At 50.3% G+C, this 116,916-nt stretch overlaps 9 protein-coding genes and 2 pseudogenes across 28 annotated transcripts; 3 read left to right on the top strand and 8 right to left on the bottom strand.

Moving 5' to 3' along the window:
• The first annotated feature begins 6,092 nt into the window (after nucleotides 1-6,092).
• Nucleotides 6,093-6,505, top strand: LOC308568841 (large ribosomal subunit protein P1 pseudogene; annotated as a pseudogene). The gene has a single exon. The product of its transcript is annotated as a large ribosomal subunit protein P1 pseudogene (transcript).
• Nucleotides 6,506-26,781: 20,276 nt separating this feature from the next.
• Nucleotides 26,782-30,542, bottom strand: ASGR1 (asialoglycoprotein receptor 1). Of its 4 annotated transcripts, none has more exons than XM_081161133.1 (9): nucleotides 30,336-30,541; nucleotides 29,998-30,086; nucleotides 28,466-28,585; nucleotides 28,232-28,327; nucleotides 28,062-28,133; nucleotides 27,765-27,851; nucleotides 27,509-27,660; nucleotides 27,329-27,435; nucleotides 26,782-27,191 (listed from the first exon to the last, which is right to left on the bottom strand). In XM_081161133.1, exons 2-9 carry the CDS (start codon nucleotides 30,062-30,064, stop codon nucleotides 27,017-27,019), a joined length of 876 nt encoding a protein of 291 aa, XP_081017259.1. In that variant the 5' UTR covers nucleotides 30,065-30,086; nucleotides 30,336-30,541; the 3' UTR covers nucleotides 26,782-27,016. The 4 variants fall into 4 exon arrangements, with proteins under 4 accessions (XP_081017259.1, XP_081017262.1, XP_081017261.1 ...); XM_081161136.1 differs by having other exon boundaries at nucleotides 26,789-27,191; nucleotides 30,340-30,542; XM_081161135.1 differs by having other exon boundaries at nucleotides 26,789-27,191; nucleotides 29,998-30,097; nucleotides 30,340-30,542.
• A 5,874-nt stretch (nucleotides 30,543-36,416) lies between these two features.
• DLG4 (discs large MAGUK scaffold protein 4) lies at nucleotides 36,417-61,423 on the bottom strand. Of its 9 annotated transcripts, none has more exons than XM_081161406.1 (20): nucleotides 60,979-61,423; nucleotides 53,431-53,496; nucleotides 49,887-49,940; nucleotides 49,690-49,740; nucleotides 49,370-49,494; nucleotides 49,102-49,271; nucleotides 48,872-49,008; nucleotides 48,580-48,724; nucleotides 44,838-45,133; nucleotides 44,602-44,704; nucleotides 44,346-44,460; nucleotides 42,795-42,971; nucleotides 42,473-42,509; nucleotides 42,355-42,382; nucleotides 42,175-42,222; nucleotides 41,994-42,095; nucleotides 41,533-41,705; nucleotides 40,517-40,626; nucleotides 39,894-39,985; nucleotides 36,417-39,656 (listed from the first exon to the last, which is right to left on the bottom strand). In XM_081161406.1, the coding sequence occupies exons 1-20, from the start codon at nucleotides 61,006-61,008 to the stop codon at nucleotides 39,550-39,552; spliced, it is 2,166 nt and encodes a 721-aa protein (XP_081017532.1). In that variant the 5' UTR covers nucleotides 61,009-61,423; the 3' UTR covers nucleotides 36,417-39,549. The 9 variants fall into 9 exon arrangements, with proteins under 9 accessions (XP_081017532.1, XP_081017531.1, XP_081017528.1 ...); XM_081161405.1 differs by having other exon boundaries at nucleotides 49,690-49,748; nucleotides 49,886-49,940; XM_081161402.1 differs by having other exon boundaries at nucleotides 53,332-53,496.
• A 2,489-nt stretch (nucleotides 61,424-63,912) lies between these two features.
• ACADVL (acyl-CoA dehydrogenase very long chain) lies at nucleotides 63,913-69,306 on the top strand. Of its 2 annotated transcripts, none has more exons than XM_081161413.1 (20): nucleotides 63,913-64,099; nucleotides 64,174-64,255; nucleotides 64,534-64,599; nucleotides 64,684-64,756; nucleotides 64,842-64,906; nucleotides 65,034-65,168; nucleotides 65,584-65,728; nucleotides 65,972-66,101; nucleotides 66,201-66,326; nucleotides 66,678-66,876; nucleotides 67,148-67,252; nucleotides 67,685-67,771; nucleotides 67,856-67,918; nucleotides 68,017-68,118; nucleotides 68,194-68,291; nucleotides 68,369-68,441; nucleotides 68,537-68,609; nucleotides 68,695-68,767; nucleotides 68,853-68,928; nucleotides 69,003-69,306. In XM_081161413.1, exons 1-20 carry the CDS (start codon nucleotides 64,038-64,040, stop codon nucleotides 69,141-69,143), a joined length of 1,974 nt encoding a protein of 657 aa, XP_081017539.1. In that variant the 5' UTR covers nucleotides 63,913-64,037; the 3' UTR covers nucleotides 69,144-69,306. The 2 variants fall into 2 exon arrangements, with proteins under 2 accessions (XP_081017539.1, XP_081017540.1); XM_081161414.1 differs by having other exon boundaries at nucleotides 63,940-64,084.
• Nucleotides 69,307-69,373: 67 nt separating this feature from the next.
• On the bottom strand, nucleotides 69,374-79,103 carry DVL2 (dishevelled segment polarity protein 2). Of its 2 annotated transcripts, none has more exons than XM_081161411.1 (15): nucleotides 78,674-79,103; nucleotides 74,723-74,792; nucleotides 74,257-74,402; nucleotides 74,030-74,127; nucleotides 73,760-73,895; nucleotides 73,545-73,635; nucleotides 73,332-73,401; nucleotides 73,089-73,228; nucleotides 72,934-73,010; nucleotides 72,010-72,077; nucleotides 71,716-71,844; nucleotides 71,474-71,605; nucleotides 71,137-71,316; nucleotides 70,525-70,743; nucleotides 69,374-70,386 (listed from the first exon to the last, which is right to left on the bottom strand). In XM_081161411.1, exons 1-15 carry the CDS (start codon nucleotides 78,865-78,867, stop codon nucleotides 69,938-69,940), a joined length of 2,199 nt encoding a protein of 732 aa, XP_081017537.1. In that variant the 5' UTR covers nucleotides 78,868-79,103; the 3' UTR covers nucleotides 69,374-69,937. The 2 variants fall into 2 exon arrangements, with proteins under 2 accessions (XP_081017537.1, XP_081017536.1); XM_081161410.1 differs by having other exon boundaries at nucleotides 74,018-74,127.
• LOC308568751 (small ribosomal subunit protein eS1 pseudogene) lies at nucleotides 75,157-76,769 on the bottom strand (annotated as a pseudogene). The gene is made up of 2 exons: nucleotides 76,727-76,769; nucleotides 75,157-75,940 (listed from the first exon to the last, which is right to left on the bottom strand). The product of its transcript is annotated as a small ribosomal subunit protein eS1 pseudogene (transcript).
• Nucleotides 79,104-79,587: 484 nt separating the features above from the next.
• Nucleotides 79,588-83,977, bottom strand: PHF23 (PHD finger protein 23). 4 transcript variants are annotated; one of them, XM_081115713.1, is made up of 5 exons: nucleotides 83,712-83,977; nucleotides 82,138-82,169; nucleotides 81,882-81,974; nucleotides 80,484-81,321; nucleotides 79,588-80,379 (listed from the first exon to the last, which is right to left on the bottom strand). In XM_081115713.1, the coding sequence occupies exons 1-5, from the start codon at nucleotides 83,743-83,745 to the stop codon at nucleotides 80,165-80,167; spliced, it is 1,212 nt and encodes a 403-aa protein (XP_080971839.1). In that variant the 5' UTR covers nucleotides 83,746-83,977; the 3' UTR covers nucleotides 79,588-80,164. The 4 variants fall into 4 exon arrangements, with proteins under 4 accessions (XP_080971839.1, XP_080971842.1, XP_080971841.1 ...); XM_081115716.1 differs by lacking the exon at nucleotides 83,712-83,977 and adding an exon at nucleotides 82,802-82,834; XM_081115715.1 differs by lacking the exon at nucleotides 83,712-83,977 and adding an exon at nucleotides 82,718-82,819.
• Nucleotides 83,978-84,802: 825 nt separating this feature from the next.
• On the bottom strand, nucleotides 84,803-87,771 carry GABARAP (GABA type A receptor-associated protein). Its single transcript, XM_081115721.1, has 4 exons — nucleotides 86,574-87,771; nucleotides 85,933-86,011; nucleotides 85,693-85,811; nucleotides 84,803-85,271 (listed from the first exon to the last, which is right to left on the bottom strand). Exons 1-4 carry the CDS (start codon nucleotides 86,661-86,663, stop codon nucleotides 85,206-85,208), a joined length of 354 nt encoding a protein of 117 aa, XP_080971847.1. The 5' UTR covers nucleotides 86,664-87,771; the 3' UTR covers nucleotides 84,803-85,205.
• Nucleotides 87,772-87,880: 109 nt separating this feature from the next.
• On the bottom strand, nucleotides 87,881-94,360 carry CTDNEP1 (CTD nuclear envelope phosphatase 1). Its single transcript, XM_081115720.1, has 8 exons — nucleotides 93,553-94,360; nucleotides 90,714-90,780; nucleotides 90,500-90,618; nucleotides 90,220-90,291; nucleotides 89,690-89,806; nucleotides 89,352-89,463; nucleotides 88,836-88,920; nucleotides 87,881-88,535 (listed from the first exon to the last, which is right to left on the bottom strand). Exons 1-8 carry the CDS (start codon nucleotides 93,652-93,654, stop codon nucleotides 88,475-88,477), a joined length of 735 nt encoding a protein of 244 aa, XP_080971846.1. The 5' UTR covers nucleotides 93,655-94,360; the 3' UTR covers nucleotides 87,881-88,474.
• A 465-nt stretch (nucleotides 94,361-94,825) lies between these two features.
• ELP5 (elongator acetyltransferase complex subunit 5) lies at nucleotides 94,826-101,711 on the top strand. 2 transcript variants are annotated; one of them, XM_081115718.1, is made up of 8 exons: nucleotides 94,826-94,936; nucleotides 95,084-95,144; nucleotides 95,228-95,308; nucleotides 96,838-97,058; nucleotides 99,549-99,730; nucleotides 100,373-100,468; nucleotides 100,611-100,711; nucleotides 101,354-101,711. In XM_081115718.1, exons 1-8 carry the CDS (start codon nucleotides 94,891-94,893, stop codon nucleotides 101,466-101,468), a joined length of 903 nt encoding a protein of 300 aa, XP_080971844.1. In that variant the 5' UTR covers nucleotides 94,826-94,890; the 3' UTR covers nucleotides 101,469-101,711. The 2 variants fall into 2 exon arrangements, with proteins under 2 accessions (XP_080971844.1, XP_080971845.1); XM_081115719.1 differs by lacking the exon at nucleotides 100,611-100,711 and having other exon boundaries at nucleotides 94,827-94,936; nucleotides 101,354-101,710.
• Nucleotides 101,712-101,960: 249 nt separating this feature from the next.
• On the bottom strand, nucleotides 101,961-104,434 carry CLDN7 (claudin 7). The gene is made up of 4 exons (XM_081162361.1): nucleotides 103,444-104,434; nucleotides 102,599-102,763; nucleotides 102,411-102,495; nucleotides 101,961-102,319 (listed from the first exon to the last, which is right to left on the bottom strand). Exons 1-4 carry the CDS (start codon nucleotides 103,664-103,666, stop codon nucleotides 102,157-102,159), a joined length of 636 nt encoding a protein of 211 aa, XP_081018487.1. The 5' UTR covers nucleotides 103,667-104,434; the 3' UTR covers nucleotides 101,961-102,156.
• Nucleotides 104,435-116,916: the final 12,482 nt, after the last annotated feature.

Raw genomic sequence — 116,916 nt, forward strand, 5'->3', positions numbered from 1 at the left:
TTCTAACCTGGGATCTCCTGACCCCAGGACTTTGGACAGTAAACAGAAGTGGAAATGGAGTTGGGACTCAGGCAAAGCATAGTGGGGGCTGGGGACAGGACTGTCTCTGTTCTGCCTAGAGAAAGGGTCTCCTGGTCTGTCCCCTTAACCCCCATAAGCCAGTCACCTCACACTTCATTGCACAGTTTGGAAGGGAGGCCAGGCCAGGAGGGTGGAGGTGCAGGCCAGGTTTTCCCCTCCCCCCTCCCCCTTTCACTCCCTGCCTCTGAATTTCCCAGAATTGTTGGTGTCTCTAAACACCCCTGACCAGGATCAGAGAGGCGGGTTCTCTGCTCTTGCCCAATCTGGCATCTGAGCCTAGGCCCGGCTTCCCGCAGGCTCAGCCCCAGGCTCCCCAGCTTCCCCTCCTGGGGAGTGCAGCCCCTGGGAGTGCAGGGGCAGGGGGGGGCTGGGGCAGCAGGCAGCCCTCCTGGAGCAGGAGGCGTTCAAGCCCCATCAGCCCTCGTGTGGCCCTGGCACCATGAACCTTTGTCCTCACTCCGGGCCAGGGTGTCCTGTAGCTCTCACGGCACAACACCCCAGGGGTGGCTACGCGTTGCTCCCCTTTTACAGGGGAGCCTGAGTGACTTGCTTTGGGTGGGGGGGGGGCGCACATGGGTGGGGGGACACGACAGAGGAGAGGGAAAGGGGAAGCAGAGCAGGATAGGGGGGGAAAGCCAGACCCTAAGAGAGGGGCTTCACTGTCCCGTGAGGAAGGTGGGCCTCCGCGACCTGAGGAGCGTGAGCAACCACTGCGCCACACTGACGATAGTCTGGGGAAGAGAACAGTTTTCGTGCCTGGTTTTCCGACCCTCGCCATACTTGGGCTGCTTATAAAGTAGCCCGAGTTGCCCTTGTGCCAAAAAGGGGTTGAGACAGAGGCCAGTGCTTTCCTTCAGTTTGTTTCTTTTTAATGGAGTGTAATTGGCATATAACATTATGTTAGTTTCAGGTGTACGGCCTGTGCTTTTTGGGTGGTAACTTTCTGACACACGCGGGACGTAGCCACGCAATTTGATATCCTGACATTTCTATGAAGCCACTAAGGCTGCTCTGCTGTTTGTCGCCCGCAGTAAGAGATACTTTCTACGATGGGATCCAGAATGCACGTGCAAGCGCCTGCACACACCCGCACCTTTGTAGGTTTCACTCTCTTCTGAATCCCCAGTGCCTGGCACATAGTAGGTGCTCAACAGGTAACTATTGAATGAACAAGTGACTGAGTGAGTGAATGAATGAATTTGTAGATATACTATTGACATGAAAGTTTCATAAAACAATACTTATCTTACTATTTGCATTCTATTTTTTTAATAGTTCTCAGGATCTTTTTTTTTTTTTTTTTTGGACAAGTTTTTCTTTATTTTTTTAATCCTTACCTGAGGATATTTTTTCCATTGCTTTTCAGAGAGTGGGAGGGAGAGAGGGGAAAAAAAAATCAATGTGAGAGAAACACATTGATTGGTGGCTTCCCACACCCACCCTGGCCTGGGCCGGGGATGGAACCTGCAACCGAGGGGCATACTCTTGGTAAGAATCGAACCCAGGACCCATCAGTTCCCAGGCTGACACTCTAACCACTAAGCCTAACCAGCTAGGCCAGGATCTGTTTTTTCAAATATGTTTTTATTGATTTTAGGGAGAGAGGAAGGGAGAGGGAGAGAGCAAGAGAGAGAGAAAAACATCAATGTGAGAGAGGAACATCAATTGGTTGCCTCCTGAACCCACCCCAACCAAGGATTTAACCTGCAACCTGGGCATGTGCCCTGACTGGGAATCGAATTGGCCACCTTTCACGTCATGAGATGATTCTCAACCAACTGAGCCACACCTCCCAGGGCTACTCTCATTCTATTTCATGACCAACTAAATTGAATTTCCTGATCCATTAATCGGTCACAAATCAAAGCTTGAAAACACTGTCATGAAGCCCCAGTCTTGGCAGGGACATAGTTTTAGTTCGGAGATATAGGCAAGAGCTTGGCAAATAGATTATCAACTGCCTGTCAAGGTTCCCCAACCGCCACCCAGGGACAGAGGGAGTCTCACTGGCCACCCACCTCGACTGAACTGACTCCAAGTTTCAAGTTACAACCCCCAACCCCTCGCACTCGCAAGACAGGACAGAAAACAAGAGGCATCCTCTGCTTCCTGTTCTTTCTAACTATTTGAAAGCCAACATTTCAATTTACCAACATTCAACATATACTTGGACTATTTCTTAAGTTTCCATATTGTCTCATTACTTTTTTGTTGGGGTTTTTCCAACAGGATTTTGGGTATAAAATCCTGTTTTATTTGGTTGATTTTTATTTTGGGGGTGGGGTGTGTATACGTCAGGCACAGACAGTTAGGTTAGTCAATTTCTGAGTTTATAACACCCAGTCTCCCTCTGCAGCCTGAGAAAGACCTCTCTCTTGTTTTATTACTTTCCCTCCCCCACCCTGTTTCCCCACACCAATTCCTCCACTCACCACAGGCAGTCAGAATGGTGTGTTTGCTGTATATGACAGTCTCCAAAGAGAGCAGCCATCAACTTTTCCCCTCCCTGTGTGTGCAGGTCACACCACCCACCCAGAGGCAGAGTCTATTCCCCTCCCCTTGAATCCAGGCTGACCATGTGACTTGCTTTGACCAATAGAAAGTGCTTGAAGTGACACCCTGCCAGTCCTGGGCCTAGACTTTAAGAGACCTGGAAGCTTCAGTTTTCACTCTTGGAATCCAGACACCATGCTATAAGGAAGTCCAGTTGTTATGAGAGAGAGGGAGGGAGAGAGAGAGAGAGAAAGAGAGGGAGGCCCCATGGAGAGGCCTGGAGGGAGGGAGACTGAAGGGGGGCTGTTAAGACACAATATGGAGAGAAAGGGAGAGGGAGAGAGACCACACAGAGGAGCATGAGGCCCTGGACATGTGAGCAAATCCTTCTGAGAGCTTCCAGAGCAGCCCAGCCAGTAGCTGAATGCATCCAAGCATGTAACACAGCCAATACCACACGGTCCACTTGGCCTAGCCCTGCCCAAATTTCTGTGTGACTGTATTTGGAGATAAGGCCTTTAAGGGAGTAATTAAGGTCAAATGAGGTCACAACGGTGGGGCCCTAATCCAATAGGATTGCTGTCCTTATAAGAAGAGAAAAAGATATCAAGAGTGCACACACACAGAGGAAAGGCCATGTGAGGACATAGAGAGAAAACAGCTGTTTACAAGCCACAAGGATAGGCCTCCCCAAAAATCAGCCCTCCCAGTACATTATACTTAGGCTTCTAGCTTCCTAAACTACAAGAAAATAAATGTCTGCTGTTTAAGACACCCAGTCTGTGGTATTCTGTTATGGCAGCTCAAGCAAACTAATGCACTGGGCAAAGAGACAAAATTTTAAAATTGGACATATGAAAAGATTCAGCAAGTCAAAAACTGGAAATAAATCAGAAAAAATATCCTCTTGAAATAGATTTAGCAGCAATATACTGGATAGCTTATTTGCTAAATGAATTAAACTTGCTTCTACAAAACCAGAGCAGGAAATCAAACAAAAGGAAAAATTGATAACAGAAAAGCAATTTGGGGGTGTAACATGACGATGGATAATTTTAAAACACAACAGAGGATTTGAAGAGCCAACTGTTAACAGCAGGAAACGGAATCAATGATGTCGTACAAGACAGAAATGGTAACTTCTCCCCAAACTCAAAGCTAAAGGAAAGAGATCTGTGCACCCATGTTCATAGCAGCATTATCCACAACAGCCAAAGGAAGCAGCTCCAGTGTCCAGTGATGAATGAATGGATAGGCAAAATGCGCTACATAAGTAATGAAATATTATTCAGCCTTAAAAAGCAGAAAATTCTGGCACATGCTACAATACAGATAAACCTTGAGCAAATTATGCTAAGCGAAGAAGCCATCCACAAATAGACAAATACTGTATGTTCTACTTATATGAGGTACCTAGAGCAGTCACATTCATAGAAAATAGGAGTTGGGGGTGGATATGGGTGGGGAGTTATCATTTCATTGGCATAAAGTTTCAGGTTAGCAAGATTAAAAGGTTCTGGAGATGGATGGTGGTGATAATTGCACAATATGTACTTAATGTCATCAAACTGTGCACTTAAAAATGGTTATAAAACAGAATATGGAGAATGAGTTCTCAGGCTTGGGGGGGGGGGAATTGGGAGAAAAATCCAATGAGTTTACTAATGATTTGGAAGAAAAGGTTATCTTGGGACTGTGTCCAACAGAGGAAGAAACAGTAGAGCTTCTAAGCAAAGTCCTTATGATAACAAGCTGGCACCTGAAGCATTAGCCAAGGTTGTTCATTGGGATATTGCCTTTACTGACCCAACTCTGGATTCAATAGAGATCACCATTCCGCAGGACATTTTGGGACTTTGGGTGGATCGCATAGATTCAGTTTATCAGTATATAAAATGTTCTGCTGACATTAAATCCAACCAAGGAATCTTTCCCAGTGGACTTCAGTGTGTCAGCATTTTAATTGGTGTATATGACATACAGATGGGGTGCTCCTGATGGGAGATAAAGAGCTTCACAGGCCAGAAAAAGCTAAAGGAGTTCATCACCACCAAACCAGTATTGCGTGAAATGTCGAAGGGTCTTCTTTAAGAAGAAGGTAATGAACAAAATAAACCAATAAAAAGCTCTGGCCAGTTTGGCTCAGTAGTTAGAACACTGGCCTGCAGACTGAAGGGTCTGGGGTTCGATTCTGGCCAAGGGCACGTTCCTCGGTTGCAGGATCAATCCCCGGCCTAGGCCTGGGTGAGTGCGGGAGGCGACCATTCAATGTTTCTCTCTCTCTCTCTCTCTGAAAAGCAATGGAAATGTGCTAGGGTGGGGATCAAACAAACAAACAAACAAATGGACTGAGGAGCAAAATAGACCCAGAGACACTGAAGCAGGCAACAGACTGACGAATCTCAGAGGGAAGGGGAGGGGGGCAGGAGGGGCAGGAGGGGATTAAGCAAAGAACTTATATGCATATCTGCATAACCCATGGACACAGCCAATAGTGTGGTGAAGGCCAGGGGAGGGGGCAGAAAGGAGGTCAATGGGGGGAAAATGGGGGGAATCTGTAATACTTTCAATAATAAAGATAAATTATAAATAAATAAAGTAGACTATGGGAATAAAAGGGGGGGAGTGAAGTGGAAAGATAATCTAAATCACTTTATCTCATCAAATATGAGATGCCATCAATCGTTAAGGTGTGCTATTGTTTATGTTCCACAAAGAAAATCAATGACAAAATAATTTATCCCTTAGAATTTCTACTGTATGCTTACTAAAAGAGCTTTTTTAGACTTACTTAGACATATATTTTATCCGGTATAACTCTTGTGCACACATAAATGTAAGTAAAGTTAATTGGTTAAAATATTCCTAGAACATTTTACCTGAAGAGTCCCATTCTTCTGAATCATTTTAGACTCAGAATCATCAATGCTGTCCATGTTTTCTTACACAAAGTTGTGGATGCAGCATTTTTTTTTTTTTTTAAATGCTCCATTGTCATCTTAAGGATTTTCTTCCAAGCAACTGACACCCATTCTTCAAGCTTCCTTCATCTTTCCAGAAGCTGTAAATGGCAGGTGCTCAGACAAGATTCCGAACTCTTGTTCTTTTCATGAGTAACCCTTAAATGGCCAGTTGCCTGAAACAGCAAGGCATCGCAGTGGTCAATCAGAGTTCGGGCATGCACAGGCAAGGACATCTCTGTCACAACCATCACCTCAGGGAAGCAATTGTGAGATGCCACTGCTTGTAAGACACCCCGATTTCAGAAACGTTAACAGAGAAAAATGTATGTCATAGAAACAATGACAAATAAGAAAAATGATAAGTAGCATGTAAAATAGACCCACTCCAGCCAAAATATGTATAAAATTTACAGGAAAAGAGTAGAGCCCTTTCTCCAGCTGCTGCTAAGGTGCTTGGTCCGTCCGAGGAAGCTAAGGCCGCCCTGGGGCGAGGCCTCACTTCACCCAGACACTAGCACCCTGCCAGGCAGCGCCCGCCCAGCACTCGCCCACACCATGACCTCCCTCACAGAGCTCGTCTGCATCTACTCTGCCCTCATCCTGCATCATGACGAGGTGACAGTGACAGAGGATAAGATCAATGTCCTCATTAAAGCAGCCCCTGTAGATGCTGAACCTTTCTGACCAGGCTTGTTTGCAAAGGCTCTCGCCACCATCAACATCGGGAGCCTCATCTGCAGTGTAGGGGCTGGTGGACCTGCCCCAGCAGCTGGTGCTGCGCCAGCAGGAGGCCCTGCCCCCTCCACCCCTGCTGCCCCCTCCACCCCTGCTGCCCCCTCCACCCCTGCTGCCCCCACTGAGGGGAGAAAGGGGAGGCAAAGAAAGAAGACTCTGAGGCGTCTTATGATGATGCAGGCTCTGGTCTTTTTGACTTAACCTCTTTTGTGACATGTTCAGTAAAAAGCTGAACTGGGGGGGGGGGGGGGGGTGTAGAAAGCAATGGGGAAGAAATAACCTAAGAAAAACTAGGAAATTTCCCCAAGCTGCATGAAGCCTTAGTCTCCTGTTCCAATGGGTTCATCTAGAAATCGGCCGCTAGGCTCCGAAGCACATACAGCCGTTTGTCTATCAATTTGCTCACGCACTTGATCAGCAAATATTAGGAGCTTCCTATGCTTTCAGCATTACCAACAACTCAGGACACAGCGCCACAGTCTGTTCGTGCCCCAGATAAAGCCAACATGTTTCGTTCTCTTGATAATGAGCATCGCGTAACTGTGTCTCCTTCTCACTTGAGCTCCCCAGAGCCTCAGGGTGAACTGGGAGATGAGCACTAACTCCCTGCAGGCCCTTAGCGCCTGCCTTACTTCTATTTACCTTTTTCTCCCCATCTTCACTTTCTACTCTTATTTCAGTTTCCCCTGGACCATAGCCTTTATTCTCAGGTGTATTTTACTATATTTCTATTATGTATTTTAATGGTAAGTCTTTCAGATACTTCTGGGATGTGCCTACTCCTGCCACCTGCAGCAGCCGGCCTGCTGCTCCGCGCGCTCCAGGGAAGCCCCTGGACGGCCTGACCCGCCTCTCCGGCCACACAGCCTCCTAAATGTCTCAGCCACCCTCACGGAGCCATCGCAGCTCAAGGTGCAAAAATGTCACTTTATTTTCCCATGACTGAAGCTAAAGAGCTTCTCAAGCCTTCTCTCTACTCCATAGCAGAAATTTTATTAAAACAGGATAAGGGCCTGGCCGGGCATGGCTCAGAGTTTGAGCGTCGACCTGGGGTTCAGGCGATTGGGGTTCGATTCCCAGTCAGGGCACATGCCCGGGTTGTGGGCTCGATCAATGACTCTGTCATCATTGATGTTTCTATCTCTCTCTCTCCCTCTCCGTTCCTCTCTCTGAAATCAATAAAGATATATTTATTAAAAAAAAAAAAAAAAAAGAACAGGATAAGGAATGGAGTGCTGACTTTTAGCAATAAGTTGAGACATGAAAAAATAATTTTATTCATTTTCCCTTTGTGCCATCTAACTCTCATCCATCCTACATCACCTCCCCCCCAACACACACACACACACACACACAATGGAGACCGAGTGCAAATGGAAGCAAGTGGGTTTTGTGATGCAGAAGAAGTGGACATTCTTTATAGCAGAGGATGAGCTTTTGAAACAAATACGGAATTGGGCTGGAAGGGAGAGGGGAAGGCATGGAGGACCTCACCCCGCAGGTGAGAGGGGCCTCATCCTTCCCCCTCCCCCACCCCTGGTGGGAAGGAGGAGCTCGCATGGCTCCGGGACTGGGGGGCTTCCAGCAGAGCTCCCTCAGAAGTTGAGGGGTGGTTTCACAAATAGGGTAATAGGATACTGCTTCCGAGGGCCAGGGGCCCCAGGATTACTTTGCTCAAACAAAGTCTGAAAGAGCCATCCCTAGCTAGGATGAGGGGAGTCCCCTCTCAGCAACCCCACAACTTTTGGAAGACAGGACAAGACCTTCAGTAGTTTCTGTAACCCCACAGTGTGAAGGCAAAGTGTGGGTGATCCTAGGGGAGGATCTGGGAGCAGAAGCCATCTGGCTGAGCAAAAAGAAACCACCCAGAAGGGGACACAGTGGAGACCACTGTGGGGCTAAGAAGAGATGCAATATGGTGAAAAGTGAAGGGGTTAAGAAGTACAAATCGGCAGTCACAAAATAGTCACGGGGACATAAAGCACAGCATAAAGTACAAATATCTAACTGCTGTGCTGTACACCTGAAGAAATATAATATTGAATGTCAACTGTAATTGAAATTTTTTTAAATAGCAGTTCCTTCCACACACACCAAAAAAAAATAATGAGGGGAGGGGAGGGACGGGGGAGGAGGGGAAATTCAATAATAAGAAGGAATGCAGCCCGGCCAGTGTGGCTCAGCGGTTGTGCATCAGCCTAGGATCCAGGAGATGAGGTTCGATTCCCTGTCAGGGCATGTGCCCGGGTTGCGGGTTCGATCCCCAGTCAGGGGCATGTAGGAGGCAGTAGATCAATGACTCTCTCATCATTGATGTTTCTATCCCTTCCTCTCCCTTCCTCTCTCTGAAATCAATAAAAACATTTAAAAAGAAAAAAAGAAGAATTCGGTAAGAAGAAATTCAATGTCCCTCCACGGAGTCAGCCTCAAGGAAAGTTAATCAGGCATCACATAGGATGCCTGGTAGAGTTGGATCCTGCTCAGATTGAATAAATGATAAGGAATTCTGTATACATCTGAGCAGTAAAGTAAAGGAAGGTAGTTGCAACCATAATGGTTGTGCATAATTTCGTCAATTCAAATCTGACTCCTCAAAATTATTGAATAGATTAATGGGATCCAGAGAACGTAAGCTGTGAGACTGAGCAACTAGGAAAGGGCTCAGAACTTCTCCCTGTGGCGCTGGGGGAACCATCCTGCTCATAAGCGCCCCGGCCCAGGGCTCTGAACTCCCAGTCTCTGCCCAACAAGAAACCTCAGCCCTGGGTGGTGTGATGGTGGTGCTCTTCCTCCAGGGCAGTGTGTTCCAAATCCAGGAAGGTTTGAAACTAAGTATACAAGTGGCAACGTAAATGAAGCACATGGTATTAATACTTTTGCATTAAATTTGAGAGCAGTCTATATTCGATATTGTAATATGTAAGGGAATTTATTATGCTAAAAAATGTGAAATTAGCCTTAGGATAGCAAGTTAAAATATAAAATCAAGTACTTCATTTTAAACTTGTGGTTTCAGTTGAAAGGTATAAAATGATTTGGTGAGGTTTGTGAACAGTACTGGAATGTCTAAGAGACCTTGAGATTCATTACGAATATTCATTTCACTTATTCGCTTAGTTTTTGCTTGTTAGGTCAGGCATTTTAAAATACTTAAAACAAAATACATGGATTGTGTGAGTTCAGTTTCAAGTGTTTCCAGGCATTTGACTACACTGTGAATGGAACGGATTATTTAAGAGAGTTCTGTTTCTTCAACTGTTGTTATTACTCACTAATTAATGAGAAAGTTGGTGGCTCTTGTTTTGCCCAATTTGAAAAAAGAATCATCACACTTACAGATTGAACTTGTAAGATGCTTAAAAATGAATTTTAAAAGGTGTTTTAACAAATTGACTACTAACTCTTTTTTAAAACAAAGTAATAGTAAATCGTCTTTTCTGTACACAAGTACCACTACAAACATCAAAAATTCACCTTGAAAAAAAGGCTCCCACACCAGGGGCTGGGGGCCAGGGCCAGCTGTCTAGAAGGATGCACCGCCCATGCCAAGACACTGCAGCAGAGCCACCCTGTACCCCGCTCTTGCCAAGCAGACACACTGGGCAGAACATTTGCAGTTCCGCCAGTGCCAGCCTCAGAGGCTGAGAAGGTGGGCATCGCACCCTGGCCACCGTGTTCCCACATCAGGAGACTTGCACATGGTCTGCTTCCATATTGCACGAGCGGATGGATGCCCCTTGATTGTCAATGTCTATCTACATGTCTCTCCCCCAATCTAGACTCCAGCTCTTTGAGCTCAGGAACTACCTTACTCACCAGTTGATCTCCGTGCCAGGCACCATGCCCCCCGAAAAAGAGAGAGCCCAACCTGTGGAAGAGTGACTCCCTGTCTGAGGCAGTATGGAGAAGACCTTGGCCTTTGGAGTCAAACTAACACAAGTCGGAATTCTGGTCCTGCCACTTAACAGCTCTGTGTGAACCATGGGCAAGTTGCGGAAGATCTCCCAACTTCAGTTTCTTCAGCTGGAAATGGGCATTATAACAGTGCCTACCTTGTGTTGTCCTTGTGGGCATTAAATGAGTTGTGGAAGAAAAGGTGTCTAACACTGGGCTTTAACAAAGCCTGTCTCATGGTAGGTGCTCAATAAAATCCATTCCTTTACTCCTTTTTGCCTCCTCCGATTGCTGCAGAGAAAGCTCTCCGCCTCCCCCTGACCTTGAGGTGCTCCGCCTGCATCTACTCCCCTGGGGGAGACGCCACAGTGGGAACTGGGGAGCCTGGAAGCATCTGGGCCCCAGAGGGGAGCCCTCACTTCCTGTGGCTCAGGCAGGGGAAGGGTGCAGAAGAAAGGGTCTCTGGCTGGGGATCCAGAGACAGCCAATAAGCTGGAGAACCTCAAGGACAGGAAGCGAAAGGAGGCATGAGGCAAAGGGGAACAGCAACCTTCACCCCTCCCTGGCCCCTTTTGGAGCCCACACGCTCCTAAGTCACAAAATGAGGAACCAGGAAAGCCAACAGGAAGGGACAAGGGGGGAAGACTCACCAAATCTGAGGAAACAATTTATCAAAAAGCATGCAACACTGAGATTCTTCTGCCAGTTTTATAACCCGTTGTACCTTTTCACTCACTCGGCCCTGCTAGGACTAAGGAGAAGCTGCTGTGGAGAGGGGGATGCACAATTTCAGCCAGAGGCTTCCAAGAGATCTCGTGAGCCTCGTCTCACCTGCTCCCCTCTTGCCTCAGCACCTGCCAAGCATGCTCAGTTCATTGGGTGACCCATAGTTTCCTGGAGGCCCCAGGCTGCAGAGGAGGAGGATCTTTCACGGTCTTGCTCAGTGCTGTGTCACCACCAATTAGGAGAGCATTGGCACATAGTAGGCTCTCGAGAAATGTTAGTTGATGGAACAACATTTTTGTTTGAAGGAATAGTGTTTAAAATTATTGTGGCCCTGCCTTCATGCCTCAGTGGTTGAGCATCGACCTATGAACCAGGAGGTCATGGTTCGATTCCTGGTCAGGGCACATGCCCAGGTTGTGGGCTCAACCCCCAGTAGGGGGCGTGCAGGAGGCAGCCAATCAATGACTCTCTCTTATCATTGATGTTTCTATCTCTATCTCTCCCTTCCTCTCTCTGAAATCAATAAAAACATGTTTGTTTTTTTAAATTATTGTAGTAAAAAAAAATGTTGGAGGATATGAAGCAACTGAAACTCTCCTCCATGCTGGTAGGAACGTAAAGGGTGCAGCCATTTGGATACCTGCTTGGTAGCATCTACTAAATCTGGACACATGACCCAACAGAAACCATCCACATGTTCACCAAAACACATGTACCATGTTCTAGCACCACTCATCATCAGATGCCCATGCGCAGTAGAGCGGATAAACAAGCCGAGTACAGTCACACATGGGACACTGTACAGCCACGAGGGGGAGCCATCTACAACCATGTGCAACAATTCGGATGAACCTAGCAACCAACGATGAGTGGAAGATCCACCTGCATGGCTCCATTGACTTAAATACAAAAACAGGCAAAACTAACCTATGCTGTTAGAAGTCAGAGAGAGGGAGCCATGGCTGCAAGGGGGCACAGCATGGCCTGGGGGTACTGATAATGTTCTTTCGCTATCAGATTTCTGGTTGCATGTGTGTGTTCAATTTTTGAACTCTGACCTATGCAGATAATAGAAAACATATATATGCATTGGTCTCTGCCCCCAGTTTCTGGCACAGAGCCCCTAAAACCCTTGTAAATTCCTAAGTGATAGGAGCACTAGGAGCATCTCTTGTTCTAATGAGGTTACTGTGGGCTCCTGGATGGGGGCTGGATGGGGGCCGATCGCCAGAAAGACCAGGCCATGATTAGAAGCTTAGAATTTTTAGCCCACCCCCCATTCTCCAGAGAGGGGAGAGGCACTGGAAATGGAGTTAATAACTGACCATGCCTATATAATGAAGCCTCCGTAAAATCCCAAAAGTACGGGGTGTGGAGAGCTTCCAGGTTGGTGACACATCCACACACTGGGAGGGTGATGCGCCTCAACTGCACAGGGACAGAAGCCCCAGCACTTGGGACCCTTCCAGACCACCTTGCCCCGTCTGTCTTTTCTTCTGGCTGTTCATGTGTATCCTGTATCATATCCTTTAATGAACTGGAAAACTTAAGTGTTTCTCTTAAAGTCTGTGAGCAGCTCTACCAAATTAATTGAACCCAAGGGAGGGGTCACGGAAACTTCCCATCTATAGCCGGTCAGTCAGGAGCACAGGTGATGCTGGGCTTTCGGCTGGCATGGGTCGGGGCAGTCCTGTGGGACTGAGCCCTCAGCCAGTAGGTTCTGACCCTATCGCCAGGTAAATGGCGTCAGAAATGAGTTACACTGTGGGACACCCAGAGAATTGTTTGTTGTCGGCGGGGGCAACCTCCACACTTTTGGTGACCAGGAGTGTCAGAAGTGAAGTGTTCTATGTTAAAGGAGGAACACAGCAGGGAAGAACTGGGTTTTTCCCTACACAGGAAGGAAAAAACTGAGTTTTTCCATTTTAGCAAGTTTCTGTAAAACTTAAGTTACTGCAAAAGGCATTAAAAGTTACTTTGGTGGGGGGAGGGAGGACACCTGTAATAGTGTCAACAATAAAAATAAGTTACTTCGTGGTCTGGGAGTTTACTTTTTCATCATTTAAGAAGTTCTGATTGCTCTTGCGACCCCAGCATTTAGGATGGCAGCCCCACCTTGTGGTCACACCTGTGTGGCCCTCCAGTCCAGGAGGAAGGAGACTCTCCCTGCCACCCTGACATTTTTTACTTCTCTCCAAAGAGCTAAAGTGAAACATTAAACAGTCAAGAGATCATTCTTATAACTAAAAGTGTAGGCCTGCTCTGACAGGACCCACGTCCTGCAGCGCCGCCTGGGCTCAGAGGGTGATTGGCTGCACTGGGTGATGTACTCATCTGTATTGAATGATGACCAGTGACCACAAAGCAAAAATGGCTTTCCAGCCCGGTGTTACTAGTGGACAAAGGAGCCATATACGATGCCTGACAAGTTCAGGAAAGGCCTGCATAGAAGGCCTTAAAAACTCAGACACCTAAGGTAGCCACATAGGGTGGTCTGAAATTAAAACTTCTTAACTAAAGGTGAGTCATGATGGGTTGTCATGTCCTAGGCTGGTATTGTTAACGGCAAAATGGCACCAGATGTTACTGGTAAAGTTAGACCTCAGTCCTTGAGTTTGGCTAAGAAGGAATTCAGAGCCAAGAACTCAAATACAAGCAAAAGTTTACTTAGAATGTCACAGAGAGCGCTGACCGGATTTCTCAGTGGGTAGAGCGTCGGCCCTCGGACTGAAGTGTTCTGGGTTTGATTCCGGTCAAGGGCAGGAACCTCGGTTGCAGGCTCGATCCCCCGCCCAGGTTGGGGCACGCGTGGGAGGTAACCAATCAGTGTGTCTCTCTCACATCAATGTTTCTCTCTCTCTCTCCCCCTCCCTTCCACTCTCTCTGAAAAGCAATGGAAAAAATATCCTCAGGTGAGGATTAAAAAAAAAAAGTCACAGAGATAGAAGTGAGCCAGCTGGGCCGTGTGGACTCAAAAAACAAGTTACAGAGGCAAAAGAAAGGCCCTTGGAGCTTAGGAGGAAGAAAGAAAAGGTATGTGTCTTGAGAGAAGCGGTAAGGAAAGGCGGGGGGGGGGGTGAGAGGGAGGGGGAGACAGACAGAGGGACACAGAAGGAGAGAACTGGTTCCTTTGTGTCTAGAGGGTTCCATCTGGTTTGCAAAGGTGAGGATTATAGGGAGGATCATAATAGAATATTCATCAGCTTCCCAGGTGTGTCCTTTCAGGGTCATGGTCTCCACTGATTGGTCGGCACTGGGGTAGAAGGTCATTAGTCATTGCACCTGGTCCTGATGTCAGCCGTGGCGTCACTTCTAGTTTTGCTGCTTTTCTGGGCCTGAAGCTGAAACACAACTGAAACCTAGATGTGATCTCTAGTTTGACCAAAACTCTGTCTCTATGATCAGCAGACCCGAGGCTTTGTTTTTAAGATTATCTGATACATGTCAGACCTCATTGTCCTGAGGGCTTAATGCTTGAGGGAGTGATCATTCAAGGGCATGTGTGGGGCTTGTATGAGGCTATTCTCTGGCCCCCTTGTTCCTCCTCTAAGGGAGTCTACCATGACTAGCAACTTGCCAGGGGAGGGTCCAAACAGCATGACTAGCGATATGAAAGGTTAGGGTGTCTAAACCACAGGATCAGCAATGTGCTAGGGGAGGAAAGGTCACACTGGAGGCGAGGTCTCACCCTACCATACTTGTTTCTCCCAGTTTTTCCTATTGCTAAGCACCCAGAGCTTTCCTCCCTGGTGACTTTCTGTACCTGGCCTGTCGTTCCTACTCTGCTCCTGTCTGTCTAGCTGCCTAGCATAGCAGTGTCTTCCTGGACAAAAGTCAACCTTTACCTTAACTAAGCCAGTCTATTGGGGTTTTGTGTCTACAATAATGTACCTTTGCAATAGCAGAGTAATCCCCTTTATTCCAGACCCCGCGGGCCACAGTCTCCCACCAGAGCAGAGACCATGGAGCCCCTCATTGTTATCTTTGTTGCCCAAATACCATCTCTATGTGCTGTAAATGTTCATTGTTAACTATCCCGTACCCACCAATGTGAAAGAAGTATGTGTCTCTCCACTTTACTCTGTATCCACTCAGCGATTCCCTAACCTACCCCAATGGATTTCACGTAACCCTCCTTGTGCCTCCTCCTTTGATTCTAACGTATAAAATAAACTGCAAAGCTGCCATTCTCCAGAGCATTTTCTCAATCCGTTGAGATTTTGCTTCCTGGCAATTGTTGTCAGTTTGGCTCAAATAAACTCATAAAAGTTCTTTACAGGTTTGAACATTTCTTACATGCTTTTATTAAGTTGTTTACAGTTAAGCAATTTCAAAAAGGCTCCAAAAAGAATGTAAAAGGACTTTTTGTCACATCACTTAAGAAAATATGCCTGGCCAGCATGGCTCGGTGGTTGAGCATTGACCTATATGATCTAGGAGATCGCGGTTCAATTCCCGATCAGGGCACATGCCCAGGTTTCTGGCTCTATCCCCACCGGGGGGCATGCAGGAGGCAGCCGATCAACCACTCTCTCATCACTGATGTTCCTATCTCTCTCTCCCTCTCCCTGCCTCTCTCTGAAATAAATAAAATATATATATATATATTTTTTTAATATATCTTTATTGATTTCAGAGAGAAGAAGGGAGAGGGAGAGAGAGATACAAACATCAATGATGAGAGAGTGGTTGATCGGCTGCCTCCTGTACACCCCCTGCTGGGGATCGAGCCCACAACCCGGGCATGTGCCCTGACCAGGAATCGAACCTCAATCTCCTGGATCCTAGGTCCATGCTCAACCATTGAGCCACACCCAGCAGGGCAAATATATTTTTAAAAATTAAAATAAAACAACCACTTCCTGCCCTTCCACCCCCCACCCTGCCGGTGTGGTTCAGTGGTAGAGCATCAGCCCTGGTGCCAAAGGGTCAAGGATTCAACTCCTGCTCAAGGGCACGTACCTGGGTTGCAGGTTCGATCCCTGGCCCCAGTCCGGACACATGCGGGAGGCAACCAATCAATGTGTCTCTCTCACATTAATGTCTCTCTCTCTTTCTCTCTCTGCCCTTCTCTCCTCCCTCCCTCCCTTTCACTCTCTCTGAAAATCAATGGAAAAAAATATCGAGTGAGGATTAACAAAAAAAACAAACAATTTACTTTTTAAATAAAACCAAAGAGATGGAAAGGATAAACCTAACTATTTTTAGCCTATTCTAAAAAATAGCTAACTATTCTTAACTACTACTCTAAAACCCCGCTCTTTCAGGTAAATAGCTTATAGGTTTTTAAAGGACATACCAAATCTAATGTGTTATGAAATGTTAGCATTAGGATTTTCTTGTACAATATATCTTGTGTGTTAGGTCCTCTCCTCAGGGGACAGTGAGCAGCACCATTCTCTAAATGAGCAAAGTGGGAAGTCACTGCCTTAGCCAACGTCACATGGCCAAGGCAAGATTCAGACTAGGTGCCTGGTCTTCCTGCCTGGGTGATCTCATGGCATGTCCTAAACTAAGAGTCCAGGTCCTGTGTCTTGGGAGCTGTGCTCACCTCACCTGACTCCTGTCCTTTCTGTCCACCCTGGGCTTCTGTCCTCTCATTGATATGGTTCTCATTTTTCCATTGATCCGTATCCCACTCTGCCTTGGAAACCTTTACTTCTTGCTGCTCATTGAAGCTTCATCAGGAGGCCTGTTCTGCAGATGAGCCGACCACAGGCCAGTTGCACGCTGACCTCAGAGCAGTCCATTTTCAAAGTCTGGATAACATGAGAAATGAGCCTTCTCGTGACATTGTTGGGGATGAGGGGACCCTAGCTGCTGGTTTAGCTGAGCTTCAGTTGACTGCCCGGGGATGGGAACACTGGGAAAGTGACGCCTGTGGACTTGGAGGGCAAGTCGGTGCCACTTTGTAGTATTCCCAGCGTCTCACTGGTCTGTTTAACTGTCAGCATAAAGTTGTCTGCAGCCACAGCAGAATCAGCAGAGAACGGAGGCCTCTGTGCAAGCACCTGTCTTTTGAACAAATCTTCCTTTCTGAACTTTCAACTCCTTTTGACCTTCAGGGTTTTATGGATCACACAAGTGACATTTATGAAAGCAGTATTTCTTTCTGGAATGTGAGATTGGTTTATTTCTAACTCTAGCATTTGCATCTTCTAAAATAAAAATAGTATAGCTTAAGTCTTTTGATTTAACCTTTGATAGAGACTGTGGAGCAGTGAAGGCAGAAGGTCTGCCCATCGATGATTTTTTTCCTGATCAAAGAAGCCTGGTGGCTTATGTTCCTTTATGAAGGAAGACTCTGTGTTGAAGGAGTTGTCCCCTTAATCCCTGGGCCTCTTCACCATGTGAAGCAGTTCCAGCTCCCCTGGGGATGGCTTCCTGGGTCTTCTTTCATTGGCAGTGTTCCCCACCATTGGGTGGGCATTCTGTTTCCTCTCAATGCTCTGATTTTTCACTGTTTTGAAGTGCCTTTTTCGTATGCCCCTTGTACCCCCGAGGACCCTCCTCACTCTCACCAGCCTTTTCCCGGCACTCTAAATCTTTGCTAGGCTGTTTTTCTATGGCAGGTCAGTTTCCAATTTCTTTTGAAAGATTTGGGGTTTAAATTTGAGGCCTAAAAGTTTGGAATCTATAAGCATGACTTTTTTTTTTTTTCCCCTTTTAACCTCATCAATTTTTCTTGAATTTCTGTGACTAACAAATTTTCCAGAAAATAGTTTCCCCAATTTATTTTTGCAACTTGAATTATAAAATTCAGGTTTAAGAGAAGGGCTCCCTCTGCTGTTTTTCAAATGACTCAGGGGCAAATCTCTATTTTGTACATCTGAAAAAAGAAGTTTATATCTCCTGTATCTTCTAGATTTCCCTCCAAAAAATAAGACAATATGCAGTTTAGTGCACTAATAACATCACTTTCATCATTAAAGTCTAGCTGCTCCCTCAGGAAGGCTGACAAATTGTTGCTGTTTTTGTCTGAGGATGCCCCCTCTGGCTCAGTAGTCAGTCAGTGCTGGTGTTCTTCTGACCTTGTAATACCTTCATGAACAATCCTTCTCCATTCCCTATAAGTAATTCTCTCTTTTTTAAATTTTTTATTTTTTTAATATAGCATACAATTTACTTCTGCATGTGGTTTGTATCATGAAATTAAGAATGGAGCACTCAGACCAGAGGTACATCTTAGTCACTCACCTCTGAGGTAGGCATGGCCTGAATCAACCTCATTTGACCTCCTCCAATGTCCCCATTGGGAAATTTTTATCTCTAAGCTAGGGAATTCTGCTCGTAAAAGACATGTGGGAGAGACACATGGATTGGTTGCCTCCTCGCCGGTTTGCTCAGTGGTTAGAGCATCTACCCGAAGACTGAAGGGTCTCCGTCCGATTCCAGTCAAGGGTATGTACTTCGATCACAGGCTCTCAATATGGATAAAGAAAATAATACGGGTAATTACAATTGCGTCAGATGACTCTGGCTGCTGAGCTATGGGAGCATCCAAGTGGGTGCTGACTCAGCCTGCTCTCGACGTGTAAGTGCCACCTCAGGGCACTTAGGAGACGGAGCTATAGTCAGGCCCCTCTTCAGCTAGGCAGCTCCCCTCCGTGATGGCCCCTCCGATCTGCACCCCTTCACTCCTCGGCGCCCCTATACTCCGGCGAGACGTCTCCGGCGTCTCAGCTCCAACGGCTCCAGCCAGGGAAAGAAGCGCGCCAGTCTTCCAGAGTGAGCTCTCTGAGCCGGGCGCGGCTGCCGCCCGCGGGCAGGAGTCCCCGCCCCTGGCCCCTGATTGGCCTGTCCTCATGCAAATAAGGACGCCGAATCCGTGAGTTCCGTTAGTCCAAAGGCACTGTCCTGATTGGTCAGAATAGAGCCGCTCTGATTGGCGGAGCTCTGCAGCTCCAACAAGGGCAAGCCTCAGTCCTATTGGTTGGAATGGGTTTCCATGGAACCCGTTTAGGAGCCCGCCCCGCCGGGAGAAACGCAGTGTCCGCAGGGCGCTTACCTTCGCCGGTACGCAGTTTAGCACCAAGGCCGGCGGCCAGGGCGGAGGCTTCTCCGCAAACCAAACAGCCCCGGTGAATTCCCTGGGTCGTTTCAGAACCTCTTCCACGTCATCGATTCAACTGCCCTTTCCTGTGTCAGTGCCAAGTATGTTTTAATTGCTTACTTTATATTTTAATTACTTCCTTTAGTAATATCTAATAGGACAAGTCCCCTGATTATTGTTCTTTTTAAACTTTTTTTACTTACTTATTTTTTACTTTACTTATTTAATTAATCATGTATTTAATTACTTACTTTAGTAATATCTAATAGGACAAGTCCCCTGATTATTGTTCTTTTTAAATTTTTCTGCAGGCTATTCTCACACATTTATTCTTCCAGGTAAATTTAGAATCATGTTGTCAAATTCCAAACAAAAAATCACATAGGCATTTTGATTTGGATAACCTTGAATTTAGACAGTAATCTAGGAAAGTTCAAATCATTGCACTGTTAGGACTCCCTAGCCAAGACTAAGTCATCTATATTGAGTTCTTTTTATCACCTTCATTAGAGTTTTACAGCTGCTTTCACGCACATCTTGCACATCTCCTTTTTTCTCTTTTTTTCTTTTTATTGATTTTAGAAAGAGGAAGGGAGGGAGAGAGAGGAACTTCAATGTGAGGTGGAAACATCGATCTGTTGCCTCCGGCAAGCACCCAGCCCGGGGATCAAACCCACCGCCTTTTGGTGTGTGGGACGATGCTCCAACCAACTGAGCCACACTGGCCAGGGCGTGAACGTCTCTTAAGTTCATTCCTAGGAGCTGTGACTTTGTCAGGCCATTGTGACTTTTGGTTATGGGAGGCAACTAGCTCACAGCTACTCTGAAGGGAGGGAGTTGGGGGCGTCAGTATCCTCACTTCACTCTTCTTTCTCCCTCTGATTTCCTGCTTGTTCTGGAAGCCAGGTGGCAAGGAGCAGGTTGATGGAGCCATACAGCTCTGTCTTCAAGGCCCCTGGATGTGGAGGGACAAGTTGAAGACTTCCAGCAGAGACAAAGAAACACATAGGAAACCTATTCTAGAAGTAGCAAAGAATATAACAGGCATTTCACGGAAGAGGAAACTCAGGTCTAATGTGCATATGAAGACACACTTATAATCACTAGTAATGAGAGAAACCAAATTTAAAACATCAATGAGCCATCTCCTTACACCCGTCTGATTGACAAAAATTAGAGAGGAAGTCAAGTGCTGGCAAAGATGTGGGGGAAATGAGAACCTCATGCACTGCTGATGGGAGTACTAAGCGGAATAGACAATCTGCATGTGCAAGGATGACTGCAATCCTACTTCTGAGTGTATATCCCAGAGAAATTCTCCCACTGGTCCTTTACAGGACCTGGGAAGATGTTTACTGCACTGCTGCTTGGGAAGCAGGAACTGGAGGCAACTTAGGTGCCTGCTGATAGTGGAATGTGATGAGTGTGCCTGGTGGGCTACTGTCCAGCATTTAGAAACAGTGACTGTGGCATAGCCACTAAGGAAAACAGCATGGAGGGCCCTCAAAAATTAAAACTAGAACTACCATATGATCCAGCAATCCCACCGCTGGGTGTTTATGCAAAGGAAATGAAATCAGCATCTCAAAGAGATATCTGCACCCCATGTTTATTGCAGCACTGTTCACAATAACCTAGATATAGAAACAACTTGGCTGTCTGTTGATGGATGAATGGACAAAGAAGGTATGGTATATATATATAAAGAAATATTATTCAATCTTAGAAGAGGAAGAAAATCCTGCCATTTGCAACAACATGGGTGAAACTAGAGGACATTATGCTAAGTGAAGTAAACCAGACAGAGAAAGACAAATAGTATATGATCTCATTTATATGTGAAATCTAATTAGGTCAAACTCTTGTGACCAGAGAGTAGAATGGTGGTTGTCAGGGGCTGGGGGGTGGCACAAATGGAGAGATGGCGGTCAAAGGGTACAAAGTTTCAGTTATGCAGGATAGAGTTCTGGGTATCTCACGTACAGCATGGTGATTATAGTTAATAATGCTGTGTTGTGTACTTGAAATTTGCTAAGAGAGTAGATCTTTAGTATTCTTACCACACACCAAGAAATAGTAACTATGTGAGGAATTAACTTGATGGTGGTGATCATTTCACAATGTATACGTATATTAAATCATCATGTTGTACACCTTTAAAAATCACATTGTACAACTTAAATCTGTACATTTTTTTTAAATAATAGCTTATTTTTAGACAGAGAGGGAGGGAGGAAGAGAGAGAAACATCCATCAGCTGCTTCCTGCACACCTCTTACTGGGGATCAGGCCCAAAACCCGGGTATGTACCCTTGACAGGAGTCAAATCGCAACTTCCTGGTTCATGGGATAACACCCAACCAACTGAGCCACACTGGCCAGGGATAAATATGTACAATTTTTATCTGTCAATCATACTTCAGTAAAGCTAGAAAAATATAACCAAGTGTATCGTACAGAGAAAAAAAAGAAACAGTGACTACATGTACAAACAACAATATGGAAAGACTTAAAATCAGTGTTGAATGAAAAAAGTAGAAAACAGAATGCAGTCTAGAACACAATAACATTGATAAAAATCAATAGCCTACACATACAACAGCACCGCACCATTTTCAAGGACCCACACACTTTCAAGGGCATGTCAAATCCGTGCACGTGGTTGCTTAAGGAAAGAAGAACAGGAGGTGCAACCAGCATGAAGGGAAAACAGCAAAATGAGAAGAGGCCTGGCCGGTTTGGCTGAGTGTTTAGAGCATTGGCCTGGGACTGAAGGGTCCTGGGTACGATTCTGATTCTGGCCAAGACCATATACCTCGGCTGCAGGCCGAGCCCCGGCCCTGGCGCCTGCGGGGCTCTTGTAGGAGGCAGCCAATCAGTGTGTCTCTCTCACATCGATGTTTCTCTCTCTCTCTCCCTTCCACTCTCTCTGAAAAGCAATGGAAAAAATATCGTCAGGTGAGGATTTTTTTTTTAAATGAGAGAAGAACCTTGAAGTAGAATGAAGCTGAGAGCGTGCCTTGAAATGAGGAGAGGGAGGCAGGAGAGATGTCTGTGTGTGTGTCAGCCGCCCACCCCTGGATGCCTCAGGGGAGCGCCCAAAGGAGGGGGTCATCCCCTGGGCTACTCCTGGAGGTCGAGCCAGAGTGGAAAATAAGAATAAAAATGTTAGAAAAAAGAGGTCCATTTAAAAAATGACAGAGCCCGGCCGGGCATGGCTCAGTGGTTGAGTGCCGACCTAGGATCCAGGCGATCGGGGTTCGATTCCCGGTCAGGGCACATGCCCGGGTTGCGGGCTTGATCAGTGACTCTCTCATCATTGATGTTTCTATCTCTCTCTCTCCTCCTCTCCTTTCCTCTCCCTGAAATCAATAAAAGATATATTTTAAAAAATAAAAATAAATTAAAAATGGCAGACATTAGGTATCTCCTCTGTGATGCAGTGGGGGTTACACAGCATCACCTGTGAGAGGTTTTCGTCAGGGAACCTTGACCCTGAACCTGATTAAACTTCTAGTGCTAACTACCCGCTTTCAGGGACGCCAGTGGAGAGGAGAACGTGCACACAGGCGTGTATTTCTTCAAATCCAGAGCCGGGGGATGCCCTGTTTCTTGTGGCTTCCCTAATCCTGCTCATACCTTCAGTTACCCATTTCATGTATGTTATCTGTTTCTTGCTATGACCCTAACTGATACATTATCACTGAGCTGGAATTTTTCATTTTCATGCAGCCAATTTTACTGATTTGGGGGGGAGAAGTTGGTATGTGCTTCGGAGACCTTATTTATAAAGTCTTTTTGTGCCCCTTGGTGAAAATATTCTTTCTTCTTTTTTTTCCTCTTACTTTTAGAATTTTACCTTTTATGTTTAGGCCTTGAATATATCCAGCCACCTTTGTATGTGATGGAGTTTTTGCATGGAGTTCTTTTTTTCCTATGGAGAGACAGTTTTCCCAATAATATATTTTCTCCATGCATTGAGGTGTCCCATAATTGTATATTAAGTTCCCATGTATACATAGTTCTGTCTCTGAGCTCCCTATTCCATACCATTGGTCTATTTGTCAGTTATTATATAATCTCTGTACTATTGTTGTTGTTTTTTACTATGTCTTTATCGATTTCAGAGAGAGGAAGGGAGAGGGAGAGGGGGAGAGATAGAAACATCAATAACGAGAGAGTAGTCATTGATCGGCTGCCTCCTGCATGCCCCCGACTGGGGATCTTGCCCACAACCGGGGCATGTGCCCTGACCAGGAACCGAACTGCAATATCCTGGATCCTTGGTCGATGCTCAACCGCTGACCTACACCTGGCCAGGCAATCACTGTACTGTTTTTATAAATATGGCTTTGTAATACATTCTAATGTCTTTTTCCCTTTCTCCCAGTTTTTGCTTTTTCCCCCCAAATTGACTTTTATTTCTTTATCTATATTTTTTAAATAGATTAAATTGCTTTTAAAAAATCTAACTGAAATTAATATTTATTGCATTGACTTTATGTATTAATTTGGAACTATTTTTAATATTTGTCCTATATATTTTTTGTACATTAGTGTTGATAGCTGCCTGATACACCTGAAGCTTTATATTAGGTCTAAGTGTTTGTTGACGGTGTTGATTTTCTGTGTAGATGATCATATTGTTTTATCTCTTCCTTTCCAATCCTTAAAACTGTGATGCCTTTTTCTGTCTTATGCAGTTTCCCAGGATACCCAGGACGATGCTAATCAGCAGCAGTAATATCAGTGTGGCAGAGACTTCTAATTGACCCCAATATCCATTCTCCCTTCTTCTCTACATCAGGAGTTACAAATATTTCCTGTAAAGGGCCACATGGCAAATATTTGCCAGCTTTGTTGCAACTACTCAATTCTGCTTAGAGCATGACAGCCATCGTAAGCAATATGTAAACAAATGAGCATGGCTGTGTTCCAGTAAAACAGTATTTACAAAAACAGGTGAGAGCCATAGTTTGCTGACTTCTGCTCTACATCAATAGGAAGCCTTGAGTGTTAGCTGGAATTGGCCATCCAGAATAAAGAGTGTACTACTCGGCCACATCTGCAGCTAACTGTGGCCCTGGGACTAGTTCTGATCAAACAGATTAAGGTCATACAACTTCTAGAAGTGTCCTCACACAGAGAGAGAGAATGTGCCATTGTCCTCTCCTTTCCTTTCTCTTACCTGGAATGTCTCATGGCTGAAGTAGGGCAAGACAGCTTGAAATGCAGTAGAACCCACGTGTTGAGAACAGTGACTCAACAAAACAGAAGCCGCAGAGACCCTCAGACTTTATCTTAAACAGGCGTTGAACTTTTGCCAAGTGCTTTTTCTGCATTTTTTTATTTTTTTATTTTGTACTCCATTAATCTAGTCTTCTGTACTCCCTAAGCCTATTTTATTAATAAATGTTTTCTGATGTTAAACCATCTTTGAATTTTTGGCATATATGCTACTTGAACATATCTCTTAATACACCATTTGATTGGGTTAGCTAATGTTTTATATAGGGATTTGACATTTTCAGTCATTGTAGTGAAAATATTTTGTTTGAAATTAGTTAGAACTTGTTTTGTGGCCCAGTATTTGCTCAAGTTTTTTAAAATGTTCCATTTTTCTTGAAAAGAATGAGTGTTCTGTAGGTAATGGGTACAGTGTACTAAATATATCCACTGGATCATAATACTACAATCTGGGGTTCAAAACATGTTTCCTTGGTGACTTTTTTTGTCTGCTTGATCGATCTATCAATTACTAGAGAGATGGATTACAACCTCTTACTGAGAATATGGGTTTGTCAGCTTGTTCTGATATGTCCAAAACTTTTGTTTTGTATATTTCCTGGCCATGTTATTCTGTGCACATATATTTAATATTAGTGTATCTTCCTGTTGAATTGAACTTTTATCACTACGAATGACCCTCTGTATTTCTATTAACACTTTTTGTTGCGAACTATACCTGATATCATTATTTTGGTTAGAATTTGCTTAGCATATCTTTTTCACGTTTTTGCTTTCAACCTCTCTTTTTTATTTTTTAAAGTATCTTTATTGTTGAAAGTATTACAAATGTCCCCTTTCCCCCCCATTGATCCCCTCCCCCCGCACCCCTCCCCCCAGGCCTTCACCACACTATTGTCTGTGTTCCTTGGTTAATCTCTCCCCCACCCACCCACCCCCGCCTGCCCTGAGATTTGTCAGTCTGTTCCCTGCTTCTGTGTCTCTGGATCTGGTTTATTCATTGTCAACCTCTCTTTTTCAGATGTCTCTCTTGGGCATATGGTTGGACCTTATTTTTATTCCGTCTGGAAGTTATTTCCCTTTAACAAGATAATTTAGTCTCCTGTATTTAATGTAATTAGCAACATCCTTGGATTCAGCACTAACCTTTTACTTTGTGCCTTTTCTTATCTACCTGTTTCATTCCTTTTCCTCCTTCCCGGCCTTCCTTTAGCTTCACATTGCTTTTCCTTTGTCCCCCTGCTGAGCCTGGAAGTCCCCGGCTCTGCCCCTAAGGGACTGACCTGAAGGCCACGCAGGGCGGAGCACTGTCCCTGCCCTGCCGTTTCAGGCCAGAGCCCCCCCCCCCAGCACAGCCTCCCCCTCTGCTTCCTGACCTCGCTCCCTCCCGACGTCCTGCGGCTGCGCCCCCTTTTTCTCCTTCACGTTGACTTTACTCACCTTTTCCAAGAATCAGCTTTTCCTTTTATTGCTCATATCTACATTTTTATGTTCTAGTTCATTAATTTTTGCTTCTTAAAAAAATAAATCCCTTTCTTCTTTTTGGGGGGCTTATTTTGTTGTTCTTTTTGAAGTTTCTAGAGGTAAATCTTAGCTTCTTTCAGCCCCGCCCTCCTTGGTTGTTCATGGACAGGCTGAGGGCTGGAGCGCCCCCTGGGCGCTGCTTTACGCCATCAAGCAGCCCGGTGCGCGCTGCTCTCCTGCTCCTTTGCAGTCGTTTGTCTGCTCTCAGCCACCACAGCAAGGAACCGTACGAATCTTAACTCTATTCATTCATGTATCAGTTCATAATTTCTCTTGTTTATCCTTCATAATCTTGCATGTTATGTATCACTGCTCTTTCAATGGAAATTAATTCCGACCAGTACGACACCCATGTCCAAATTTAATACGACCGCAAAGGGTTAAGTCACTTGAGTTGACTCTGATTTTCTCTTAAAGTGATCTAGGAAGGTGGTGAGAAAGGTCTATGCTGCAAGTCCTTTTTGGTTCTTTTGTTTTCATATCTGTGTTTTATTGTGATCAGAACATTGCTCCTGTTTATAAGCAATTAGTTGGGGACTTATTTGTGGCTAATTGTAAATTTTTGTTGACAAACCCGTAAGTGTCTGTAAAGTCTTGATCTGTTTGTCCCGTTAACTCCTATGCTGGGTTGTGGGTTCTGTTTATCTGGGGTCTTCCCTCCCATGGCACTGGTTTCCTCACGTGTTTGGTGACTCTTGGCAGGGGCTCAGCTTTCATTCATTGTATTTGTCGCCTGTGGCTGCTGCCTCTCTTCACTGTAATGCACGCAGCAGACACCAGGCGTTCCGTCTGAAGCTTTGCAAGCACTCAACACGCAGGGCTGGTGCTGTTCCAGGGGTTGCTGGAAGGAGGATGGGCCCAGTAACAACGCTGTCTTCCAGCTGAGACTCAGAGAGCAGAGCAACTCTCCCTAAACCACATGACTGTAAATCACAGTCCCGCCATCTGGCCCAAAGCCCACACAGTTCTCACAATGACCCACTACCTGCCCAAGGCTTCCTAGTGCCAATGAGCCCGTCTCCCTTTCTAACACCCATAACCAGACAACTCAAAAGGTTTTGTATATTTCTCTTTTTACTCTAAAAAAAAAGGTTGGCAATAATAACCTGCAAACTGCAGAGAGTGACATAGCTTTCAGTCTCCCCGCCTCTCAGAACATCACTCCGCATTCCTCAGACACCGTCCTCTCCCCTTCCCTTAAAATCCTAGGTGAAAACCCCGGAGAAAATGCAGGAGGCCCCCAGATAGGAGGATCCCCAAACGAGGGCCCGTCCACAGGTGAAGGCATTGAGGAAATAACTTAGGGGAGAGGAGGCTCCTGGCTGGCCTTCTTCAGCCTTGTCTCGCAGACCCAGCGGTAGGGTCTCTGGCAGACGTCATCATTCCAGCGGCCATCATTTGTGAAGTGGGCACAGTCCTCGCCTCCGCCAAGCCCATGCCCGAACCAGTTATCAGGCTGCTCTGGTCTCCAGTTCCTAAGAAGGCCAGACAGATTGGAGCCCAGGAGGCCAGATCCTTAGCCCAGCTGAGGAGCCCCTCCTGCCCTTGGACCTGCCCAGCAGGGACAGCAGGGCCCAGGGAGGGGGTGACAATGCAGAGCACAGATACTCACTTGAAGCCCGTCTCATAGTCTGTCCCATCTACCCATCTCCAGGGACCATTTTGGTCAGTGAGGCCCATCCAGGTGTTCACAGGGCCCATGTGGTGCTGGACAAATTTCTGCGGAGAGAGGAAGAGGGTGACCTCTCCATAGAACAGCCAGGCTCCCAGATGAGCCCTCCAGAGCCCTCACCTGCTTCTCCCAAGAGCTGACCACCACCAGGTGGCTGTTCTCCAGCTGGCAGTACTTCTCAGCCTCGGGCCAGGACTTGGCCGTGCGAGAGAACCAATAGCAGCTGCCTTCGTGCTCCACCCAGTTAACCGGGCAGCAGTCCTTTTCCGAGCCTGGAAGGGGGAGGGGTGCAGAGGGAGAGGGGAGGGGCTGACGTGCTGCCTGGAGGGGAAGGAAGTAGGCGGGAAAGGGGGTCTGGGCATCCCTGCTTCCTCACCATTGCCTTGGAGGATGGCCAGCTGACAGCTCAGGCTTCGTATGTCAGACACAAAGGTCTTCACATGGAGCAGCAAGCTGGAGTGATCTGGGGAGGCAGAGGGCAGAGGGGGGGGTGGGAAGGGAGAGTGAGGAGGCAAAGGAGGTCAGTGTGAACACTAAGGGTTGGGAAGGGTCTGCATCTGTATACAGGACGGAAGATCAATCACAGGTGCCCCTGCCACAAGACCCCAAGCTTGGCCTGAGCAACACCCTGTATCCTACACACATGCACTGGCACCCAGGCTCCATCTCTGACCTTCACTCAGGTCCTGCTGCTGTTTCTCAAGTTGGGACTCCAGGGACTTCATCTTTCTGCCCACACCTCCTCCTGGGGGAGAAACTTGCTCAATGTCCCAACATCCCTAGCGTCCCACAGCCCTGGCATCCCCCGCCCCCAGCCTCAGCCCCGGCCCGGGCGCCCCTCACCCTGGGTGCGCAGGTCCTTGACCTCAGCCTCTGTGCTCACTGTGAAGTTGCTGAAGGTCTCTCTCAGAGCCTGCAGCTCCTCCTGCAGCTTGGAGTCTGGACGGGAGAAGGTGTGGAGTAGACAGAATGAGAGGGCTGTGTCCACTATCACAGCTACCAGCACTCCCCCCACCACTGCTCCCACCAAGTCCCCCCAACATTGCTCCCTTTCCTGCCCACCCCTGGGGCACCCACTCTGGGATCCGATCACACAGACAACCACCAACAGCAGGAGGCTGAGGCCCAGGGAGAGCAGGAGGAGGCGGGGTCCAGAGCAGAGCCGCTGAAACAGTGGTCTGCGGCTAGGAGGCGGTCCTGCAAGAGGAGAGGACATCAGGGTCTCAGGGACATATAAAGGAGTGTGGGGCAGCTCTGGGGTCCTAGGAGGACAGAAGGCTAAGGCTCCTCTTGTAGACTAGGAGGAATCACATAGGTTAAGAAATATGGGCTTGCCCAGACGGTGCGTCTCAGTGGTTGAGCGTCCACCCAGGAACCAAGAGGTCACCAGTCTGATTCCAGGTCAGGGCACATGCCCAGGTTGTGGGCTCGATCCCCAGTAAGGGGCACGCAGGAGGCAGCCAATCGATGTTTGTATTTCTCCCTCTTCCTTTCTCTCTCTCTAAAAATCAATAGAAACATATTTTTAAAAAGAAAGAAAAGAAATATGGGCATGTCCTGGTCGGTGTGCCTCAGTTGGTGGGAGCATCGTCCCGTACACCAGGAGGTCACAGGTTTGATTCTCAGTCAGGGCACATGCCCAGGTTGCTGGTTTGATCCCCAGTCTGGGTGTAAAGGAGAGGCAACCAATTGACATTCTCTCACATCGATGTTTCTCTCTCTCTCCTTCTCCCTCTCTCTCTAAAATCAATAAAAGCATGTCCTCGAGTGATGGTTAAAAAAAGAAAAAAAGAAATATGGGCAGTGGGTGACTGAGAGGCCAGAGGCAACTGGAAGTGGGGAAGGGGAGAGGGTCACAGATGGAAGCAAAGCTTTGGCCTGCGCGGGCATCTACCCTGCCCTGGGCTTTTGCTGACACCTAGTGGCCTGACTGTGTCAGTGCAGCTGATGACCCTCATCAGAGCCTTGAGGATGGAGTTTGTGAGCTGGAGACCCCTGGAGTGGGAGACCAGCTGGGGAGCCACTGCTCCTCTCTGAAGGTGGGGCAAGAGAAAGAGGTTTCTTTCTCTCTCCATGAATCCCACTGCTCTTTAGCTGGGAGCAGGAAGAGAAGGTGGAGTAGCCAGAATTCAAGTCCCTCCCACGCAGGGATCCCTGTCCCAGTGAGCTGGAATGTGGGAGGCCTCCCCTCCATTTTCTCCTTCCCTGTACCCCCTTTCCCCATCAAAGAGCACTGCCCACTCCCATCCCCCAAGAACTGGATCCTCTCTCAGCCCCAACAACGTCCCTGCTCACTTGAGAAAAATGAGGGTCTTTTTTTATTATTATTGATTCTTAGAGAAAATTGGGGCCCATACGAGAGGCAACTGACTGATGGCAAGGCAAGGGTCAAGAGGCATGCAGAAGCCTTGGGTACCACCACCAAGAAAGGGACTCCAGCCCCATGCCCTACACCTCCCCTAAGAAGGGCGGCTCAGAAGTTATGTTCTTGCAACAGGGGCAGACCCAGAGGCAGAGGCAGGGGTCACAGAAAGAAGCAGGATCTGAGGCAAGGAAGCCACAGCCACCTAAAGCCCACCCTTCAGAAAGAGAGGAAGGTGCCCCCTCACCTTGTCTGACACGATAGTCATTCTCCTCGTTGTCCAGATGCTGAAGATCTTGATACTCCTTTGTCATGGTAGGGCGACTGGACCTGGGACTAGGTCAAGGCTGAAGTTAGGGTTGAGATTGGGACCAAACAGAGTTGGGGTGTGGGTCCTTTCCCTTTAAAAGTGACCGGTGGCTACACGGAGACCTTCCTTCTTTCTCTTAATCCCTCCCAGGCCTGTCCCCCAAAATCCATCCTCTGAAGTTTTCCCACCCAGCCCCTCCCTTCCTGACAGCTGGTCCCCCCCAACCCTCCCCAACCCACCCCCAGTCAGTTCCCCGGCCTTTCTTCCCCTTTTACTTGCTGATGATCTCGAGGGTGACTCCTGGATCCCTCAATGCTGTGCAGATCCCAGGCTAAGAAGGAAGCAGAAGCCTGGAGAACTGGGGTGTGCAGACAGCCCCCAGGCAATGGGAGAGGAAGGGGCAGGGTCCATACAAGGGCCTTGAGACCTGTGCTTACGCCTGTCTGCTTGTCTGTGTGTTCCTAACGTGCCGAACCTGGCATCTCCAGTGCCAGGGACTTTGGACTTAAACAGAGGTGGAAATGGATTTGGAACTCAGGGGATGTGTGGGGGTGGAAGCGGGGGATGGGTTGCCTCTGCTTTCCTTCCCAGGGAGCAGGAGTCTCCAGATCTGTCCCCCTCACCTCTACATGCTGGTCACCTCACTCATTGCTAGGTTTGGGAGGGGATCCTAGAGGGCCAGGCTGCAATTCCACGGTTCCCTTCTGCCCCTTGCCCCTGTCACTTCCTGCCTCTGAATTCTCAGAATTGTGGGTGTCTCCAAATATCCTGACCAGGATCAGAGAAACCCATTCATTCTTTGCTCTTGCCCAACCTGGGCCTGTGACCCTAGCATCTGAGCCTAGGCCCCAGCTTCCTTAGGGGTTCAACCTCCGGACTCCCCAGCTGACTGGCTTCAGTCTCCTGGGGAGTAAAGTTCCCCAGCATCTCGGGGGACAAGGCGTGGGGAGAGGAGAGAGCAGGCTTTCCCCACCTCTCCAGATACTGGTGCCAGCAAACCTCCTTTGACTCCCGCTGTGTGCCTGGGGCTCTTTGTTCATTAACTCCTCTCATTACCCCAGAGCACATCCGCCAGTGAGGAATCTCAGGCCCTGCAAGGTAAGAGCTTACCGAGGTTCACACTGCAAGGACGCGGCAAAGGGGGAACCAGAATTGGGGCCTCCTGATTCCAGGATCTTATGCAGTCACTATGGCTGGGCCCTGAGGTCCCAGAGATGCTAAAACGCAGCCCCCCACAGTTCCATGGCGGCGTCAGAGAAGGCAATGTTCAGAGAGGAGCGTGTGCATTTGAAGTATGCTAAATTAGAAGTCGGGCAATAAGGAAGACACTCATAAGTCTCACTTTAGGCCCCAAATGTGAAGTCATGCAAATCCTGTTACAGTTATTTCGTGAAAACACTAGACTTGAGTTAGGAGAGTTTGACATTATGAGACATTCAAGAATATGTCCCTCGCACGAGGTGTGGAAGCCTCGGCTGCACCCTTGTTTGCCTGTGTCCTGAAAAGCTCCCTGTTGTTTGCATGCGCAGGCACTGTGGCCAATCGTTTTAGTCGCTGTTGGGCTGTTACTTGAGTGTTCTCTGATGTTGTCAGTTACAGTCTGGTTTATTCAGGCAAATAAACCCACACCATTTGGATCAGAATAGTGGTTACCCCAGCAGTAGTGACTGGAGGGGAGCACAGGGGGTTCTGGGGTTATGAAAATGGCCAGCTTGATCTAGACTCTGGTTGCACGACTGTGTTCAGTTTGTAAAAGTGCAGAAAGCTGTACATGTGCACAGAAAGCAGTCCTTGAACCATAGCCACCAAACCCAGGAATTAGGGAGCAGTTCTCGGACCAGTGCTGAAAAACACCCCCCAAAGACTAACTTGAGAATGGGAGTCAGACGTGGTAAAACACTGTGAAGAAAGCCAGACAAATGACCTGGAACATCAGATCAGATTTACAAGCAAGCCCTCTTTAAAATACTAGAGATAATCCTCAGAAACTAAAAAGTTGCTAAAAACAAAACTATGCCACGGTGGCGGTAGATCTATGCACTCTGAGAACTCATCTGCCCTTTACATTTATCCCTTTAAGAATATATGCCTTGAATTATGCAAGGTCTCCAGGGACCAAAGCCTCTTGTATGCTTTTCCTTGTATGAATTACAACATACCACAAACTTAGTGCCTTAAAACAACACCCATTCATTAGCTCATAGTTTTGTGGGGCAGAAGTCTGACCGGGTTCTGTTCCTGGTCTCACAGAGCCACGGTCAGGTGCTCACTGGGCTGTATTCCCTTCTGGAGACAAAGAAGGGGATCTGTTCCCAAGCCCACTCAGGTTGTTGGCAGAATCCAGTCGCTGCAGCTGTAGGATTGCGATCCTCACTTTCTTTCCTTTTTTTCCAAGTGTTTCTCAATCTTTATTTTTCCTTTTTGTTGAATTTATGGGAGTGACACTGGTCAACAAAATTATTCAGGTTTCAGGCGTACAGTTCCACAAAACATCATCTGCACACTGTATTGTCCATTCACCGTCCCAGAGGTCCCCGTTTTCTTGCTAGCTGTCAGCCAGGGGCCACCCTGTGCTCCTACGGGCCTCTGCATTCCTGTCACGAGGCTCCTCCACCTTCAAAGTCAGCAACCGTGACCGGAATCTTTCTGGTGCTTCAAATACTTTGAAAGGGGCTCCTGTGGTTAGAATAGACCCACCTAAGTAACCTTCCTGTCTTAAGACCAACTGTGTCTACACAGTAAGTCCTCATGTCATCGATAGGTTCTGTGACTTAATGAAATGATGTGTAATGAAACCAATTTTACCACAGGCTAATGGATATAAACAAGAGTTCAGTTCCTACTTTTGTAGCATCTCATCAATGTTACAACACAATGACATGGAGTGAAACGTTATTCAAGGGCCCACTGTATATATAATCATATATAAAATTAACTACATGTAACAAAACTGGGAGGGTGATCCCTCATCATATTAGCCAGTTCCGGGTGACAGTGTGGAATCTTGGGGGCCACTCTGAGGACTCTTCCTACCACACTTCACACAAAGTGACCCTGTCCCCTCTGAGTACATTCCCTGTAGGTTGTGGAGCATGTGCAGAGAGTAATTCACACAGGCTGAGCTCCAAACCTGGGACCCCCACCTCCAGGGCAACTGAGAAAGGCTCCCTAGAGGGATCTGTAATGTCGACCTGGAAGAACAGGTCGAATTTTACCAGTGGGAATTAGCAAATGACCCTGGGGAGAGGAAACAGTAGCAGAAGAGAAATGGCCAGAGAGGTAGCTTGGGCCACCCTGAGATGGGCCTTGACTCTCAGGGTGACATGTTTTCAATGTCGTTCAAAACCACAGAGGTCTCCAAAGTAGGGGACATGCACCCTAGGGGATCACAAGATCATCTATTAGTGTGGCAAGAAAACATTAGAAACTTATTTATATTTTTTATTCCTTTTCTTTAGATTTCTACTTGGAAATATATTTATAAAGTACATGATGGACGTGTATACAGTGGTCCATGTGTATTAGCAATCTATTACTGCAAAATGATTGCTCCAAAACTTAGCAACTTAAAACAAGGGCTATTTATCATCTCACTCAGTTTCTGAGGGTCAGGAAGCTGGGTGCAGCTTAGCCAGTTGTTTTTGATTCAGAGTCTCTCATGAGGCTGTAGTCAGGATGTCATTCGAAGATTTGACCGAGGCTGGAGGACCAGCTCCAAGGTGATACTCACATGGCTGGCAAGTGAATGCTGGCTATTGGCAGGAGGCCTCAGCTCCTCACCCCAGGGGCCTCTCCACAGGGCTGCTTGAGTGTTGGCACAACATGGCAGGTGACTTCCCCCAGAGACAGTGATTCAAGAGACAAGATGGAAGCTGCAATTTATGATCTAGCCTCAGAAGTAACTCTCCATAATCTCCATAATTTCCTAGTGGTTGTACAGTCAGCCTATATAGTGTGGCAGGAAACTACACAAGTGTGTGAATACCAGGGGGTGAGAACAGTCATGAACCCTTTTGAAGGCTGGACACCACAACTTGTATAGAATTATTAGGAGAGTTGAGTACATATTGGGGAACACACACCCAAAAACATTTTACTGATGGGCCCCTGAACAACAAACTTAAAGAGTGACGACAGACCATGAGGCTCATGGAAAGTTTGCAGGCAGGGTAGTGGCGAAGTCAGATCCGTAAGCTAAACAATGGCCTGGCCTTGGGATGGGTAATGGGTCAGGAGTGGGTTACTGAGAGGCAGGGAGTTCGGTCAGGAGGCTGCTGGGTTGGTCTCAGTGAGAAACTGTGAAGCTGGAGGCCAGACAGGGAAAGTCACTTGGGCAGGACTTAACAGAGGAATGGAGTGGCCCCGGTGGCTGCTGAATATGCAGTGAGAGAGGAGGGGATGGGGCAGGGGGAAGACAGCAGTGCGCCTTACCAGGGTCCAGAAGGATGATGGAAATGGGTCTGGAGTCCACAAAGATTTCTGGGCTGGAGACACTGAAGTCATAATCTCGGGTGTGGCCCAATGCGGCAAAGTGCCTGTGATGACTTCCACCCAGTGAGAGGGCACAGTGGGAAGAAAACAGCCCAGGACAGAGCCCTGCCAGTGGGAGAAGCAGAAGAAAGAGCCCCAGGATTGCGAGTCCTACAGACTGGAAGAGGAAGTGACCTTCAGGGACAGCTCTGGGGACCCCAAGTGCCAGGCTAAAAACTGCCAAGGAGCCCTAGCGCGTTTGCTCAGTGGTTAGAACATCTCCCGCAGACTGAAGGGTCCTGGGTTCTATTCCAGCCAAGGGCACATACCTCAGTTGCAGGCTCAATCCCCAGCCCCGGTCGGGGCTCAAGCGGGAGGCAACAAATCGATGTGTCTGTCTCACATCCATGTTTCTCTCTCTCCCTTCCACTCTCTGAAAATCAACAGAAAAAATATCCTTGGGTGAGGATGAAAAGTAATAAGTAAGTAAGTAAGTAAGTAAATAAATAAATAAATAAATGAGAGTCAGGGAGAGTGCTTTTGAGATCAGGGGAAGCCTGGGCAGCTGGTGAACACTAAGGAGGCTGGTAGGGTGAGTGTGTGTGGATCCTGAAAAGGAAAGATGCTGGAGGTCTCAGGAAGGATGTTACGGGGTTAAAGACCCATAGTACAGCAGAAAAGGCCTGAAGGCCACTATCAGACCTGAGTTCACCCTCCTCACATCTGGAAAGTGGGCTTAATGCTCATCTCAGAGAGTTATTGTCAAGGTTAAGTGAGAAAATGAGTGAAAAACAGTGCCTGACATATCCTAAGTGCTGAGCACAGCCTGTTTTCATTCTTATTATCATCACTAGCAGCACAGCCAAAACCTGAGTTAGATCTCCTGTGGGCGAAGTTTGGGTCAGGAGAGCAAGATCTCTCTCCCTACATCCTAGAGGGTCGTTAGCAACTTCCCTGGAACAGAACTGGGGCCCTAGGGTGTTGTCTGAGTTCTGGAGGATACTTGGGTTCGGAGCTCCCTCTGCCCTTGCCCCTCCCCTCAGAGCATTAAAATCTCGTGTCTGTAACGGGCCAGACTCTCATTCCTCTTGGCACCCAGCAGACCTCACGAAGGGGTGAATGAACAAATGGGCAGAGGGGGAAAGAGGAGGCTCAGTGCTGACTTTCCATAGCGGGTGACCTATGGTTCCCCAAATCTGGATGCTGAGCAGGGTGTGGGTGGCAATGAAGCAGATGCTACAGGCGGTAAACTCGGGCTGGAGGGCTCAGTACCAGGACTCGCAGCAAGGGAAGAGGGGGCTCCCCAGGACTGGCAGGAAGAGATGGCCACTGCACACATTTAAAATGGGAGCCCAGACAACTCACCAAGGGCCTCAATATCTGCTCCCTGCAGCCTGCAGTGCCTGAGGGCCCTGTCTCCGGAAGGGTCCTTCTCCATCCTGGCTCTCTCCTCCCCAACTCCACTGTCTCCCTCCGGCCACACCCCTATGTTTCAGTACTGGGACAGCCAGGGTTCTGTGACCCAGGACCCCTCTGCTCCTCTTTCCTACTTTAATTTTTAGAAACATTTAAATGTTTCCGGGTTTTATTTAACTGTCAAGTTTACCCAGCAACTGAAACTAGACCATAAGGCCAGTGGCAATAAGGATTACCGTCTTCTAAGTGTGCCAAGAAGGGTGCAAAAGGTTTTATGTGGATTACCCCTTTATTTCTCACAGGCATCCTGTGAGGAGGGTCGTCATTCCCATTTCACAGCTGGGCAAAATGAGGCTCGGAGTAGCTACACACACACCACCTCTCTCATCCTAACTCACAAGCGCCTCAGGACTGGCCCTCTGCTGCCCCCTACCGTACACCTCCACCAGCGCGGAGCGGGGAGCCAGCCTCCAACAGAACTTCCTATGGCGCTGCTTTAAAAATGCACATAAAGTCCGCAGGCCTTGCTCACTTCTCTCATCCAGCTATTTATCTTCCTTCCCCTGCCCTGCTGCACCCTCGTCCTCCTGTCCTCCGATAATCCAAACTTCTTCCTACCTTGCTGTTCCTCTCTCTACCTGGCACATGCCCCTACCCCAGGTTTCCTCATCACCCAAGTCTCAACTCAAATTTCCTCCAAGAAGAGGCCTCTGTGCAAGGACACATACCCAGCGGTCACTTTCTTTGCTTAATATCACCATCATCATCTTCAATTGTCAGCATTCCTTTACTTCCCACTGTCTGTTGTCCCCACTGGATGGACCCAAGTTTCCTGAGGGCAGGGACATTGCATCCCCAACATTTTAAACACTACCTGGCACCAAGGAATATCCAAGTAAGTATTTGTTGTAACAAATTGAGGCGAGATGGAGTAGTCAGGATTTGAACCCTGTGCGGTCTGTTTGGGAACCCAGTGCACCTATCCATCCACACCGGGTCTCCATAAACGGCCAGGGATGAGCTTTATAGATTTGGAAAACTCATCCCAAACAGCTAGTGGGCTTCCCTCTGACCTGAGGAATGAGATGGAGAGGGAATTTTTTTTAGTCATATGTATTTCTATATTTATTTGAATTTTTGTAAGGTACATGTACAGTATTACTTTTGTAACCTAAAATATGATGCATGCAAAACTAGGTAATTTCACCCCTCCTCAGTGAACTCTCCTGAACCCTTTAGAGCCAGACACATCACCTGCACACACCTTCCTCAGCTCAGATGTCTCCCTTCAGCTAAGGATAGAGAACATGGGCACAGCCTCAAAGGATCTGTTCCTACACAGAACCAAGCTAAGAGGATTATTTGAAAACCATCCTGGGCAGCAGAGCTTCTCCACCCAGCAAGGCATTAGAATCACCTGAGAGATTTCCCGCAACGCAGGACTCCTGGGCCCCATCCGCAGGAATGGGTTCAGTTGGATACAGTACTGCACAAAAACTGTGCAGAGCAATCCAGAGAGAGGACCACACGTCCGGAGAGCTCTGCCTCCGCCCTTGGATCACGCTAGGCTGGGGCAGCCACACCCTCCCCAGAACCACTGCCCCTGGGGGGTTGGTCTTTTGCATCCAACTCTCAACTTCTGCCAGGCGAGGCTGTGAAAGCTGCCCTTTTGCACCGTTCAGGACTTGACCATTGCAACTCTTAGTCCTTCCCCGAGGCCCCTGACTCAGAGGGAGGAGGGGGCGGTATCACAGCGGGGGCCAGCAACGGCTCATTTATGCCGCAGCTGAGGCCTCCGTGCTGGGAGCCTGCTGAACTATAAACAGTTGCAGAAGGAAAGCTGAGAACCATTACTCTACATAGATAGCCGCATCTGAGGGGCTTCAGTTAGGACTTATGGCCAGGAAAATCTGGCTCCCTAAAAGGACCAGAGGCCTGGCCGGGTAGCTCAGTTGGTTAGAGCACTGTCCCAATACGCCAAGGCTGAGGGTTCAATCCCCAGTCAGGGCACAAACAAGAGGCAACCAATGAATGCATCAATAAGTGGAACAACAAATCGATGTTTCTCTCTCCCTCTCCCTTCCTCTCTCTAAAACCAATAAATAAAATTTTTGAAAAAGGACTAGAATCTTGTCTTTATATCTAATAACGTGTGTGTGTGTGTGTGTGTGTGTGAAATATAATAATAGGTAATGAACCATTTCCTTTTTTGCCTGGTCTACCAGGAAGCTCAGAAATCACCTTTATCCCCACAGCTATAGCAACTGTTTCTCCTATTTTTATTTTTGGTATTAAGTTCTATTTTCCTACCCTTATTATTTGTAAAACTACTTCAAATCCTTCCTGTAGAGATGAGGCATAAAGAAATCCAGTGAATAAATACTTACACAGCATTCCTTATCAGCAAACCTCTGTCAAGATCATCACCAGAGCCCAGCTCTGTCCACAACTCCATGAACACGAACAAAATAAGTTTGCTCTGTATTTTCCTTTATGGAGTGTCAAAACAGCCCAGGAGAGTGATCAGGGCTGAGCCAAGTTTTCGGGAACCTATGCTAAGTCTGTCCTCTTTCTGGGTGTGTCAGTGACCTTGGACAGAGCTCCAGCCCCTCCAGGCCCATCCCTCACTACTAACTCTGCATCCTTGATTTGCAGGTTCCTTCCAAGGCCCCTTCAGACCCCTTTACCCTCTGGGGGGAGGTGGGAGGGTGTAGAGAAGAATCTGACTTTACCAGATTCATCCTTATACTCCCACCCTGTCTCCCTCCTCACCCAGGTCCCAAATAATCAGGCCACACACCAGGTTTCAAGTATCTGTCTCTTCCTTTCACTCTCTCAAAAGAAAAAAATAAATAAATTGCAGAAGGCGGCAGCATTTCCAGTCTTCCCCTGGACACCCAACCCATAACCCCTGCCCCCCACCCTCCCTCCCACATTCCCACTCCCGAGACCCATCCCTCCCCTTTCCCCAAAAAAAAAATCCCAGGGGAAAAAAAAAGCCACAGTAACCTTCCACTCATGCAAACCAGCAAAGAAAAAAGGTGGGGGCATGTGGAAGGCAGGGGACCCACAGTGGAGTCCCCTACTTATCCCCCAAAAAACCACCTTTGAGAAGAAAAAAAAATGGAAAAAATAAATGAGAAATCAAGGGGAGTTATGATGTGGGCAGGGGTGACCCCAGAGCCTGCCTCAGGAGAGAACGGAGGCCTGGGGCCCTGCATCCCTGCAGCGGGCACTCCTTGAGGGGCAAGCCTGACTTCTGGAATGTGTGTGGGAGAAGATGGGGGAGGGGTGGCCCCCGGTGGGTTCGTGTGTGCGTTGGGGGCGGGCAGGGGCAAGGGATCCTAAGGAGTGAGGGCCCAGGACCAGGAGCCCGGCTCCCCCCAGACCCCAGGTTCCTGGGGTTCAGGAGCCCAGTTCTGGGGTGCGGAGATACATGCAGAGGAGTGTCCCCCCTCCAATGGGCTAGATCCGGTTAGAAAGGAAATAAATAAGAAGGGGTGGGAGGGAGGCTGGGGAGTGCGAAGGGCTTGGGCAATTCAGTCCAGACCAAGGGCCCAGGCGATGGAGGCAGGGTGAATCCAGGCCAAGCCAGGGTAGGCATCAGAGTCTCTCTCGGGCTGGGACCCAGATATAGGGGCCTGAGAGGTCCTCAATGACGCGCTTCACCTTGTGGTAGATCTCCTCAAAGCTGTCGCCCTCCACGATGGCTGGGGGTGGGTGAAACAGGGAGTGAGGCCAGATGCCTGGCCAGGGGGATGGCAATGGCCCAGAGAATTCTCTAAGCCATGAGCCATGGGGTTGCACCCACCCAAAGGGGGCACCTCTTTCTAAATCATCCGCCAGTGGGCTCCGCTCCCCTCTCTCACTCCTCTGCTACCTTATTTTCCTTCTGAATCTGAGCAAAGGTGCATCACATGCTGGTAATGGGCTGGCGGCAACCTCACCTGAGAAGCACTCTGTGAACTCCTGCTCCAGCTTGGTGGCTCTGTCGAAGGCTTTGCGGGCTTGCTCCTCTGTGATCCGCTTATTAATCTCTCTGCAGAGAGTGAGAGAGACACAGACCTGAGGGCGGGTCCCCCTCTGCCTTTTACTTCCTCCATCCAGGGATGTTAAATTGCAAACTGTATTTTCTTATTTGGAGCACAAAGCAAAAAAACAGTAATTCCCAATATCCTCTGGGGCCACAGATGACCGCCCCTACCCGCAACCCAGCAGCCAGGTATGGCCACTCCAGGGACCTCTCCAGAGCCTCATCCTCCCAGCCTTCAGCCCCAGTGAAGGGACTCAGACTCGAACTCCCAACAGCCCTGGAGGGCCTGGCTCGCCCCAGCGGGTGTGTGCCCCAGGGGCTGCTGGGAGCTGTAGTCCTGCCTAGCCCAAGGAAGAAGAGGGGAGAGGCCTGAGATTTCCTGCATCCCCTGGGTTCCAGCTCTCTGTGCAGATCCCCCTCAAGGGCTGCTGGAGCCGCTGCCCAGGGTTAAGAGGGGAGAGTTCACACAGAGGCCTTTGAGGCCCAGGGCCACAGGTGTGGGGGAGTGGAGGGGAGGCCCCCTGGGACCATACTCACAGCACATTCTCCAGGGAGCGGGGGCGGATGAAGATGGCGATAGGGTGCAGGTGGGCCGCCTGCAGCCGCCGCACAGCATTGGCTGAGACATCAAGGATGCAGTGCTTCCCCTGGGGGCAGGCAGGGTGGGCGCAGGGGGACCAGCAGGTGGCAGGAAGGGACAGACAGAGGTACCAGAACAGGACACAGTGCATGGAAAGGCAGAGAACAGGAGGTTGGCCAAAAGGGAAGTGACATGGATGTCAAACGACACGTTGGCAGAGAGTCAAGGTGAGAAGAGGGTATGGACAGAGTGAAAGACAGAGAGAAAAAAGGAAGGGGCCGGCACAGGGGGAGGGGATTGGCCAGGGGCGGGGGGCAAAGGACAGGCAGGGAGCAGGCCCGAAACAAGGGGCAGAGCAGGTGAGACGGGCAGGCCAGAGTGGGGGATGGAAGGCATGACAGGGCAGATGGGGCCAGAAAGCACAGGAAAAGGAGAAAGGAAGTAGGATAGAGGGAGGAGGGAGAGGAGGACGGACAGAGGACAGACAGATGGAAGAAACAGGGGAGACAGATGGGAGGGAGGGAGGCAGATGGAGAAGGGATCCGTAGAGGGAGAGGGCGGGGTGGGGGCAGCAGGGAAAGCAGGTAGCAGAGGAGTGGGAGAGGGAAGTGGAGACCCCAGGAACAGGCGGGGTGGGGGGGGCGCAAAGGGGAGCAGGGGGGGATGGGGGGACGGGGGGGGGAATCCAAGCCACCAAGGGCAAGGCCATAGGAAGAGAAGAGAAATGGGGCAAGGAGGAGGGCAGGGGAGAAGGGGCCAGATGGTGGTGCCCAGTTTGGGGTCAGGGAGCGAGGGAGGCAGGCGGGGGAGCGGGCAGGGGAGCAGGCCGTCAGACAGTTGCCCAAGAGGAGAAGGTGGGGGAGTGGAGTCGAGACCCAGCAAGGAAAGAGACAGAGAGAGCGAGTTAGAGAGAGCTGGAGGGAGGCCATGGGGGAGAAGGGAGGAGGAAGGGGACGGGTGCCGCCGGTCCTACCTGCTCTGCCACCTCTCGCACGGACTGGACGCTGGTCCCATACAGGTGGCTGTTGTACTGGCCGGCCTCAATGAACTTGTGCGCTTGAATGTCCTTCTCCATTTTTTCCCGGGACGACACAAAGTGGTAATCCCGGCCATCTATCTCATACTCCCGCTTGGGCCGTGTCGTATCTGCCAGGAAGTCACCCCACCCCCCAAGATCTAACCACCATCCCTCTAGCTCAAAAGCTGTCTACGTCAGCCCCCAAAGTGCTCAGCTGGTCCTTTAGTGGAAGGGGCTGCTGGGGACACCCAGACTGAGAGGGACAGGACCACCCGCCCAGCACCCTCTGGGCCCGTCCTCCAGGGCTCGGGCCTCAAATAGCAATAGGCATGGAAAATGAGAATGGCTCTGCCCCCCACCTCCCATCCATGGGCCCCACCCATACCTCCCACCTCCACCCCAGGCCCGGCACTCACGGGGAACACAGGATCCAAACTTGTCGGGGAACTCGGAGAGAAGATCGTCATTGGCACGGTCCTTGGTGGGCCCGAGGATGATGATGGGCCGAGCATAGTGCACTGAGGGGGGAGAGCTGGCTCAGCGGAGAGAGAGCCAGGAAGCAGGGCAGCTGGGGCCACGGCGCAGGGCAGGGCTTACCTTCCATCTGCGTCACCGTCTCATAGCTCAGAACTGAGTCTTCCCGACCTAGTGAGAGGTAGGTCATCTGTGAGGGGACTCTGAGACAGGGACTTGGGGCCCCATGTTGCCTTCCTGAGGACATCAAGAGAAGCTCAGGGTTTCTCTCACCCCAGGTCTTCCCAAACTGACCCTACCTACCCTGTGATCCAGAGCTGGAGCCCCAATCCTAGGAAGGAATAGCAGGCCATGTGGTTAGTAGAGTTTACCCCGTAAGTCCCTGACTCTTCCACTCAAGCCCACCCTCTCTTCTACCTACCTTGGCCTTTAACCTTGACCACTCCCGTCGCTCAACCCTATGGAAAACAGGGAGGAAGAGGGAATAGGGAAATGTCCAGTGAGGGGCCCTACAGCCCCACCCACTAGACCAGCTGATAATCCCATCTCCCAGCATTCCCTGGACCCCTGTGCTCCTAAATGAGATGTCTGCCCCAAAGACTCATAGGAGTTCTGGTGCCCACGAGGGCCAGCAGATAACCAAGAAGTCAGAGGGCAGACCCATGCCCTACTGGCTGCCCACCCTGGGACCTTGGAAGATCTGGTGCCTGTGGCAGGAAGGCTGAAGGTGCTGGGAGCCTCACCGCCGTTTGCTGGGAATAAAGCCAATGTCATCGGTCTCGCTGTCAGAGTGTACCCGCCGCGCCTGCCACCACTCCTCATCACTGGCGTCGATGACATGAAGCACGTCCCCAAAGTGGAAGCTGAGGGCCTGGCTCAGGAAGCCGCAGTCCTTGGTCTTGTCGTAGTCAAACAGGGCCCTGGAGGGCAGGTGGCCATCAGTTGGAGCCTGGCTGAGGACTCCAGCCACCCTGAGACCCAGCTCAGAGGTTCGGGGTCAGGAGTCTACAGCCAAGCCCAGCTGCTAATGGCACTCCCACAGATGCCGTGGATTCTGGGGAACTCAAGAACTGTGTGGGAACCAAAAGCTCTACTGTTGCTCATATCGCCACAACTATTAACTGTCACTCAGTCAATGCTGTGTCAGTGAGCAGACAAGCTATGGAATCAGTGCAATTTCTGAAGTAAGACCTAGAACGCCACCCTCCCCAGAAAGCAGTCTGCAATCCACATGCACGTCGCAGTCAAAGAGGTAACCTGGACCCTGTTCAAATTCATAAGAAAAAAAACTCTTTGCAGATTCTGGTTACCTTAACAGTATCAAATTCCTGTCAATGAGCCCCAACCCCTGGGGTCAGGACAAGGGGAGAAATGACACTGAGAGAGCAAAGTGAAGAGCAAGACAGTGGGATGGCCAGAAGAGAAGAGATGCCAGGGTCATCTGGCATCATCTGCGAGTCAGAACTGACCAACCCTGGGAGCCAATTAGACCCCAGCAGGGAGTGGAGGGCCGAGCAAGCCCCTGGTTTGAGCCAGGTGTCTGGGCGAATGGTGGTGCCATTCAGCGAGAAAGAAACCACTGATTCGGCAAGACAGAAAACACAAGTACACAGGAGAAAGAGATGAGCTCAGTTTGGGACGTGTTGAATGTGAAATGCCTGTGGGACATCCCAGGGAACATGTCCAGAAAGCAGATGGCCAGAACTGCAGGTCTGAACCTCTGGGAAGAGGTCAGGCCAGAGCTGACAGCTCTGAGACCAAGCTACGGAGTGGAGCAGCAGGCTAGACCATGTGAGTGGACAGGAGCCCAGAGGGACAGAGAAAAGAAGTATATAGACACCAGGGGAGGGTGAGAAAGAGGAGCCGATGGGAGAAGGGGGCCTGAGAAGGAAGTAAATGCCGCTAGAGAGACAAGGGGTGACATGAAAGAGCTGCAGCTCACCCTTCCTGGACTGCCCTCATCCCAGAGGGAGGTGCAGGCTGGGGCAATACTCTGAGTGGACTAGGGGCCCCCTGTTCTGGCAGGCATTAACCTTTGAGTTACCAAATTGTTGGGCAGCTGGGGGGAGGGGTCCTGAGGGAAGTGCCAGGGTGACCATGGGCTATGAGGCAGTAAGGATACTGGAGGCTGAGGCTGTTTTCCAGTTGACAGGGAGTATCCCTAAATGCTAATCTGTGCAGCTGAGCCTGTGAACACCAGCCAAGTGTCAGGACTGGATGGGGTTTAGGGGAAGAGCTGCCTGGGGAGTGGGGGTCACAGAATGAAGAGGAGCCCAGCCCATGAATCGTCCAACCTGATATAGAAACCCCTTTTGGGGTTGCTCCGCAGGGAGGCGGTCCCTGAGCCCAGGCTGCTGTTCATGAGCTGTTCCCGAAGATCGTGGATCTTGGCCTCAAATCGGCTATACTCTGAGGAAGGACAAGAAGGTTCCTGAGCTCTGGCCCAATCCTACTGCCACCCTCCGCGTGCCCCCACTGAAGCCAGAGCTGAGGAGCCAGAGTCCTGAGGACCATCTCAGCCGACACGAGGGGGAGCTTCAGGTCTGCTACCTTCTGGCTTATACTGAGCGATGATCGTGACTGTCTGACCCGCATTCTTCAGGGCAATGGCAGCCTGCTCGTGGCTGGCATTGCGGAGGTCAACACCATTGACCTAGAGGGAGGAGGAGAGGCTGAGTCACTGGAGATGAGGACCAGGCTCCAGCCTACCCAAGCCCCTGCCCAAGAGCCCTGGGCCCTGCCGAGAGGGGAGAGGGTGGTACGGGCAGGGGCTGGCCTTCTCTCACCGAGAGGATCTGGTCCCCCTTCCGCAGCTCCCCACTGAGGTCCGCAGGGCCCCCAGCCAGGATAAAGGAGATGAAGATGCCTTCACCATCCTCGCCCCCAACGATGTTGAAGCCCAGGCCCGTGGAGCCTCGGTGAATGACAATCCGCCTTGGTTCTCGGGGAATGTCTTCCTCTCCCAGCAGGTCCTTGGCTACTGGGGAGTAGCGCCGAGGGGAAGTGGGGGTCATGGCTGTGGGGTAGTCAGTGCCCAGGTAGCTGCTGTGACTGATCTCGTTGTCCAGGTGCTGGGAATAAGCTGAGGGAAGACGTGGAATACAGGGTGACATGGAAATGCACCGAGGGAGACAGCACCCACCACCCCACCTTCGCCCTAGGGAACCCGGAGAGCCAGACTTGGGTGAAGGGAAGTTATTCTCAGAGATACTAGGGTGGGTGGGAATCAGATCACAGCCATGCTGAGGGCAGGAACTCACAAGTGACGTCAGGGGCTGGTTTTCCTAGGGGGTGATGGATTTGAGGTTACATGTCCTAGGGATGCCAGGACGATGAAGGGGAACATTAATACCAGCTTTTGGGGTTTTCTTTTGGTTGTAGAATCTCTCAATCTATGAAATTCCTCTCCCCCTTTTTTTTTCTCTTGGTCATCCATTTGAAAAAAACAAGGTCATTTTGTCTAACACACGTTCCCACATTCTAGTAGGGAAATTCTAATAGGGAAATCACTGCCTGCACCCTGTGGTGTTAACATGTGCCCCTGCCCTGTATCTCCTGTAAACTGGTAATTCATACTAGAGACTTAGTCAGATTCAAGTTCAATGTTTTGGCAATAATATTTCACAGATAGTGCTATGTACTTTCTACTGCACCACGACAGGATGCCACAGGTCTAGTTGTCCTTTTGTTAGTAAGACTAATCGGCAGGCTCAGGTGTTGTCAGCTTTTCACCTAAGAGTTTTGGAAGCCACCGACGATCACTTCCTGGTTCTAACATATCACTGGGGACAGCAAAGTGGTGATGTGCTACTGTTTCATTTTGTTTGTTTTGAGGGAGGAACATTTATTAGTGGGAATTCTTCTATAAAACAAGAACTGCCCCCATGGATGGACCTGGAGACTATTATGCTAAGCGAAATAAGCCAGTCAGAGAAAGACAAATATCACACGATCTCACTTATATGTGGAACCTAATAAACAAAATAAAGTGATGAACAAAATAGGTCCAGAGGTATGGACGCATGGAACAGAACAACAGATCTCAGTGGGGAGAGTGGTGGAGCAGACGGGAGGAGATTAACCAAAGAACATATAAGCATATATGTATAACCCATGGACACAGACAACAGTGGAGGGAAGGCCTGGGGTGGGGCAGCAGTGGGGTGGCAGCGGGCAAAGAGGAGGAAAATGGGAGACATCTGTAATACTGTCAACAATAAAATAAATAAATAAATAAATAAATAAATAAATAAATAAATAAACTGTCCCACATTAACCATTTGGCCACCCTAAGGTGCAGTTTGTACAAGAAAGGAAGCATATATGCTTCTTTCCCTTTATTTGCCAGTTTTCAGAATAAATGAGTTCCCTAGCATCGCCCAAAGGTACCCAATTATTTTGAAGTACCATTATGATCTCATGGATTTTCACACAGTCAGTGAGTTTTAGTTACGTGGCCAGTGGAAGCCCCTTCAATCTGGCTCCTGCGTCTCTGACATGACCCTCGCAGCCTTAGATGCCCCCCTTGCTTCCTAGTATAAAAAAGGTGATGAGCTCATCTTCTACGTTTCTTGCCCAACATTTGAAATCAGCCCTTTCTCCAAGGAGCCAAGGTTCCTTCTGGTAGGTCATGGTGTTTAGAAATACTACCACGGTGTTAATATAGTTTGCACCAGGGCTTCGTATTTGGTGGGGCAGTCGTGCCTTGTCATTCTTTTCCAAAAATGTCTTATTCTCCCGAATGTGTTCTTCTAGTTGAACTTTAGAATCAACCTGCCAAGTTTCCAGGGAAGGGGGGAGAACGTTAAAATCCTGATGAGGATTGCATAAAATTTATAGATTAGTTTGGAGAGGGTTGAGATCTTTAACGTATTAAGTTTTTCCATTCGGAAACATGGCGTGACTCCCCATTTCTTACAGTTTACTCATTTTCTTCATATAAATCTTACACACTTCTTGTCAAGTTCATATTTCTAAGAATTTTATAGAATTTTTTTCTATGGTGAAAGGATCTTATTGCTGGGAAGTTATTATTTTTTTTTAAATGTCTTTATTGATCTTAGAGAGAGGAAGGGAGAGGGAGAGAAAGATAGAAACACCAATAATGAGAGAGTCATTGATCGGCTGCCTCCTGCACACCCCCTGCTGGGGATCGAGCCCGCAACCCGGGCACGTGCCCTGACCGGAATCGAACCTCGATCTGGATTCTAGGTCGATGCTCAACCTCTGAGCCACGCCCAGCTGAGCTAATTCTTGTCATTCATCTTACATATGGCTGCATTCTTAAACTTCCATACTATTTCTAAGTTCTTCAGTTAATTCATTTAGATTTTAATATCAACAGACAATAGTATAATTTACAAATAAGGACAAGTTTGTTTTTCCCTTGTTCCAGTATGCCAAGGTTGCGGGTTTGATGCCCAGGCAGGGCACATACAAGAATCAACCAATGAATGCATATATAAGTAGAACAACAAATCGGTGTTTCTCTCTCTTCTTCTCTCTCCCTCCCTCCCTTTCTCTAAACACAATAAATTTTTTTAAATGTCTCAAATGTAACATACACTTATTCTTCCTGCCTTACTACAATGCCTGGAATCTCTAAAGCAGTGGTTCTCAAGCACTGCTAAGATTTTATCATTAGGAAATGTTTGTTTCTGATAACTACTTTTCACCACATTAAGGCAGATTCCTCTGTTTTTAGTTTACTAAGTTTTCACCTGAAAATAGATATTGAATGTCATCAAATGCCTTTCCCACATCTTTTTATTTTTAAGGGAAACCCTTTTTTTTTTTAATATGTCTTTATTGATTTCAGAGAAAGGAAGGGATAGAAACATCAATGATGAGAGTCATTGATCAGCTGCCTCCTGCACGCCCCCACTGGTGTTCAAGCCCACAACCCGGGCACATGCCCTGACCTGGAATCAATCCTTAATCTCCTGGATCCTAGGTCAATGCTCAACCGCTATTTGAAATGACCTTACAGTTTTCCTCCCTTAACTTGTTAATACAATGAATCAAATTAAGAGGTTTCCTAATATGGAACCACCTTTCCTGTTCTGAAACAAACCCTACTTTGTGGCAATGCTATTCCCTTAATAGGAAGCTGAATCTGTTTTGCTACTCTGTTGTTATAAACTTTTACATCTCTATTCAGAAGCAAAATTGGCCTGTACTTCCTTTTATGTTACCTTTTCGACCTTCTGAACTACCATTATAAAATGAAATGTGAAACTTTTAATCTTTTTCCATACTCAGAGAGCACATAAGAATAATCCATTCCTTGAGTATTTGATAAAATTAGCCATAAAACTATCTGGGCCTTATGCCTTCTAGGGGAGAGACCTTTGACAATATTTTCTAGTTCTTCCATAGTGACTAATTTCCCATCTATTCTCCAACCACAGGAAATGACAATGGTTGTAGCTACTTCACAGGGAGCATCTGAAGAGGAACAGTCACTGGGAATGTCATGGGGGTAAATGGGATGGGTCATGGGGAGCTTCGGGTTTGGAGGACTCTCACAGGTTGTGATGTCTGGGGGAGCATAGCTGTCACTCAGGTAGGCATTGCTGGGCTTGGCCACCTTTAGGTAGACAACATCATACGTGTTCTTCAGGGCTGCCACAGCATCCTCATGCATGACGTCCTCCAGCCCCACGCTGTTGACCTGGGGTCAAGGGAAGCAGAGCTCAGACAGAGCCAGAACACAGCCTCAAGACAAAGGCACTGGGAGTGAGCTAATAAGAAAGCCAAGGTCTGCTCAGGGCCATAGGCAAGACCCAGGTGAGGGCTAGAAAAATGAGGGGGTCCTCACCGCCAAAATCTTGTCTCCAATTTGCAACCTCCCATCCTTATGTGCGGCACCCCCTTCGATAATCTTGGTTACATAGATGCTATTATCTCCAGGGATGTGCTGGTTCCCTACACCTCCTGCGATGCTGAAGCCAAGACCTAGATGGAGGGAAAGGCAGAGGTGGGTGCCTAGGAAGCAAGCCTTGGGCAGGAGACAGTTGACACAGGAGTGGTGACATAATGGGGTACTACCTTTAGGCCCCTTGATGAGCTTGATCTCCATGAGTTTCTCAGCAGGGGGCTTCCGGCGCATGACGTAGAGGCGGACTATGGAGCCTGCCTCCTTGAGGGCCTCCACAGCAGCTGAGTGGGTCACCTCCCGCACATCCACTTCATTTACAAATAAGATGCTATCGTTGACCCTGAGGGCAGCAAGGTGGGCCTGAGCCAGGAGCTTCCTGCTGCCCTGGTCCTCCCTTTGGAGGGAACCAGCATCCTAACCCCTGTCTCCTCTCCCCACCTGAGGCGGCCATCCTGGGCCGCAGCCCCACCAGGAATGATCTTGGTGATGAAAATGGATGGGTCGTCACCGATGTGTGGGTTGTCGGTGCCACCTGCGATGCTGAAGCCCAGACCTGAGTTACCCTGGGCAGAAGAAGGGGAAGGTCAGCTCCCCTCACTTCCCACTCTTGGCAAAGCCAGTGGGGAGGAAAATGGATTGGGGAGCTGTGACCAGAGCAGGAAGGGGCAGGGTTAAAAGGCTGGCCACCTGGAAAACACAGGCACAGAGAGAAGCACAGACAGGGAGCAAGGGGACCTCGGATGGAAGAGCCTGCTCACCCTTTCCAACGTGATCTCCTCGTATTCCATTTCCCCCTCAGTCCCGTTCACCTGCAACTCCAGCACGGACCAGAAACACAGAAACAGTGAGACAGACATCCCTACCTGAGAACCTGCCCCTCCCCTGCTCCTGGAACCCAGGCTATCCCTCTCTCCCGCCTTCCTTCTGCAATGGCCCCAAAATCTAAACAACTCACATATCCCGGGGCTTCTAGAGTGTCTGTGTTGACAATCACAGGGGGAGAATTGGCCTATGAGGGAGAAAAAGGAGATGAAAAGCTGCCTGAGCCTTGGCTCAAGAGGGAGTCCGCAATTAAGAATCCCACCAGCCTGGCTACCCTTTCAGCCTCTTAACCAAGCCTCCTCTGCTACTGTTAGAGTACCTCACGAATCCAGCCTCAATCCATATTACATACACACACATGCACACGTGCATGGACTTCACTCTGCAGGGCCCAGACCCCCTGTATGGAGAAGATGTTTGAGTAGCCGGAAGGGAGAGGCAGCCAGACTGGGAGCACAGCAGATGGTAAAGAGTGGAGGGAGGGGGACCGGCTCCGGGAGCCTCTCACCGGATGCAACACCACAGGGTGTTACATGCCTTATGCGCTACACACATAAACCCCAGGGCTTATGTCCACCAGGTCCTGCTCCCCAGTTCTCGCCTCCATCCCTCTCCCTATCTGCCCACAAACACCTTGATGCCTTCATAATCTTCCTTCAGATTTGCCCCTCACCTTTACACACATTCGCCCTAAACCCTCAGCCAGGGGAACCCAGGGTTTCCCCAGATGCAGGCCCCTCCCTCCCTCTTGCCCGCCCACCACCTAACCCACCCTTTCCTCTAGGGACCCTGTGGCCTAGCAAGAGTATCTAAGCCCAGCCAAGGCCAGGGGCGACCCTTCTCCAGGAAGCCCTGGCATCAGGACAACAGGAGGGGGTGGGGGTGGCCGGGGGCAGCCAGACTCCCCGACGCTAAGGGACCGGCTAGCCCCGCCTCTCCGCCCGCCCCCCCACACACACCCCCGGTGAGCCGGGCGGGGAGAAGTGCGGCTGCGAAGGTTTGCGGGAGCCGCGCATCCCGAGCGGCCTCCCTTCCCCCCCTCGGCGCCCCGCACCCCGCGCAGCGCAGAGCACGCCCGGGGGGGAAGCGGTGAAAGACACCCGGGTCCTGTCCTTTCCTCCAGTCCTCCCACCGCCGCCGCCTCACTAAAGAAAGAGTTAAAGTGGGGTGTGCCAAGGCCCCTGACGTCAGTGGCCTCGAAATAGCAGGGTCTCCAGACTCTGGGGTGGAGCCAGCTTTAGGCTGGTCCTAGGGGCTTCCCCAGTTGCCAGGGAAACACAAGCCACGTCTCCATGGCAATGGGGAAAGGCTGCCCAGAGCCTCCTTCCGGGATCCCCAACCTATTGCCTCCTTAAACAAGTATTTATTTGGAGCCTACCAAGTGCGAGGCAGACTTCACGGTTTCCCCGGGCTCCTCTTTCTCCCCTTCCAAAGGGGTCCTCCTGTCTCCTACGTCTATTTCTCAGTCCTGTACATTACCTTTTCAACCTCTATAATAGATTTCATACTCATAAATCTATTAACACCATCCTCCGACCCTTCACGTTTCAGCAAATGCTGTTATCCAACCAATAGCCACTGACACCAAAATCTCACCCACATGTCCATTCTCCACCCTGTAGCTTATCCTCAGTCCCCACCCCGTCCTAGAACCCCCCTCCTCAGGCCCCATCTTTCATCCCTCTCTACCCCATCCCACACCCTCCATCTACATCCCTGCCCCACCCTTCTATCTCAATCTTCCAACCCCAGCCTCCATTCTCATCTGCTCCCCTGTCCCTACCCCACCCTCCAGCCCCAGCCCTTATTAGTCTCCTATCCTAACCCTCCATTCTAATTTCTGATTCCCCGGAAAGATCAGCACCACTCCCTCTTACCTCATCCTCAAACCCTCAAGATTCTATCCCCAAATCACAATCCTTCATTCTCAACCCACTCCCCATCTCCTCTGAAAATTGGGGTGTCTCTTGTCTGACAGCTCAGGCCTTGTCCTAAGACCTCCCACACACGCTCAGGCCTCCAGCACTCTCCCCTTCCACTTCCCTGTGCTCCCTGAGCTCAGCCTGCAGCGCTCCCTAGTACTGTACCAACTGCCACCTCTCACGCCTCCCTTCTCTCATCTTCCCCCTCCCAGGGACTTAATGGCCCCATCTCATAAAAAACCACCTCTAGTCTTCTTTCCTTCACTCCTTGAAGCCCCCAGAGTCTCTCGGGAATACTCTGTACCATCTCCCCATGTCCAGGGCCTTACTTTCCTTCCTTTCAATCAGCTCAGCCTGCTGCGCTGACTTTAGTCTCATCCCAGCCTGTCCCCTGCCCTGGGACCTCTTACTCTTCTGTCGTCTCTCCATTTTGCTACAAGCCAGAGGATGGCCTTTCTCTCTCCAACTCCTCTCCTGCCAGCCACCACTTTCCAACCCCAGAACCTGCTGCTGCTCCCTCCCTGACTCTTCACCCCCAGGCTCAGAAACCTCTTCCCCATCTTCTTGGTACACTATCAGCAACCTCCCCCTTCCAAGGGCATCCCACAAGATCCTGAAATCCCAACCCTGACCCCACAATGTCCCCCCTCAATCTCACAGCTTGCCTGGTGCTCTCCATTGCTCCCTGTCCTGTGCCCCCAGAAGAGGAGACCGAGGGGGAAAAAGATGGAAAGTGGCCTGGAGAGTGGAAGGTCTCAGAAACTAGGCCTCCCCAGGGCTGGAGAAGGAAAATCAGATGTGAGCATGTAGGAGAAAGGGAAACAGGTGGTCATAAATAATAATGGGGGACAGATAGGGTACAGAGAAAATATCTGGGCAGAGGTGAGACCCAAGAGGATAAGAGAGAGGAGGTATGGGAGGACGGGGAGATGGTGAACAGTGAAGGGGGTATGGGGGTGGGGGCGGGGGCTGGCTGACCGGTGAAGAGGACTGAGCAGGCCACAGAGGACCTGAGCTGGGGATCAGGGAGAGGGAGGAGAGTGCGTGGGAGGAAGAGAGAGGCAGCATCAAGAACCAGCCAGCAGGGAGGGAAGGGCAGCAAGGAGGGGAGGAAGCACAGGAGCAGAGCAAAGGCTGGGGCTGGGGACAGAGGCAGAAGGGCCCCACAACTAGAAGTCTCAGGCCAGACAGATGGAAAGGACTGGAGACTAGGCGGACAGGGAGAGCCAGGCCCAGGAACGGGAAGTGAGGGGAGGAGGCAGGGAAGGGACAAGAGCAAATGAGGGCAGCAGGAGCCCAGAGAAGAGCTCTGGAAACAGAAAATGTTAACAGAGGTAGGGAATATGAAGGAATGAAGAAGGCCTGGGCTTGGTGAGCATCCTGCACACATCTCAACACATATGCAGGCAGACCCGCAGGCACGCAGGCACACACCCACTCCCACTTGTCTGGCCTCTGTTTCTCCTCCGTAGGAACAAGGTGTTCCCAGCCCCGCAAACCCCCTCTTCCCCAAGCCCCAGGAGCCCAAGTCCCAGCCCCGAGTTCCAGCCTTCCCCCACCTACAGCTCAGCTATCGCCCTACCGGCCCTTGGGGGGTGGTTGTAGCTCCGAGGCTCCGAGGGCAGCACTGGGGAGGGGGCTGCCTGAGTCTCCTACCTTGAGGGGGGAGAGATGGGCGTGGCCCACGACCCCGTGGACAGCCTCGAGGTGGGACAAGTTCCTCTCCGCCACGTGCACCAGCTCGGGGGCGTTTACCTGGTTGGGGAGGTGGGCCGGACTGTGCTCCAGAGGGGGCGTGTCTTCATCTTGGTAGCGGTATTTCTGGGGACAGGGACGTAAGTGTCACTGGGGCCGACCCAGTGCCTCGGGCTCCAGGCTGCCAGCCCCCGCTGCCTCCTCTTTCCCCAGCCAGTGCAGTGCGGAAGGCCCTGGGGCCTGACCAACTCCTCCCCCTCCCTCTCCTCCAGCCCATTGGCTCCCCTCTCTCCACCCTCCCCACAGGCCCCTCTCCTGCCTTGGCCTAGGCACCTCTCATCTCTTTCGGAATCCCAGCTCCATCTTCCACCTCCTCCCATCCTAGGACCCCCAGCCTTCTGCCAGCACACTCCCTCCTCTGGTCTGTTTCTTCACCCCTCTCCCAGGCCTTCATCGTAGGTCCCTCCATCCTTTCCGAGCTCCAGCCCTTCTGACAGTGGCACCCACATTCTCTACATCCATTCCCAAAATCTCTGCTTCTCTCGGCATCTTCATCCCACCGCCCTCATTACCTTAACCCCACGCCCCATGTTGTAACCTTCCTCCTCATTCCAGTTGCCGCTCCTGCTCTCCATTCCATCCTACCACCACCCACCCTCATTGCCCCAGTCTCCCCACTGCAGCCTCTACCTCATGGGACTGGCTCTCCAGCACCTTCCATGCCCGAGGCAGGGACCTCAGTCAGGCCCTTCAACTAGCAGGTACTTGGCAACAGCCCCCCAAGCAGGACAACACTAAACCCGGCCAGTTCTTTCTCCAAAGGTCCCGCTGGTTCCCAAGAAGTCAGCAGAGGGGCCCCAAGAGTCCAGCCCCACCCCAACAAATGCTCACAACCCAGCCAGCTAATCGGATGTACTAGAAGGGGATGGGAGAGAAAGGGGGAGGACAGAGGCAATAGGGTTCAGGAAAGGGGCAGGAATGGGTGTCATGTTCCAGGTTCCCTGAAGAGGGTCGAGTGCTGAGCCTCAGGGTGAAACCACAGTTTCCCTCTGGCCTTAAGAAGTGAAAGACCCAACATTATCCCTGACTCCCTTCCCAACTAACCACCTGCCATCTCAAGGGCCTCCTGTGCTAGTTTAATAGAGACACCAGTAAATGAGATTAACTGGGGGCCAGAGAGAGAGGAAAAGGACTGCTGGAGGCAGCAGTGAAGGGCAGCAACGCTGCCTGGGTCCTCCCACATCTGCCTCTGACCTTCCGCTGCTCCCCTCCTCAGGAGCTGGCCCCCACAGAAGCAGACTCCCCCAAAAAGACCCTTCCAGGCTCAGGGAAGGAGGAGAAGGGGACCACAGGCAGGGCTCCCTCAGGGACTGGGGAAGACAGGATATACTCCCAATACACATGGGTAAAGAAGAATCTCCCTCTCAAAAAAGTATCTTAGAGGCTGAGCGTACCTCAATATTTGGAGGGCGACAGTTGCAAGATCCAACAGGAGGAAGCTTATCAAGGTCAATGCCTGATACTAGAGTATGATTCCAAATTCCTGAGGAGGATGAACCAAGGCTGAGGATGTAACTCAGCTTTGGCTGTAGCTCAGCTTGCAGCAAGAGAACGGGAGGAGGGAAATGCTGGCAACATGAAGGCTCTCAAACCCAGGACATGGAGACAGCTGGCATCAAGGAGTACCTTCATATATTTGAAGCCTTAGAGAAGGAAAACAGGGGCTCACGAAGCTACACTCCGTTTTCTGGCCCACAGATGTGAAGAGAGTAGTATCCTGAGAGCCAGGTTTCAATACCATAGGCACAAGAAGCAGAGAAGAAGGGAAAGGGGGGTGGGGGTTATAAGCTGAATAGCCCTCCTCAAAGACTGAGCCATCTTGAATAATAGAATTCAGTGAACTGAAAGAGCTTGTTCATTCCACATCCTGAAAAGGTGGTCATCAGCCCAGACAGTGCAAGAGCTAAGGGGCACTGGGGCGGTCCAGGCAGCTCCCCTCTCTCACTTCGCAAGGCCCCCAATTCCCTGATAAATGAGGCAGGGCCAAGGGGTGCAGCTTCACGTTTTGGAGTCTGGGAGAGGGTCTGAGCCCAATGCGCCTCCATCTTCACCCCATCTCACAGAGAAAATTCCTGAATCTGATAATGAAATGCCAGGTGCACGTAAAGAAAATGGAAACATGGAAAGGGACATGTCATTGTTTATTCTAGAGAGGAAATGAAGTAAATCTTTATCACAGTGAGGCTGCAGACACCTCACCCTGCCCCGCCCCCATGGGGAGAAGGGGTTCAGGACTGGGGAAAAGGCTCCTCCGGATTGGGAGACAATGTCACAGAAATAGGAAGAGGTAAGGGTATGAAGTTCCCAGAATGTGGCTGAAGGAGGTTAGGGCATATGTTCAGCCCTTGGAAATTTTCTAAGTACACATAGTGGGGGGGGGGGGGGCATCTGGAGTGGGGGGAAGAGTAATTCTGAAACTGCAAACTAGGAGGTAAGGGTTGGAGCCAGCACCTCTCAGTCCTAGATTAGGACAACTAAAGCAGGATAGGCAGAAAAGGAGGATCCCCTCTTTTGCCCTACTGGGACTCAGGGCCCCGGCCCACGACAGCTCAAATGCTACTGGGACCAAGTCTGAACCCCCAATTTATTAGGACATAAGACAAGTAAAAGGCCTAGAGATCACTGTTGTTCCTCCTCCCTTGGCCCCCTCCTCACTGTAGCCCCAGCTGCACAGAATAACCTGGAACCGAGGCTTGCACCCCCAAAATACAGGGGTGCGAGTGAAAGTGGATGATGATAAGAGGGATGACCCACTGCGCTTGTCCGCGAGACACTGCAACCCAGAGACCCCAAGCCAAGCAAAAGGCACAGAGACAGCGCTTGAAGCTTGCACCCTGAGATTTGGAGGGTCCGGGAAGAGGGGAGCGGGGCCGGAGCCCGTATCGCGGCACGTACCACGCAGAGACACATGGAGGCGAATCTGTTCCGAGCCGACATGGAGAAGGGGAGGGGGCCGGAGGGGAGGGGGTGGGCGGGAGAGCGAGGGTCCCAGGGTTGGGGAGGGGGAGGGGCAGAGGGGCGGGGGCTGCGGCGGCCGCGGCAAATGGAGGCTGCGGCCCGAGGTGAGGAGGGTGGGGGACAGCGCCTGCGCAGTGCGGAAGAGCGTCACGATGGGAAAGAGAGGGTGAGGGGAGACCCTCTTGGCCGTCAACTTTGCTGGTTCCAGCTGTTTCTCGTGGACGTCACCTTCCACAGTCTACTCCTATTCCAACCCAACTACAAACAGAGACGCTCCTAAAATTTACCAATTTATCGTTCTGATTCTCAGAGACCCCTTATTCCGTCTAATCTCCCATCCCTAAAATCACCAGGCCCCTAACTATTTGCAGAACCTCACCGGACCGCTCTTCACTACTGGACTCCCAGGGTGCAGGGAAGGAAGCAGCACTTCTCACTTTAGGACCCCCAAGGGATCTAAACTGTCTCCTACAAGCCCCTCCCCCACACATCCCCAAAGATTGTTCATGTGTACAGCATCCCTCAGATGCAAAGACATCTCCTATTCTAACCAGCAGTCCAGCCCCACCTGATAACCAGGCAGTGCTTTTCAAGAGTTTAAGGACCACAGATCCTGGTCGTGCCCACAAATTAATCTTGCCCTTAAATCATTCCTTTCTAAATCATATCTATCCATCTAACAGAAACCTTGAAATTAGTGCAAATATTACCCTTGCTCTAATGTAAACATCCAAATAAGCAGTTCTCAAATTCGTTGGGAGTCCCCTGTCCAAATTCCTGAATCTAATAAAATACTCATGATTTTCTAACATATCAACAGTGCCCAATACCTCCAGACCCCGATTTTAGAAAATACTTAATGTACCTTAAAGCTGGCCCTCCAAATTAAATTGCAACCTGTTCAATTTATTCCCAAGCCCTTATATTAAGAGATATTTTCCTATTCCTTTTCTTTACCCATCAATTTCATACATTATTCCCTTTTCTAACTGCCCATCCTACATCTCAACATCCCCTCCATGATTCTGAATTCCAACTGCATTGGAAGATTGCTCCCAAATATATCAATCTGTCCCACACCCCAGCCTCAAAAAATATTCACCAAAGTAAAATATGGCCCAATTTGCAGTAACCCACAAATCTTCCAGAATACCCCAAACCAATTGCTTCAAGTCTCTTCAGAGGCTTCCATTTTCTCCCAAACAACTGGACCTGAAAGCATCTCTTCCAAATATTCTCCCATTGAACGCCCACCTTTCCAACGCATAGCCCAGTGAGCAGTCTCCTCAAATCTGCTCCTCTGGCTTCTCTAAAATGCTCACACATGGCACAAAGGAAGGACTTCCCTAGAATCTCGCCTATGCCCCCTCTTTCCCGTTGACCGGAGTCTGCCAGATGCGCCCCCAAGATGACTTCCAATGCCCTAGTTTCGTTTGTGGATAGAACGCTTGGATCCTCAAAGGAAACGAGTGCGGAAGGGTCTGGACTCGAAATTTCTTCTAGAATAGAAAAATCACAGTTCTCCACCAGTGGGCGCTATGACCCGTTAAGACCCTCCCCTACCCCCATTTCCTTTTTCCCTCCATTTTCCGTTTCCCGGTTGCCTAGCAACGCAGCTATCAAGGACTTTGCTGTCGCCTAGTAACCGTCTCCTTGGAACATAGAGCTGAGGTAGGAGGTTGTGCTCTGATGAAATCTGAACAGGCCTCCATCTTAGGAAAATTGAGACGTCAGATGGCCCAACCCCCGGATTCTCCTTTCCAAAGACCCCCGCGCCCCGCAGTTACTCAGACAAGCCCCTCAAACCCTGTCTCCTTATGGCACATGGGACCACGCCACGCCCCTGCCAGGTCAGCTCCGCCCTCACTTCAGTCGGGTTACCCAGCGCTAAGGCCCCGCCCCTTCCCAAGGGCTGTTGCCCGCCAACCTAGAGAGTAAGCCAGACCTCGCCCACCTGCCTCCAGGAGACCACGCCTCCGTCCACTCCCCGCCCATTTGCTCCCCCGGCCTCGCCCATAGTGTCCCTTCGCCACGCCCCTGTCTGCCAATGAATGAGGCCGTTGGCCATACTGCCCCGCCCCCATCATCTTAGTTTTGCCCAATAAGGACCACCCGGAGGGATTAACCGCTTCGCCTCCAAGTGGTCAAATACCCCAGGTCTTTCCCCACCACCACCCTCCCCCACTTGTTCTGCTCCGCCCTCCGCCACCCTCGCCTGGCCCTCTAGTCCGCCACGCAACTTCAGTCGTCGCCGGTTACCATGGCAACGGCGACAGCAGTGCGGGGAGAAGGGGGAGGGACGGGGGCGGAGTGGGAGAAAGAGATGCTCAGAGATCCAGAGACTCCTGCAGAGAGAGGCACAGAGTAAGAATAAGTGATAGCTATAAAAGCAGAGTTAGCACAAAGCACAGGGCCTGGCACATGGTAGGCATTCAATAAATGTTCCCTAAATTACTGCAGCAGGTGTCTAAATATAGGCAATGGAAGATGGAGTACTCTCCGGCGGACCTGCGAAGCTCAACGACCTGAGTACCCGCTACCCACACAGCATTTTGGGGAGGGACAAGAGCCATGTGCCCCCTGCTGGTTCCTCCAGGCTACCCTCCGCTGCCCTGGATAGATATGAACCACAACTCCCAAAAGCCCCATGGCAGCAATCGTCTTAACACTGAGGGATCTTTGCCTCAAAGCCTTATGGGAGTTGGAGTCCCCGCCATCCCGCAACTGACAAGTTTTCCGGCCAAGGAATGTGGCAAGCCTGAGTCTCCACAGCTCTGTAAAACCCCAAATGCATGATCCTCTCTGTGCAAGGCTCCTTTCTTCAGGGATGTTCAACCATGGGCTACATGGAAGAAGTAGGAGTCTGGAAGGAGATGGATAAGCCCCACACACACACCCCGGAATAGCTGTCAGTGCTAGAAAGGCCCTCACCCTTGCTCACATATGTGTACACGTGTTAGAAGCAGAGCCCACACATTCCAACTGACTTTCTGTGTACACCTGTACACGGGACCACAGCCAGGGAGCCTAAGTCTAAGAGGCAGGCTAAGGGCAGGAGACAAGAGGAGCTGAGGACCAGAGGACATTAAAGGAGAGCAGGCCAGAGAAACTGAGGCCCCAAAATCTACTGAAACTACAGGGGATGGGGAGGGGTGTTTGGAGAAGCAGCGTGGGAGACAGCTTGGAGAAAGAGGGACAAGCAAGTAGCCCTGCAGAGGGGGTGTGGGCTCCAGACCTGAAGGTCCTCAGCCCCCAATCTCTTCCATCCATGCTCACACACCCACGATGCATGTGTACACACATGTGTGACAGGGAACATGTGTGTCCTCAGCTCCCTCCCCTGAAAAGCTGCAGTTCCCACTAAATATAACCCCCTCCCCAGCCTGTGACTCACCGGACCCCGCCTCCCCGGCCCCCACTTCCTGTCCCACCCCCCAACCCCCAGCTGCCTGCCATCAGCCCATGCCTCCCTCCACACACCAGGCATCCAGCTTTCTAGTCCCAGAGTCTCACAGCCAAGACCTAGGTATTCTGTATCCACCTGGAGCTTGTTGTGCTCCCCATCCAAGATCTGCTCTTTCCAGACTCCAACCACAGGGACACCCCAGTACAGATCCTCACTGCTGCCAGCCCTGTCCTCCTCCTACTCCTTTTCACCCCAGTCACCTTAAATCCAGGTATCCCCCCCCCACCTTGATCCCAAGTGTCAGGGGTAAGAGAGGCATCCTCCTCCATCTACTCTTCTCCCTTTTTCTCAAACAGGAGTAGACAGTGTGGGAGGAGAAGGGGATATTGGGCACTTGCCTGGGCTACCCTCAAATTTTGCACCACCCACCTGGTCCCCCTCCTCAAATCCTCTCTCTTCCAAAACCTCTCCTCCTCCTCAGGAACCGGCAACCTCAGCTGCTATAATAACCTTCTGCCTTCCATGGGAGTACCCCAGATCCTAACCTTACCTGCTCCTATGTCAGTCCTCTGACAACTCCCAACTATCCCCATCCATATGATCATGATCAGACCCTAAATTAACAGTTCCCTCTAATTGAGAGAGCACCCCCAAATGTATCCACCAGAAGACGGTGATTCTATAGCCTGAAGGCCCACCATTCCCACCGGCTGACACCCCCAAACCAGGCAGGCACTCACAAGCAATAACCTTCTACCCCCATGCCAGAAGCCCCCTTAAATTGGCCAAGGCACCTGGAGGCCAGCTTGTCCCTCAGAAGGAAAGAGAACCCCCAACATAATCCACCTTCTAACATACAGGAGCAGGACTCCCATGTGAGCCAGTCTTCTCCTTAAATAAGACTCTCTCAAATATGGTTGGTGAACCCTAAAACCTACCAGACCCCCAAACACAAAGCACCCCAAAATTTCCATTTCTCTACAGGTACAAAGGGATGACTCCAGGGGGCACCTGTGGCCAAACCCAGCATTTTCTGAAATGTGAACCCCAAAACTAAATTAGGACCCCAAATACATCTTCTGATGCTCTCACTCCAGGGCCCTCAGCCCCAGATTAGGCCTGCCTAACCCCTCCCCACAAACTCATACCCTCCCCCCAGTTTAGAGCCCCCCCATCATGCTTACCTTGGTTGTCACTATACAGAGACAGTCCATGTTGGGGGGCCTGGCCGCGGCGGCGGGTAAGGGGCTCTGACTTCATCGGAGTTGCGTTCCTCCCCTCCGTGGGTTCTCACCCCTCCCCCCTCCGCACCCCACTTTTGCAGGGGTGGCCAGGATGGGGGGAGGGGTGAGAGGGGAAAGAGGGGGTTGGAGAAGGGGAGGGGAGGGGAGCGTGGGAGGGAGGGAAAGGGGGCCCTAAATGGGAGTCCCCAATGGAGGGGGGGCTTGGGGAGCACACCCCGGTTCTCAGGAGGGGCAGGGGCACCGGGGGCTAGCAGCCCCGGAGTTCAGGGGCTGGGGCATGAGCTGAGGTGGGGGAGGGGAACTGGATTTCGGAGAGCCCCGGGGTTGGGGGTTGTCTTGCCTACCGGCCAGGGGCTAGGGGCCTTGGTGGGAGGAGTGGGGTGGGGGGTTGGAGGCGGCCGCGGCGAGGGAGCCGAGGAGCCAGAGGAGGGAAGGGGAGAGAGGAGGAGAGAGGAAGCAGGGGGAGGGAGGGAGGGATCGAGGAGCCAGAATGGGGGGGGTGCCTTGGCAGAGTTAACTCATTCAGTGCCGGAAGGAACCCGGATAATGGGAAAAGAGATGGAAGCAGAAGCAGAGAGGCCCTGAAGCTAACATGGAGACTTGGCCAGCCACCAGAGATGACAGCAAACACGAGGAGGACAGATTTAATTTCTTAGAGGCTGAAGCACCATAGTTGGGCTGGGAGCACCCATGGGTGTTTAAATACTGGAGGGAGGCCATGGTAGGGGTTAGGAGTGAGGGAGGGGCTGGCAGAAGGGAATCCCAGGGGCCTAGTTCTCCCTCGGGATTCACAAAAGGAAGTCTGAAAAATAATTATATACTAAATTCTTTAATTCCTGAAATTGGGGCAGGCAAAGAAAAGGGGGAAGTGAGAGGGAGAAAGGGTTCCAGGACAGGAGAGTGCATTCTCTGTGCCCCTGACTCAGGATTTTGTTCCCAGGGTCCCCAAGTCTCAATTCAATATCAGTAGTACTTTGCTCAACCCTCTAGCCTTGCCCTCTCCCTCAGGAAGCTAGGCCCTCATTCTCGGCCCCCTTACCTACCTGAGTCTCTGAGATGGAAGCCTCATAATAGTCCAGGATGTCTGACAAAGGGAACAGCACTGAGTTACTCTCCCCCACTCCCTGCCTCTCTGGCCACCCCAGCCATCACCTTGCCTCCTGCTGCCTAATAAGAAAGGAGCTCCTCCAGCCAAAGCGGGTGGACGCTGAGGAGGAACACTGGGGGGGGGGGGGGTGACCCCTGCATGAGGTTCCTGCTTGGAACACATCATCTCCAGGCTCCCAACCAGCCCTCAAGTTCAGTAATTGCCCTCACTGGTCCAGGCCAGCCCTTTACATCACTGTTCCTCGGAAAATTGGGAGACTACTCACCAAGCAAGGCCTGGAAAAGGTCACTGTGCAGTACTGTGAGGAGAGGGGGTGCCCATCGTAATAGTGGGGGGGCCAGGATCCAGAGGGCTGACCTGGGAGCTGGTGAAATGCAAGTGAGGGTGGATTGGGACAAGAAAGAGACAGAGAGACCAATGCACTCACTCACCTTGTCTTTGCAGCCTTTGCCCTTTCACCCCCAACTCTATGGAAAGGTTCAGGAAGGATCCCAAGAGTATCAGCCCCCCCATTCCACCCCCAGGCCTCTCCTCCACAAGGACTCCTGTTTTTCACCTCTTGGTGTCTCAGACATCTCTCTCTTCTCTCACTTTAATCTCCCTAATTAATCCTCCAGGATTGGAGCTGAGCTTTCTCCCTACCCAATTCTAGCTGACAGGTAAAGCAGCACTCTGAAACAACCAAATGTCTCATTCTTCTCCAGGTCTCCAGGCACCACCACCACACACCCTGGCCCCTTCTCCCCAAAGCCAGGCACAACTTAGCTACACTTTCCTAAGAGACTGAGGAAGAGGGTTATCCCCTAGGAGGCTCCAATAGCTTAAAAATAAAGGAAGCTGAGCCCAGTTCTCTCTCTTCCCTTGAGCCCATCCCCAGTGGGAATGGCAGAAAGAGGGGCATAAATTACTTAGGACCTATTTTAAAAATTGATTTTTAGAGAGAGGAAAGGAGAGAAAAAGAAACATCAATATGAGAGAGAAACATCAATCAAAGGCCTCCTCCCACACCTAGTGGGGACTCAAACCCACCATCCTTTGGTGCAGGGGATGATGCTCCAACAGAGCCACACTGGCCAGGGCCACCTGGGACTTCTTGACCCAGGGCTAGAGAAATGTAGGAGAGGGGAGAGACATGAGAATTCCTACAGTTCCTCTCAATCCCGGGACAGCTCCATCTGCCTGGAGGTCTAGCCTGAGCACATGTGTCTGGAAGAAACAGAAGGCCGACAGAGAGAGGTAGATGTTGAGGAAGGTCTCAGAGGCCTAAAGGGGAGGCAGTGAACCCCAAGAGAGAAGGGGAGGTTCTTCCTACAGTGAAAATTTTAGTGTTTCCCGAGTTAGTGATACCTAGTCTCAGGAGAATATGCTTGGGACACTCACACCTGAGCTTGAGTCCCCTACCCCACCATTTCCCTCCCTTTTGTGAATTTCACGAGGCATACCAAAGAACAGTCTTTCCGTGCCTCTGCCTCTTGTTTCTATCTTACACTTCTCCCTTCCCACCTTTCCTTTCTAACTCCACCTGGGAAGGCCTCCTTTCAGTGCATCCCCCATTCCGCTGGCTGCAGGTGCCTAAGCTGCTCCCTCTTTAGTCCTGGCGTATCCCATCACCCCTTCTGAGGGCTACACTCTAGTTCGGACAGGTGGGATGAAGAAATTTGGGGGAGACAAGGGACGTTTGGAGATCACCCTAGGTCAACCAGAATACGGGAGGGGGATGGGGGGGTGCTCTGAAACTACAACTCCCAGCATGCCCCGGCGGCCGGAAGCTCCGCCCGCCTCCCGGTGCATTGTGGAGAATGAGTCAGGGGTTGGGGGACCCAGACTTTGGCAGACGGAACCAGAGCGCGAGGTCAGCGCTCAAGGCAGCGGCGGCTGGAGCGGTTCAGAGATGCAGGCGGCGAGGAGGGCCCCGAGCGTGGGGCGGCAGCTGCTGAGGTTGGGGGGCGGAAGGTGTGTGTATGCCAGCAGGGATGCGGGAAGCGGGCCTGGGGACTGGGCTAGGACTGACCCTCCACTCCCCGCAGCTCGCGGTCCTGTGCTCTCCTGGGGCAGGCCTGGCCCTGGCCCTGCCCTGCCGGACGACCCTATGCGAGTGGGGCCGCTCAGGTAAGTAAGTGACAGCGGCCTTGGCGGGGCGGGGGTGGGCGTCCGCTTGGGCTCCCACCTCCCTGCCCCCACCGATAGGGGTCTCCCTCTTGATGCCAGTCACCTGCTGACCGGTCTGGCACCGAAAGTAGGGGAAAGGGCAGGTCAGGGTGCCCTGGGGCTGAAACTAGGTGAAAGGTCGTTGGGTCTGTCCTTCCGGGCACCTAGTTCTTTACCTCAGCTCTCCTTGGCATTTCCGCAGCCCCTTCCCCCGCCGAGCTAACTATCCCTTTTCCTAGGCGGTTCTGGACAAGTCAGATTCGCTCTCCTCTGAGGCTTCGACCAGAGAAAAACCGGCCAAGGCGGTATGTGGCCCCGGCCGGGAAGAGATAAGTCAGGGGCAGACCCACCCCAGCCACCTTCCCTGAAACCCCCTTCTCCTGTCACAGGAATCTAAGTCCTTTGCTGTGGGGATGTTCAAGGGCCAGCTCACCATAGATCAGGTGTTCCCGTACCCATCAGGTAAGGGAAGGGGTAGTCAGAGCTGAGTGGGGACAGGGCAGGTTCCCCTGATCATCTGGCCTGACCTGTCTCTGCTGCCCGGCAGTGCTCAACGAGGAGCAGACACAGTTTCTCAAAGAGTTGGTGGGGCCTGTGTCCCGTTTCTTCGAGGTAAGGAATAACTGGGGGGGGGGGGGGGGGGGGGCGTTGGGATAGAGAGCTTGGTCCCTAATGGGGTGGGAGAGACGTTAAGGACCTTTAAAGGAGCCTGCTTTGTGGGATCCTGTGCCTTCCCCAGGAGGTGAACGATCCTGCCAAGAATGACATGATGGAGCAGGTGGAGGAGACCACTATACAGGGCCTCAAGGAGCTGGGAGCCTTTGGTCTGCAAGTGCCCAGTGAATTGGGTGGCGTCGGCCTCTGCAACACCCAGGTGAGGGAGCTCCCTAGTGACTCCCCAATATCCAGGTCCCAGTCTACTCAGCTTGACAGGTTTAGCTCCTCCCTCACCACTGGGGCTAAGGTCTCTGCCAAGCAACTGCTCTGGGGGCCTGTGTTGTGTATACAACCCCTCCAAACACAACACCAAACTACATACAGTCGGTTAGGACCATGGATCTCACTCAAGTTCCTAAATCCTAATGAATCTATAAGGACTGCTTAACAGGTAGGAGAAAAGCCATCAAGACCTGGAATGGCCACCAGCCAGCCAGTGGCCTTCTTTACCATGGTCCCACTTCCTCTCCCCTGGGAATGCCCAGGTTGGGCCCTGCCCCGTTGCCCATCTTTCTTACTAAGGGCAGGTCTGCGTGGCCAGTTACAGCCCTAGATGCCTGCTTCCCCTTCAGTACGCCCGCTTGGTGGAGATCGTGGGCATGCACGACCTTGGTGTGGGAATCACCCTGGGGGCCCACCAAAGCATCGGTTTCAAAGGCATCCTGCTCTTTGGCACAAAGGCCCAGAAAGAAAAATACCTCCCCAAACTGGCATCAGGTAAGGCAGGCCTACTGTAGCCCCAGAGATTAAGGGTGTCCTGGGCTTGGCACAAATTAAGCCAGTGCTACTATGGGGTGTGTTGGTTGACAGAGATTTTTGGAAGGCATGACAGTGCTGGTAGGCAAATGGGAAGAAACTGAATGTTGCCTGAGGTGTTGGGGGGGGGGGAGCACTGAGGGGCCTTCAGGCCCATCAAGACCCAGCAATGGGCCCAGTGTAAATGAGCTTTCTGCCCAACAGGGGAGACTATAGCAGCTTTCTGTCTAACGGAGCCCTCCAGTGGGTCAGATGCAGCCTCCATCCGAACCTCAGCTGTGCCAAGTCCCTGTGGAAAATACTATACCCTCAATGGAAGCAAGATTTGGATCAGGCAATCTTACTCCCATTTCTTCCCTCCTCTCCACCTCTGTCCAATTCCAGGCCACACTGCTCTGTCCCCCATGCCCTGACTGCCCTCATTTTTCCACAGTAATGGGGGCTTGGCAGAAATCTTCACAGTCTTTGCCAAGACACCAGTTACAGATGCAGCCACAGGGGCTGTGAAGGAGAAGATCACAGCTTTTGTGGTGGAGAGAAGTTTTGGAGGTGTTACCCAGTGAGTGGGTTTGGGGGGGGAGGAAAAGGGTTGAGCCAGAGATGGCAGTACTGAGCTGTGGGGCAGATGGCTGTTATAGGTCACCCTAGGGATGTATGCAAAAGACAACACAGCTGGACAGTGTGTTCCTTTAGGACTAAAACAAATGGAACTGACCTAAAGCTTTGGCTATAGCAACCAGCAAGTCCAGCACAGGGCAGGACAGGACAGAGCCAGGCCTCTTCAGCCCTCTGGGCATGCAGAGAGCTGTTGTCTGCAGGCTGGGAGTGTAGTTTCTCCCAGGTTCACAGGAATGAAGGGACAGTATTCCCTGCAACTTGAACACACCTCTGCTTCTCTGCCCTGTCACAGTGGGCCCCCTGAGAAGAAAATGGGCATCAAGGCCTCCAACACAGCAGAGGTATACTTTGATGGAGTACGGGTGCCATCAGAAAACGTGCTGGGTGAGGTGGGAGGCGGCTTCAAGGTCGCCATGCACATTCTCAACAATGGAAGGTTTGGCATGGCTGCGGCTCTTGCAGGCACCATGAAAGGCATCATTGCTAAGGCGGTGAGTACCCTGCTTTAGTCCCTAGATAGCCTAAATCTAAATCCCATTTTCCCCCTTCCCACGTGTCCCTGTTCCCTTGTAGGCAACCCCTCCACCAGAGACCCCTTCCCCACCAGCAAATCCAGACCTCCAGATAGCTTAGGTCTCCCATCTAGCCTAGACTGAACTCTTCTTGATTGTGGCCAAAGCCCAGCCCTCCCAGCCCAGCCCAGCCCAGCCCCTCTCCTGGGGAGGACTAGAGAAATAGTGGGACACAGGTGCCCTCTTCCAGGTGGATCATGCTGCTAATCGTACCCAGTTTGGGGAGAAAATTCACAACTTCGGGCTGATCCAGGAAAAGCTGGCCCGGATGGCTATGCTGCAGTATGTGACAGAGGTGAGTGTCCTCCCATGTTTCTCTCCTATGGCCGCCTTCCCAGTTGCGTCAGACTATAACCCCCAGCAGCACCTGGGGCAGTGGGTCTCCAGCTTTACACCAATGCCCTAGGGGATGCGGGGAGGCATAGTCAGCTCAGCTGCTGAAGAGGGAGAGCCATGCTGTTCTGCTGAGTTGCTTTCTAGAGGTACCTGAAGTTTATTCTGCCCCCAAGCCCATGCTTACCTCTTTACCCCTTTCAAGAAGTGAAATGACTAAAAGCCCTCGATGAACTGACTCAGGGTCAAATATTTCAACATGCCTGACGTGGAATTAGGAGGGGAAGGCAAGGGCCGCAGGGAGCTGGGGAAGGTCTGGTCTTGCAGATTGGGGCGATCAGGTCAAATCTGATGCAACCATTTTCATTCTCATGTCCCAACCATGCAACCTCAGTCCATGGCTTACATGGTGAGTGCCAACATGGACCAAGGATCCACGGACTTCCAGATAGAGGCCGCCATCAGCAAAATCTTTGGCTCGGTAAAGTTACAGGCCTGCAAAGAGGGAGAGCCCAGTTCTGAAGCTCGGCTCCAAAACCAATCTTACATGGTTCTTTGTCCCTAGGAGGCAGCCTGGAAGGTGACAGATGAGTGCATACAAATCATGGGGGGCATGGGCTTCATGAAGGTACATGATGGTTCTTGGCCCTTGGTAGCCAGTTGGGCTGGGAGGAGTAGGCTGACACATCTCAACAGGGGCCTATGATTTATCTTTCCCTGTGCTAGGAGCCTGGGGTAGAGCGTGTGCTCCGAGATCTTCGCATCTTTCGGATCTTTGAGGGAACGAATGATATTCTCCGGCTGTTTGTGGCTCTGCAGGGCTGTATGGTAAGAAAGAGGAGAACTGAGGGGAGGAGGTGGGAAAGACAGGGAATCCTGACTATTGGACCCTCCTCCCCACAGGACAAAGGAAAGGAACTCTCTGGGCTTGGCAAAGCTCTAAAGAATCCTTTTGGGAATGCTGGCCTCCTGCTAGGAGAGGCAGGCAAACAGCTGAGGCGGTAAGCTTAGGGGCCAGGGCAGGGCAGGGCAGGGCAGCGTATGGCAACTAACCAATCACTTCCCCCTTCCCTCTAAGGCGGGCAGGACTGGGCAGTGGCCTGAGTCTCAGTGGAATCATCCATCCTGACTTGAGTCGGAGTGGTGAACTGGTAAGAAGTCAAAGCTTGGGTGGGTGGGGGGCAGCCTGAATCAAGAGCTGATGGGGCTGTGTCCCTCTCTGAGCCCTGGGCACCTTCCTCTTTAGGCAACGCAGGCTCTGGAGCAGTTTGCCACTGTGGTGGAGGCCAAGCTGATAAAACACAAAAAGGAGATTGTCAGTGAGTGAGCCCTTCCCCACCCCACCCCCCTCCTTTTCCTCTCCCTCCGACTGACACCCCTCCCCCCATTCCATCTACCTGACAGATGAACAGTTTGTGCTGCAGCGCCTGGCAGACAGTGCCATTGACCTCTATGCCATGGTGGTGGTTCTTTCCAGGTGAGGAGGCAGTATGGGAGGTCTGAGCTGCAGGGGGTTCCTGGGCCAGGGTTACAGCCCTGATTTGTCTCCTGCTTCCCACCAGGGCCTCAAGATCCCTGAGTGAGGGCCACCCCACAGCCCAGCATGAGAAAATGCTCTGTGACAGCTGGTGTATTGAGGTGAGATTCAGGGTTGTCAAGAGCAGGTGGGGGGCTCAAGGCACAGTCCTGATCCCCTCCTTCCCTCTCCCCAGGCTGCAGCCCGGATCCGGGAGAACATGGCTGCTCTGCAGTCTGACCCCCAGCAGCAGGAGCTCTTCCGTAACTTCAAAGGCATCTCCAAGGCCTTGGTGGAGCAGGGTGGCGTGGTCACCAGCAACCCCCTTGGCTTCTGAGTACTCCCAGCCAGGGCCTGGCCAGGAATGTGCCTTTTCTTAAGCTAAATCCCAGGCCCCTTTCCTGTGGGTCCTGGTTCTCCCTTGAAGGGGCCCCAGTACTATGCCTGCTCTCAGAGGGAGCATTCACTGCCTTACAAATAGTCTAACAAGTCATGCTTTGCTACTGTGTCTGAGTCCTTTCCCTTGCTGTCTGCCTCCCTCCCAAAGAAAGGAGCCAAAGGCGTAGGGAGTTTGCCCCTATTGCTTTATTTGGTGTTTTATACAAGTGACTAAAATAAATAGAGTAACAAAAGCAGCTATATGGCCCCCAAATACCAAATACCCCAGCTTCCTTTGACTGCTGTCAAGGGTGACCAACCCCTCTCTTCCTTCCAGGGTAGCAGGTCAGAGCTGACTGGGCAAATGAGGTCACATTTTGGGGTTAAAAGAAGGGGCCCAGGAGACAGGGGTTCTTCATATAAAAGAGAAATACCTACTAAAAAAATAGCCTAAAAAATGTAGAAAAATCTATTTTAATCCCGAAAAAGGCTTACAAAAAAAAAAAAAAAAGCTAAAAATAACCAAAGGTCCCTTGTACACCCCTGAGGAAAGGGGAAGGAACCAGGCACTGCTGGCAAGAGTCACAGTGGTAACCTCACAGTAGGCAGCAGCCACAGGACAGGCTGAGCCTAGGCACCCAGGCACCACTGGAGGAGTAACGAGCACATAACTGACAGACACCCAATCACAGGAGTACCAGGCACTGACTGGAGAGGCCAAGGGTGGAGATTCAACATGGGACACTGTTGGTTCTACATGACATCCACAAAGAACTCACTGGGGTTGCCCATGGCCATGTGGAAGCTTTGGCGGCTGGCTGTCAGCTCTGGGGGCACTGAACCTAGGTCTCTGACTGGAGGGGCCCCTGGGGGCTGTACTGCTGGAGGGACAGGAGGGGGGGGGGGAGGCATCATGACCACCATCATGGGGTTATAGGGGAGGGCCATACCAGGGGGTGGTCCATAGGGATGAAGCCCTGGGTGGGTTCTGAGATTGGGAGCACCCCCTGATGAGCTCCTGGAAGGGGGAGGGCCCCCATCACCAGTCCCACCAGGTTCCCCACCCCGCCGAAGGCTGCCCCCCCGGCTGGAGAGCTCGGACTCACTGCCGCTGCCAGACTTGGACTCAGGGGCCCGCTCCTCAGGCCTCCCTGTGCGCCCTGCCCCCCCATCGCTTCGTGTGGACCCACTGCTCCGGCTCCCTGTTGGGGGAGAGGGGAGGGGGGCAACTGAGCCCTAGCCCAGGGTCCCTCAACCTCCCTAGCCCCTACTCCTGCCTTTCCACCCTGGTTTCCCATGCCCCCTACCCACAAATGTATTGGTATCTGGCAGTTACTTACCTTCACTGTGCTGGCTGCTGGCACTGCCTCCACCATAGGTGTAGGAAGAGAGCTCATGGTAGGGTGGAGGCTGAGGGCTGTATGGGTGTGGGGCTGGGTACTGGTAGGGGAAGGTGGGCAGCAGGGGCCAGGGGGTGGCCCCAGGGAGAGGAGCCAAGGTGTCCTGGTCCGAAGCCCCACTGGAGCCGTCATTATCGTTCAGAGACAGATTGACTAGATCTGGAAAGAGAGGAGAGTAAGAGTCACTGCTTTAAGGGGCCAGGACACCAAGACATTGGATGAAGAGGAACTGGGAACCATTTCCCCAGAACCATCCATGATGAGTGTTAAAACCAGGGCCTCTAACAGGAAATTCCCCACCTGCCACTGCTATCAGGGCAGGAAATCAGCCAGGGCTGCCACAAGTCCCATACTCTTTTATGACATTCAGGAAAAGGCACTTCTGCCCCTAGCAGACATAGCCGTGCCTGGTGCACAGCTTGTCCAGCAGAACACTGTGGATGTTAGCCCCAACTTATGTCATCAGCCCGTGCAGGGCACATATTGCTCAATGTTCCATGGTGACATTGGCTGGTTTCTGGACAAGGTCTGGGGTTAGAGAGAGGCACTCACAACTCTCACAGCCGCCACTGAGGTCTCCAAAGACATAATAGCACTGCTCAGAGAAAGTGATCTTGTTTACGGTGTGCCGGATAAGGCCCGCCTTGAGCAGCCCGCTGGCATACTTTCGGGCCTCCCGCCGCTCAGGAAAGCCCTCCACATGATGGTAGAGCCAATCGACCACATCCGAACCTGGGATCACCCAGAGCAGAAAAAGGCCTCAGTTCTCCCTGACTTCTGTTTACCCCTGACCTCAGCCATTCCCAGCTCCGGCCTCCTCCTCTTCCTCCTCCTCCTCCTCCTCCTCCTCCCCCCCTTCCCATGCCACCTGCCCAGGACCCAGCCATACCCAGAAAGGCATTAGGGATGGTGATCTTGAGCCACATGCGGTCCCGAACTTCCAGTCCAGACTCTGGAGATGCCATGGCCTTGGTCACAGATGCCATGTCTGTATGGATGGAGAGACCTCGGCCCTCACAGCCTGATAGAGGAGAAGTAAGGAATCAGAGGCAGAGCCCACTCCCAAGCAGCGATGGGGTCACAACACTGCGGCCTTCTGGGAAAGGGGGATGAGGTGGCCTAGGGACTCACCATCAGGCAAAGAGGACCCAGATGTAATGGTGCTCATGGACGAGGAGCCTGGATAGGCTGGGAAGGTGCCAGTTAGTGCTGCGGAGTGGGAGACCCAGGCAGCGGGGTCAATTGGTTGGATGGGCTCATCTAGGACAGAGAAAACCACCAAGATGATCACTTCCTAGTCCCAGAGAGCCATCCCTGTCCCTCCCTGACTCAAATTTGACCTTCTTCCACCCAGTCCCAGTAGCCTTGGGACCCAGCCCTGCTCTCCCGTCCTCTCAGCTGCAGGCCCTCCTGAGAATCACTCACTTCGGGGGAGAGTGAAATAGGCCTGGGGAGAGGGATCCCAGCACTTGGCCACAGTCAGCACGATGGGGCTGTGGGGAAGAGAAGCCAGTCAAGTAGGGTGTGGAGAGGCCTCAGGAGGGCGGAGGCCTGGAAAGAGAACGGGCTGAGGGACAGAAAGAGGGAGAGAAGAAAAGAGCACAGACATGGCTGGACCCCAGAAGGTGAGCGTGGAAGGCTCCATGCACAATGTGGGTGACTCACCAACATGGATAACTCAAAAACATACTGAGTCAGACAACAGAGTATACACTGTACAGTTCCATTCAGAAAAAGCCCCCAAACAGGTAAAATGAAACCACACTGTCCAAGGATACTTTTATGGGTGGCAAAACTACCAAGGGAACATTTTGTCACAGTGATGACTGAAGAATCAGGAGTGACTACCCCTGGGGGAAGTGAGGAGGGTGGGAGCCAGAAAGGATACTGGGCTGGGGGGAACTTTTGGGGTATCAGCAGTCTTCTATTTCATGACCTAGGCCAGGATTGAGGAACCTTTTTTCTGCCAAGGGCCATTTGGATACTTATAATATCATTTGCAGGCGATATAAAATTATCAACTTAAAAATTAGCCTGCTAAATTTGGTCAGGTATTTAATTAACTCATCCCTAATGTGATGGCTGGAACTGCTTCTCTTTGGTGAGGCCTTGGCAGGGCCAGACCAAATGATTTCTCGGGCTGTATATGGGCCACAGGCTGGACGTTCCTCACCTCTGATCTAGGCAGTGGTGACAGAGGTACTCATTCACTCTAGAATTACTCATTACATTACGTTTTATGTACTTTTTAGATGAGTGTTGTTTCACTGCTTCTTAAAATTATGAAACAAAAAGGTGAAAAGGCAAAGACAAGAGGACTGAGGACCTGAGACCAACTCAGAGGCTCACCCTGGCTTATGCACAATGTCTCTCAGCACCCGCACCGCGTCGTCGTTGCTCATGTTCTCAAAGTTCATGTCATTCACCTGAAGTGAGGGGAAGTGGGTCAGAGGCAGGGTGGGAGAGGCTGAGAGCCCCTGCCCAAGTGCCCTGCCCCAGCACACCTGCAAAAGCATGTCCCCTGGCTCGATGCGCCCATCAGCTGCCACGGCCCCACCCTTCATGATGGAGCCGATGTAGATGCCCCCGTCTCCCCGCTCATTGCTTTGGCCCACAATGGAGATGCCCAGGAAGTTGTACTTCTCTGTGGAAGGAGTCCATGTGACGAGGAGAAGCCCAAGCCACATGAGCCCCGAGCCCTGGAGACCAGGTCTCCAACCCCCCCCCGGCCCCGGCTCCCTCCATACCCATGTTGAGTGTGACTGTGATGATGTTGAGAGACATGGTGGAATCAGTAACACTGCTGAAGGATGAGGTCTGTGGAGGGAAAGGGAAGGAACTAGACTGCCTTTAACAACCCAGGGACAAGTCTGGGATTGTCTGTGTCCTTGTACCCACTAAACCAAGGCCCAGGCCCCCAACTTCCCCAAGATCCAGTTGTCCCATGAGACCCCCCTCACCCTCTCCAGGCGAGGTGGCCGCTGTTTCCTCCGCCGCCGGTGGCGCTTGAGGAGGCGAGAGGCACTGCTCTGCTCCGTGGAGCTGCTGAACCTGTCAGGAGGTTGGGATGGGAGCACATGGAGGTGGTCATGGGGCCAAGAGAAAGATGAGAGGATTGGCTGAAGGAGGGAAGAGAAGGGTCTAGTGTCCTGGGGAGATACCTGTGGAGCCATACCTACTCATGGTGTCGTCTTCGTCAGAGTCCCCCAGGCTGGTGCTTTCCAGCTCGCTGGTCATGAGGGTTGAAGAACTCTCGTACCCCGCCAAGTGGCGCTCCAGCCTCGAGGGGCCACTGGGCCTGTGGCCCCCAGCTGAGTATGAATAGCAACTTCAGGAAGCAGACCTCATGCTGCTTACCCTCATCAAGCCTTAGGTCTGACCCAACCCCTTCCCAACTCCAGTCTACCCAGCCTGAGGGCCCGATCCCCCTCACCGCCATGCTCACTGCTGTCTCTCCTGCGAGGCCGCTCTCGCCTTAGAGATGCTACTGACTCTGTTTCTGTCTCAGGTTCCAGATTTTCCCGGCTGCTGGACACATTAGGGCTAGATGGGCAGAGGTGATGTCAACCCGAGTCAGTGGGACAGAGCTCCAAATCCTTGGCTTTCCCTCCCAAGATGCTTGGATTCCCTCCTCACTTCCCTTCCCCAGACTCAAGAATCCCAAGGACTCACTGGAAGGATGGAGGTCTGGAGTCCCCAATGCCACTGGTCCTCTCTGGTGGCAAAGCGGGTAATGGTGGCGTTGGTGGCGCCAGTTCTGTCCGAGGCTCCTGGGCTGGGGGAGCTATCTCGAGTTGAGGGTTATCTGATGACACAAGCTAGAAGGGTGCAAGTGATTAAAAAAAAAAAAAAAGGCTCTACTGAGAAGTGAGGCATATGAGATGGGAATAAGAGAAAGGACTAGAAAAGGGGACAGGGTCTGACAGAGCCTGTAGAAAAGCACAAAAAGGAGTAGCAAGCATTAGAGGCTCCAGAAAGAGGATGATGAAGGGCCCCAGCTGGCCCTCCAAAGAAGAAGGGAAGCAAAGAGCCAGGGCCTCCAACAACTAATCAGGAGTTGGGCTACAAGGCGAGACTAAGGCTTGGAGGAGCTTGGTGATATAGGAGGGACTGGGCCCTCACAGCCAGGGCCCCTTACCCAGGAGACTACCCTTCCATTGAAGCAGGGAAGGCGGGCATTGTCATCTGAAATTTCTTCCTTCACCACCCTGCCGAGACACAAGATGAAAGTCAGTGAGACTGGACTAGTTCCCTCCACTCCCAACCCCATTCAAAGTTTCTCCCAATTTTTTTTTAATCTCAAATAGGATTTTCGGTCACCATTAAAAGTCTGCATTTATTTATTTATTTTAAATCCTCATCAGAAGGGTTTTTTTCCATTGTTTTTTCAGGGAGTGGAAGGTGGGGGGGGGGGGGGAGGGAGGGAGAGAGGGAGAGAGAAACACGGCCAGACCGGGGCCCAGCCTGCAACAGATGTACGTTCCTTTGGCCACAATCGAACCCAGAACCCTTCAGTTTGCAGTCCAATGCTCTAACCATTGAGTCAAACCAGCTAGGGCAATAAGTCTGCATTTAAACAGATTCTTGGAATAGGGGCTCATATCCATTAGCTCGTTCAACTTTAGCACCACTCTCACTTCCAGTAGCTTTTCCAGAACTACTACCTTCACTGTGAAATTTTCCTAATTCAAACTTGGGCTTCTTCAGCATTTTGACTTTCTAACAAAGACATCATAGAACAGACAAATAGATTGGCAAGTCTTTCCTATGTCTTTTCCAATGCTATCTGGAATCAATTTATTGACCACTTTTTTCATCTGTATGCACCTCTCAGGTCATGATTTCCATTATCTTCCAGATTTGGTGGACCTGTTGATGCTGAGCATAAGATGTCTTCTAAATCTATTATTGTGTTTTTTAGTAAAACCAACACAGAATAAATGAAGCAAATAACCATCTGTAGTCTTGACATCTACATGAGCTTCAATCGTGGTCTGCCATTTTTACCATGGAGCACATTTTATCTCCATGGTAAAACCTATGCCATGGAAATTGGTCAGGCAGTTTTGCCCTGAACATCCTCCGTAATTAGCTTGAAATTTCTAATTGCAACTTCATCATTCTGCAGATCAGCGAGACTCACTACAAAAACATGACTCTTGAGACCATTAGATGCAATTTTGGTTCCTTATGTTCTCATGACTAGTGTTTTTTCCAGTATAACTTATATTGAACATAGCTGGTGCTTTCACATCATACCAATCTTTCTTAGGAAATGGATCAACCCCTTTCTTCTTGGCTCCCTTTCTGCAGCCTTTCATAAGGTGCTTGTTTTTGCAACACCACCATGGTGTTGCTCAGAGGTGGTATTTGCTCAGAGAGCCAAAGGGCTCTTCAATCTCTTTTGTAAAAAATAATCCTCACCTAAAGATATTTTTCCATTAATTTTTTGGGGGGAAAGTGGAGGGGAGGAGGGAAGGGGAGAGAGAGAGAAAAAAACATCGATGTGAGAGAGACACATCGATTGGTTGCCTCCTACATGAACACTGACCAGGGCTGGTGACTGAGCCTGCAACCAAGGTAGGTGCCCTTGACCAGGAATCAAACCCGAGACCCTTTGGTCCATGGGCCGGCACTCTAACCACTGAGCCAAACCAGCTAGGGTGGACTCTCCCAATCTTCATCCAACTCAAGGATGTTGACTTTCTCCCACCCTGTCCAAGTCCTGCTCTCTCACACTAAAACACTTTGCTCTTACACCTAGGATATCTTCAAAACTAGATTCCCTTTCCTTATTTCTCCTTCTCTCCCCAGCTTGCCCCCAGGGGCTCAATGCTGCTCCAAAGATCTCCTTGAGTCTGATTCAAACTTCTTGATGCAATTTAAAAGGCCATCCCATCGCCTAAGGTTACCCCAGTTTCCCCAAATATATATCTAACCTTAGGAGCCTTGCTAGCAGCCTTCTCCCAACTTCCACTCTGTTCCTCACACACCTTCCCAAAAAAAATCTTTGGTCCTCACCTAAGACTTTACTCTTATGCTTTCTTTAGTTTTCTCTAACTCGCTTTCAGAGAGCTATCCAAGTGCACTGTCTTTGCCTAGGTAAAAATACCCATTAGAACAAATTATGGTACTTCCTCACTAGTCTGAGAGCTCCCAAGGGAAGGGAAGGTCCAGCTTCCCATTCCGCTGTGCCTCATCTGCCCTATACACCCTGCTCTGCCTGACAGACTCCAATGACCAACCCTGGGGGTCACATCTCCTATGGGTTCCTTGCAATGGACTAGACTTGCCCCTTCTCAACCACCGTATGAAATCATTAATATTCAACACCATGTCCCGGCCACAAAGCAAAGTATCACACACTTCGTAAACATCAACGAATACTTGTTGACTAAAGGAATACACATATGAACTATAAGCCTCTCTGCTCTGAACAGAATCTCACACACACACATCCTCTCGCCCCCAAATTAGGACAACCTGTCTGATTAACCCTTTAGCCTAATATGGTTCTAGAAGCCTGGATATATGCCGACTTAATCTCATTTGCTTTCAATGTGACAAACACAGCCCAGTCACTACCAATCTGTCTCAGCATAATGTAGATTCTTCACAACATAATACCAATCTGTTTCAGCACAGCCCAGCCTGCCAAATTATTCCAGTCTATATTACCATAACTTAGTTTATGGACTAGTCAAGACTCAATACTGCCAATTACCACTGACCAAGAATTTACTGTGTGTCATGCACCTGTACTAATCATTTTACTCATCTCCATTTCACAGATGAGATTAAGGCATGAAAGTTTTTAACATTGCTCAATTACACTGCTGACAAAGAAAAGTACCTTGATTTAAATCCAAGGTAACTCCCCAGACAGTACCACTTTCCCAATAGCCAACAATCTTTCTAGACAGAGCTGAGTCAGTCCGGCTCTCCTACAACCCAGGCTATCCCAGCCTAATTCAGCCTGCCTTCAAGAGCTGAGGTTGAGCCATGGCCAGGTGGCTCAGCTGCTTGGAGCATCAATCATCCCATGCACCAAAGGCTGCCGATTTGATTCCTGGTCAGGGCACATAATCTAGGTTGCAGGTTGGATCCCTGGTCAGGGTGTGTATGGAAGGCCACCGATCAAAGTTGCTCTTTCACTTTATTGTTTCTCTCTCTCCCTCTTCCTCGCTTTCTACCTCTGAAATCGATAAAAACACATCCTCAGGTGAGGATTAAAAAGAGAGAGAGGGCTGAGGTTGAGGACCCAGAGGGTTCAGTACCAAAAATTATAAACACAAAAGGGCTTGCTCTGTATTATTTAAAGTCCCAGAATGTCCCAAATTACCCAGGATAGCCCAATCTATTCTAGCATAGCTAGAAAGTCCCCACATGCAGCTGTCTGCACCAATCCAGACTAGAATATCCCCATACAGCTGTCTGTATTAGCTTAGACACTAAGAGCTCTGTCTGCCCTGTACTAAGTGTCCCAATAAAAACTAGGCCCTAATACAAACTGAAGTCAACCAATACAATCCAATAGAGACCAGAATGGCCCAAGTTTCTCCAGAACAGCCTGATCTACTCTGGAGCAGCCTAAAACACCCCAATACAGCACTCTCTGAATTAGTACAGATTAGAATGTCCCAAAACAATCCTGCCTGCCCTAGTACAGGACAGAATGTCTCAAGTTGCCCCAATATACCCGAATCTACATCAGGCGATTGCACAGTATCCTACAACATCCCTGTGTGCTATAGGGCTGTTCAGAATGAACTACTAGAGGATAGATCGATCTACCTCAGCACAGTCCAGAATATCCCAAAATAAACCAGTGCGTTCAACTCTATTCCAGTATAACCTAATCTTCTCTAATCTGGTTTATGGTTTAGTTATTTAGTATAACCCAGTCTTCCTCTTACGGCTCCGTCCAAGCATAACCTTGTCCGTCCTGGGATATCCAATCTACCCCAACACAGTACAATCTGCTCCAAAGGGCCCAGAAAATCCCAGTATGGCCCAGGCTAACCTGTGCCCCTCAATATTGCCCAATCAACTCCAGCACAGCCCCCATCTGTATAGGCCTCGCGCTCACCCGAAATCCTGATCCATGGACTTGAAAAAGTACTTAGCGCCCGCGGGCCGCTGCAGGACGCTCTTGAAATCTCCGAGGGTGATGCGCTCAGCGGGGACCGGAATCTTCACCAGGTAGGGAGTCTCCTCTTCATCCAGGTGGTAAATCACCTTCGTCTCCCCGACACCACCGCCCCCCACGCCGCCGCCCGCCATGGTCTCGCCCGCGCTCTCTCCCGCTCCGCCGCCCACCCAACTGGGCTAATCGCCCCCGCCGCGCCTGCGCACACCCGCAAACCGACGGGGGAGCGCGGACTGGACCTCCCCAGTGCGAGATGCAAGAGGAAGGGGGGGTCTACCCGGTGGCGGCGAAAGGGGGGCGGGCCGTGGGGAGCAACCCAAGTCCCCGGACTCCGCTGCCACCGCCGCGAGCACCCTCCCGCGCCCCGCCCACCTCTCCCCATGTCACGTGACCCAGACCCGGCCCACCCATTCTCGCGACGCCCACATCATGTGACCGACGTTCCACCACGTGACCGCTTTCAGCAACGGCCTCCCTTCAACGGCCCCGCCCCCAAGATGTGTTCCTACCCGTGTCCGACGAATACCTAGGCCAAGTTGGCCTCTGCCCTCAGGGGGCAGGCAACATATTCCCACCGCGCTTAACCCCTCAAGCAGGGGGCTCCAAGCAATTCTTATCTGATGGAGGGTGTAGGCCTGTGGGGAATGAGGGTGAGGGTGTGAGGAGGGATCCTAGACTGGGGATTCGATGGGGTAAAGCCAATTGCGGCCGTAGTTGTGCGAGACCAAGAGCCCGGTCATTTTCTGCTCCAACTTTAAAGAGAGGTGGGTTTCAGGACCACCTCTAGCCATCTTCTGCAAGCTTTTCCGAAACCTTCCTCCCATGCAGGATAGTCATTGAGGGCTATAAACACAAAAGAGCCCACTCTGCTTTATTCACAACACGCAGGCTGCCTGCATAAACAGCTGGCCAGTATTATTAAAAACAAGAGGTGACTGAGAGAATGGTCACCTGTTTTCCTTCCTCCTTCAGCCAGGCTCTGGTTGGTACTCCACCAGAGCTGCCATGCCCAAATGGGGAAGTCCAAAATTAAAAATAAAACCAGTGTAGAATAAATGGGGAGCGAGAGAGAAGAAAAGATGAGGGAGGGAAGTGCTATATTTACACTAGCGTTTTATAGACAACTGTCCCATTCCGTCCCAATTCCAACCCTGGCCCAAAAGTGAGAGGTGGCAGGTCCAAGGAACAGAGATTAAATGTCTAGGGACCCACACAGCCTCCCACCCCCAACTGTAATGGGTCCCAGTTCAAGTCCACAAGCTGGGAAGGAAGAGTAGAGTAAGAACTCATTTCCAAACCAGTCTCCCTTGGGAATTCCTGCCTGGAAGTGGGACAATATCCAAGCTTCAGGGGATAGGCTGAGGACCCTGAGGCTCAGTTCCCAAGTAAGTCATGCTGTCATTTGGAAGTTCCAGCCTAGAGACGGTGATGTCAGGGCTCTCCAGATTTGGGAGGCCCCCCTAACCGCCGGGCCTCTGGCCGCAGTTCCTTGCACTTCTGGCAGTAAAAGAAGTCAGGGACATTCGTCTTCTTTATCTTCGCACAGGAGAGGTGGATCCATGTTCCACAGAGGCTGCACTCAATCATGGGCCGCCCCGCAAAGGGCTTTCGGCAGTAACATGTGATCAGGTCCCATGAGTCATCACCTGGGGAAAAAAAGGTCGGTTTGGTGTTGTGCCTGAACTGTTGCATCCATAACAGCCCCATACCCACCATCCCAGCTGCCCCTGGGCAACCCCAAACTTCTCACCAGATTCTACCATGATGTCCTCATCCATGACCCGCATCTCTCCTTCACTGGAGCTAGCATCTCCATCTTGGCTTGTTTCAGTACTGCCCACCTCCTTGCTTTCACTGTCAGTGGGAGGGGCTCCTTCAGGGTGTACTGTGGGGGGGGGCCTAGGAGCCTCAGGGGGTGTTGGCAGCACAGGGGCTGGGGTGTCACCCCCTACCATTGCTGCCATCTCTTCCTCCTCCTCCTCCTCCTCCTCTTCCTCCTCCTCTTCAGAGTCTGTATCACTGGGAGGTGCACGGGGAGGCCCAGGAGGTGGGAGTCTATCCCCCCGCTCTGCCTTTTTCAACTTCCGCTTCTTGCTCTTCTTGATTCGAGACCTCTTTTCTCCATCCCCAGGGGCTGGCCGAGGCCTCCGAAGCACCCCAAAACCAGCACCCCCTCCTGGCCCCAACTTCCGGTTCTTTCGGTCCTTCTTTCGAGGAGGCTGGGAGAGGTCCCCCTGGGAAAGGGGTACTGGGGCGAGAGCAGCAGAGGGCCGGGAGGCATGTGTGAGGGATGAGGGAGAGAGTGGAGATGCCATTTTGGGCCCATCTAGATCAAAGAGAGAGTCCTTGAGCTTCATCTTCTCAAGCAGGGTGGCACTGTCAGGGGCCTGAAGACGAGAGAAAGTGGACCTTGGGGGTCCTGGCTGGGTGGGACCTGCTTGAGCGGCCCGTCTCTTGGATGACTTTGCCTTCTTAACAAAGGTCTGGATGGTTCGGAGATCTGAGGGGGCTGAGTCCCAGCCATCACTATCTGCCGCACTCTCACCTCGCAATGGAGAGCTGGAGCCAGAGGCTGGCCAGTCACTTTCCTTAAAAGGCGGACAAGACCAGGGTCAGCAGGGGGCCCAGTGTCATCTCACTCAGTTCCCTGCAAACCCAGATTAAAAACTAGGAACTAATCTACCCCCAAACATCCCACCAAAACCAACAAATTTCAGTGTACTCAAAAATTTATCCCCACCTCAACTCCCATTAGCATCTCTTCTTGAGCACCTCGTTACTTCTGCCCTTAAATTCTAGCCTTCTCCCCAATTCCCACTGCCTTTGCAACATAGTATGTATCCAACAAGAGCCATATTTCTGACTTCCTTATAGTTTCATTGGTTACAATTTTCAGCTTCCAAAAATTTATCCAAAACACTTTTCATTAACAGAACCCCAAGACCATTCACTGCTGCGCCAGCCACCTATCTCTACTAATCCCACCCCCACCCCAGATACTAGTTTTGCTACTAGAGTTCCTTATTGCCCAAGTATTACATATAACTTCTGATAGGCTTCTCCTACAAATAAGTACAGTCCAGTAGCTCAACAGACCTTCTACGGTATTAGGCCATTACCGTCAAGTCAGTTAACCTCCTGTTCCTACCTCTTTGCTAGGGGGGATGTAACCGGCATAGGCCAAGACAAAACTGCAGAATTTGTTGAAATCCTCAATTGTTCTCCGACGTTTTTCAGGTGGCTGAAAGGAAGGAAACTTGTATCACACAGAGTTTAAAAGGGGCATTTCCAAAAGCATAGTCCCAGGAATAAGGAATCTGGAAAAGGTAGAGGAAGAGGGAGAGAAGAAGGGGAGGAGAGAGTTGGCTAGTAAATCTAGGCTGCAAAGGTAAGTGAAACCTCACCTGAGTCTCTGGCTTAAGGGTCGGAGGTGGATCTGTGAAAGCAATAAAAGCTGAGTCAAGGTACTAGGAAAGAGTCTGGGTAAAACACCACCTCTAAACCTTGGAGATCCAAAGCGAACCCCTTGCTCTCCCAAGTCCCTCAGCCTGGCGAGCAAGCCCCTGCTGTGCCGGGCCCGCCCCTGCTCCCCCTGCTCCCCCTTCCGCCCCGCCAGGGGCGGAGCCTGGGCGCGGCGCCCTCTAGAGCCTCGATATAGCGCTCCCCTTCCCCCCACCGGAGGCCTAGCGCCCCGCCTCCCCCCCACGGTTTCTCCAGACTTGTCTACTCCGATCGCAGCGCCCCACCCCGCCATACCGCTCCAGGGACCGAGCCTGGGCTGCCGCCTGCCCCATCCTTAACAGGCGCCCAGTGTCCCGAGTTCCTGACGGGCCCGGCTCTACGGTCCTGGCCCCTCCGCCCGAACACGCCGCCCGCCTGCCCCCAGGGTCCAGGATGACCACGCTGAGCCGCTCCCCGCCCTCCGGCCCCTTCTACTCGAGCACGAGGCCCGGCGCGCCCCTCACCCCCACCCTAAACACACACAGGCTCACACATCCAACGCCACTTTGCGTCCGGGACAGACCAGAAAGCTCTCACCCGGACGCGGCCCCACCTGCCCCCACATACCGCGCTCCCCACAATCTCGCTGTCCCTCCGCCCCCATCCGGGGTTTTAGCCCCTCCCCGCCTCGAGCTTCTCGGGCTCCCCGCCGGGCCCCGGGCCCAGTTCGGAGCTCTCCCCGGCCACCGCCTGCCCCACTCCCGTACCCGCCACCAAGTCATTAGGCTACGGAACCCTAAACTCTAGCCCCCCCCACTACTCTCTCCCTCCACAGCAACCCCAGCTGCAGCCGCCGCTGCCCCTTCACCCTCCGCAACTCCCAAGCTTTAACCCCCGCCGACCAACTCCCCCACTCCACCTCACAACTCGCCGGTATTAATCCCCCCACCCTGCCCCACTGCCCCTAAACTACCCAGCTCCCCTCGCTTCCCGGCGGGCTCTCTCCCCCTACTACCCCCCAGTACAAGTCCCTCTGCCGCAGACAATACCCAGACTCCCTCTTTTCCCCACAACTATCTTCCCACCCCTCCAACAAATACCGGGCTATCTCCAGCGGCAACTACCGGGAGCTCCGGCACCACCGCCACAAACTCCCCCACCTCGCTGAACTACCGGGCTCCTCACTCAGTCCTCTTCTACCTCCTCTCTCAACAACTCTCCGGCCCCCAGACTCCCCCAACCACCCAGCTCCAAGGCCCCAACCTGCCGGAGGCCCTTTCGGCCCCTATCCCCCAAGCTGATTTCCAGCTCCCACTCCTCCCCCGCCCCCCCAACACACAGCATCTGATCGCCAACTACCCCCAGCTCAGTCTCCCACTCCTCTTTCTCCAAGGTCTCTCAACTCGTCGCTCTCCCACCTCCAGGGGCAGGCCCCCGAACCCCTCCCCAAGCTCCGGGGGCTCGACCTCCAAGTTTGCCAATTGATTCCTTGCCCGGCCCCCTCCGTCTCAATGCTCAGTGCCGGTCGAGAGCTCACCTTCGGGACTGGGCTCCGCCATGGCTTCCAGCATCGCCCCCTCCCCTCCTCCCGGTCCGGCGCCCCCCTCCCGAGCCGGGGATCCCGGTGCCGCCTCCGGTGCTCGGTGTTCCTGCTGCCTCGCTCCACAGAGGTGTCTGCCTCGGCCCGGTTGTGATTCGAGTCCGCTAGCCGCTGCCGCCACCTCCCTCTACCACTGCCTCCCGCACTCCCGGACCGAGCCCCCTCCCCCCGCGCCGCCGGCCGCCTGCTCCCTCCTCCTCCTCCCCACTCCCTCCTCCCCTCCCTTCGCGGGCGCTGACGCGCAATGCATCAAGGCACTTGTAGTCCATCTGGGGGCAGCAGGAAGGGGATGTCATAAGCCTTAGGAACTTCAGTTCCCAGCAAGCTACGGATTCGCGCAGGCGCACTAAACCGCTCCCCTCCCCCGGGGAGTGGCGGGGACTGGGAGCAGAAGCTAGAGCGGAAGAGCGCGCGCAGGCTCCTGGGAACTGTAGGCTGGGCGGGACTAAGAAAGAAGAGGAAAGAAGGGATTAGAACTCTCGGCCACCATACTGCTATATTCTGCAGCTTTTCTCCCTCCGGGGACCGCACCACTTCCGGTCCGAGAAGTGGTTGCTGGGAGATGAAGTTCTTCTGGTGATAATGGCTCCCTTTTTCTAGTCTTCTCCCTCCTTTGGATCCCACTCTACTAGATCCCACATGCCTGCACAGAGTCTGGCCAAGTGACATGCAACTGAGGATTGAGCCTCCACATACGAAAATCTCTTCCTTAATCCAAAAGGTTATAACAAACTTGGATGTATTTATCTAAAGCAGATACTTTTAAACTCTCTCCACCGAAACCCACAGTAAAAAAGTTGCTCTTTTATATCAGGGTCCAATACACACACATATGCAACTGAAGTTTCAAGAAACATTACTCAGAGTATCCCATCCATTACAACAAAAAGCACCCTTTTTATGCACAAGGAAAAGTCCAACATCAACAGAATAAACCAAAATATATTACTACCCCTCCAACTTCATCTTTTCCCACTGACCAGTAAAACAGAGAAGGGAGAAGGCAGCAACACAAAGCAAAAATCCAGTTCAGCTTGGTGGTTTCCTCTTTATTGATGTGCCTCTTACCTTCCCCCCACAATTTCATTCCCTTCCATCTACCCCCAAAAAAGGTAGTGAAAGGAAAAGATTGTTGGGGTTCTGAGCCCCTTGGGCAATTAGAAAGGGAACAGAAACCAAAACAATCACTGGATGTGACAGAGATCGACAATCAAGAAGTCTAAAGCAGAGTGGAAAAGGTGGTAGAGAGAGGGGAAGGCAGGAGAAAGGAGAGGTACTAGAGGCCATCTCCCCCATTAACCCTCCTGCTAAGAGATTCTGGAGAAGAGCCTCAAACATTAGGAAGTGCAGGTCCTGAAGAGAGGAGGTCAAGGAAGGGGGGGCCACCTCTCTCTCTGTAGAATGGGACCCCCCACCACAGGCGCAGCAGCTTCACAGGCCATAGACACTTTCATCACTGTAGGCAATGTATAGAAAGAAGTCTTCTTCATGGTGTTCCTGGGGTGAAAGCAGAAAATAATGGTGCTCAGGCATCTGGCCCTTACTTAAACCACACACCACCCAAACACATTCTTCAAAAATCATTTTTTGAAGACCCCCCCAAACCAGTGCCCTCATTCTCTCCCTCACTTGTTCCAGGGACTAGCAGCCTAACAGGATTATCCCTAGCAGCAGCCCTGGGCAAAAAAAGACCTCAAACTGTTCTCTGCTGCCTTGGAATGAAGAGGGGATTGGGAGGGTCCTTATCAGAACAGTTGCTCCAACTCGCTGTTCCCTTCCTTGTCTACTGCCACTGCCCTGTCGAAACCCCCAACCCAGGACTACACAGCAAATTCAAGAACTGCTGACCTGAAACTTTCTTCCCCTCAAGCTCTTCCAACTCCTCTCCAAAACCACCACTACTTCTCAATCACCATACCTGGTATAGCTGACCCATGGTGGCACTGGTGGGTGGAATGACATTGTTGACAAAGAAAAACAAGGCATCCTCAGCTCGGAGATGAATTCGCTTCCGGATCAAGAAATAAAACTGACCAACTGCCAAAAATATAAGATGTGATAAAGTCACAGATATCACAACTGTCCTAATAAAAGAACAGCTGCTGTGTGGAGCCTCCTCCCACAGGTAGCAAACCTGAGTATTGGGTAAGGTTCCCACCTGTGAGATCAGAAGGCACCAGGTATTTCTTTTTGTCCAGGTCTCCTATCCGAGCTTTGGGAGCCTTTTCTACTATCACCTGATAAAGGGAAGATGAAAATTAGAAGACATTAGATATTACAATCCCACAGCTCCACCTGTCAGGAACTCAAGCAACAATATTCCTAGCACCCAAACCTACCCCAGACTCATTTCTTTGTCTCTGAACACGTGGTGCAGCCCTGAAAGAGATCCGGAACCCCACTGACTCAACTCGCCTCAACATCCAGGTCCCTGAATAGAGGGCGTCATAATAAACAACTATCTTAACCAGATGGGGACGACTTGTCTGGGCCGACTACAGCCTTTAATCTCAAAAACCTAGCTAGCTGGAGGAAATAACCATGTGACATTCAGACTGTCAAACTCCCTACAGCCTCCGACACGAATCCCAAGGTCTATCTCCTCCATCTACAACCCTTCAACCCCAGCTACCACCACTAGCCCTTTCACCTCCAGTCCCAGAGACGGGAGTTTCAGGGTCGTTCCCAGACCCACCACAACCCGCAGCCTAATGGCCGCGCTGCCCGTTCCGGACCCAAGCCCAGGCTGTGGCGTCAATGCCAGCGCCCCGCGCCCTCGGCCCTGGCTACCGTCCTTACCGGGACCCGGTCCGGGTATTTCTTTCGGATCTTCTCGCCCTCAGAGCGGCGTTTCTCGAACGGATGCTCCTCTTTATACACGAACTTCATCCTCCCGGGAACCGGGCTGGACCGGACTGGGCTGAGGGAACCCAGGGAGGGGGGGGCCGGGACAGGGGGCGGCGGCGGCGACGGTGGCGACGCGCAGGCGGATTCAGCGGAGCGATCCCAGGACTTGCGCCACTTCCCTATTCGCCAACTCCGCCCCCGCCCATCAGGGGCCGGCGGGTTCGCTACATTACGCCACCAGCGCAGCAGCCCTAACGTGGATTGCTTAGCACCACCTACTGACCACCCCCCACGCCGTCAGCGTAATCGCTTTGGAATCAATTCGTGGGCTACGCTGGCGACGCAGCAAATTTGGGTGGTTTTCGCGACCGACAAAAAGAACTGAAAACCCATTTCCCCGACTTTCTCCCACAAAGCTGGGAATGGAAAGAAGCTAGGAGATAGTAACCATAATTTGAGACTGTTCGCCAAAAATTCTTTCCGGGCATAATGTGGAGGAAAAGCAGAGATAATTACAAGGACAGCTATTCACGAAACGTGCTGGTACGCAAATAGCGGTCGTTGACACCAAAACAAAATAGTACCCGAGTGGACAAGATGGTCTTCCGAAAGAGGGAAAAAACTACCTGTCTGGAGACACGCAAGAACGCTTAGGTTTCAGGAGAGTGAACCAGTGGGGACTGGAGAGTAGGCCCAAAAGGTGGGGACTACGTCGGCGCGGAAGGACATTTTCAGCACAGGACCCAAAGAATCATGTGATCTGAGGGAAGGGCGGAGCATCACGTGGCGAATGCGAGGAAGTAGAACCGGCTCCTGGGAGGAGGGCACAGGGAGGTGGAGCCCGCAACCGCTGGAGCGGGAGACTGGAGGTTGGTGGGGCCAGCACCGCGAGCAGAGGGCCGAGGGCTTCCGCAGCCTGGGGGCAAAGCCCGTTGAGCATGTCTAGTCAACCCCAGGGTTTGGCCTTTCTCCAGTTACATGCGTTTTCTGGCGACTTGGTTTTTCCTTTCATACATCTGTGTCCTACTGCTCTGAAGCTCAAGTTCCCTCAGGACATACAGCTAGCTGTCCTCCAGCTCCCAGCCAGGACGACCATCCCATCAGTAAGACGTTTCCCACCAAAGCATCTGATGTAGATTTTCACTACTCAATCCTCACCAAACCAACACCACCTTTTCCCCCTACCCGTAGGACCAGCAGCAGTCTCTCCCCTCTGCCCTTCATGTCCCAAAACCCCAGAGAAGGACCTGGGGCAGCTTTGGTTTCAAAGTTATAATGCATGGTTTAAAAGGAGGTGGGGGGGGGTGGGAACAGAGAGAAAGCTGGTTACAGGTCTGAGGGAATCTAGGAAAGGAAAATATAGAGAAAAGTAAGGGAGGGGGACAAGTTTGGGGGAAATCCAGTGGCCCAAATCCCAGTTTCCCACCCACAACCCAGCCCTTGGAGTGAAGAATTAGATCAGTTTTGTACAAGAGTTTTTTAAAAAATCAAATCACAACAAAGCTGGCTTGGCTTCTCTCTGAGCCTCCCGGATTATCGAATGTCTGTCTCTCACTCTGGCCAGTCCTCTCTCCACCACAGACATTGTTTCAGCTCTCCTAGGCCTCCGCTTATGTCCCAGTCTGGGGTTTCCAGGGAGTGCGAACACGAAGTTAGAGAGAGGCTGCTTCAGAGTCTGGCCCATGTGTCCATCCAGACTCCATATGGAGTGCAGGGCTCCCAGGGCAGAGAGGGGAGGGAGGGGCAGACCCTGCCCAGGCAGTCCTCACCGTTGGACAGGGCATCAGACAGCATCCCGAGGGCTCACCCTCCCTTTCCCCCCCACCCCAACTCAGGTGGAGGGGGAGCAGCTGTCACCAGAGCCTGTGTTGGTGAAGGTTTCGGCTTAGCACAGAGCGAACATCAGCGGTGAACCTGGGATGACAATAACTTACATTGGTAGAGTCCTTATAGTTGATATCCCCACAACACTAGTGTGAGGCAGCCTCACTGGAGACGTGGGGCAGTCACCATTTCCACATAATGAGACTGAGGTTCAGTATGCCCAAAACCCAATGGCTAAAAGTGATCAGCTTTAATATAAGACCTTGGTTCAAATGCTAACTGCTTAAGGGAAGAGAGATAAGTAAGTAAAACAGGACAAACTTTTATTCCCTCTTGGGATTCCCCCACCTCCTCCTTTCCTCAGAAATCTAAGTGTCTAGTTTCCCTTACCTGAGGGCATCCAGCATCGGGAGCAGGTTAAGAAGGGCGGTGTCACTGGGGTCACTGAACCAGGACTTGATGGGGATAGCATTGTCTAGGTTGAGTGGAAAATGCACATGAGAAGAAACAAAAGATTCAAGAAGGACAAGGTGTTTTTTCTTTTATTTGGGAGTAGGGATCATTACTTTAAAATACATGTATATATCTCACCACCACCCACCAACCCAAAATCAATAATCTAAGTAAAACCTTCTTGATTTATACTCCAAAATAAAATTAAATTTAATTTCAATCACCGTATCTCATACTAGTACAAGGCTTCCAGTCAAACCTATTGCCATTGTGTTTGACCCTAAGCAAATCTGCTATGAGGAATCTAATTTATGAAATGGACATTTGGGGGAGAGGGAAACATTTAAAAGAGAAACAACTTGCACCTTGACATACAGTCAAGTAAGGCATCCCAGCTCCATGCATTCAGGAACCACTTCCTGGTCCTGCCAGACTTACCACATTCCCCCATACCTGGATGGCTCCTGTAAGCCCCTGGGGAGTTATCCAGGATCACAATGCTGGAGAGGTCACTGTGGACCACTGAGAGGTCCTTGATGTAGCTGCCCAATTCCAAAGTGCAGTGCTGGAAGGCAGGGTGAGCTGGGTATCAAAAGGAGACTCACCCTCTGTGATTGCTCCCCCAATCCCAACAACACCATAGGCAGCCAAACTCCCACAAAGGGGATCATGCAGTATGCCTCCCTCACGTCTTCAGAAAGTCTCATTCCAGGGCAATTGCCTCAAATTCAAATCCCTCCCTGGTGGCCTGCCTCCATAGCTTCACTTATACCTGGATTCTAGCCCCTTACCTGTCTGTAGTATCTCCTCTTGAGAATGCTTCTGCTATTGTCTAGTTTATCTGCCACAGCAGAGCCATAAATTTCCATGCTTGCTGTGAACACTACCAACTCGTACCACTGGCTCACCTGAAACAGATAGAGGGAGAAGGAGGTGTCAGAAGAGGTGATCATTTAGACATATCGTTCCCTTTCACTGGGACTCCAGCCTTGTCCTTCAGAACTTTCAGTAATATCAAATGTCTCTGAGGACACAAAATTCTGAGTGCCCCTAAACTCAGAGTCTTAGGCACCATTTACCCTTAAGATTCAAAGATGCAAAAACAAAAGAACAGGAAGCCTGTAGAAGAATAGAAGTATACCAGCAAAACAAATGAACCCAAACTACCAAAAGCCATTCTCCAACCATCCCATAACCTCCCTTCCCCAAAATTGCCCTTAGCCATTTCTCTTCACCCCTTATTCCTCCAAATCTTCTAAATTACCAGAGACCTAAAACCATTCCTTCATCACAGACCTCCCTTTGGCTCCTGCAAACTCACCACTTCTAAGAAGAAATCCACATGGGGCCTCTTATGTACAAAAAACCGGACAGGATGTTTGTCTATCACCACCTGTAGAGAACAGGGAAGGGCTGGAAGAAGTCCTGAGCACCACAGAACAGCCTGATGGACACCCCCTACCCGCCCACTGCCTGTTTCCCTCCTCCAGGCTGACACTGGTACCAGGGGATGGGGACCGTGATAACACATTCTGGGATTGGGAAAGATCTAAGTAAAACCACAGCTATAACCATTCCATCACTTCCCACCCCACACACACCTTAAGGATGAAGTCAGGAGGTGTTCCAGGTCGGACTGTGGGCCTCAGAACCCCATCATGATGGGAGTGAATAAGTGTCTCATCCAGATCCAGCACCAGGATCTTCCTCTTAACCTGGCCTGAACCACACAGGAAGAAATGACACCAACCAACCTCCAGCCCAGACTCTGAACCCTACCTCACCTTTAAGGATCTTCCCAGACAGCATCCTCACCTAGCCGATTCCTGGACACAGGAGATAAGGGAAGGATATCATATCGAACAGTTTGGTACTGAATTACCTGAGAACAAAACACAGGATTAGAACCCTAGACAAGAAAATCTTCCCCAGTAACAAAAAGTAGCACATGTTGAACATTTACCATGTTGGGCACTGTATAAGTGACTTAGGATCATTTCATTTATTTCTCAAAACAACCCTGATAATAATAACAATAAAAGTAGTAATAATATTATGTTTTAAGAATAAAGAAACTGCCCAGCTGGAATGGCTCAGCAGTTGAGCATTGACCTATGATCCAGTAGATCACGGTTTGATTCCCAGTCAGGGCACATGCCTGAGTTGCGGGCTCCATCATTGACTCTCATCATTGATGTTTCTCTCTCTCTCCCCCTCTCCCTTCCTCTCTCTGAAATCAATAAAGATATATAAAAAAAAAAAAAAAAAAAAAAAGGTTAAATACATTGCCTAAGGCCACAGAGCTAGGAATTATCTTAGTTGTTTGTTCCAATTAGAATGACAACTCCATGAGAGCATGGATTTTGTCTCCATCATGGTTGTATTCCTAGAACACTGTAGCAGGGGTGGTCAGTTAATATTAGAATCAATGAAATGGTAAAGCCAGGACTGTACTCATGCAATCCAATGGAAGAACCTGTTCTCTTAACCATGATATCACTTTGCTACATTGAACAAAGAAATGCACAGCTCTCCCCACCTCCACCCCAAAGATTCTTTGTGACAACTTCCATCAGCCTTAGATTTCTTAGTGGACATGGAGTAGGAGTCAAGAAGGGAGGTCCTTGGGTCCCTAGGGGGAAGAGAGGATGAGGGAATCCAGGGGTTGTCAGGTCAGCTAAGTTCCTCTGGCTAGGGGCCACCAGGCCTATTTTAACCAGCCACCTGTCCATTTCTGTCTCTATAAGCCAAGTCACAAGTTGCAAAGAACCTCAGTCCTCTGAACAGCCTCCTTTTCCTGGTACCCAGGGCAAGGCAGAGGACACTGGAAAGCCCCACCTGCCAAGCCAACTGATCGGGTGTGGAGAAGGCCAGAGTGAAGCAAGGGCTGTAAGAGGTGAAGATGGGACAAGGACATCACCACCTCAGCCTTCCAGCTTCTCCAAGCTTTTTCCAGAGGCTCTTATTTCTAACACTCAAATATCCCCCATGCAAAGCCTAGCAATTCCTTCCTCTGCTCTTCTAAGGCACAGACAAATGCTCTTCAGTCCATCCATAGGCCCTGAGCCTCACCAGCATCAGGTTCCCCCTTGCAAACCAAAGGGCCCTCAACCCTAATCCCAAGGCATCTGCCCTTCTTTTCTCCCTGGGCCACCATGAGGGCTGCAACAGCTCGGGTGTCCTGCCCTGCTATCTCGGGTTGCACATGCTGGGCATGTAGGGACTGCTCCAAGTATCTGCCAGAAAGGGGGTGGGGGAAAAGGCCAGACTGGAAGGGAAGACAAGACAAAAGGCTGTGGGATCTGTGCCACTCAAAGGAAAGCAACTAACCTCTGGATGGGCTGAAGCACTAACTACTCCCTACACCCCAGAACAAAAACTGATGTGTTAGAGAAAGAAGATGAGACGCTCAGAGCAAGGCCAGGGAAAGAGGGAAGGCAGCTAACATGTAAAGAAAACCCCAGGCACTAGCCCCACACATATCTTAGCATCTCTGACCCCAAATTCTTCTTGCCTCCCAACTCCTGTCTCAGGGAAATAGCCCTGCCTACAACCATGACCACCCAGGAAGTGGAAGGAGTAGAATGGTAAAGGAGACACTAAATGCAAGGCCAGGCCCATTCCCCCATCAATAAAGTCCACCATCACCACCCAGGATTTTCTGGAAATTCCTTCACCTAGGCAGCTCCTACCTGGTTTTATTCTTTCAGGTTTTACTGAGGTATGCCTAAGAGTACAGACCAGAAAACCTCTGCACCCCAGCTCATTTAATTCTTCCCAGACTCCTTCAGAGGATTCTCCCCAATGGTGATGAGAACACAAGAGTCCATTTATTAAATGATGTTAGCCTAAGTAACTGTGACTTTGGAGAAAAGCTATGGGGGAGTGAACCCAGGGATACTTGGGATACATGCAGTCTCCACTGTCTACAGTATCCCTCACCATACTAGGGGTTCCAGGAGAAACAAGGGTGCCTTGCCCTGGGATTCAAGCCTATGACCGACAAGCACGGTCTACTGATAGGAACAACCAAACCTTAATGTGCTCTCTTCCACAACATAAAAAAAACCTTAGTCCCAGAATCTCAATAAATCCAGGTACCCACATTCACACTATGAAGTAAGTTTTCTGGGCTTTTTGGAGGAGTTCCCTTAATGCAAACTGCAGGGGTTTCTCCTTTACACCCAGGGCTTTTCCCGAGTTCCCATCCTTGTTTGTCACATATACCCTCCCACCCACCTTCACTCTTGACACTCAAACCTGTCTCTCCCTTGTTATAAGACCAAACAAACACGGAGTTTCCTAAGAACAGGAGGGTCTTTCATAAGCCCACATTAACAGATCTGCTGCCATCAAACAGGTGTTCCCCGCCTCTCGGTTCCTTTAGCAGCAACTCCAGCTTTCTTAAGAGCGCCCCACCCACCACCCTAGCCCCCAAGAGTTGCCAGATCTTGTCCCCATCTAAGCCCCCCGATCTCGGTTCTACTACAAGGGTCTCCCTCCTCCCCATTCCACCCCATGCTCTGCTAAAGGTGCCCAAGTTCTCTAAGGGGAGAAGCCGCCGCCAGAACCAAACAGAGGCCCGACACTTTCGAAAACCCGTGAGCGCCGTTGACAGAGGTCCCCACCACAACCAGCGCCCACCCAGGCTCACCGTGCGGATCTGCCTCCGCAAAAGGTAAATGAAGAAGCTCCACAGCTTGGCGGCGAAGGCCACGAACGTGCGCAGCCCCAGCAGACACTGCGTCCGCATCATCCCGATGACCCCGGCACCGCCGGCCCCGGGGCCCCCGCGGCCCAGCTCCGCCAGCCCCCCGGGGGCAGCCCCCCGCCGCCGGGAGGGGAAACGGGGGCCCCGAATGGCAGGAGAGGCTGCAGAGAGGGGCACGGAGCGGGTGGCTCAGAAAGCCACCCCCGGCGAGGGGAAAGCCCAGAGGAACCAGGAGCTGGGGGACAGGCGTGGGCAGCCCGCAGGGGCCCACATGGGCAGGGAGTGGCACCGACGGCTTCGCGGAGATTGCGGGCTGAGATAGACCGGGCTAGGACGGGGTCCTCCGAGACCAGGAGGGAAGGGGATGGAGAATTGGGGGAGGGGGTAATGGGGGAGGGGGCTAGGGAGAAAGAAGGGGGAGGGGAAGGAGGAAGCGGAGGGTGGCCCGCTGCGCAGGCGCGCTAGGGGGCTACTCGCGGGAAAGGGGCGGGAGGGGGCAGCGCAGCGCGCGAAGGGCCGGGGCCCGGGAGAACGGGCTGGCTGAGCAAAGGAGCAGGGAAGGAGGGGGAGGGGGAGCCGAAGGGCGCGGATGCCTGGACCGGAGCGGCCTCCCCCTCCCCGAGGTCGGGGGCGCCTTAGCCGCTGAGAAGCGGGGCTGCAGTTTCTGCAGCTGGATTTCCCACTCTGACAGGCGCCATTTTACCACCCAAAGGGCTCCCTCCTCCTTTCTTCCCCCCTCCTCTTCACCTCTGACACTACTTCCGGTGGTGACGTGTATTCGCTTCACCCGGACTAAGGTTCCTCACTCGGCCTATGGGGGTGGGGATAAGGAAAGTAGCGTGTGCCCCGAACAAGGCCGCAGTACCGCGCACGCGCGGAAGGTGGCGGTGGGGCGGGACCCGGGGCGAAGCAGGCCCCGCCTCTAACGAGGTGAACAGGGAGTGACTCCAGTTGACCCCAAGTTCGGGCGGTCGGGCGGGCTCGTGCGGCCGTCTCCCCCTCCCGTCGGCAACCGCCCCAACCGCTCTTCCCGCCCTAGTTACGGTAAAAAATGTGGAGAGGGGCGTCGTCCGTACGTATGTGCGCCTGGCACTGGAGGGGCCCCTCCGTGTGAGCCGCCCTGGGAATATTGAACATAATGTGACCTTTCATTCCGTCTATGCAGGGTCTTGGTGGTGGGAGGAATCAAGGATGCCCCGCCCCTTTCCCCTGGATGGGGCGGGGCAGCAGGCCGTGACGCCATCAGAGGGCGTCTGGGAAGGCTGGGGATGCCAGTTGGAGATGTTGGAGTCGCTTTTGGCTCTTGGCGGCCTGGTGCTGCTTCGGGGTGAGGGTCACAGGCACAGGGGCTTCGGAGCCGAGGTTAAGTAGAGAGGAAGGGCCATGGGTCACAGGCTAGGGGTGGAGGTAGCGACGGGTTCGTGAAAGCGGAAACTTTTGTTCTCACACTGTTTATCCGTCCCTCACTCCCCAGACTCAGTTGAGTGGGAGGGGCGCAGTCTCTTGAAGGCGCTTATCAAGAAATCTGCGCTGTGGTGAGTATCCTGCAGCGTCTTCCTGTCCTCCCTGGGAAGGAAGTCTGGGCCCCACTCTGACATTCTGCTCATATGTACCTCAGTGGAGAGCAAATCCATATCCTGGGCTGTGAAGTGAGCGAGGAAGAGTTTCGTGAAGGTTTTGACTCCAGTATCAACAGCCAGTAAGTACAAATTGGAAGAGAGTTTGTTGGATGTGGGACCTCTATTGATAAGGAGTTTCCCTTACAGCAACACGAGCAGAACCTGGTATGTAGTAGCAGCACTTATTCATTGAATGAGTGGATATGAGTCTTTTAGGACTTGGGAATTGGTAAGAGGAATGATAAGGAGTAGTAAGTATGTAGAGATTCATAGCAGAGATTATAGAATGTGAAAGACATAGAGGGTAAAGGCGAACAGTACAGTTTAGTACTAGAAGCTTTACTGGAGAAGAAAAATAAACGTTTTGCCTTTTTGAGTTCCTCAGAATCTGGGGATGCTTAATCCAGACATGGATTCTAAACTTGCATCAACGCTTAACTGCAAGCTACTGAGGGACTTGCCCTACAGGCAGAGGGAACAGCATATGCACAGTTAGGTATGGGAAAGCGTACCTGTTCATGGACGGTGGAAGAGTTTACTGAAGTCACACAGATAAAAAGGTACCTGATCGTGAAAAGTCTTACAGAGTCTGAAAAGAAGTTTAAATGTTATTGTAAAGGAAGTGGGGAGGTATTTGAAAATTTGGGAGGGGAGTAATATCATCATTTCTGTTAAATTCAGTGACCACAGTGTTGGCAGGAGCCAGCCTGGAGATAGGGAGACCATGTGGGAAGACTATTGTAGTAATCCGGGTTCAGTCAGGTGGTTATGTACTGAGCACCAATTATAAACCAGTGCTAGGCACTGGAGATACAGCAGTGAATGAGGCAGCAGGGATATGATCCCTGTTCTAATGAATCAGAGAATAATGGTAGGATGTGATAGGCCTGGCTTGAGGGAATGGCAGTAGGGATGGCCATGAATTATAACAATTTATATCTGTCTGTTGAGCCCTAATTTTGTACAAGCCAGTGTAAGAGAGGTGATGCTATGTGTTAAGATATCATTCATAAGGGAAATAGAAGATACAAAGGAGGTGTCTGGGAACAAGTTCTGCCACCATGAAGCTTTCCCAGGATTTTTAGCCCACATCAGTCTCCCTTTCCTGAATTGCTATTTTATCTGTAGTTAGTACCACAAAACTTAATTCTTGACCTTTGCTAAGCTGTTCTACAGCTGGAACCATGCCTTGTGTTCTTTCCTTTCTCTTCATTCATCCAGAGAATTATACACTTTAGGCACCACTCAAGACATATTTGACAGTGATGATAGCTAACATTTATCAAGTATTTGGTATGTCTCAGACACTGTGCTAAATATCAAAAGGTTTGCATTCCTGTTTTACAAATAAAGAAACCAAGTCTTAGATTAAGTAATTTATTAGTTACGGGACCTTGGGCAGTTAGCAAACCCAGGCTTTGAGCTCAGGGCTGTCTGATGTCAAAATCTGTACACTCAATCACTATTTTCTACTTCTCAGTTATTACCTGTCACTGGTATTTAAGCTATTAGTGAAAATTGAGAAAACAGAGCCACAAAAGTCAGAGAATGAATTTCAAGATTGGGGGGAGAGGGCAGTATTATGTTGTCTCCTATTTTCTCTTTGCAGGCTAGTTTACCATGACCTCTTCAGAGACCCTCTCAACTGGTCAAACACTGGGGAAACCCTTCCTGGGGGTGCCCTGGGAGTCTTGAGAACAATGTGCAAGAGGACAGGCTCTGGTCCTGTCACCATTGCTCTTGATTCACTTAGCTGGCTGCTGCTTCACCTTCCCTGCACCACACTTTGCCAAACCCTTCATGCTCTGAGCCATAAGGACTCCCGCCCTGGTAAGACTCCCTGCTTCATTATTTCCCTTCATACATCTCTCCCTGCCAAGGAATTTGCCCCTTTCTACCCTAAGAAAAAACATATTGGGGATCTCCAAGTGAACCTTCTTTCATCTCTTTATTTAAAAAAATTATTAGTTTAACCATTTTTAAATATGTTTTTATTGATTTTAGAAAGAGAGGAGGGGAGAAGGAGAGATAAACATCAATGTGAGAGAGAAATATCAATTGGCTGTTCCCCACACACCCCCTACTGGGGATCAAGCCCAAAACCCAGGCATGTGCACTGACTGGGAATTTAACCGGCTACCTTTTGGTACATGGGGCATCACTCAGCCAACTAAGGCACACCAGCTAGGGCCCTTTTTTCATGTCTTTAACCTTTATACTAGTTCTTGACTTCTCTGTAATGCCACCTACCAATCACTTTTTTCTTATCCAAGTTCTTGTTTACTCATCTATTTTATTCACTCAACAAACATTAAATATATACAATGTATCAGATACAATTTTAGATAATGGGAAAATAAAGACTAATTATAGTCAGGTCCTTGTCTTCCAGGAGCTCAAAGTTCATCAAGGATACAGACAAGTAAACAAACAGATACAAGATATTCTGATAAGATCCATGATGATAAGGAACATGCACAGAGTACCTTAAGGAAGGAACTGTCTTAGAGCAAGGGGTCAGCCCAGCAAATTTAGGCACACGGCACTAGGACTAGCCTTGAAGTACAGGGTGGGGCAAAAGTGGGTTTGCAGTTGTGAGTACATGAAATTAGTTATTCTTGTATAATTATTAATTTATTGTATTACCTTTTCTCTTTTTTCTTTTTTTAAACATGTCTTTATTGATTTCAGAGAGAAAAGGAGGGGGAGAGAGAGAGAAACATCATTGATGAGAGTCATTGATTGGCTGCCTCCTGCACGCCCCCCGCCGGGGATCAAGCCCACGAACCAGGCATGTGCCCTGACTGGGAATCAAACTGTAATCTGGATCCTAGGTCAATGTGCAATGGCTAAGCCACACTGGCTGGGCTTGCTCTTTCTTTATTTTAATTCTCACCCAAGGATATTTTTTCCATTGCTTTTCAGAGCGAGTGGAAGAGAAAGAGAGACATTGATGTGAGAGGAACACACTGATTGATTGCCTCCCACACGAGGCCTGACTAGGGCCCGGGATCGAGCCTGCAACCAAGGTACGTGCCCTTGGCTGGAATCGAACCCGGGACACTTCAGTCTTGGCCCCACACTCTAACCACTGAGCCAAACCAGTTAGGGCAATTACTGTATTATTTTTCTTTTTTTTCTTTTTTTCTTTTTTAAATATGTCTTTATTGATTTCAGAGAGAGGAAAGGAGAGGGAGAGAGAGAGATAGAAACATCAATGATGAGAGAGTCATTGATCAAGCACGCAACTGGGCATGTGCCCTGACTGGGATTCGAACCCCGATCGCCTGGATCCCAGGTTGACACTCAACCGCTGAGCCACGCCCGGCAGGGCTGTATTATTTTTCATCCGAAGAACAGTAAACCTCCTTTTGCCCCACTCTGTGTACTATGGGTACTAGCATGGGCTTTGGAGTCAGATACCTAGGTTTATATTAAGGTACTTGATCTCTCAGTGCTTCAGTTTCCTCTCTAAAAGTGTAGAATTGCCATTTTTTATAGTTAGATATAGTCAGATGTGAAATATGAGCAGTTTTATATGGTTCAACCCCAAAACTACTGACCTTTATAAGGATCGAAATGTTACGTTAAAGTGTTTAGTGCAGCCCTAGCTAGTGTGACTCAGTGGTTAGAGTGTCAGTCCATGCACCAAAGGGTCAAGGGTTTGATTCCCAGTCAATGGCACATACCTGGGTTGCAGATTTGATCCCTGGCCCCAGTCCAGGCACATAGGGGAGGCAACCTATCAATGTGTCTCTCTCTCACATTGATGTTTCCCTCTCTCTCTCCTTCCCTCTCTCTCTCTCTCTTTCTCTCTCTCTCTCCCCCCTTTCCTCCCTCCCTCCCATTCTAAAAATCAATGGTAAAAATATCCTCAGGTGAGGATTAACAACAACAAAAAAAGGTGTTTAATGTAGTGCCTAACACTCTGTAAATGCTTCCCAAAAGGGAGGGAATCAAAGAGACTGGCTGGGATATTGGCAAGTTCCAAAAACTGCAAGTAATGCAGTATGTAAGAGATGAAGCAGGGACTAGGTGATGAAAGTGTTAATTCACCCTTGAGGCCATGAGTTGCTCCTGAGGGTTGTAGTCAGAGTGGTATCTTGATCAGATTTACATTGGAATAAGAAAATACATGAAAGGTGAGAGCTGAAAAGGGGTCAGTGCAGGGCCATGAAACTGGCCAAAGTAAGTTGGAAATGTGGCTGTGATAGAATGTGGGCCTACCTCTATTTCCTTCTTTTCACTATTTGATCACAGGCCTCCACCCAGAATGCTCCCTACTGCCCTATGTGACTTATATTTCTTGTCCCTCCCCAGATGACAGCTGCCCAGTAGAACATGTGCGTGTGCTGGGCCTGCTACATGAAGAGCTTCATGGCCCAGGCCCCGTGGAAGCATTGAGCACCCTTGCTCAGACTGAGGTGACCCTGAGTGGTACAGGGGGCCAGGCCTCGGCTCACATTCTCTATCGGAGGCCCCAACATCATCCAACACATAAGGTCAGGAGGAGCACAGGAGGACTAGAGGTTGGGGTTAGACAGGGGAACAAAAAAAAGCTGATGTGATGGAGCACTTCTCTGTGCTTGCGTCATTTCATTATTTCCCTCATTTAATCTTCACAGCTACCCTGTGAGGTAGTTTTATTATCCCCGTGTTTTTGTTTTGTTTTAATACAGTTTTATTGATTTTTAGAGAAGAAGGGAGAGGGATAGAGAGATAGAAACATCAATTGGCTGCCTCCTGCATGCCCCCTTTTAGGGATCAAGCCCGCAACCCAGGCATGTGCCCTGACCAGGAATCAACCGGTAACTTCTTGGTTCATGGGTTGACCCTCAACCACCGAGAAACCTGGCCGGGCTATTAGCCCTATTTTTCAGCCTGGGGAATTCAGATCCTGTGAGCTTAACCAGTAAAAGACAGTGCCTTCCAGGAAATGGAAAAGGAGAAAAGACTGGGAGTGGTTTCTAGGGAGGAGAAGGGACAAGTTCCCATGGAGGGGTTTGAAGGAGGGGTGAGAGGTGGACAAGAGCGGAAAGCAGGCGGCTGTATAGCTGATTTGGGCTGAAGGTACTAGGTCTTTAGTTCTCCCTGGTGTCTTCAGTAAGGTGGAAGAAACTAATACTCTCCTTTCTTTTCCCCAGACTCAGTGGTTCTCCATCCTGCCTGACTTCAGCCTGGATCTCCAAGGGGGTTCTCCCCTAAAGTCGAAGCCTCATCCAGATCCTCACACACCCCCGGTATCTAAGAGTGCCAGGGTCAGAACAAGAGAATGGAGTTGGGGTCTGACAAAAAGAGAGGAGCATAAAAACTGCAGAGGTTGGGCGTGGGGTTGGAGATTTCAGGGACGGGGCATAGTGGCAGCATCCTTTGTACCTACAGGTGGATCCCACAGCTCACTTGACCTTTAACCTTCACCTGTCCAGGAAAGAGAAGGAAGCCAAAGATAGTCTGACCCTGCCCTTCCAGTTCAGCTCTGAAAAGTAAGGTTTCAGCCTATGTGTCCAGGTCCTTGAATAGAAAACCCAGCATCTGGGCCTAAGAGGTGGGGTGACAACAGGTTATTGATTAACCTCTCAGACTTTATAAGGGTTGAAGTCCATCTCCAGAGCCAAATCTGGGGAGTGGTTCTCTACCCACCCATACCCCAACAATGACAAAGAGCCTTTATCTCCTTTTTTCTCCATTACAGCCTTGGGTCCCAACTCCACAGTTGTCCCCAGAGCAATCTCAGTCTAGGCTGAGCCAGACCAGACCCTGGAGAAAAGGCCCTATCTCCAGGCAACAGTGCTAGGACAGGAAGCTAGATGGGGAGGGCAAAGACAGGTTAATAAGGACTTAGTAGATGCCTGTTCTATGCCCAGTGTGTGGGTGGATGAAGCAAGACTATGGCAGGATCCTTGCCCTCAAGCTGCTAAGAATAAAAACTTAGAGTAGTATGAGAGCGGGAGTCTTCTAGTACCAGATGGTGCTTCAGTACTAACTAAACCAGGGGTCAGGGAAAGGGACTTGGGCCAAGAAAACATGGAGAACAAAGAGGGAGTCACAGTCACCATGTACAGGGTATTCAGACAGGACTCCTGTTACCCACCCTTACCAGCACCAATTCTTTTCTCATCTCTCAGACAGCAGGCTCTACTATGCCGTGGTCAAGGCCAGGCTACCAGCCACATCTTCTATGAGCCAGATGCTTATGATGACCTGGACCAAGAGGACCCAGATGATGACCTAGATATTTGACTAGACTGAAATTGGAGGGGGGTGGGAGACCTTGGGCCTGTTCCCATCCTTCCATTGTTCGAGTTGGCCTTGCCTTGTCCCTGCCCCGTATCTGTTTCCTCTGTTTCTGGGGGCCCTACCCTATGATCCATGAGCTAGGGAGCAGTGTCCAGTCCTGACAAAAAGTGGGATGCTGGCAGAGTGGAAGGTAAGAGACTAGGAAATCCGTCTTCTCTCCCCCAAGCCTAATAAAAATTTTTATTAAAAAAGAAACTCTGGTAGCTATTTAAGCAAGAGTTGGGAGTAGAAGGGACTGGAGGTTGGGAGTGGATGGAGGAAACCAAGCACCTGAGTCTTCTAGAGTCAATAGTCAGTGTTGGGGGCTGAAGAACAATGAAGTGGTGGAACAGGGATGGCGTGCAACGCCATTGGTGCTCAATGTGTATATTTTAGATTCCAGGCTCCCTACAAGGAGCTCAGTAGGAAGAAAGCAGAAAGGGGAAGGAAGAAAAGCCAACTTTCCAAAACATACTTTTTATTACTGTACAAAAAGCACATCCACCCCTCTTTTGTTCTCTCCCACCTAGCCCCCAGGGAATTGTACACGGTGTGCAGGACAGGCTCCTGTACATCCTGCCCCCGGGCTGAGCTCTCTGCCCCAGTCCTTTCAAGCGTCTAGGCCACCAGGCTGGGGCAAGGGAGTCCCAGTTCACACGTACTCCTTGGCAGAGTTGGGCTTAGGGTAGGAGCGGGGTGCACCGTACCCAGCTTTTGTCTCACTCCCAGGACAGGAGCAAGAGAGCAGTGCACCTCCCAAAAGGACCAGAGCAGACCCTGCCCAGCCAATGAAGATGGCAGGACCAAACTCGTACCTGTGGAGAGAGGGGATTGGGTTCAGAAACCCTGGCCTCTCCCGGCCCCAGACCTGTTGGTCCCCTTAGGAGGCAGGACTCCCATACTTACTTGACATTCATGGGGACCAAAGGGTTATAAAAGTCTGTGATAATCATGTGGCCATACCAGGAGCAAGCTATCAAAGCAGCAAGACCTAGAGGGAGAGTGAGGATTTTGACATTGTGCGACCCCAAACCAGCACCATACCCACCCTCACTCCTCAGAGCCCTTGAGGCTACCTTGGACCTGCGACTCACCTGCCACGATGAAAATGATGCCTCCAGTCATGGCTATGCGGGCCTTCTTCACTTTGTCATCTCCCCCACAGCGCGTACACTTCATGCCCATCGTGGCCACGAACATGGCCAGGAAGCCCAGCACCAGGGACACCACCATTAGGGCTCTAGTGGCCTGAAGGGCCGCTGAGAGGAAGGAGGAAGAACTTGCATTGCTGGAAGTGCGGCAGCCTTCGAGCCGGCCGCCCCGGGCCTGAGATGCCCCCGGCGTCCGGGTCCCGGCCGGTTCGGGGTGGATCCCGCTCCGGGGCCTGCGGCGCTGCCCCGCCCTGCCGCGGCTCTCAGACCCGCCCGGGGCGCCCGGGTTTCGATGAAACTGCCCGGGTAGGGGGAAGGGTGACAGGGGACAGCGGAGGCGGCGCCTGGCGACTCCGCACGGGCCGCAGACGACGACCTGCGGCCCAGTCCTGACCCCACTGTCGAGGCCACGGGGTTTGTGGCTTCGTCTAATCGGCCGATAAGATTAGAGGCCGCAGGCGCCTGCCCACGTCTGACAGGCGCGCACGGCTCCCCCGCGGGACCCCGCGGCCGCCCTTTGTCTTAGAGAAAAGGGCGGGAGTGGCTGAGGCCATCGCCAGCCTAGGCCGGGGGACAGCAGAGACCGCGGCCCAGGCCCCGGCCTCCCACTGAGAAACGGGGCGCAGAGGGTGCGACGGGCGGGGCAGGCCCACTCCAGCCAGCCCCGCTGCCCGGCCGCCCGCGTCCTCCCTCCTCTCCCGCTGGCTCCCAGGCAACCCAGGGCGTCGGGCCGGGCCACCGGTGACCCCGGCCTGGGCGCGTCCGCCCCCTCGGTCTCACGGCCTTACCAGGCAGGGCGAGCACCGAGTCGTACATTTTGCAGCTCATCACTCCCGTGCTCTGAGTGACGCAGTCCATCCACAGCCCCTTGTACATGGCCTGGGCCGTGATGATGTTGTCGCCCGCGAACGAGCTCATCTGCCACTGCGGGATGGCGGTGCACGCCACCAGGCCCACCCAGCCCAGCAAGGCCATGGAGAAGCCCAGCAGCTGCAGGCCCGAGTTGGCCATTGCGCCCTCAGGAAGGACCGGGGGCGCGGGCGGCCGCCTCTGCCGTGAAACAAACTCGGAGGGGCAACCTCACGAGACAACTTGGGTTGGAGTCACAAGTCACCCAAAGAGAAAAAAGAAGTTTCTGGTCGAGTGACTGCGAATTTCTTATCACCCGAAGTAAACACAAGTCGCCCCTCCGGCGGGCCGAGTATCTCCCAGCAGAAGGAACAGGTTGCGCTCGGAGGACTGGTGGCCGACCAAGGCGATCCCCGAAGTCCAGGCCGTTCCCTCCGGCGCTCTCGGCTACGCTTCCCGAGCAAAAGGTGGCGGGGCCGTAGGGGCCGTCCTGGGTGTTGGAAGTCCCCAAAGTACCCCGGGCAGTAGGCCGGCGCCAGGTGCAGGCCGCGGAGAGCGAGCAGATGCGGGCGGACAGGTGCGGCGCACCTGAGTATATGTAGGGCGTCGGGGGCGCGCCCCGCGGGCACTGGGAGGCGAAGGGGAGCGGAACCGGAGGGGCGGCCAAGAGTGACCTGACGTCACCGAAGGGACACTCACCTGGGCCGGAAGTCCTGGCCCCCACCCCTCCTCTCCCAGGTATAGAGGAAGGAACCTGAGCGCCAGGGTCACGCCCCTTCTCTTGCCCGTCTTTGACCGCAGGTGCGGAGGAGGCGGAGGCCTCTTGGAAGTCAGCCCCTCTGGCCGGGACTTCGCTCCAGCATCCCGACGCCCCTTCCCAGCGCCCCAACAGGTGCGCCGGGCCCGCCGCCGCCCAGCCTTCGCTCCGCCCCCTCCCCACCGCGGGGACTCCCCGCTTCTGCTCTAGGCGCTCTCCGTCCCGCCCCACTGTCCCCCCACCTTCTGCTCCATTCCCGTTTTCTGTCTCCTCTCCCAGTCGACCCCATCTTCAGGGGCCCTGGCGCCAATGCCTCAGGACTCTCACCTCGGCAGCCGAGTTGGAGTCGCCCCCAGAGCCGCCGCCCCAGCCCACGCCCGCCCCTCCGCTGCCCGCTGCCCCCCTACCCTGCCCGCCACCAGGCACCCGGCTTGCAGGCGCGACCGCCCGTCTTCTTGGTCCCCTCCATTCAAACCCCGGGCGCGACTTAGTGCCTGGGCCCTCCCAGCTGTCACTATCCCCTCCCGCATCAAGGGTCCTTGTAGCAGAAGGAAGAAACCCCTGAAACCAGAAGCCAGCAGAGGATGGGAAACAGGGTAAGGTCTCCATTACAGCCTTGGTCACATCCCTTGTTGCCGCCCTTGAAGTCTGTCCACGCTTGTCCCTCACTTTCCGTCTTCTCCCCTCCCCCCAGCCACACACACATTTCTTTCATTCTGAGTTTGGACCAGCCTCTTGGTCATTGGTGTGCGCTCTCCCTTCCTCTCTGTCCTTCCTGACATGGGGCTCTAACGTGACCTTTGGTTCAGCCCTCCGACTCCCACCCTCAGGTTTCTTCTCTCACTCTCCCCAAACTATTTCCCCCATCCTTCCTCTGGGTGTCTCTTTCCCGCATCCCACGTCCTCTCGGCCCCCCCTCACCGTTCATCATCTCCCCCTTCCTGCCTTCTCCGCTTCCTATTTCACTCCCCTCTCTTTTGGTCTACCTTTGTACCCCACCTATCTCCAGCCCTCCAACATCACCAGTTAGTTTTTCTTTGCATCTTCCTGCCCAGTTTCCTCCCAATCTTCCTCCCCTCCCGTCTTGTTGCACCTCTCAGGCTTGCACGCCTTTTTAACTCTGTCTCTCTTATTTCATTTTTCTCTCCTTTTCTCCCCTCAACTCATGAATTTCCCATTTTTGTTCCTCCTTCTCAAACATTTCTCCTACTTGCATTCAATAAACATATTAAAGAGCCCCTCATATCAAGCCAATTAACCTGTTTTTCTATAAAATGCAGACTTTAATGAACTCGTTTTTATTCATTTTTTCCCTACTTTTTCGTTAATGGTTTTTTTTTAAAGGTGCTTTTCAGCTCTAAAATTTCATATTTCTCAATACTTAAGTATATACAACTTCTCTCCAAGCTCACTGCCACCACCTCAGGCCAAGCCACCATCACCTGTTGCCTGGTCACTGCAACTGCCTCCAAACCAATCTCCCTGCTTCCCTGCTTGTCCTTCTAAAATCCAGTCTCTGGAAGAGATGTTAAAAACAACAACAAAAACAAAACAAAACAAAAAATCTTGTCACTTCCTGTTGAAAATCCTTAATACCTTCCAATGGCACTCTTACTCCTATTGTTCCACTGGATTTGGCAAATGCCATACCAGACTCTGCCTCAGCCACACTGGCGTCTTTCTGTCCTTGAAACATACTTCCCACCAAATTGCCTTTGCACACTCTGTTCTCTGTGCCTGGATGTTCTCCATTCACCCCCACCCACCTTCTTCTACCCAGCTAGCCAACTAATCCTTCAGCTATAAGCTCAAATATCACGTCTGCGATGAAGCCCGGCCTGACTACCCCACCCCGGACTGAGTCAGATCACCTGCTGACTGCTGTCACCGCTACTTACACTTTACTTTCAAAGCTCTTATCATAGTCTGAAACCATTTACTTTATGTGGCTATTTATTCAGTGTCAGTCTCCCAACTGTACTAAATTCCAAGAGGGCAGAGATGTATCTGGGGTTTATCATCAATAAATATTTGAGGACTAAGTGAATAAATTTGAAAACTAACAATATTTTCATCCCCTGTTCAGCGAATCCCTTCTGAGTGCCTGTATAATGTACCAGGCACCATGTTTGGCACTGAGGATACAGTTGTAAACAAGACAGATAAGGGCACTGTACTCATGTAACTTGGATTCTAGAGAGAGGAAGCAGACAATAAAGACATAAACAAAATGGTAGATGTTTTGAAGGCAATAAAACAGGTTAGTGTGATGAGACTGGGTCCATTCCAGAGTGAGGTTAGGGAGACCTTTCTAGGAAGTGAGAATAAACGATCCAGCCATGAAAGAAGCATGTTATAGCCGGAGGTAACAGCAGATGCTAAGACCCTTCGAGACTTGTAGTACTGACTTAAAGCAGGATCTCTTAACCCCACACTATTGACATTTGGGGCTAGACAATTCTTTGATATGGGTGACGGTCCTGTGCATAGGATACTTAGCATCCTTAACTTTTAGTGATTAGATGCCAGTAGAACCTCCCCCTGAACTCCAGTGTGACAATTAAAAAAAAAGGGTGCAAGGAGCAAGTAGACTGATGGTTAGAATTAACCAAGGTTGGTTGCTAAAAAGAGAGAGAAGGGATTTTTAAGGTACTTGCATGAGAGTGTTTTATGTGTTAGATCATTGATATAAATTGGGTAAGAAGGAGAGTAAACATTAAAAAGGGTTGGTGAAGTGGAGGGGGTCAGTTGCGGGGGGAAATGGTATACCTGAATACTCTCAACAATAAAGATAAATTTAAAAAGTAAAAAAAAAAAAAAAAAAAGGGTTGGTGAATGGCACAAAAACTGATAGGATCAATGATTGAGAGATCTCTATGAAGTGAAGGGAATATATGAGTAAATACATAAGTAAATGAACTGGAAGGGTAGGAGGTGATCATCAGAGGTGGGGGGCTCAAGTTCAATAAATTGGAGGAGGTTGTTTTTGGAGATGACAAAGCCTAGGGATGGGCTAAAGAAAAGAAATCATTGGAGATGAGACTGAGGGCTGAGAGGCTACAATGAGATGGCGTGCCCTCGTGGATTTTGGAGTCAACAACAGTGACGATAGGGACATACGTGTAAAGAGGAAGATGATGATCCAGGTGCTCAAGTTATCAGTGAATGCGAGTGAATGAGCAGGCTGGGGGGCCCCAGCAGCAATCAGAGGCAGTGGGTGATACACTTGCAGACATGAACTTCAAAGGAGCAGAGGATTTAGAAGGATGAAGGAAGAATAATGGTCTAGAAACTACATCGGGGAGCAATACTACCAGCTCCAGACCCTGAGATATAAGAAATAAGACCAAAAATAAGCCTCTGTTAAGAGGGCTGCCAGGGAAGAGTGTCCTCCGAGAGAGCCAGGTTTCAGAAAGGTCTAGGAAAGGAGCATTCACAGAACAGGCTGGAAATATAAGGGTGATGGTAGATGAGTTCAGAGGTCATAGAGAGTCTGAAAGATCGAGTCTGGTTGGGGCGTTGGGTCAGATTAGGGGATCTACACCGCAGCATGGGGATGACAGGTGATATGATGAGGTAAGCGACCTGGTATGGGAACCTGGCTAATTTGTTTCTATAGGAAAGTGTGTTCTGAGTTCTGAAAAACTCATAAACTTTTGAAACTTGCAATATTATTTTAACAGTATGCATTATTACTCAAAAACTAATTATTATATTGATCACTGATTATGATTTTACTAGTTAGGTCAAGAAGTTATAGCCCCAAGGCAGATAAAATAGTCCAAGCTCTAATTCCACCTTGTTTTATTTTGTTTTTGTTGTTGTTATTGTTGTTTTCAAAGAGAAATATCTACTTGTTGTTCCACTTACCCATGCATTCACTGGTTGACCCCCAGATGTGGGCTATCAGGACTGCATTCTAACCAGCTGAGCTACGCGGCCAAGGCTAACTCCACCTCATTTAGAAATTGTCTTGGCTGGATGGCTCAGTGCACCAAAAGGTTGCGGGCTTGATCCCTGTTCGGGGCACGTTTGGGAGGCAACCGATCAATGTTTGTCTCACATCATTCTCTCTCTCTCCCTTCTTCTGTCTCTAAAATCAATTTGAAAAAATGCCCCGGCTGGTGTGGCTCAGTTGGTGGAGCTTAGTCCCATGCACCTAAAGGTCGCCGGTTTGATTCCCAGTCGGGGCACATAGCTGGGTTGCGGGCTCGATCCCCAGTAGGCGAGCTGCAGGAGGCAGCCTATGGATGTTTCTTTGTCACGTTGATCTCTCTCTCTCTCTCTCTCCCCCTCTCCCTTCCTCTCTCTCTAACATCAATAAAAACATATTTAAAACAAGAAATTCCTCAGATGAGGATAAAAAAAAGAATCAACCAATGAATGTATAAATAAGTGGAACAAAAAATCAATGTCTCTCTCTCTCTCCCTTCCTCCCTCTCAATGAAGAAATTTATTTATTATATATTTTTTTAATCCTCACCCAAGGATATTTTTCCATTGCTTTGCAGAGAGAGTGGGAGGGGGAGAGAGAGAGAACCATGAGTGTGAGAGAGACACATTGACTGGTGGCCTCCTGCGCGTGCCCCTTGCTGGGGATGGAGCCTGCCACCCAGGTAGGTGCCCTTGGCTGGAATCGAACCTGGGGCTTTTCTGTCCACAGGCCGATGCTCTAACCACTGAGCCAAGCTGGTTAGGGCTTAATGAAGACATTTTAGACTCATCTCTTTTACGATGGGGAAAAAGAAACAGATGTTCACTGTTACCCCTTGTATTTGACAAAGTCCTGAAGGTCATGATCAATACTACAAGGAAGTAAAATACATAAGTAGTGCAAAGATTGAAAGGGGCAACACAAAACTGATTTATGGATGATATAATCATCTACTTGGAAAATCAAACAGAATCAACAGACTATTAGAACCAACAAGGATGTTCAGCAAGGTTGCTGTATACAAGATTAACCTACCAAAAATAAATCATTAGTGTTTTACTAATTACTAATTACTAATTAGTGTTATTACTAATTAGTAATAACTAATTAGAAAATGTAATAAAAAATAATATTTAATTTGCATCAGTGACAAAATTATAGAGCATCTAGGAATTAACCAAGTATTCATAAGACCTCAGTGGAAAAAAACTTTTATTTCAAATAAGGGACAAAGAAGATGACCTGAATAAATAAATAGTTCATTACAAAGATATCAGTTGTCCCTAGAGAAATTTATTATTTGATATATTACCAAAAGAAGATCTTGATAAGTTTACCCCCAAATTTGTATGGTAAAATAAAAGACCACAGATGATAAGTTGATATTGAAAAGGAAGAGTAGCAAGAGGAGTCTTGCCCTTCCAGAGATTTAAACTTGCTGCAAAGCATGGTGAAAACAGGAACTTGTAGTATGAGTTGTAGTTGTAATAACAGTGCTGTATTAGTACAAGAACGGACAGCTACACCAATAAAGCAGAATATGAGCTCAGAGACAGACACTTTTATATATCAGAATTTAATATGTGGTAAATATGGCTCAATAAGAGAAAAATAAATTGGATCTCTAACACCCCAAACAAGGATGTACTCCAGATGATTAAAATGACCTAAATGTGAAAAGTAAAACTAAGCCTTGGTGGGGTAGCTCAGTTGATTAGAGCATCCTCCAGATACGCCAAGGTTGTGGGTTCCATCCCTGGTCAGGGCACGTACAAGAATCAGCCAATGAGTGCATAAGTAAGTGGAACAACAAACCCATGTTTCTCTCTCTCTTCTCTCTCTCAAATCAATCAGTAAAATATTTTTTAAAAGTAAAACCGTACTATACTGCTGGTGGGAATGCAGACTAGTGAAGTCACTGTGGAAAACAGCATGAAGTTTCCTCAAAAAATTAAAAATGGAAGTGTCATTTGACCTAGCAATTCCATTTCTGGGAATATATCCTAAGAATCCTGAAACACCAATCAGAAAGAATATATGCACCCCTATGTTCATAGCAGCTCAGTTTACAATAACTAAGATCTGGAAGCAGCCCAAGTGCCCATCAGTAGATGAGTGGACAAAAAAGCTGTGGGACATTTACACCATGGAATACTACGCAGCTGGAAAAAAGAAGGATCACTTATCCTTTGGGACAGCCTGGAGGGAACTGGAGGGTATTATGTTAAGTGAAATAAGCCAGTCAGAGAAAGGCAAGTATCACATGATCTCACTCATATGTGGAATCTAATGAACAAAATAAACTGATGAACAAAATAGATCCAGAGACATAGAAGCATGGAGCAGACTGAGGGATCTCAGAGGGGAGATGGGGGTGGGGGAGTGGGTGGGGAGAGATTAACCAAAGAACTTATATGCACAACCTAGGGACACAGACAATAGTGTGGGGATGGCCTGGGGAGGTGGATGTGGGGTGGAGGGGTTCAATGGGGGGGAAAAGGGGGACATCTGTGATATTTTCAACAATAAGGATAAATTTAATAATAAATAAATAAATAAATAAATAAATGCTTCAAGCTATGACTAATCAGACAGAACTTCAGTAAAATATCAACTTTCACCCACTGAACTAACAAATATTAGAAATCCAACCCAATTCTCATGTATTTGATTAAAATCTGATATAGTCCACTTTGAATTATAAAAGACTGACCAACTTAAAATATTGCCATTTGTGACAACATAGGTAGAAACTGAGCGTATCATGCTAAGTGAAATAAGTCAGATGGAAAAGAACAAGAACCATATGGTTTCACTCATATGTGGGATATAAAACAAAAAGCAACAAATACAAACAAACAAATTCATAGGTACAGACAACAGAATGGCGATTATTAGAGGGAAAAGGGGGGGGGACTAAGAGGGAAAGGGGGTCAGATAATATGGTGAGAGGGGAGACTAGGCTTCGGGTGGTAAACACACAATGGAGTATACAGATGTATTATAAGTACACCTGAAATTTATATAATGTCATTACCCAATGTTACCCCAATACATTTAATTAAATATTATAATTTAAAAAAAGAATGACCATGTTAAGTGTTGGTGAGGGCATAGAGGGATTAGAACTCTCACATACTGCTGATGGGAATGTAAAATGCTACAACCACTTTGGAAAGCAGTTTGACAGTTTCATAAAAGGTGACACATACACCTATCATATAATCCAGCCATTCTACTCCTAGGTATTTCCCCAGAGAAATGAAAACACATGTCCATGCAAAGACACTTGTACATAAATGTTTCTAGCAGCTTTATTTGTAGTAGCCTAACACTGGAAATCATCCACAGGTGAACGGATAATCAGACTGATTACTCTTGATGATCAAATCAATAATATTCAGCAATAAAAAGGAATGAACTACTGATACACAGAACAACATAGATGAAGCTCAAAATAATTGTTAAGTGAAAAAAGCCAGACAAAAAGTGTACATTCTGTATGACCCATTTATATAAAATTCTAGAAAATGCAAACTCGTCTATAGCAACAGAAAGCAGATTAGTGGTTACCTAGGGGATGGGGAAATGGCTGAAGGGAAGGATTACAAAGAGGTGCAAGGAAATTTTGGGGGATAATGGATATGATTATTATCTTGATTATTTGTACAGTTTCACAGGTGTATACATATGTCAAAACTTAAACTGTACACTTTAAATATGTGCACTTTATTTATGGCAATTATGCCTCAATAAAGCTGTTTTAAAAAAACAGAAACAGCCCTGGCCAGTGTGGCTTAGTTGGTTGGAGCGTGGTCTCATATATCAAAAGGTTGTGGGTTTGATTCCTGGTCTGGGCCCATTTGGAGGTCAGCTCATCGATCTTCTCTCTCTCCATCTCTCTCCCCCTTTACCTCTCTCTAAAATCAATAAGCATATCCTCAGGTGAGGATTTTAAAAACACACAGAAATGGAGATCTGGCCAGATAGCTTGGTTAGTTAGTGTCTTCCCAACAAGCCAAGGTTGCAGGTTTAATCTCTGGTCAGGGCACATACAAGAGTCAACCAGTGAGTGCAAGGCTAAGTGGAACAACAACTCCATGTTTCTCTCTCTCTCTCTCTCAAATAATAATAATTAAAAAACAAACAAAAAACCCTTATTCAGTTTAATCTATTCTAAGCGCTGTATGAGTACTGCATTTTTCACCTTCACGAAAACTCTAAGATGTAGATACTATTATTATCTCCCTTCTCATTTTACAGATGAGGTAAATAAGGCACAAAGAGCTTAGGTAACTTTCCCAAGGGCACAAAGTTAGTAAGGATCAGAGCTGGGGCTCAAACTCAGGCTGTTTGGGCCCCAGAGTCCATACTCTTAACTACGCAGCCTCTGGATGGATCGTGACTGAGAGGGTGTGGTGGCAGGAGAGCCCTTCCACACTGCTGATGGAAGTTGAGACTGGGACAGTCATTCTTAACAACAAGCTGGTAGTACTTAGTCATATTAGGTATAAGTATACCCTATGACTCAGCAATTCCACTTGCGGAGATAGATATAAATAAAGACATAGACACATAGGCAGAGGCAGAGATATATCTTCCAAAGAAGTTCTCATAGGAGTTCATAATGAACCTTGTATGAAAATGTTTATTGCCACATTATTTGTGTAGCTGGGAACTGAAAGTGACATGGGTGCTCATCAATGGAATTATAAAATGTGGTGTGGCTAATACACTGCATTTTAATAATCACAGAACATGAGTTTTTAAAACAGTGCTTACTGAAAATAAGATCAGAATGAAAGATATAACAAGATGCTATTTATATAAATTTAAAATGTTTGCACACAAAACAATTCATATTTTGCAGGAGTACAATTTTTAAAATGAGCATTAGCCCAGCCGGGCGTGGCTCAGCAGTTGAGCGTCAACCTGGGGTCCAAGCGACCGGGGTTCGATTCCCGGTCAGGGCACATGCCCGGGTTACGGGCTTGATCAATGACTCTCTCATCATTGATGTTTCTATCTCTCTCTCTCCCTCTCCTTTCCTTTCTCTAAAATCAATAAAGATATATTAAAAAAATAAAAAATGAGCATTAAAGGAGTTGTAATGGTTGCCTTTGGAGGAAGGACAAACAAGAAATGGGTGCTCAGTGATTGAGCCCTGACCCATGAACCAGGAGATCGTGGTTCGACTCCCTGTCAGGGCACATGCCTGGGTTGTGGGCTTGATCCCCAATAGGGGGTGTGCAGGAGGCAGCCGATCAATGACAATCTTTCATCATTGATGTTTCTCTCTCTCTCCTTCTCCCTCTTTCTGAAATCAATAAAAAACATATTTAAAAAACTGTTTAAAAAGAAAAGTATATAACTAGAAGAGAATAGTTTTCAACATAAAAATATAATAAGGCATAGATCAATGAAACAATGTACCAAAAACTGTGTCATTAATTCAGTCCTCCACACCTGAGACCCTAATACACAGACAAAATGCAGTGAAAGGACAAAGGGAGGAAATAGCACTACTGGAGCTCAGGAGTCAAGGTTTCCCTCCAGAAGCTGGAAGCAGAGAGGGCCTGTAAGAGTAGGAGCTGGGGGCGGGGTGATGTGTGAAGGAGTGTGCTGGCCTCCTCCAGGCCGCCAGTCTCCTGCCTACCATGGGCTGAACCCAGCCAGAAAGCAGTGAACATGGGCGCTTGGAAAACAAAAGCCTGAAGGATTTAACTCCCCATGATATAGGGCAGAGTTTAGGAAGGGCTGCAATTGGTTCTGAAATCACATGGGCCAAGGATAACTATGCAGAATCAACACACACACACACACACACACACACACACACACACACACGCTCCAATTCAAAGTTCCCACTGTGTCATATGTCCCTCTCTCTCTCCTTCATTTTCAATCCTCTATCAGTCGACATCTTTCCTCCACCTTCCATGCCTTTTTTTCTCTTTCCCAACTCTCTCCTTCTTTCTTTCTTTTTTTTAATCCTCACAGGAGGATATGTTTTTATTAATTTGAGAGAGAGGAGGGGGGAGAGAGAGAGAGAGAGAGAGAGAGAGAGAGAGAGATCGATCTGTTGCCTCCTGTATGACTGGGGATTGAACCACCAACCTAGGTATGTGCCCTGACCGGGAGTCAAACCCACAACATTTGGTGCATGGGACAATGCTCCAACCAACTGAGCCACCAGGCCAGGGCTCCTTATTTCTTGTTTGTCTCCTCTTCTCCTTCCCCATCACTTCTCCACATTCTTTAAACTACTCGGTCTCCTGTATCTAGCTCTAGCTTGCTTTCCTTAATCCTGCTTTCCCTGGGGTTTCAACCCCTAGACTGGTCCCTGAGAAGCATCAGAAACAAAGCGTCTGGACGAGAGCAGGAGTGCGCCTTCACCAGAGGGGTTAGAACAGACCCCAGGGCGCTGCACCCTAGTCCTGCACTTCACCTATGCTGACTTTTCATCAGTCCCCAACCTGTGCCGCCCTCATATTCCCTTCTTTCCTCTTGGCACCTTTCTCTGCTTTCCCCTCTCCCTCCTTTCCTCCGCGTGGCTCTCAGCATCCCTGGTTCTTTTGTCTTCCAGATCAGCCCTCTCCGCTTCCAACTACTGCTTCTTCTCCTTTCTGCTCAGAAATGATTGGTTCTCCTTAATGTTCAGACTTTAGTTCTTCAGATAGGTGGGGCCATTTATCAAAGGGTCCTCACCTTTGTGGTTGCTCCCCAAACTGTGTTCTTGGCCATCAGGAGCAGACCCTCATTTCATTCATTCAACAAATATTTATTGAGTGCCTGCTCCTAGGCTGGGTGCTGGGGATATACAGGTAAACAAAGTGATCTTCTGCCCTCAAGATTAAAGTACAGAGAAGAAATGATAACAATATACTATATTGGGGACACATGGCTTTCTGGAGGAAAGCCAAGGCAGGTTTCATGGGGGTGTGTGTGAGCGTTTTTTGAAGAATGAGTAGGAGTCCTGCTGTATTCCAGACTGAGGGATTATTAATATGACAAAGACACCAAGGAATGAAACACCACTGTGTGTTCTGGGCACAGGAAGTAGTTAGGTATTCAGTGGAGACAGATGGATAGGAGGAGACAGGAGAGGAGAGGAGGGAGGTTTAGTTCACTCTGAAAAGGGGTTTGAACTTGACAGTGGTGGCAACAAAGAGCCAGTGACTTTTAGGGCTGGAGTGATAAGGTTGAACTTTTTCTTTTTTTTTTAACCCTCACCCGAGGATATTTTTTCCATTGCTTTTCAGAGAGTGGAAGGGAGGGAGAGAGAGAGAGAGAGAGGAACATCAACGTGAGAGACACATCCGTTGGTTTCCTCCTGCATATACCCCGACTGGAGCCAGCAACTGAGGTACAGGCCCTTGGAGTGGAACCTGGAACCTTTCAGTCGGAGGACTGATGCTCTAACCACTGAGCAAACTGGCTAGGGTGAGGTTGAACTTGTTTTATTTTTTTATTTTTGTTTAAAATATTACAGATGTCCCTTTTTCTCCGCAATGACCCATTCCACCCCTTCCCAACCCCCTCCCCAGGCCCTCTCCCACCATCGTCCGTGTCCTTGGGTTGTGCATATGTGCGTATAAATGCTTTGGTTACTCTCCCCCTCTCCCCCCACCCGCCCTCCTCCCTCCCTCTGACATTCCTCAGTCTGATCCTTGCTTCCATGTCATTGAACTTATCTGTTCATCAGTTTATTAAGGCTGAACTTTTTGTGTTACACTCTGCCCTCCGTGTAAGGGAAAGGGGGAGGAGTACCAGTCGGGGTGCTGGCGATCTGGACCAAACTGGCAGCAGCGCAGGTAACGAAAATCATATGACGGTGAGTTTAGGAGGTACCAACACCAGCGTTGGTAACTAACTGGATAAAGGGGGCTGCAGGAGAGGAGATATTAATTATGACTTTCAAGCTTCTGATAGGAGTGGCACGGTGGCTATGGAGACCATTTTCTGGGATGAGAAAGTTAGGAGGAGCAGGTTTGGACTCCCCCAGGCGGTAGCTGAACATTCAGATCTGAAGCTCCAGAAAGAGGCCTGAGTTGGATGCAGCAGCAGAAGCCTTAGAGCGGAAGGGCGGCCAGGGACCCTGCGCCAGAGACGACCTGGCGCGATCCGTCAGCGGGTCCTCGCTCCCCCTGCAGGTGGCACTGCAGCCCCGCGTTCCGAGCCCAGTCTCCGAGGCCGCGCGCGCTCTGCGTTCCCCCTGCCACTTTTCTCTGGACAAGCCCACTCCAGGTCGAGTCCTCCACCCAGGGCCGGCTCTAGTTGGGGATTCAAACCAGGCACGGCCTCCGGAGAGCGTGTCCAAATTGTTCACGCGACCAGCACATGCGTGGGGACTCAGGGACCTCAGGGCTGGTGGCGTGATTGCTGTGACCACCTGTCCCTCGGGCTGTCTTAGGGAATCAACGTGGGAAACTGGGGGGGGGCGAGGGGAAGGGCCAGATAGGCTGTGCCCGGAGCCGGGATGAACAGAAAGAGGACCACCCGACCCTTTAGGAACGGAATTCCCTGTCCTCCACGGCCACCCCAGCGTGGGAAACGTGTCGTGGACCCTTTAAGGCTCCATCTCCCTGCCCTCCCCGGCCCGGGACAAGCTGGGACACCCGGGACCTGACATTTGGCTTCTCCCAACGTGGGAGCTAAAAATAACCACCGTGAGTTACTTTAGGCCATTGCTCCTCGCGCACCCCGCGCGCGCGCTCGCGC

This window comes from Miniopterus schreibersii (genome assembly GCF_964146895.1).
Source record: "Miniopterus schreibersii genome assembly, chromosome: 16".
Taxonomy (NCBI): Eukaryota; Metazoa; Chordata; class Mammalia; order Chiroptera; family Miniopteridae; genus Miniopterus; species Miniopterus schreibersii.

What these genes read in the sequence shown, in the direction of transcription:
- CLDN7 (XM_081162361.1), bottom strand. Translation starts at nt 103,666, where the DNA reads ATGGCCAACTCGGGCCTGCAGCTGCTGGGCTTCTCCATGGCCTTGCTG. An exon ending in CTCGGTGCTCGCCCTGCCTG is followed by an intron (nt 102,764 to 103,443) that starts GTAAGGCCGTGA and finishes CCTTCCTCTCAG; the next exon opens with CGGCCCTTCAGGCCACTAGA. An exon ending in TTGGTCCCCATGAATGTCAA is followed by an intron (nt 102,320 to 102,410) that starts GTAAGTATGGGA and finishes CTCTCTCCACAG; the next exon opens with GTACGAGTTTGGTCCTGCCA.
- ACADVL (XM_081161413.1), top strand. Translation starts at nt 64,038, where the DNA reads ATGCAGGCGGCGAGGAGGGCCCCGAGCGTGGGGCGGCAGCTGCTGAGG. An exon ending in CTGAGGTTGGGGGGCGGAAG is followed by an intron (nt 64,100 to 64,173) that starts GTGTGTGTATGC and finishes CACTCCCCGCAG; the next exon opens with CTCGCGGTCCTGTGCTCTCC. An exon ending in TCAGCAAAATCTTTGGCTCG is followed by an intron (nt 67,772 to 67,855) that starts GTAAAGTTACAG and finishes CTTTGTCCCTAG; the next exon opens with GAGGCAGCCTGGAAGGTGAC.
- ASGR1 (XM_081161133.1), bottom strand. Translation starts at nt 30,064, where the DNA reads ATGACAAAGGAGTATCAAGATCTTCAGCATCTGGACAACGAGGAGAAT. An exon ending in GCAGCAGGACCTGAGTGAAG is followed by an intron (nt 27,852 to 28,061) that starts GTCAGAGATGGA and finishes CTGCCTCCCCAG; the next exon opens with ATCACTCCAGCTTGCTGCTC. An exon ending in GGCCATCCTCCAAGGCAATG is followed by an intron (nt 27,661 to 27,764) that starts GTGAGGAAGCAG and finishes TCCCCCTTCCAG; the next exon opens with GCTCGGAAAAGGACTGCTGC.
- GABARAP (XM_081115721.1), bottom strand. Translation starts at nt 86,663, where the DNA reads ATGAAGTTCGTGTATAAAGAGGAGCATCCGTTCGAGAAACGCCGCTCT. An exon ending in AATACCCGGACCGGGTCCCG is followed by an intron (nt 86,012 to 86,573) that starts GTAAGGACGGTA and finishes TCCCTTTATCAG; the next exon opens with GTGATAGTAGAAAAGGCTCC. An exon ending in GGTGCCTTCTGATCTCACAG is followed by an intron (nt 85,812 to 85,932) that starts GTGGGAACCTTA and finishes TATTTTTGGCAG; the next exon opens with TTGGTCAGTTTTATTTCTTG.
- DLG4 (XM_081161399.1), bottom strand. Translation starts at nt 56,367, where the DNA reads ATGTCGGCTCGGAACAGATTCGCCTCCATGTGTCTCTGCGTG. An exon ending in TTGGAGACAAGATTTTGGCG is followed by an intron (nt 48,725 to 48,871) that starts GTGAGGACCCCC and finishes CCTTGACCCCAG; the next exon opens with GTCAACAGCGTGGGGCTGGA. An exon ending in CGCTCCCTGGAGAATGTGCT is followed by an intron (nt 39,986 to 40,516) that starts GTGAGTATGGTC and finishes CACTCTCTGCAG; the next exon opens with AGAGATTAATAAGCGGATCA.
- ELP5 (XM_081115718.1), top strand. Translation starts at nt 94,891, where the DNA reads ATGTTGGAGTCGCTTTTGGCTCTTGGCGGCCTGGTGCTGCTTCGGG. An exon ending in ATCAAGAAATCTGCGCTGTG is followed by an intron (nt 95,145 to 95,227) that starts GTGAGTATCCTG and finishes TATGTACCTCAG; the next exon opens with TGGAGAGCAAATCCATATCC. An exon ending in CCATAAGGACTCCCGCCCTG is followed by an intron (nt 97,059 to 99,548) that starts GTAAGACTCCCT and finishes GTCCCTCCCCAG; the next exon opens with ATGACAGCTGCCCAGTAGAA.
- DVL2 (XM_081161410.1), bottom strand. Translation starts at nt 78,867, where the DNA reads ATGGCGGGCGGCGGCGTGGGGGGCGGTGGTGTCGGGGAGACGAAGGTG. An exon ending in TCCAGACCTCCATCCTTCCA is followed by an intron (nt 74,128 to 74,256) that starts GTGAGTCCTTGG and finishes CTGCCCATCTAG; the next exon opens with CCCTAATGTGTCCAGCAGCC. An exon ending in GAAGACGACACCATGAGTAG is followed by an intron (nt 73,636 to 73,759) that starts GTATGGCTCCAC and finishes ACCTCCTGACAG; the next exon opens with GTTCAGCAGCTCCACGGAGC.
- CTDNEP1 (XM_081115720.1), bottom strand. Translation starts at nt 93,654, where the DNA reads ATGATGCGGACGCAGTGTCTGCTGGGGCTGCGCACGTTCGTGGCCTTC. An exon ending in TGCGGAGGCAGATCCGCACG is followed by an intron (nt 90,781 to 93,552) that starts GTGAGCCTGGGT and finishes TTTTGTTCTCAG; the next exon opens with GTAATTCAGTACCAAACTGT. An exon ending in TGGATTTCTTCTTAGAAGTG is followed by an intron (nt 89,807 to 90,219) that starts GTGAGTTTGCAG and finishes TATCTGTTTCAG; the next exon opens with GTGAGCCAGTGGTACGAGTT.
- PHF23 (XM_081115713.1), bottom strand. Translation starts at nt 83,745, where the DNA reads ATGCTGGAAGCCATGGCGGAGCCCAGTCCCGAAG. An exon ending in ACATCCCCCCTAGCAAAGAG is followed by an intron (nt 81,322 to 81,881) that starts GTAGGAACAGGA and finishes CCGCCTTTTAAG; the next exon opens with GAAAGTGACTGGCCAGCCTC. An exon ending in GGACATCATGGTAGAATCTG is followed by an intron (nt 80,380 to 80,483) that starts GTGAGAAGTTTG and finishes TTTTTTCCCCAG; the next exon opens with GTGATGACTCATGGGACCTG.